This window comes from Hordeum vulgare, chromosome 6H, assembly GCF_904849725.1.
Source record: "Hordeum vulgare subsp. vulgare chromosome 6H, MorexV3_pseudomolecules_assembly, whole genome shotgun sequence".
Taxonomy (NCBI): Eukaryota; Viridiplantae; Streptophyta; class Magnoliopsida; order Poales; family Poaceae; genus Hordeum; species Hordeum vulgare.
In genome coordinates this window covers 288371510-288515688 of record NC_058523.1, presented here as the reverse complement: position 1 = coordinate 288515688, position 144179 = coordinate 288371510, and positions in this window count along the sequence as shown.

Genomic DNA, 144179 nt, shown 5'->3' with positions numbered 1-144179 from the left:
TCCTATAAGTAACTACTTGAATTCCCACCTAAGAACTCCCAAAAAAATTTGGTCATGCAATCTGGTCCACGGATACAAGGAGTAAAATCCATTACTCAACTCCTAGCAATAACACTACCCGTCTAGCGTATCACATCCGTCAACACATAACCAGAGATCTTAGAAACCCATCTATCTCAGACCCTCGAAAACACAACGATACTAAGTATGGCAGTACATCCGGACGCTCTCCACCAGTATTGGAGATGACAGACTCCTCTCGCGACTACTAGTATTGAAGAAAATTCGAACATCCTCCGTCCCGGGAGACTAAGAAATCTGAACGATAACAATGTGATCAAGAATCCGTTGGAGCTCAACTCCCCGGAAGAAATCAAGTCAGACAGGAGGCACCAAGTCAGAACTCCATCACATCGACATCATATGGATTCCAAAAATATCCGCGTGATCGTAAAAACTTTTGAGTGAGAAAAGAAGTAGAATTAAAATTATTACGTCAAGATTCCTCACCAGAGCATAGAAGAGGAGAAAAAAGAATCCTACTCTCCGATATATAACTAGACTCAAAGCAACTTTTCACTAGACTCGACTCGGCAAAGTTCCATTAATCAAGGGGGATACTAGGTTGGTACAACTCTCATACCAACTTGTAACGCCCAAGATGCGATCCTATCCTTATTTTGGCATGAGGGCCTCGACAGGGATAGAAGCGCATCTCGTCGTTTCCCAAGAATGGTTATCGTTACAAGTACATGTACTAAAAAGATGAGTATAAGTAGTTGTCTTACACTGGCCACAAGCTATATCAAGATCACATCAATACGACAACATAATCAATCATCATGAAGAAGAGCAGGGTCCGGTTATGGACAAAAAACAAACGATAAAAGAACGATGTCCATCCTTGCTATCCCAGGCAGTCGGCCTGGAACCCATCCTAGATCGAAGACGAAGAAGAAGAAGAAACTCCAAATAGAACAATCATCGCGCTCACGTCAAAGTATCGCTTTACCTGTACGTGCAACTGTTGTTGTAGTAATCTGTGAGACATAGGGACTCAACAATCTCATTTCCAAAGGTATCAAGACTAGCAAAGCTTAATGGGTGAGGTATGGTTAAGTGGTGAGGCTGGAGCAAGCGACTAAGCATTTATTTGAGGTGGTTAACTTACGAGTACAAGAATAAGAGGGGATGATCTAGGCATATCAGACATGAACTAATAATGATCAAATGAATAATCTTGAACCCTACTTACGTCAGACATAACCACGTCGTGTCCTTGATCGGAGAAGGAGCTCACGAAACAGACAGTCATGGTTACACACTCAGTTGGCAAGTTATTTAATTAAGTTTACTTCAAGTTTTCTAGAACCGGTTGTTAAACAAAATTTCCAAGTTTGCCACATAACCGCGGGCACGGCTTTTCGAAATATTTAACCTTGCAGGGATTCTCCAACTAGACCATCACAAACTACCACACGCTGCAACGGAATAACCTCGAGCAGGGAAACCCCGTGATCTCCTCGGTTTCCAATTCGAAAACCTCAACCTCGAGATAGCCCAAAGTATACTCGGAATTGCTTGCACAAGATGCTCGAGAATGGTAAAACAACTCCAGCCAGGCCGCCCGGCGTGTCTACGATCCCGATAGGAGTCGCGTATCTTGTTCTCAGGACACAACGGATAAGCGCAACATATGGTGGCTTGATAAAAATCTCCTGAGTTGCCCCGGGTTGGCCCCACAAACGACTCTAGTTTGGACCAGCACCAGCAACACTGCCCCCATGTATTATGTTAAATTACTCCTCAGGTTCATGGCGTCCTATGCTTTTAACGGTATTCGGTATTATTATGTTGGGAAAATATAGTACCAATATAGGGCCTTGCCAGACGAGTTTTACCCCAAAACGAAAATCTAGGGTGTCCCCATAACAACCCCAAGCATGTTTGGAGCTCTCATTTATGGAACATAACATTAGTAGCTGAAACTAAGGCATCAAAGGCGGAACAAAACACCAGGCTAGAAGGCCAAGCTTTCCACCTTTTACCAAGTATATAGGTGCATTAATTAATTAGCAATAATATGGTGATATAACAATGAACCATGTTGGCACATCGAAGCAACTACACCTACAACTAGCAACACTAACAAATGACTGAGGAAGCGGTAACGTAGCCGAATAGTGGTTTGCCGGGTTGTGCAAAGGTTAGAGGTTTTTGTGGCGATGTTGGGAGGCTTATTTAACAGGTGGTAGGCAGCGAGACATAGTGAAAGAAATGAGACAACTAGCATGGCAATGATAGTATTGGTATCTAGGGAAATGATCATCTTGCCTGTGATCCTGCTTGGAAGAAGAACGAATTCGTGAAGAAAACGAACCAATGTAGTCGAACGGATCCTGTCATGGTTTTGTCACGGCAGATGTCCTTGTGAAAGGACGTAGTGTAGGAGCCATCTTACCTTGGTGGCGACTCAAAGGGGGTGAGCGGAAGCGAGACTCAGATTTACCCAGGTTCGACCCCTCATGTGGAGGTAAAAGCCTACGTCCTGCTTTGTGTATATTGATTGTGGATTCGATTACAAGGAGGGCGTGACTCGCCTGATGCTCTCAATGATTTCTAACTTGACCTATCTGCCCCAGAGACTCGCCGTTATATACAAGTCGAGGCCCTAGGGTTTACAAAAGTCCTAGCCATGTTACAAATCATGGACGTCCATATCTCTAAGTCGCCGTGTTTGCGAAGCCAGGAAACCTCCTTGGTGACTTTCTCATGGGCCCTGGCAGCCTTCTGAAGAATATCTGTCAATACGCCTCTGGCCTGGGCCGAGGCTCACTAACCATGTATGTATGAGTCACCGCTTTCCAGACCCGGCCCAATTAGGGCGGGTCACACCGTATGTAATATCCCCAACAGATCCTCACACTACGAAGCGGCTCTGAACTCTATCAAGAAGAAACAATCCGCAACAACATTCAACACACGGTAACACCACAACAAAAGCACGGTATGATGCACACCACATATGATGCATGTCCAATTTAATTATGCACGGCACGGCATGGCAATTCACAAGAATCAAACACTACACATTAAGTGAAGCAATGAAACTTCACATTTGAATTACTTGGTTCACAACCATTTAGGTACGTGACAATATTAAATGTTTTTAAACATGGCAAGAGGTGAAGTGTAATTAAACTACCTATCTAGGCATATTAAATGAGGTCGGAAACAACTTATAGCATCTCCGAAATGACCCCATATGTCAAATTAGAAATCTATCCAGATCTGAACTAACACGTTTTAATATTTGTTAAACAACAGAGTTAAATGGTTCACGTGATTCTACACGTCGTTCTAGTCCATTTACATATAGAGATCATCTCCAACGGAGTTACGTTCAAAAGATATGATTATTGCAAGATTATATGCATGAATGCAACATGTATGCCAACGACAGCCACAAGCATTCCAAACCATGAAGACAGGAGGATATTATGAAACTACATGATATTCTAAACAAGTTTCATATATGACACGTTCAACAATTACAAGCAACGCAAGAAATAGCTACACTCTATCAAAAACAGCAACATGGCATTTTGTACACCCCAAAACACACAAGCTACATGATTCTAAAATGCTCAAACAAGGCACGAGGCAGTAGTGTTCAAGATGAAAAATAACCCTCTACCAATGGCAATTAGCATGGTAGCATGGATCACTAGTAAAAGAACTCAAAAATGGCAAGTTACACAGTTTGAGACTTAGTGAAATTATCAGTTTTGACAGTGCAATTTTTAACCAGATTCCATATTGGCAGCAGTAAACCTATATGCTACATGCCATAGAATGGCATCAAACTTACCAGAATGCTAGAGAATCTTAATCACTACAACTAACTCCATTGCACCAACTCTAAAGGGGTTGTAGATCACTAGTAAAACACATGGAAAGACAACAACAAAATATTACAGATTTCAGACTTAGAAATATTACAACATCTCAAATCAGCACTATTTTCTAGCAAGTTGGCAACAAGAAAAGAACACCTAAACTTGGATTTCTATAGGAACCAAAATTACCAAGGGCTAGCATACATGTCCAATATCATATCTCATGTTGACAAGTTAATCATATCATGCATGGATTTAGTCACACAAAATAAACAAAAGTGCATCATGGCAAAATATCATGTACGCTAAGTTGCTCAAAAGACAAAACTAAATGCACAGTTAAATTATATGGATTTTTCTACCTGAAAACATATATAATATGTGGGTTTTGAAATAAAACTAATGCCGCCACATATATGCGAGAATGTGACATAAACCCGACTTAGCAAACTATTTATTCCACCTACATGAAAATAGCCACACAGTTATTTCTAATATGCATGGCAAGGTGTTGCAAACAACATGAACATTTTACATACATGATTTGAGCAATCGGATGCATGCTTAAATAGCTACGGAATTAATCACCCTAATCAACTAGGACACATATCTATCGAAACAACAGGTCAAACAGTTTTAAATATGCATGCAAGTTGGAAAATATTAAACTACACAAAATTTTACACGTTTACATGTATAAATTATTCCTATACGACGCATGATTTAAAAGATATGGGCATTTTCAAATTTGGCAATTTCTAAAATTATTAAGGTCCGCAAAATTGATAAAAATTGCATGTAAAAAAACGATTCGGGCCGAATCTGTGCGAGCGCAGCATAGCAAGACGTTGCCTAGGGCAGGCAATAGAGGGTCAGGTGTTGGCTCACCTTGGGCCACACGAGCCGGTCGGTGGAGCGGGGAGAGGCCGCTGGAGGCTGGGCTTGCCGGGAGGAAGATGGGCCGAGGGCAAGCAGAGGGAGGCTGGATGGGCGAGCTTGGTCCTGGCGCAGCCCACGGGACACACGTGGCTGGGCCACGACGATCAACATGCGGGAGGCTTGTCCTCCACCTCGCTCCCGCAGCACAGGCACGTCGACGGGGGAGCCACACCAGTGAGGGGGCTCAGGGACGACAGGGGCTCCGGGGAGGTTCAGGACCAACGGATCCGGAGGTGGGGATCCCATTCCTGACGGCGGTCACTCGATGCAGTGCCCGGGCGAGCAGATTGGCCGACGATGCTGCAAGGGGAAAGAGAGATCGCACGGGGTTAGGGCAGAGGAGAGAGGAGGAAGAAGGAGCAGCGTTGGGGCGGTGGTGCTCATCTGCTCGGGCCCTGCCACTCGAGTTGCACATGCCAGTTGGCAGCGCGGTGATCCGACGAGGCCACCTCGGGCGGCGACGCGCTGGATCGAGGGGCTCCTCCCCTCGAGCGGTTGCACGCGCGTGGAGCACCTGGGAGCTGCAGCCGCGCGGTTCGGCCCCGGTTGCGGACCTCGGACTGGCCTGGCGGGACCGCTCGAGATGGGAGGCGGCTGAGGCTGTTGGTGGTGGCGGCTAGGGTTTTGGGAGCACGGATCTCGATAAGAGGGTGGTGTGGTTGTATTTTCATAGACAAGGGGCTAGGGTTAGCAGTTTTGCACTGTTTTCGGGCCGTCGGATCTCGATTGGTCGGTCCAAAACGGAGAGGTTGGCTCGACAGATGGTGTTGGGCTATGTAGAATAGGTTTGGTGGGGAAGAGATGGAGGTTTGCGGCCTGGAAAAATATTTTAAACGCCAAAAAACATCCAACGATAAACCGACGATGGTGCCTCTATGGTCGACCATTTAGGTATCAAACAAACTCTGATTGTGATGAAATTTGGCAGGTGGCCGGCCTACATTATAATAAGACCGCAAGCCAAGTTTCAACCCAATCCGAGAATGTTTTATACAAACTTTTAAAAACACTATTTTCAACGATGCCGCGGGCGTGTGTGTGTGTGCGGTTGGTCTCAAAACGGTCAACGATGAAAATGAAGAGAATCGGCAACTAACAACGGATGTAATTATTGAAAACTGCGGGCAACCGAGTCCCGATGCAATGCGGATGATACGAATGACGCGATGATGAATGCGACAAACAAAATAATAACACGGTGACAACGAAATAAAAGGGGAATCTTCTGGAGCGTCGGTCTCTTGGAAAGGGAAGGGAAGCCTAGGCGGAGGAGGCGATGTCTTCGTCGTGTCCATCAAGGGCCCCAACTTCAGGGCTACTGCTCGCTTCGGGGGTCTCAGCCCGGACGAACAGATCCACTAGGGACTCCACGTGCTCCAACACCTCATCCTTGAGGGGGGCCCTGGAGGTCCTCGGGCACCAGGCCTATCACAAGGGGGGAGGTCGAACGCAGGATCACGACAACGTAGGTTCGAAAAGGCCCGAGTCAGCGTGCCACACATGAGGTCACACCCGCTAGACTCGATGTCGTCATCCACATTGGAGACAACGAACTCGGTTGCCTCCACCACCTTGGTGAAGAAGTTGAGGTAGCCCTCGTCACAATGCACGCGGGGCGGCGGCGGCGCATCCTCGACAAAGCGTCACTGTGTTGCGTTCAAACGAAGAGCGAGCTCCAGGAACTGCTTGGCGTTGTGCCGCCATCATCCGCGCATGTGCCATGTCGTCCTTGGCCGCCTACACGACATTGGCAGCTTCTTCAATCTGGGCCTGGAGTGCGACTAACTCCTCGCTGGCGCCCCCCTTGCCCCTGAGGGCATCCTGAAGTGCGGCATGGGCATGTCATAGCTGGACCCTCAACACGCCCGTCTTAGCGTGGAGTGCTTCGCACCTGAGCAACACGCGATCCTCCTGATGGGCGGGTTCGCTGCAGTCCTGGGCCACCTCTCACCCGTTACCCCGGGGACAGACATGGCAAGTTGGGTCACGCGCTCCCAGGGCCTGGCCGGTGCCCCGGTAGGGGTTGTGGGTCCCACGCGCCTCATCTGGATGCGCGAGGAGGAGGAGGTCTCCCGAGAAGGCGGCATGGGGGATGCCCCGAGCGGGCTCACGCGGTGCCTCTGGGGCACGGGCGCCCTGAAAGATCTAGTAGTCAGGGTTCATCAAGCCAAGCAAGACACGCAAGAAGAAGCGACAGTGGTGGTGTACTTACTCATCGTTATCGTCCCAATGACATTGTTGTGTGGCCGACCAGGGCCCTGAGGCTCCGTGCGTGCCTCGTCGCCGGGAACACCCCTACCACTCACCATGGAACAACAAGGGGAAGAAAGGAGGCGGCGTTCGCACAACGATGGTGAGCGGCATGGGAGCAAGAAAAAGGAAGAAGTGGTTCGGTGGCACACCTGAGGGTGGTCGTCTTATAGCCATGATCACGGCACTCGAGGCGTCGTGGCAGTAGTGGCTACGTGCGCCCATTGTGCGGTTCCGGCTTACGTCGCCTCACTTCCCCAACCGGCTGTCTTCACGGGAAAAACGGTGCAGAAGGATGGCGTCGATCGGGAGAAATGATAATGGGTGCGGCACACATGCTCTGCCCGCATGGGGTGGTTCTCTAAGCATCACGGGAAGGAAGGGCCCCATGTCTCGTCGGATGTCGCGCGTCGAGCCTTGCCCGCATGAAGTTGCAGCCCACGTCGCCTCGCCCCTCATGTTGGGAGGATTCATGCCCAACGCGGGAAAGAGGGCTGGTGTCGGGCCCCTGGGACAGGGGGTACCGAGGCCCGTCAGCCTGCGGCCCCAGACAAGGCGCAACGGGATAAGCCTAGCTCGGCCCATCGGTCTTCGCGTCAAGGAGAACTCTCGCGAGGGCATGTGCCTCGCGAGGCGAGCGTTTGAAGATCGTCACCAAGGGCCTAGAGAGGGCACCCATCGCGATTGTTTCGCCTGAAGCCCCCACGGAGCGAGCCCGCCGAAGGTGACTCGGCCGGGTCCCATGACCCAACTCCTTCACGTGGCTGAGGTGGTCCATGCACGCGGCGCACGAGCGGTGCCAGCGATTGCGTACATGGGGCTTTGGGTTTTCCCCTTCCGTGCTAAGTAAGCCGGGACGATTGGCGTGCTCCCAAAGCGACCCCCAAGGGTTTCCGGTTCAGTGCAAGGATACTAAAGATGCAGGCCCCGTAGGACGAGGTCATCCCCGATCCCACGAGCGCGTCATGAAGGGAAGCTTTTGCACGCGAAGACCACATTTGTCAGGGCGGACTGCATTCCCGTCCCCTTTTGAAAATGGTCGTTGTGGCAACCCTTACCGCCAATGTTTACGGCGAAGAGGACCAAGGCCAGTATATAAGAGAGGAACAACCTCTATTGAAGGGAATCCAACCTCATCCCCAATCTAGGGCAAGAACACACAATTTTACTTGTCTTCCAGCTCTAGCAATCCCATCACAAGTAGGAGTAGGGTGTTACACCTTGAGGTGGCCTGAACCTGAGTAACTACAGTGTGTTTCAGTTCGTCTCCCTAGCTCGCGCTACCGTAGAGCCGCCATGTAGCTATGAGGTAGAATAGGGTAGAAGAGCGAGCACACACTAGTGTTTGGACCTTTCACTGGGTCCGCGAAACCCCGATTCCGACATTCTCAACTTAACCACGGCAACAATTCTATTCAATTGTTGTGTTTCGCATTCTTTTGTTACCCAAAAGTGTGCACTAGAGACTTGTATGAAATCTACACCTCTAGGAAGTCATATGATTGTACAAACCTTAGGCGCAGTATTGAGGACCAAGATAGGATGTAATGGAATAGGGGTTAACATCAACGAGGTAGACTTCCAAGCACACCTCATAGTTCTGGATTCGCCAAGCTTGGACCTTATCCTTGGCATGAATTGTTTAACCATGCACCAAGGTTTGCTACACTATGCTAGGAGTACTGTTACCATGACCAATAGCCATGGAGTTGAAGTGAAGTATGTTCCCAACCCTTCCTCCGCTCATGCCCCTCAGGTTAATTGCCTGTAGGGAATTGAGTTGGATCAAGTGTGAGTGGTATGTGAACACCCATATATATTTCCTGGTGAGCTTCCCGGAATGCCTCGTGACCATGATATTGAGTTCATCATTGAGATAATGCCCACAGCAGGACCCATCTATAAGAAACCCTATAGAATGGGATCTGGAGAGTTGGCTGGAGTGAAGAAGCAACTACCCGAGCATCTTATGAAGGGATTTATTCGCTCTGATGCCTCTCCTCTGGGATCCCCTGTTCTGTTTGTGTCAAAAAGGGACGGATCTATCCGACTTTGTGTCGGTTACTGTTCTTTCAATGAGGTCACTATAAAGAACCAATACCCCCTCCCCAAGATTGAAGACATGTTCGATCAGCTGAATGGTGGCAGCGTCTTCTGCAAGATCAATCTTGGGTCTGGGTACTACCAATTGAAGATCGGACCCCAAGATATTCCGAAGACGACACTTGTGACCAGGTATTCCCTGTATGAGTGCATGTTCATGTCATTTGGGTTAACCAAACCCCCTGAATTGATGTTGTAGTACAAGCATCCAAATTGGGCGTCGTACCCAAAGACCTCCTAGCATCCGGCCTTCCCCTACTCGTGAAGGAGAGCCTGGAGATGTGCCAGATCTGACGACCCCCCATTTTCCTGTACCATGAGCACTGGGTCAATGCCACCAAGAAGGAGTACCACGTTGATGTGGTCATCAAGGCAAACAACTCCCCGATGAATTGGTTCTTTGAAGGGCCACAGATGGAGACATTGGTGATCACAGTCGAGACGGCTGCACGGAAGGCACTCATTCACCTACGAGATATCATCCCACAGATGGTTTACAAGTCGGATACTTGAAACTTTACTTTCAGGAAGGATGATATTGGCGAGACTTGGACGTTGATCCCATCCAAGGAGGATGGAACACCACTCAGATTCCAGACCTACTTCAGCCTCTCCGCCGACAGTCTGGCTCCCAACCTGGTTAAGGAGTCCATGAAGATCCGCAAGGAACTTCGCCACACTCGTGAGATACTCCGACTAGCCAAGATGAAGCTAGACATGATCAAGAAGGATGGAGCCCCCGAGGGATGGCCAGCTATCGCTTACAGAGGAAGATTTTCCCTAGCTAGAGATGCACCCACTCGAGGAGCATCTCAACGACATCGCATGAGTGCGAAGGAGTTTCGTGCGCTCTAAGCTGACCTTTCGACAAAGCGTCACCAGAATGGACCTCCTTGTTCTTCGACCCCCTCGACTGAGAACAATGCCCATACAGGAGATCATCAGGAGGAAGACCCAAAGGAGCGTGAGTATGTGACCGAGCAATCCACCACTTGACTCCGAGAACACCTAGGGTAGGATAAGTCATGTACCCCTGATGCGAAGTCGAGTCCGTGTAATGGTTCATATAAAACCATGTGTGCTTGTTGTTTGTTTTGTTGTTTTTGTCTTGATGCAAGTCTCACTTTTGCCTTAGGCAACATGTAAGGAACTACATCGCCGATCTTATCTTAGTGTTATATCTTTGGTCTTTCGACCTTTGTTTTATCACACTTGTAGTGTACCAACCCCCCTTAGGCCTTGTTCGGTTCCTTCTCAATTGAAGGGGTTTGAAGGGGATTGGAAGGGATTAAATCCCATATAAGTCAAATTCCACCTCAATCCCCTCCAATCCTCTTCAATCCCCTCCTTGCTGGGATTAACCGAACAAGCCCTTACGCGTGTTTCCTCTTATTGCTTTTCCCTCTTGCCTATTCTACTTGTTTGACTTGGATTCTCCAAACAGGATGGTCACTGCAACCCGCACCAGCACTTTTCGCAACCCCAGCACCAACAACTGTAGCTAGAAGACGGAGGCTGGTGGGTGTGCTTAGGCTGGAGATCACCAGGAGCAGCCACAAGACGACATTCCCCGGACACCACCTACACTAGAGAACACGACCACATCTCAGTATCTCCAAGTTCTCCGGGAGGAACACCAAGACAACACTATCTCTATACAGCAGATGGCTCATTTCCTTGTGAACAACTAGCAGCAAGGCAAGAACGACAATGGTCGTTCCACTCTGTCGGAGTTCATGAAGAATTTGCCCCCAACCTTAACTAACACAGTTGAACCTCTGGATGCCGGTGACTGGATCTGCACCATCGAGGACCTCCTTGGATTAGTCAACTTCAATGAGGATCATGAGAAGGTTCTTTATGCTTCTCACTGCCTCAAAGGAACCGCCAGAGCTTGGTAGGATGGATTCTAGGTCATGCAAGGTGACCGTGTGATCACCTAGGCTGGTTTCAAGCAAGGGTTCCGCACCGCCCACATTCCATCAGGAATCATGGCTATCAAGAAGCGGGAATTCTAAGCGCTAAAGCAGGGAAGTGGCTCTGTCAAGGAGTACTTGTAGAAGTTCAACCTCCTGTCAAGGTATGCACCTAAAGACGTTAGCACTGAGGGAGCCAAGATAGAACTCTTCATGGAAGGACTCCAACAAGCACTGCGGTAACAAGTGATTTTCTGCGACTGTCGAACCTTTTCGACCTGGTTAACAAGGCTCTCATGCTGGAAGACAAGCATCGTGGCATGGAAGACACACACAAGAGTAAGATGATCAAGAATGACACTTCCATCAACCAGAAGCCTCGCTACTGGCAACCAGCCCCTGCAAAGCCAAGGTATCAGCCTCAGCAGGCTATGACTCCTGCACCTCGTCGGAGCTACCAACCTCAACAGTATGCCAACCCCAAGCTGGCATACAACAACCCCAGTAACAACATTGGTGGCAAGACCAACAACTTCAAGAAGGTCACATGTTTTGGGTGTGGTCAGCCTGGACACATCTCAAAGTTGTACCCCAACAAGAAGCCATATGCACTGTGCCCCAATGCGCCAAATCAATGACAAGCCCGTGGGGAGCCACCTAGGAAGCAAGCTTCCTGCAACCAGCCCAAGAATGGTAAGGGTCGTGTGAATCATGTCACTGCTGCGGAAACCGAGGAAGACCAGAATGTCATAGTGGGTACGTTCCTTGTCAACTCAACCCAACCAACTGTTCTATTTGATTTGGGGCTTCGCATTCTTTGGTTACCCAAAAGTTTGCCCTAGAGAGTGGTATGAAACCTACACCTCTAGGAAGTCATATGATGGTACAAACCCTGGGTGCAGTATTTAGGATCAAGATAGGATGTAAGGGAGTTGGGATTAACATCAACATGGTAGGCTTCCTAGCAGACCTCATAGTTTTGGATAAGCCAGACTTGGACGTCATCCTTGGCATGAATTGGTTAACCATGCACTGAGGCTTTCTAGACTGTGCCAAGAGGACTATTATCATGACAAATAGCCAAGGAGTTGAAGTCAAGTATGTTCCCAACCCTACCTCCACTCAAGCCCCTCAGGTCAATTGTTTATCGGGAATTGAGTTGGATCAAGTGCGAGTGGTATGTGAATACCCAGATGTCTTTCCTGATGAGCTGCCCAGAATGCCTCCTAACCATGACATTGAGTTCATCACTGAGCTAATACCGGAGCATGACCCATCGATAAGAATCCCTATAGAATGGGATCCAAAGATTTGGATGAACTGAAGAAGCAACTAGCAGAGCAGCTCATGAAGGGATTTATTCGTCCTAGTGCCTCTTGTTGGGGATCACTTGTTTTGTTTGTGTCCAAAAGGGATGGAACTATCCGACTTTGTGTTGATTACCGTTCTCTCAATGAGGTCACCATAAATAACAAGTACCCCCTCCCACATATTGAAGACCTGTTCGATCAGTTGAATGGTGCTAGGGTGTGCTACTAGATTGATCTCAAGTCTGCATACTACCAGTTGAAGATAAGACCCCAAGATATTCTGAAGACGGCATTTGTTACCAGGTATGGCATGTATGAGTACACGGTCATGTCATTTGGGATAAACAAAGCCCCAGCCTACTTCATGTACCTCATGAACAAAGTCTTCATGGAGTATTTGGACAAGTTTGTCATCGTCTTCATCGACGACATACTCATCGTCTCCAAGTTTGAAGAAGAGCATTAGCAACACTTGAGGATTGTACAAGATAAGCTTCGAGAGCACCAACTTTATGCCAAATTTAGTGAGTGTGAATTTTGGCTGCATGAAGTTGGATTCTTGGGTCATGTGTTGAGGGTAGAAGGGTTGTAAGTCAATCATGTCAAGATTGAAGTCATGACTGAATGGCAATCTCCAAGCAATGTGAAGGAAGTCAGAAGCTTCCTCGGGCAGGCAGGATATTATCGCAAGTTCGTTGAAGGATTCTCAAGCATTTCTTGACCTATGACTCAGCTCTTGAAGAAGGACAAGAAGTTCGAATGGACACTAAAGTGTGAAGAGAGCTTCCAAGAGCTCAAGAAGAGATTGACAATGGCCCCAGTTTTAAACTTCCTCCGTATTCACAAGTAGTTCGTGATATATTGTGATGCATCAAGAACCGGTCTTGGATGTGTTTTGATGCAACAAGGCATGGTCATAGCAAATCTATCCACACAGCTACACCCTCATGAAGAGAACTATGCCACTTAAAATCTTGAGTTGGCAGCAATGGTTCATGCCTTGAAGACATGGGGACATTACCTTCTGGGGGAAGCAATGTGAGATACACCCAGACCACAAGAGCTTGAAGTATATTTTCACTCAAAAGGAATTAAACATGACGCAATGAAGATTGTTGGAATTGATCAAAGACTACGACCTCGGTGTTCAATACCACCCTGGAAAGGCCAATGTGGTAGCTGATGCCTTGAGCAGAAAGGCTTGTTCCTTTAAAGCTATGATCAAGGAAAGGTTACCAGCCTTGTATGAGGAACTTGAAAGCTTCGGGTTGGTGGTAGTTGCACCAGGATTTCTAGACAGCCTCGAAGCGAAGACTACATTGATGGACGATTTCAATGAAGCTTAGAAGGGACACGAAACCGTCGAAGGCCTCAAGAAGAATATAAAGAAAGGAAAGGCCCGAGGATTCGCAGTGGATGAACAAGGAGTCGTGTGGTTTGGGAATTGCATGTGCATACCCAATAAAGTTGAGCTAAAGAACCTGATCTTGCAAGAAACACATGACACTCCGTATTGCATCCATCCTGGAGGAACCAAGATGTACCAAGACCTTAAAGTAAGATTCTGATGGCATGGAATGAAGAGGGAAATAGGTACATATGCCGCTAAGTGTGACATATGCCAGAGGGTAAAATTTGAGCATTGGCAGCCCGCTGGACTGCTAGAACCCCTCAAGGTGCCAGAATGGAAGTGGGACAAAGTCGAGATGGCCTTCATCACCGGTTTACCCTGATCTAGCAAAGGACATGATTCCATGTGGGTCATTGTCGATCACCTGACCAAGGTAGCCCGTTACGTTCCTGTCAAAACCACCTACTATGGGAACCAGTTGGCAAATCTCTACATCAACCAGATTGTAATCCTCCATGGAGTTCCTAAGGAAATTGTGTATGATCCAGGTACCTTGTTGACCTCGAGATTTTGGAACATATTTCAAGAAGCCTTGGGAACCAAAATATCCTTCAGCACCGCTTTTCACCCTCAGACAGCCGGACAGACGACACAGGTAAACTAGATACTCGAAGAGATGCTTCATGCTTGTGTTTTGGTGTATGGAGCCAAATGGGAAAACTTCTTACCCTTTGCCGAGTTCTCCTACAACAACAGCTACCAGTCCAATCTTGAAATGGCACCATTTGAGTTGTTTTATGGATGCAAGTTATGCACTCCCGTCAATTGGTCACAAACCGGAGAAGGACTAGCCTTACGACCAAAAATTCTAGTGAAGCCGAAGAGCTAGTACGACTCGTCATAGAACACCTAGAGACCGCCAAATCAAGACAGAAAAGCTATGCCGACTGTCACCGACGAGACATGAGTTTTCATGTTGGTGACTATGACTATCTTCAAGTCACGCCTCTCAAGGCAACCAAGCGCTTCCATGTCAAGGGAAAGCTCTCTCCAAGATATATAGGCCCCTTCAAGATCATCGCAAAACAAGGATAAGTTGCCTACCAGCTATAGTTACCCTTCGAGCTATTGAATGTGCACGACATATTCCACGTGTCGCAACTCCGGAAGTGCCTCCAAGTTCCCTATCGCCCCTATGTCTACAAGGACATTGATCATCAATCCATCGACCGTCAGCCAGAACTCACTTATCGTGAGAGACCAGTCCACTTCTTGGATGATGCCGAGTGTTGCACCAGAAGCCGCATCATCAAGTACTTCAAGGTCGAGTTGAGCAACCACACTAAAGTAGAAGAAACATTGGAGCCTCAAGAGCACCTCATATCTGAGTTCCCTTATCTCTTTAGCGCTTAGACTAAAAATCTTGGGGACGAGATTCTTGTAAAGGGGTATGTGTGTCACACCCTGTGTTTGTACCACTTTGCTATGCTACGATTTTATAAAATTTGGACCCAATTATAACTTTTTGGTGTGCTTGTGATGCCTGAATTGATTGCTATTTGCTTGCTTGCTTATTTGGCTTTTTAACTGCAAAAATTCTCCTTTTCTCAAGACTCATCTTCTTGCTCCAAATCATTGCCCAATGACCATGCCATGTGTATAGGACCTAAAGCTATTTTTACAAAACATTATTTTTGTCAAAAAGCATTTATTCAATTCAGGTTTTTCCAAAACCCATGAACTGAGGTTGTACTACAAGCCCCCAAATTGCGTGGATTGTTTTGCTCCAAACACTTTATGTGGAACCTTCCCTATATAAGACTTCCCAAAACCACCAAATAAATATTTTACAAGTTATTTTTCTAATTTAGTTAAATACCTTTTTTGAGGCCAGAAATGGTCTTTTGTAGGGAATAATTATTTTTATGCTTACTAAATATTTGAGGAAATTTAGGGAAACTGAGTGGACATATATTTTCCATATATTATAGTTTAAACACATGGTCATGTTCAAAACATTGGACAAAACCCTTCAAAACACTTCGTTCCTATTTCAAGCTTTTGAAATATTTCTATAAGACATATTCTCAATAAGTTCCAAGAAAATTCTAAAAAGTCACACATGGTATATGTGATGATCTTGCCAAGTTTCATCTCAGTCCAAGGTAATTTGGTTCACCAATATATTCCAAAACCCTCTCTATCGAGAATCAAATTTGACCAACTCTACATTGCCAAGATTCCCCATTTGATACGAAAATATTTGAGCATGCCATAATCACCAAATAATGTCTCCACAGCAAGTTGTGCATCAGGAGGAAAGGTTTTGCATGGTCAAATCTACAGAAATACGATTTTATCCATTTCTAGGGTTTTTCATGTTTACATTGTCAACTTTGCTCAAATGAGCTCAAACCTTGTGATCAATCTTGTTTTACCCACCATTCAATCATGTTAAGTCTCACAGTAAGTGGGCAAAATTGCCTTGCTCAAAACAGCATCAAACACCTTCGGGTGATTTGGTAAAAGCTACATTTTTGACCCTTCCTCCATTCTCCTTCAACCCCATCTTTTTACCATAACACCTACGAGTCACCTTCTACCCCGAGTAAGAATTTTGGGCCAAGGCTCCATCATGACGCTGGGCGAAAACCCCATTTCTACACCCTGGACAACAAAGTCAGCATCCATTTTTACCTCCCCCTCCTTCTTACCTCTACTCTATCTAACTCCAAGGCATCCAAAAAGCATCTCCACATGCAGTAGCAGCTAGTGGACAAAGGGGACACACCTAGAACGTGTGAAGCATGCCATGGCATGCAATACACACGCTCTAGAGCATGCTACAGTGCACTCCTGCATTGTAGCTGCCCCCATTCCGAGGCTCCCAACCACCTCGAGCTCCCCTCTCGCTTGCAGACTCACCTCGATGTTCAGGACACGCAACTTCCATGTCCACCTCCACTCTCCTCCTACTAATCTCCTCTCCCGCGCGTGCCGCGCACCGTCGGTTCGGTCAAACCACAGCAAAACACGCGTAAGCTCCCCGACCTCTTCTTTCGCTCCCTGACCAACCATAGGAATATCTTTGACTCACCCCCGCTCGCCCTTGTGCCCTCCAGCATGGATTGCATTCTCGCGGGTGCACCAGCATGTGGTGGACCTTGGCTGGGCTATATAAGCCAGCCCCGAGCCCCATTCTCTCCATCCCTGGCCTTCACGCACTCCCAATCGCACTCCCGCATTTCTCATCATTTGTTTTGGATCTCCGGTGCTTGGGATTGAGAAGAAGCTCGCCGCATTGGGCCGCCGGCGTTCGCATGGTAAAGCTCCGCCTCAACTCTTGTTCTTCTTTGATCTGGAGCCGCAGGGTGTTCCTCACCCTTTCCCCCACCTATCTGTCTTGTTTGCAGCAACAAATAGCCCCGGCGGACATCGCCCGAAGCCTCTCCACCGCATGGCCCCCTCTCCGACCAGCTCCACCTCCCTTGACCTGTGAGTTGCCCCTGATTCCATCCCCATAGCTCTCACACCTCACCGAGCCCTCCTCTATTGCTGGTGAGCGCCCCCTCCCTGTCGTGAGGAAGGAGATGACAAATTGGCTCCGGCTATCATCTTTTCCCCTCTATCCCCTGCTCTCTAGGTCGCTGATAGCTAGCCCCCGCGGTCAGGTTTGAAAGTGGGTGCCGCACGTACCGGTTCACCCCTCAGTAGGAAAGGCTATGGACCGGCCCAGCTGTGCCTTGTTCTGGCGCTGCCTGTGTGGCTGATTTTTGTTTTTCGTTTTCTCGCAGTTTTAAAAAATCCCCTAGGTTGAAAAGTAAGCCCTAATTTAATAAAAAAAATTTAAATACCGAGCTATTAAATGGTGCCACTTGTGAATTTTTTAGAAAAAAATTATACACTCTTTTACTTAAAAGCCTTTTTGAATTATTTTAACCATATGTTAAAATGCTTTATGTTACTTTTTGCACTTCAAAACAAAATATTATAATTTTCGCAAATCTTATATTCTTCCTACTATTTTACAAAAATGGTGTGACATTTTTAGGAAGACTTTATTTTCTGTGCGTTTGCCATGATCTTATTATTTTCGTTATATTTCCGACAATAGATTGCCTTGTTGATGAAGGGGTTGGAACATGAGACTTTAAATAAGTGGGAGAGTGTGGAGCCAGGAAAGCAGTCCCTTGAGCATGACATGAAATCCCTTTTCCATGGCATATATCACCTTCTTTGTTGCACTGAATCATGATGACTATGGTGACTACCTTATGGGTTTCCTCCATTAATGCCTCGTTGATACTTGCATTGAATGACTCTACTTGTGCCGAGACTCGTGTGGGTGGGAAGTAGATAGGTTGTTGTTTAGCTGCTACGCAAATGGGATGGGATCATGCATGGTGTTGGAAACAACAGTGTTTACAAAGACTTTTAGAAAATGCCGTCGAGTGCCACTAATGCCCGAGGTAGATGGTGTTGAGCTAGGTAACCACTCGAGAAAGAAGTGGTGTATCGAAGCAAGTGACTGTGTGGTTTTCAAAAATAGACCGGTTTAAGTTATCACTATTACTCCAACCTTACATGTATGACCACGATACCCCTTAGGGGATGGGGCTTTGTTGATTACTATGGTTGATATTAGTAGAGAGGCTGCATTACTAGTGGCGGGAGTGACGTGGTCACTATCGAGACGGGGTCGTGTCAAGAAAGGACGACCATGGGCTGTTTTTACACACACCGGCACACCGTTGCGTGGCCTCCTGGATGATACTTGTGGTGTACATCATGAGGGATGTCACCAACGAGTGGACTCTTTGTTAGTATTGTCATGGGAAAGGCATTGTTCGGGTACTTACCACGGGTATGAACAATACCGCGAGTCGTGGATCGACACAGAAGTTTCCCGAGTCTTGTGGGTAAAGTGTGCAACATGTGCAGAGTGTAAAAATATTTGAATAGCCATGCCCACAGTCAACGACAGTTGGATGACCTCTCTTGGGCTAGGTCCATTGTTTACAAAATTGGTGTGCGTGTGTGTGAGTAAGATGATACCCAAGTTAGGTGAGATGACTTAACATGATAATTGAACATAAGGTGTTCAACCACTGCATACATTGATATCTGTAACTTGTTCATGTGGATATCTGCAACTTCACGATGCCTGCCTTTATGAGATATATTGATCATGTCATTGCACTTAAAATCGGCTTTCTGCAACTTACCTACTAAGTGCTTTGTCATGCATTATTATTACCTTGTTCCACAACATGGGTTGCTTGTAATTACATTCAAAGTACTCATTGTTTTGCCATTGGTAATTTAATTGTCCAGGCATGGAAGAGTGAGAATGCATGTAGGGTTAAGGCAGATGGCATGGGTTCATGTTTTCATTCAAGATTTTCGCTGCTACTTTGTGTTTGGCATTTGGCCTTCATGGCCCTATCGATGTAAGACTTGACCTTGATGGTATTTATTTGTATGAGACGGTGTGTATGGATGTAAGAATCTTGTTATTCAGCTTTTGTATGTTCAGTGAGCATTTTTCTCTGGGATCACTCTACACGTGCATTCGGTGACCACGACTTATGAGTCGGAGTCCCCACATCTGCATAGTGCACACACCCCTTGCGTGTTCCCAATAACTTCCCCAAACCCGAAATATACGATCATGGCCGCTGGGTCCGGATCAACCCCGGAATATCCCAAACCATCATTTGTTTCCAATTGGACTCCCTAATCTATTTCTTTCCACCATTCGATCGAGATCCGAGAGTCCAAAACCTAGTCCTAGCCTATATACAAACCACCACATTCTAAATTGAGATCAAACGCTAATTTATAGGAATATTGTCCCATCGTGCCGCCACCCAATCACGGGGTCTTCTTCCACCTCGGGATCCCTCCCGTTCCACCAAAATTATCCCACTGAAAGTTCCTCCTTGGGATCGTCCTAGTAAAATCCATCCAACCAAATCCTGCAGCCACCTCCTCTCGATCCCACCCAGCCAACCACCCTCTAGATCGAGAAACAGACTTCATCTTGAGCTCCCCACAATCACCATCAGCACTCAGCACCGCCGTAGGAGCAGCATATGAGCGCCATACATGTGCTCCTCCCTCTCCCCTTGTTCCTTTTTCTCTTCCCCTCGGTTCTTACCTCATTGAGACAGTCGTGCAACCATTTTTTGCAGGTCCTTGTGTTGCCTAATGCCATGGCCGCCTCGAGAGTGGGTTGTCACCGTGCCTCTCCCACCTCAGGATCCATTCTAGGACCCGAGCTGCGCTCGGTCCACCTTGCCTCGCCTCAAGTTGTGCCTCCATACCACCCCCACCTCGTCCAAGGCTTGCACCAAGTTCCATGCTGCCGCTGCTCTGCTTCCTTTCGTGCAAAGGAGGACGAACATGTGACCCAGCACCTGCATCACTAGCACCAACTGCAAGCATTAACCAACCCGAGGCCCAGCTCTGACGCTCGTGCGGGTCATGAGTGCCTCAAGCCCAGCCACCTCCATGTCGGCCTTCCCTTCGCAGCTCCACCAACCGGCCCGATCTGGCCTGAGGTGGGATGATGCTTGTGATCTACATTTGCTTTTCCATGAAGAGGAATGGGTTATCACAGCACAATGCGGATAAGTATTTCCCACGATTAAGAAACCAAGGTTTATCGAACCAATAGGAATATCAATCATCAACCGTCTTTAGTGGTTGCACACAAAAGAGCAAACAACTTGCACCCAACGCGGACAAAAGGGTTGTCAATTCGCTTGATCTCGTTATTTGCATGTGAATGATGTCTGTAGATAATTGTAGATAGTTGTCACTTAAAAAAGACAAATAATAAAAACAAGGAAATTATAAGTTTTCTGAATATATAAGTGAATAGACATGGGGGCCATAGTGTTCTCTAGTGGCATCTCATGAAAGCAACATATGGTTGGTAAACAAATTACTCACACATTATCACGAGGGCACCAAGCAATGATGATCATGCAAATAAAAATCATAAAACTCAGGGAATATTCAAATACTTTTCATGAATAATTTGAAAATAATCCCGCAATTAATCAGATCCCAACAAATACACCATACAAAAGAATTACATCGTGTAGATCAAAGCAAGGATCTGATGATCATTGTATTGAAGATCAAGAGAGAGAGACAGAGATATCCATCTAGGTACTAACTATTGACCCGTAGGTCTATGGTGAACTAGTCACACATCATCACGAGGGCACCAAGGTTGATGAAGAGGCCCTCCCTGATCGATCCCCCTCAGTCTGAGTGCCGAAACAGAGCTACACATGGTGTCACCTTGGAATAGAGCCTTGCGTAACAAGTGTTCTATGGATATCTTTAGGGTTTCTGGAATATTTGGGAATATATAGGCCAAAGAACGATGCAAGATGGGCCATAGGGAGGCGACAAGGTATCAGGGCGTAGCCACCCCCATTGTCGCACCCTGTTGCCTTGTGCGCTCCTCGTCCGGCTTCAGTTCTTCTCCCGAAGCATGCACCTCTTCTTTTGGTCCCAACAAAAATCATAAAAATGTTTCATGGAAACTGGACTTTGTTTGATACTGAAAACCTAAAAAACAAAAAACACGAGAGAACAACAACTCGCACTGCGCACTAGGCTAATAGGTTCGTGCAAAAAATAATATTAATTGGTGTATTATGACCCGAAAAGTATATTAAGATGATAATATAACACCATGGAACAATCAAAAATTATAGATATGTTGGAGATGCATCAAGCATCCCAATACTTAATTCTTGCTCGTCCTCGAGTAGGTAAATGATAAAAACAGAATTTTTGATGTGACATGCTATCAAACATGTAATCTTTTGCATATATGCTCTTTAAGAAATGATGAATTAACATACATCAACATAGTAATAATTATAATCACAAGCAACAAAATCATCAATCTTTCAAAGTATACGATCTTAAAAGACTGTTTACCCCCATTAATCTTTCATATTAGCAAAGCATGGCTCTGTCTTCACCACATTAATACAAATTTTAAGCACCACGTTCTCCAAGTCACGCAAATTGATCATAATTTTCAAAGTGAATAAACTTTTTATTCTTCATGCAATACATGAGCGTGAGCTATGGAAATAGCATATGGTGGAATAGAATATGGCGGTAGATATCAAAGGGGTAAAAGTGGAGAAGATAGTCTCACATCAACTAGGCATACCAACAGGCTATGGAGATGCCCATCGGTAGATGTCAATTGAAGGAGTGGGGATTTCCATGCAAATGATGCACTAGAGCTATAAGTGTATGAAAGCTCAAATGAAACTAAGTGTGGTGTGCATCCAACTTGCTTGCTCATGAAAACCTAGAGCATTTGAGGAAGCCCGACAACGGAATATAAAACCCAAGTTCATAGTAATGATAATATGATTCCCACTAGCATATTAAAATGAAATGTGATGATACTTTCTACATGAGGAACATGGTGCCACTTTGAGGCACAAGTGTGGTAAAGGATAGTAGCAAAGTCGCTTCTCTCTTTTTCTATCATTCATTTTTTTCATTTTAATTTTATTTTCTTGTATTTTTATGGTGGAATCATTTGACATCCCCAATTTTCATTTGTCATCCCGAGTCTCTTCACAACTTATGGGGGAACCATAGTCTCCATCATCTGTTCCTCACTAGGACAATGCTCTAATAATGATGATCATCACACTACGAATGCCTTTGTTAGTGTACCAGGATGTGCAATAACCTAGTGTGACATGTATCAGCAATGTAATGGATGCTGGCTTTGCCACAAATGCTATCTTAGCTCTATATGATCATACAAAGCAATATGATGATGATTGAACTAGTCATATGATGTAACGATGGAATTTAAATGGCAATATATCTCGGAATGGCTATGAAAATGCGATGATAGGTAGGTATAGGGGATGTTTTGAGGAAGATAAAGAAAGGTTATGTGTGACAGAGCAACTCATGCAACGGGGTTTGGACGCACCGACGAAGTTCGCACCGATCTTCGAGGTGAGAATGGGCAATGCAAGGTACCGAAGCAGCTAGCAAAATATGAGGAGGTGAGATTGCGTATGTCCATGGTTTCACATTAGTCATGAAGAACTCATATAATTATTGCAAAGTTTTATTAGTTTCATCACAAATCAAAGCACTACACACATGCCCCAAGGGAGAGGGTTGGGAGGAGTTAATCATCACGAGACTCCGACTCGAAACAACACTAGGATTTCAACAAGGAATAGAAATGCTCACACATTCGCGCCATGCATTTTTAATTTTCAGAGAGACAAGGGATTAACACCTCTTAATAACTCTACATCTACAAATCAAGAATGATGCACTCACACCTTTATTCTCTTTATGTTCTACATGATGGTTTTGATTATCATTCATTGAATACCTATTAATTTTGGACTAGCTTTGTGACCCATGAAAATTATCGTTACCGTTTATTAACTCTCAAAGAACTATAAGTGAAAAAGGAAAGTTCAAATATTTGTATAAAATCTACACGCCACCATGCTCAAAAACATATAAGTGAAGTACTAGGGCAATTGTTTAGCTCAAAAGATATAAGTGAAGCAAAAAGTGTATTTTAACAAATCATGATAAATGTGCATCTCTCTAAGGTTGGTGTATCCAAAAAAATATGAACGTTAAAAACTGAAAACAAAAAGCAACCTAAAGCAAATGACGGTCCAAGCAAAACTCATATCATGTGATGAATAAAAATGTAGCTTCAAGTGACATACTGATGGATTGAGACGAAAGAGGGGATGCCTTCCGGGGAATCCCCAAGCTTAGATGCTTGAGTATTCCTAGAATATTACCTTGGGATGCTTTGGTCAACCCCAAGCACGGTTAGGCTCTTGCTGCCCCATATTCCATTATCCACCTCGATAACACCTAGAACTTGAAAACTTCAATCACACAAAACTCAACAAAACTTCGTGAGATCCGTTAGCATAAGCAACATACCAAATATTTACCTAATGTTTTAAATTGATTCAGATTTAATTATTTCATAATAGGTATTGTATTCTAACTTATCCATGGCTAAGACCCCTCTGATACAATCCATAGAATCATCAAAACAAGCAAACTATGCGAGCAAAAAAATAATTTGTCTAAAGCAAAATAGTTTGCAGTAATCTGTAATGATCCTATACTTATGTAACTAAAAAATTGAAAAAATTTATGAGTACCTCAGGAATTTGCATAGAAATACTTTGTAAAAAGTTCTACTTAAAAAGATGTTTTAGTAAAATAAGAGAAATTCTACACTGGACATCGAAGTTTCTATTTTTGCACGGTATCAACTATACTAATCATACATGTCATCCCAAAGGCTTTACTTGGAACAAACACTAATTTCAACATAAATACACAATCATTACAGAGGCAATAATCATGTCATCACACCAAAGCAGAAATAAATTATAATTGTTGGGTTGTCTCCCCACAAGCTCTTTATTTATAGCCGTTAGGATAGGATGGAGATAATAATGATGCTCACATAAAAGACAAGAATTGAAGCATAAAGAGAGCATCATAAATCTTGCGAAAAACACATTCAATTCTAACATGCTTTCTATGCACATGCATTTTATAAGCAAACAAATTTTCAAGACAAGAAGTGTCTAACGTACGCAAGTACGAAGATTGAAGCATTAACAGTTTAAACATCAAGAGAGGTAAGTGAGTAACATCAATATTTCGATAACCATATTTTCCTCTCTCATAATAATTATATGTAGGACCATATTCGAATTTAATAGTATAGCTATCATGTAAGACATCCTCTTTATGGTCTATATGCATACAAGTCTTATAATCTTCCAAGGTAGTGGGATCATTATTTCCTAAAGTTGACGCTCTTCCAAACCCACTTTTAGTGGTGTTGCAAATATGATAATCAATAATAGATTCACCATGAAGCATAGAATTATCAGGTTCACAAGCAACATCGTGATTATCAACCCAATTATGATCATTACCACAACTGATATTCATAGAATTTGTAATAACAACATTGCAATCATGCTTTCCATTAAAAGAACTATCATGAATCACTTTATAAATTTCACAATTTTTTGAGTCATAATTTTCAAGCAATACCTCATAAAGATAATCTAGTACACTCTCACTAGCAATTGTTTCTACATAAACGTGTCTTTTTCAAAAGATTAGCTAGTGGATGAGGATTCATTTATCTGAAACTTTGCATTTTACTTCCTGTTTTGGTGTGATAAGATAAACATAGCATAGCTAAGTAAGTAAACTAGCAAAGATAAATATTTTTGTATTTTGATAGTTGGTGATGATATTCCCTGGAAACGGCGCCACAAATCCTTCCTGATGTTTCTGATCTGTTTTGGCTTTTCCATGAAGAGGAACGGGTTATCGGAGCACAATGCGGGTAAGTAATTCCCTTGATTAAGAAACCAAAGTTTATCAAACCAATAGCAATATCAATCATCAACTATCTTCAACGAATGCACACAAAAGAGAAAACGACATGCACCCAACACAGGCAAGAGGGTTATCAATCCCCTTGATCTCGTTATTTGCAAGCAAATGAGGTGTGTCGATAATTGTAGATAGTTGTGACTTGCAAAATAAAATAAAATAAAAATAATTATAGCAAGGAAATTACAAGTTTTCCGAATATATAAGTGAATAGACCCGGAGGGCATAGTGTCCTCTAGTGGCATCTATCATGAAAGCAACATATGGTGGGTAAACAAATTATTGTTTGACAATTCATAGAATAGAGGATAGTTATGCGATTTTCACGGCAATGATCATATGTATATAGGAACCACGTCCATAAGCAAATAGGCCAACCCCTTCCAACACCTACTACTATTACTACACCCATCGACCGCTATCCAACATGCATCTAGAGTATTAAGTAAAACAGAGTAATTCTTGTAGAACAATGACATGATATAGACAAAGTAAACTCAATAAATATGAATAAACCCCATAATTTTATCCTTAGTGGCAACAACACAAAGATGCATCTTGTCCCCTTCTATCATTGGGATATTGAAATTCGCTAGGTTGAACCCACTACAACGCACATCTACCACTAAAGAACGATCAAACTAATTGGCCAAAGCAATTTAATGAATCGAATAGATTGATGAACCTATGATGAGCATGCAAATAGGAATGATAAAACTCAGGGAAGATTCAAATAATTTTCATGAATAATCTGAACATAAACCACAATTCATCGGATCCCAACAAACATGACATGCAAAAGAATTCGATCAGATGGATCAAAGCAAAGATGCGATGATCGTTATATTGAAGATCAAGAGAGAGCGATAGCTGTCTAGATACTAACTAAGAACCCGTAGGTCTGCAGTAAACTACTCACACATCATCACGAGGGCACCAAGCTTTATGAAGAGGCCCTCCGTATCTACCCCCTCCGACAGAGTGCCGGAACAGAGCTCCAGATGGGCTCACCGTGGAACACAGACTTTTCGCAGGGGAAAAAGGGTTTCGTGGATATCTTTAGGGTTTCTGGAATATTGGGGAATTTATAGGCTAGATAACAAGGCAAGAGGGGCCTCAGGGAGACAACAAGGCATCAGGGAGATGCCACCCCCTGGTCGCGACATGTTGCCTTATGGGATCATCGTGTGGCTTCAGGTCTTATCCTGAAGCTTCTAGGACTTCTTTTAGTCTAGAAAAATCATAAATAAGTTTCATGTCAATTGAAATTCATTTGGTACTGAAAACCTGAAATACAAAAAACACACAGAGAACAACTAATGGCACTCGATACTAGGTTAATAGGTTAGTGCTCAAAAATAATAAAACTCGGCGTACTATGACCCAAAAAGTATCTTAAGATGATAATATAACAACATGGAACAATCGGAAATTATAGATTTGCTGGAGACGTATCATGAGCCTCCACTGCCCCCGCCATCTCTTCTTTAGTTGAAGCCGCATCATGCCAGAATCTCACTCCTAGTCTGACTGGTAGCGAAGCGAGATGCTCATCTAGGGGGTTTGGGATTCAAATCCAAGACAAACACTTTTGGCCTTTATTTTGTTCATCGGTACCTTTGTTTCCTATAGGTTAAGAACCGTTATAGTAGATGTCTTATCGTCTATACTCCTTTTCAATCACGAACTAAAATGCAGCGTACTGGCTAACACCACTTGTATGTAGCTGGAGGTCATGGCATCAAATCCCAACAGTTGCATATTTGTTTTGTCTGCGATTTGACCTCTCGAGGATTAACTCCTCACCGTTTCATTTAAAGTCAAACCACTATTCTTTTGCAAACCTGAGGTAGCTCTCTGGTCAGTGCCAAACATTCGCATCCAGGAAGTCCTAGGTTCAAAACCAGATCGCCCCATTTTTGTTAAATTTTTATTGTTTCTCCCTGTTCACATGCTCTCCACACCCCAACTCTGCCACCTCAGCACCAAGGGCCCGCTGGTCATTGGCACTGGTTGGCCTAGCTTGTGTCCCCTCTTGTTTTATTTCTTTTGCATATATTTTAAACTCTTCAAATTTTAGTAAAATGTTGGATTTTGCAAATTCATATAAATTCAACCAGGCATCAGAGTAAAACAATTCATATATGTAACTTGACTAAAATTTTGCGTAGATTCATAATATTCAATTTTCAACCATGTTAAAAAAAACCTCTTGTTTGTATTAATTTTCATAAATGTCATGTGAAACGGTTTAATTTATATATATTTAACATGATCTCCAATTAAAATATTTTATATATGTAACTTGCCGAGAAAAACGTGTGGAATAACACGGGGCACTTTATTTTCATGTTTAATAAGTAGTAGAAAATATGTTTATTCAAAACATGATCAAATTCATATTATGCACATGGGGATGTATTGGAAATGTTATATGTTGTTTCAAACCTCATTTATAATGCCTAGATGATGTAGTCATTTATGCTTCACCTCTTGCCATGTTCAACAACATTTAAACTTGTTGGGTAAATAAACAAGAATGAACTAAGTAAATTGATTGTGGAGTTTCATCAAGATGCAGTCGTTGCATATTGAGCTTGAGTTAACTTGTAGTATTTAATTGTTACATCATGTCATGCCATGCGTATTTAAACTGGACATTCATCATATTTGATTGTGCATCATGTCATGAGTATGTTGTGGTGTTTACCATATAATTTGTTTGTTTCTGGATTTTCTCCTTATCGATAGAGTTCTGAAAGAGTTTCGGAGTGTGAGGATTCGTTCGACTATGCCTATTCGTCTACTTCACGGATTAGTTCTTCTTCCAAGCGAGATCTGAGGCAATATGATCGGTTCCCTGGATACCAGTACTATCGTTGTTATGCTAGTTGTCTCGCTTCTATCATTATGTATTTTCGCCTACCACTTCAATGTCAAGCCTCCCAACATTGCCACGAAAAGCCTCTAACCCCTCCACATCCTAGTAAACTATTGTATGGCTAAGTTACTGCTTGCTGATCCCTTCTTATGGCATTGCTAGTTGTAGATGCAACTTGTTTCCATGTGACAACATGGATATCTTGGGATATCATGATATTATTGCTATTTAATGTAATACACATATATACTTCATAAAAGGTGGAAGGCTTGGCCTTTTGCTTGGTGTTTTGTTCCACCTTTTCCGCCCTAATTACTTGTGTACGGGTGTTATGTTCCATATTGAGCGCCCCTAACATGCTTGGGGTTTTTATGGGGACGCCCTAGATTTTCGTTTTGGGATAAGAAAAATCTTCTACCAAGGACCAACATTGGTTCTAGAATTGCCTAATATCTAATAAAATTCCATAGGGACTCTCCGGCACCCGCGGATAATTAATCAACAACTCGATCTAGTGCTGCTCATGAGGGTTGGCCCAAAACGGGCAGACTACAAGGCAACCGCGAGGAAACTTGTGATATGATTTTACTCGTAGGCTTACCCATCTGGTCGTGTCCTAAGAACGAGATACGCGTACTCCTATCGGGTTCGTCGACACGTTGGGCGGCCTTGATGGATTTGTTTGCCTTTCTCGAACGTCTTGTGCATCGAGATTCTGAGGATACTTTGGGCTATATCAAGGTTGATGTTTTCCACTTGGATTCCGAGGACACTACGGGCTATACTTTGGTTGAGGTTTTCAATGCAGATTGTGGCTAGTTTGTGATGGATAAGTTGGAGCAACCCTACATGGTTAAATCTTTCTAAGAACCATGCCCACGGTTATGTGGAAACTTGGAATTTTGTGTAACACCCGCTCATAGTAAACTTGAAGTAAAATCAAATAAAATACACCAACCATGTGTGTAACCGTGACCGTCTCTTCTTGTGAGATTTGAAATAAGAAGGGAACATAGTGGGGTTATGATTGACTCGTAAGTAGGTGTTTAGGATCACTTCTTGATCGTTATTAGCTCACGTCTGTTTATGCGTAGATCACTCTTCTTATTCTTGTACTCATAATTAGCCACTCAAATAAATGCTTAATGCTGCTACAATATCGCCACTTAACCGTGCCTTACCCGTTAGGCTTTGCTAGTCTCTATACCCTTGGAAATGAGACTGTTGAGTCCCTGTGGCTCACAGGTTACTACAACATAAGTTGCAGGTATATGTAATGCAATTCTTTGACATGAAAGTGTTGTTTCTTTGATTTGGAGTTCTTCTTATTCTTCTTCATCAATCATAGGATGGTTTCCAGGATGGCAGCTTGGCGTTAGCAAAGACGGATATGCTTTTAGCATTTTATTTTGTCTATAGTTGGAACTTAATTTTCTATATGATGATTGCAATGAATTTTTGTATTTGAGATGATCATGATTTAGCTTGTGGCGAGTATAAGCCAATTCCATATACATCTCCTCGTTACATGCACTTGTAATGATATTCATTCTTCTGAAGCGGCGAGATGCACTTCTATCCCTATCGAGCCCCTCTAGCCAAAATAAGGATAGGACCGCATCTTGAGCGTTACAAGTTGCTATGAGAGTAGTACCAACCGAGGATCCTCATTGATTGATCGAACTTGGTCGAGTTGAGTCTAGAGAAAAACTACTTTGAATCTAGTTATGTACCGGAGAGTAGGATTCTTTCTACTCCTCTTCTATGCTTTGGTGAGGAATCCTGACGTAGGAATTTTAATTCTACCCCTCTTCTCAGTCAAAAAAAATTAGGATCACGCGGATATTTTGGAACCTCTATGATTTCAATGTGACGGATTTCTATACTTGGTGCCTACTGTTTTCGGGGAGTAGACCTCCAGGGAGTTCTTGACACATCATTAACGTTTAGTTTCCTTAGTAACTCATGACGAGGATGTTGGACATTGCATCAATACTCTTTGTGGCTAGAGGAGTTTGGTGTCACACAGTACTGGGGAGAGCATCCAGATGTACTGACATGTTTAGTATCATTGTGATTACGAGGGTCTGAGGTAGATGAGTTATTTGTTGACGGATGTGCTAAATTGGGGCATGGTATCATGTTAGTAATTGTGTGTCACACCCTGTTTTCACCTCACTTCGACTGTAGTTCAAAAATCTGAGTTTATTAAAACTTTTCAAAAACCAATGTTGTGAGTGCCATCGTTGTCATTGTATGCTTGTATGCTTGATTGTGTGATATCAAAATCATATTTTTCATAACTTAAATATTTCCAAAATTACTTTTCTTATTTTTGGCTATTCCAAAACCTTGCTTTGGGTTGCACTACGAGTCCTTGGCAGCAAGGGAGTGCTTTTACCCAAAGGTGGTGATTGGTTCTCAAACTATTTTTACATTCCAAAACCATAAAATAATTATTTTATAAATTATTTTACTATTTTATTTGCATGTCCATTTCTGAGGCCAGAAATTATATTCATATATGGAAAATTACTTTTCCGCCTTAGAAAAATCTGAGAAAATTTGGAGATACTCAAGGGACATATATTTTCCATACATAAGATTTTCAACCCTCTTTATATTCAATATATTTGACAAAATCCCTGAAAACCTATTTTGTCTGTTTTGATCTTTTGGAATATTTCCAAAGGAAATATTTCCAATAAAATCCCAGAAAATTCCAGCAACCTTCCCATGCTATATTTAGTGGCCACCTCAAGTTTCACCTCATTCCAAGGTGATTTGGTTCACTAAATAATCCAAAACCCCTTTCTCTCCAGAACCAAGTTGAAACATCTCTACATTGCAAAGATTATCCAAGTGGGTTGAAAGTTTGCAGGAGTGTTCAACACCCCAAAGGAGAGGTCTCTGCCAAAAATGGGATTTGTAGGAGGTAATCTACCCACATTTCCTTCGGAAGGAACATAACTGCCATTTGGGGTGTGATTTCAAGTTTCATTGCCAAACTCATCCAATGAGGCTCAAATTTGGTGAAGTGTCTTATTTCGTCATCAAAGATAATCCTGTTAACTCTCACCACCAGTGGTGAGGTATTGCTATCCCAAACACTTGTCGAACACATTCTGCCATATTAGCAAAGCAGCTCCTAACCCACTCCACACTTAAGCTCTTCCCAACAAACTCTTTGACCAAGTAGCCAGAACCACTCCCCATCTGCAGGAGAGTGGCCCCTCTTTGAATCTGAGTAGAAGGCCCCAAAATCCTCATTCTAATTTCTGGTCTAGCACTGGCATGTCCTCTTCCCTCTCCTCCCATGGGCAACAGTGACCCCCTCGGCTCTGAAAGGGCTAGGCATCTTCGGGCCAAGCCCCAGGACAGCCCAGACAAGGCCAAAGCGCCCCAGATTATGCCAACATGTTGTGGTATGCCAAAACTGTGCTCTGGGCACGGTGGTGGGCACACCTGAAGCTAAGGTAGCCAGCCCGGCCAGTTCAAGCCTCCCTCGCTCTGTTGACCAGAGCGACGCGTGCCCATGCATGCCAGATCCACCAGAAGGCCGTGGCCACGTGTGCACGCTCCTCCTTGCTCTCTCTCTCTCTCCCTCTTAGTGGGTCACGCGTGTCCTAAACGATGTCTGCATACCGTGGTTTCAGCCCCGAAGGCTCACTGCCTCTCCTGCGAGTAGCGGTGAATCCACCGGCGCCACCGGCTCGGTATTCCATCGGGAGCCTATAAATAGGGCCTCCCCCTCGCTCCAGCACATCCATCCCACCTCTCCAGAGCCTGAATTCCACCCCTAGCCTCTCCATTTGAGCCCAGCGAGCTCGTGTGCTCCAGATCGACTGAGACCCCGCCGCTTCGGAGCTCCGTCGATCTCGGGCTACATGCTAGCTCCGGTGCTCCTTTCACCTCCTACGTGATCCTAGCAACCTCAGGGAGCTTCCCCATCACCTCCCCGAGCTAATCCACGCCCGTAGCACCCAGTTCATCTGCCTCCCGAAACTACTCCGCCGTAGCACCTCGTCGCCGGTGAAGCACGGCCTCCTCGTCGACCTCTCGACCACCATCAGGTAGGCGACGGTAGGTTGGTTATATTTATGCCCTTGGATGGGCTCGAGGCCGTCGGTAGCATCACCGGTGAGCCTCCCCTCCTCTCTGACCCGAGGTGGAAGACGACCCCGACAGGTGGGGCTCACCCATCGGTGGCTCCTGGTCTTCGCCCTCTCTCCTCTATGTCGCTGACCGCAGGGCCCCACGGTCATGTTTGAACGTGGCCACGCGCGCGCGTGGGCTTGCTGCTTGTCTCGCTAGTTGGGCCGGCCCAAGCCTCGGGCGAAGCCAGGCCTCAGCCCCACCATCTTTTCTTTTTTTGTTAAATCTGTTTTTGAAAGATTTTTATAAAAATGAATATTCATTATATTTTTATTATTATTCTACCATAATTATTCTAAAAATGAGGAGTATTATTCAGAGCCTTTGTACAATTTTTGAGAAAACCTTTCTGTTTTAAAATAATTAAAAAGGTTATTTAGAATAGTTTTGCTTCTGTTAAATTGATTTTAAAAATAATCCTTTCACTAAAACTAGAGGAACATATTTTTATAATAACAATATGGATTTATCAGGATTAAACAACATTTTTAATGTGATTTTGTGATATGTTTTTTAATGAGCTACCTATTGCTCTTTATTTATTACGACGATAGAAACCACGTTTGACGAAGGAGTTGGACTTGAAGACCCCGAAGACCCCAGATAGTTAGCTTATCAAGGCAAGCAGCCCTTTGACCATGCTTGAGCATATGTTATATAGCATGCTTCTAAAGCAAATATTCCGTTGCATGTGATCATTAACATTTGGTAAATCATTGAAGTATATCTAAGCATAAGGGTCATGCTAATACCATGTTGACAAGTATATCTAAGCATAAGCATGAGCATGATGATGGTAATTATCAAAGGTTTATGAAAACCCCATCGGTGAGAATGATCCAACCACCTATGAGGGTCATGCTAATACCATGTTGACAAGTATATCTAAGCATAAGCATGAGCATGATGATGGTAATTATCAAAGGTTTATGAAAACCCCATCGGTGCCACTAATGCCCGAGGGTGATGATGAGTTAGGTGGCCACTTTTGTTGAAGTGGTGCACCGGGTATTTTGTTGTGAGTGGTTTCAAAAATGGGAATAGATTTATGATGTGTCGACCATCCCAACCTTACATGTGCAACCACGTGACCCCTTTATGGGATGGGGCTTTGTTGATTACTCCAGTCGGTGCTAGCAAAGAGCCACATTACTAGTGGGGGGAGTGATGTGTGGTCACTCTCGTGACGGGGTCGTGTCAGGTAGGGCGACTATGCCGTTTTTACGTGTTTCAGGCACACTGTTGGTTCCCGCATGGATGATATTGTCTAGAGTCGGTGCTCGTAAGACGTACATCATGTGGGGTGGGTACCAGTCGAGTGGACCTCTTTGTCTAGTATCGTCAGGGGAAAGCCATTGATCAGTTACCTACTCGGGTATGTTATATACCGCTAGTCGTGGATGACACGGAAGTTTCCTGAATTTCGTGGTTACATCATACAACCTATGGAGAGTGTAAAACTATTCGAATCGTCGTGTCCACGGTCGAGGACTGCTGGGTGGTGCTGCTTAAACTACGTCGAGTCGTTTCCGCATAAACCAAGTGTGTGTGTGTGTGTGTGTGTGATTAATGGTGTATTCTGAGAAAGAGTGGATATGACTAAGTTTGGTGACTTGGCATATCGGGTGAAACCGAAGTGTTCAGCCCTTAACAGATATGTTGATATCTGTAACTTATTCTTCTAAAATACCATCTAGCTTATGATGCATATCCACATCCATCTATGATCATGTTTATTTACAGTTAAGCTGCTATCCACCCATACTACATATTACTTGTTATCCTACGAGTTGCATTATTCATATCATGGGCTGTTTGCGAGTACATTCAAAGTACTCATTGGCTTCCCAATGGTTATGTTATTTACCACACATGGAAGGACTGGAGTTTGGAGAAGAGTACGTCATCGGAGATAGCCCTGCAAACTAGGATGCTTCCCAGTCAGAATGCCTGTTGGTGTAGGCTGATGGCATGGGCACCCGCTTAGCCCTGATATTTCCGCTACTAGTTGTAGCAGTGTGATTTGACCTCATAGACCCTACGTTGTGAACTTGACCTTACAGTCACGTGTTGTAATATTTCGGTACTTGGATGTAAGACTCTTTATATTCAGCATCTGTGTGTTCGGTGAGCATTGATCTGTGGGACAACTGTGCAAGTTCATTCGGCAATCTCGACTTGTAAGTCGGGGTACCCACAGAGGTGGTATCAGAGCCATCCTGACTGTAGGAAGCCTTTGGTAGCATGGACGATAGCCGAGATGATTAGTGCACTTAGCCCTTACACTGGAGATTTTTTGCACCAACCAAAAATTTCTAACCCTCTCTTACAACCTTGTAGCTGGCCACCGTACCTGAGATGTTTCTGGATACAGGATTTCCCCTACTTTTCAGAGATAGCCTCGAGAAGTGTCAAGTATGCCGCATGCCCATCTTCCTCTACCACGAGAACTAGGTCAACGCCGACACCAAGGAATATCATGTGGACGTGATAGTGAAGGCTAAAGACTCCCTAACTAGTTGGTTCTTTGAAGGACCACAAATGGAGAATCTGATGTTGGCAGTGGAGACAGCTGCACGAGAGGCGTTCGTGCGTCTTCGTGACATCCTTCCCGAGATGGCTAATGAGCGAGCTATTCATCACGTGCCTTTTATTAAGGACAGGATTGATGGGAGTTGGACACTCAACCCATCTTCAGAGGACGGTATGCCCCTAAGGTTTAAGACCTACTTCAGCCTCTCTACTGACACCTTGACTCACCTTTTGATCAAGGAGTCGATGACACTTCGCCAAGAACTACACCAAGTCAAGGACCTACGTCGCCTGGAAAAGAGGAAGACCCGCAAAGTCAAGAAGGAAGGAGCACCCAGAGGGCAGTCAACCATTGCCTTCTCAGGAGGAATACCACCGCTCCAGGCCACTCCTATTCAGAGTCGTAGTCTGACCGCGGAAGAATGCACTAAACTCCTCACCGTTTCACCGACTAAGAGACGCCGTGATGGAACACTTCCGTCCCCCACACCTATGAAGGAGGAAGATACCGATGAAGATGAAGACGAAGACCCTGCAGAACCTGCCTACGAGACAGAGCAGTCCGCCGCTTAGGAGTACGACTTAGGCAATTATGAGTCTTCCGCAAGCATAGTAGACTCCATGTATCGGTTCATGTCAACCATGAGTGTTGTGTGAACATGTATGATGCAAGCCGCATTTCTGCCTTAGGCAGCTTGTAAGTGACTACATCACTTGCTTCATTTTAATGCATTGCTTTCCCAAAAACCTTTGCTTAAAACTCTCACACTAGCACAACACCAAACCCCCTTATTTAGAGCATCATCCCTTTTGATTCCGAGCTAATTTCGCATGTTGACCTGTCTACTCCCCCTAACAGGATGGTGATTTCAACTCGCACCAGCACCTTCGACAACCTCGGCTCTCCCTCCTCTCGCCAGCAGTAGGGAACCGGTGGGAACGCTCAAGCTGGAGATCACCACGAGCAGCAGCAAGGCGATATTCCTCCACCACCGCCTCCTCGGGAGAGCCTGACTGTGACTTAGTTCCTCCAAGCTCTCCGAGAGGAACATCAAGCTAATAATGCTGCCATCCAACAGCTGGCTCAAGTCCTGGTGAACAATCTGCCGCAAAACAAAAATGGCAACGGTCGCTCTACTCTATGTGAGTTTATGCGGACTACGCCTCCTATATTCACACAGACGACTAAACCATTGGATGCCGTTGACTGGATCTGCACTATGGAAGACCTCCTCGCGCTGGTCAAGTGCACCGTTGATCGCAAGATAGTCATTTATGCTTCTCACTATCTCGGAGGCATGGCCAGAGCTTGGTGGGACGGGTTCCAGATCATGCGAGAAGGGCAAGCTATCTCTTGGATAGTGTTCAAGGAAGGATTATGTGCTGCTCACATTCCTCCCAGAATGATGACCATTAAGAAGCGGGAATTCCGAGCTTTAAGGAAGGCTAGTGGAACCATCAAGTATTATCTGCAAAAGTTTAATCTCATGTGAAGATATGCACCAGAGGACGTCAACATTGAGGCCGCAAAGGTGGAACGCTTTATGGAAGGATTGCTACAGTCACTCCAGTATCAACTGGTTGTTTGTGAATGTCGGACCATCTGCGATCAGGTTAACAAGGCCCTCATGTTGGAGGATAAGCATCGTGCAATGGACGACACCCGTAAGCGCAAGATGACGGGTAGTGGAGGACCTAGTAATCCGAAGCCACGCCCATGGTAGTCAGCTCCAGCAAGACCCGGTTATCACCAACAGTAGTACAAGGCACCAACATTCCGCCAGAACTACCAGCCCCAGCAGCAAATCAACACCAAGCCAACATTCAACCCACTGAATAACAGTGGAGTCAAGACCAACATCCCGGGACAGGTTACCTGTTTTGGATGTGGCCAAGTTGGGCACTATTCCAGGAAGTGCCCCCAACAAGAAGCCCGACGCACCGCACCCCAATGCACCAAATCAAGGACAAGGTCAAGGAGCACCAGGAAGGAACCAAGCTCCCCACAACCAGCAGTACCACAGGAGGGGACGTATTAATCACATCTCCACAGAAGAGGCACACAAAGACCCGGACTACATTCTGGGTACGTTCCTCGTCAACTCCACCCCAGCAACAATATTGTTTGATTGTGGTGCTTCGCATTCTTTTGTTACTCATAAGTTTTCTGAAAAATGTGGTATGAAGCCTACCCTACTTAACGAGAAAATGGCAGTACATACCCCAGGAGCAGTGCTAAGGACCAACATAGGATGTAGAGGAGTCGGGATCAATATTAATGGGATAAGCTTCTCAACAGATCTCATCGTCATTAAGTCGCAAGGCTTAGAAGTAATCCTTGGAATGGATTGGTTGGCCAAGCATCAAAGCATCTTGGACTGTGCCAACAGGACTATTACCATGAGAAGCGACCAAGGGGTCAAAGTCAAGTATGTACCTCATCCTACATCCAATCAAGTCTCGCAGGTTAATTGGCTATCGGGAGAAGAGCTGGATCGAGTGCCGATAGTCTGTGAATACCCGGACGTCTTTCCTGATGAGCTGCCAGGGATGCCTACCGATCGAGACATCGAGTTCATCATTGAGCTCATGCTCGGGTCAAGGCCTAACTATAAGAAGCCTTATAGGATGGGATCTGAAGAGCTAGCAGAGCTGAAGAAGCAGTTGGATGAGCAACTCAGGAAGGGATTCATTCGTCCAAGTGCATCACCTTGGGGATCACCTATTATGTTCGTGTCTAAGAAGGATGGGACTATCAGACTCTACATCGATTACCGATCTCTCAATGAAGTCACGATCAAGAGCAAGTACCCACTCCCCAAGATTGAAGACGTACCCAAGATTGCATTCGTGACCCGGTACGGTCTATACGTGTGCACTATTATGTCATTTGGGTCGACAAATGCCCCAGCATAATTCACGTACCTCATGAACAAGGTCTTCATGGAATACCTGGACAAGTTTGTCGTTGTATTCATCGATGACATATTGATCTTCTCCAAATCCGAAGAAGAGCATGAGCAACACTTGAGGTTAGTGTTGGAGAAGCTTCGAGAGCACCAACTTTATGCCAAATTCAGAAATGCTTATTATGGTTGCACGAAGTTGGATTCTTGGGTCATACGATGACGGCAAATGGATTGGCGGTCGATCCTTCCAAGATTACTACGGTAAGTAATTGCGAGTCGCCAATCAATGTGAAGGAGGTCACGAGCTTCCTCGGACTCCTGGGATATTACCACAAGTTCGTAGAAGGATTCTCCCACATCGCCCGACCCATGGCTCGGCTCTTGAAGAAAGGCAAGAAGTTTGAATGGACGCCGGAGTGTAAAGCAAGCTTCCAGGAGTTGAAGAAGAGATTGACTACTGCCCCGGTATTGGCTACTCCAGATATCATCAAGGAGTTTGTGATATATTGTGATGCCTCCATAATCGAGCTCGGTGGAGTCCTAATGCAAGACAGCAGGGTTGTGGCATATTTGTCACGGCAATTGCACCCGCATGAGGAGAACTATGCCACCCATGATCTTGAGTTGGCAGCAGTAGTGGATGCCCTGAAGACATGGCGACATTACCTTCGGGGGAAGCAATGTGAAATATACACTGACCACAAAAGTCTGAAGCATATCTTTACTCAAAGGGAGTTGAATATGAGGCAACAAAGATGGTTGGAGTTAATCAAAGACTACGACCTCAGCATTCAATACCACCCCGGTAAGGCCAATGTGGTGGCCGATGCCTTAAGCCGGAAGGACAACACCTTGAATGTTATGCTCAAGGAAAGGCTACCCGCCTTGTATGAAGAGATGGAAAGCTTCGGGTTGGAGCTAGTTGAACCAGGATTCGTAGCCACCCTCGAAGTCAAACCCGCGCTGGCAAACGACATCAAGGAGGCCCAGAAGGGGCACAAGAGCATTGAAGGAATCAAGAGGAAGATTCAGGAAGGCAAGGCCCCATAATTCTCTATGGGTGAGCAAGGAGTGGTGTGGTTTGGGAAACGTTTATGTGTATCCAACAAGGCATAACTCAAGGATTTGATCCTACCAGAAGCCCATGAGACACTCTCGGTGAAGGGTCCACACCTATGGGGGCTCAACGGTCCCCTTTTTGCTAGTTTTGCGGGGAGAGGGGTCGCGGCAAGAGCAGAAGCAACAGTCAGGTCCCGGCAAGATCTTTTTACCCAGGTTCGGGCCGCGTGGTGCGTAAAACCCTACTCCTGCATTCGTTTAGTTATTCGTTTTGCGTTAGTGTAGATTTGTCCCTCTTTACAGCCTTTCGACTGCTCAAAAGTCCAAAAGCCTTACTACTGAGCCTCGGGCCTCCTTTTATAGGTGAAGGCCACACTGGCTTGATAACCCACAAGTGTAGAGAATCGCAACAGTTTTCGAGGGTAGAGTATTCAACCCAAATTTATTGATTCAACACAAGGGGAAGCGAAAGAATATTCTCAAGTATTAGCAACTGAGTTTTTCAATTTCAACCACACCTGAAAGATTAGTGGCTGCAAGCAAAGTATCAGTAGCAAAGTGGTATGATAGCAACGGTGTCAGAAAAAGATCTGTTGACGGCAGACTATTCCTAACTTGTTGTATCAATGGCGCCAGTAAATAGCACATGGACGGGGGACTATTCTTCCTCGACAACGGCTCCAGAAAAGTCTGGCAACAAGTAACAGCAAAGTAACAACATTAGCAAGGAACATCAGTAGTGACAGCAATAATAGCAGTAGTAGTAAGAACAGTAGCGACAAAATGTAGCAGCAAAGTAACGTAGCAAGGACCAGTAGTAAAAGACTCGTAGGCAGTGGATCGGTGATGGATGAGTATACCGGATGTGATTCATCATGTAACAGCTATAACACGGAGAGATAAGTAACTAGCTCCCGTTCATCAATCTAATGTAGGCATGTATTCCGTATGTAGTCATACGTGCTTAGGGAAAAGAACTTGCATGACATCTATTGTCCATCCCTCCCGTGGCAGCGGGGTCCTAATGGAAAGTACGGGATATTAAGGTTCTCCTTTTAATAAAGAACCGGACCAACGCATTAACACTTGGTGAATACATGAACTCCTCATACTATGGTCATCTCCGTGAGTGATTCCGACTATTGTCACTCCGGGGTTGCCGGGTCGTAACACATAGTAGGTGACTACAACTTGCAAGATAGGATCTAAAACACACATATATTGGCGACAACATAATAGGTTCAGATCTGAAATCATGGCACTCGGGCCCTAGTGACAAGCATTAAGCATGGCAAAGTAGTAGCAACATCAATCTCAGAACATAGTGGATACTAGGGATCAATCCCCGTCAAAACTAACTCGATTACATGATAGATCTCATACAACTCATCACCGTCCAGCAAGCCTACGATGAGATTACTCACGAACGGTGAAGAGCATCATGGAATTGTCGATGGAGGAAGGTTGATGATGACGATGGCGACGATTTCCCCTCTCTGGAGCCCGGAACGGACTCCAGATCTGCCCTCCAGATGAAGAACGGGAGGTGGCGGCGCCTCCGTATCGTAAAACGCGATGAATCCTTCTCTCTGATTTTTTCCGGGCCAGATGGAATAAATAGAGCTTAGTTTGGAGGCGGTGGAGCCACGTGGGCCCCACAAGCCCTCACGGCGCGGCGAGGGGGGTGGCCGCGGCTCAGGAGCTTGTGGCCCACTGGCACACCTCCTCCGGTGGATCTTTGCGCAGGTATTTTTCATTGATTCCAGAAAAATTCTCCGTAAATTTTCAGGTCATTCCGAGAACTTTATTTCTGCACAAAAACAACACCATGGCAACTTTGCTGAAATAGTATTAGTCCGGGTTATTTCCAATGAAATCATGCAAATTAGAGTCCAAAACAAGGGCAAAAGAGTTCGGAAAAGCAAATACGATGGAGATGTATCATGGCTCAGTGGGTGAACGTTGGGTTCACGAGTGAAACAACACCGACCGATAGTTACGGTGTTACTGATTTGTCATGGTAGCATTAAATGCTTCGATAGACTTCCTTGACATGGTCCAGGGGGGTTGGACACGTACCCACACATGGCAACTCTCGGGTGTTGCGCTGGCGTGCGGGCGGACGCGTGGTTCATCCATCGGCGGTGGCATGCTCGTCGGTGAAGGCGTTCACAGGTCGCAAGGGCGCCTTGGGCCCGCGCCTCTCCTCGGGCCTTCTCTCCCTTCCCGATAGGATTACCTTGCCGGGGCTCTTCTTGTTCCTCTCGGCACGCAGACGATGGCCCGGCGAGGCCTTGTCAACCTTCCCGGCAAAGGGTGGCTTGCCGGGACTCAGTCCTACTTCCTTGGCGGGAATGTCTTGCCGTGGCATTGTCTATCTTCCCGTCAGGGAGCCCGTGTCGGGGTCTACTCTTTTTTCACCAGCAAGCGAGTGCTTGTCGGGGGCTTGCAATCTGTGCTTGGTGGCTTCTGAGTCTTGCTTCTACCCTAAGCTCCAGCAACGCGCCTTGCCGTTCCGGAGGGGCCGCCGGTATCCGTGCACTAGTCCGGGGAACTAGAGACCCCAGTCTTCATTGCACCGACAGGAGCCCCCGGGCCTGGGCCACACACGCATGCAAGGCGTTGTTGGGCCAGGCCCAAAGCAGTGTGCGGACTCGCGGGCGCCGGGCTTATCAGAATCGAGTCGTTACAGGCTTTCTTTCCCCACGTCCCGCATTGAACGTGCGAAGTGGAAGGGTGTGCGGCATACGCTTGATGGCCTCTTTATTATCTGAAAACGCCTCTGCCACATGCGCAGCGGCGGTCAGAAAAGTGGCAATCGTGGCCTCAAAAGCCACGGGAGAGTATGGGCCCACCCCTGCATGCATTGTTGCATCAGGGCGGTTCCATGTTCTGCTCGTGACTTGAGGGCGATTGGTCGAGAGGGGCGGAGGCTTCTCGAGTAAGGAGGGTGGCCTCCGAGCTTTCACTATAAATTAGGGTGTTTGCGCGGAGGTTTTGCCCATCCATCTCTCTCTCGAAGCCTTCAGTGCCTGTCGCCTTGTCTTCTCTTGTTTCTTTCAACTTTGCCGATGGTACTCGCCCCTAACCATGGTCAGGGGACGGGGCCGGCCTCCGTCGGCCACCAGGGCGGCAAGGAGATCCCGCTTGGATCATGCCACAGCTTTAGGAGCGGCAGCCAGCGGCAGCCCCGTCGACCATGGCGGGCGAGGCTGGAGGGGCCGAGGACACCGGGGTCGTGGTATACGGAGGCGGAGTGCTACTCCAGCATCTCCGCCTTCTCCTGGGCTTGGTGGGCACTCGGACGGGACAATGCTGGAGTTCGTCTTGGAGCTGCACGGTGTTCTGCGGGGCCATTTGCATCTCCCCCGCCCTTTCGCTAGGGCGATGGAGGCTTCCAGGCCCCGTGTATTGTGGTTGTGGCCGCACGGCTGCTCCCACGATGCTATGCAGGTGCACGTGGAGTACCCGAAGCGCCACTCCATGTTTCTTGGACGAGGCAGGAAAGCCTTCGCTCGTGCCCACAACCTCGAGGATGGGCATATCCGTCAAGTTTTATGGGCGCACAGGTGTGTGTTTCGGCTTCTGTGAAGAGAGCTTGAGCGGCGCCGAGTGTCCCTCCTCGAGCGATAGCGACGAGGGGACAGCAGCAGCAGTGGCCCTCTTGGTAGGTCGGGATCCCGGGGGGTCAAGTCGGAGTACGACTCCCCGAGCTCCGACTGACTGCTAGCCGTGCCGCCAAGGCCCGCTCACGCCCTTCCCCCACCTAGCGGGGGCACCTTGCCGGAGCCCACATCGACACCTCGTCTTTGAGGGGGCGCGACCATTGGCTCCGGCCCCTTCATCTCCTCCGGTCGCCCTGACCTCCAGCACTGTTCTCCACTACACAATGCTGGTCTAGGAGGAGCCAGCATGGGTTCCGCAGCGGGCCCTGCCAATTTTTTTTGTCTTCTTGAACTTCACTCCTCTGCATAGGTCGTTCCTCGTCAAAAGACAGAGTATTTAGGTTAGAACAACAATGCTTTGTAAGTGGTATCAAATGCATCCAAACAAATGAATGAATGCATGCATCCTTTATTCGACTCTCATTTTGTAGGATTATTCCTTTGCACTTTCCGGATGCTTGCCGGCTTGACTTATCCTGCCGCGAGTACTTACAGTAGCGGATCCTTAGAAAACTCAGCTAAGGAGGTCGTCACCGGCAAGACTCATTACCGCACTCAGTGCAACCATGTAAATCATCGAGCGCGGCTCGAGACGAAATAAGGTGCTACATAGCCGTCCGAAATGATGAGCGAGTTCAAAACGAGATAAGGGTGATGTGGTGCCGCTTAAGTCGTTGAATAGGCTTGAAACGGAGTCGGAGTGCACCGATCCTAGCAAGGTCCATCTGCGCACGGGATTCCCATACAAAAGTTGATGCTTCAAAAGGATACAACTAATCTACCAAGAGTCTGGCAAGAAGTTTGCCTCTGTACTTATATCGCGCGTCACGGCATTCCTGGCTGCAACGTCTGAAGGTGCTGTCGGGGAGGGGTATCCGTACCCCCGGCAAGATGATGTCGCCTCCAGCGGCCCCTTGCCGATGAGGTTTCTGCCGGTGGCCTTTGGCCACTCTGAAGGAAAGAGGAACACTAGGGCGTATCACTTTCTCATCTCTTTTGCGAGATATTTATTGGCGGAGCCGCCGATTGCATCTTTCGAGCGTCACAGCGCTCCAAGGAGAAATGCAAGCCGGAGGGTGCGTAAAGGGGCGGTTCGGGGCCTCGGACGCGTCCTCGACGACCATGCACCAATCCGGAGATGTGCGTTAGTCGGAGTAAGCATTAGAGGCCTGGCCGAAGCGCCCTGTCACGCCCTCGACAGCAACGCGACGTTCCAAGGAGGTTTGACGGCCGGGCGATGCGGAGATCGGGGCTTCCGCTCCTTCCACCCGCGCTCGCATAGCACCTACGGAGGTGCTATGATCTCTTGCGCAGGAAGAGCAGCCGCTGCTCCCTCACACTCAGGGAAGATGCAGCGACGAACTGAGATCCGTGGAGCCAGCAAGCAGCTCGTCGGATCTGGATGGCGCTGACGCTGGCCTGCTTTCGGCGATCCCCCTACCTGGCGCGCCAAAGATGTCGGTGAAGGATCAACACCTATGGGGCCCTCAACGGTCCCCTTTTTGCTAGTTTGGCGGGGAGAGGGTCGCGGCAAGAGCAGAATCAATAGTCAGGGCCCGACAAGATCTTTTTACCCAGGTTCAGGCGCATGGTGCGTAAAACCCTACTCCTGCATGCGTTTAGTTATTCATTTTTGTTTACTGTAAATCTGTCCCTCTTTACAGCCTTTCAATTGGATAAAAAAACAAAAGTCCTTACTACTGAGCCTTGGGCCTCGTTTTATAGGCGAAGGGGTCACCATATTGGCTCAGTGGGTGAACAGTGGGTTCACGAGTGAAACAGCGCGGACCGACATTTACAGTGTTACTGCTTTGTCATGGGTGCATTTAATGCTTTGACAGACTTCCCTGACCTGGTCAGGGGGGGGGGGGGTGGACACATACCCATACGTGCCAACTCCGGGGTGTTGTGCTGGCGTGCGGGCGGACGCGTGGTTCATGCATCGGCAGTGGCATGCTCGTCGGTGGAGGCATTCACAGGTCGTGACGGCGACCTGGCCCGTGCCTCTCCTCGGGTCTTCTCTCCCTTCCCGGTAGGGTTACCATGCCGGTGCTATCCTTGTTCCTCTCGGCAGGAGTCAATGGCCTGTCGAGCTCTTGTTAATCTTCCCAGCAAGGGTGGCTTGCCCGGGCTCAGTCCTTCTTCCTCGGCGGGAGGGTCTCGTCGTGGCATTGTCTATCTTCCTGACAGGGACCTCCTGCCGGGCTCTCTTCCTCTTTCCCAACAAGCGAGTACTTGTCGGGGGCTTGCAATATGTACTTAGTGGCTTCTGAGTCTTGCTTCCGCCCAAAGCTCCAGCAACGCGCCTTGCCGCTGCGGAGGGGCTGCCGGTGTCTGTGCACTAGTCTGGGGAACTAGAGGCCCTAGTCTTTAGTGCACCGACACACACCCTACTCTATTCACCCCAGTGACACCAAGATGTATCAGGACCTCCGAGAAAAATTCTGGTGGCACGACATGAAGAGGGAAATAGTGTCTTACGTCGCCAAGTGTGACGTGTGCCAAAGGGTCAAGCCTGAACACCAACGACCCGCTGGACTACTACAACCTCTCCAAGTGCCTGGATGGAAGTGGGGACAAAGTCGGCATGGACTTCATCACTGGCCTGCCCAGATCAAGCAAAGGGCACAATTCCATACGGGTCATTGTCAACCACCTAACCATGGTGGCCCATTTCATTCCAGTCAACACCACTTACGATGGTAGCCATTTGGCTAGCCTGTATATCCATCATATAGTGACTCCCCATGGAGTTCCCAAGGAGATTGTATCTGACCGAGGCACGCAGTTCACCTCAAGATTCTGGAAGAAGTTCCAAGAAGCCCTCGGAACCAAGCTCTCTTTCAGCACTACCTTCCACCCACAGACGGGCGGACAGACGGAGAGAGTGAATCATATACTCGAAGATATGCTCCGCGCATGTGTCTTGGCACATGGTGCCAAATGGGAAGACTGTCTGCCATTTGCTGAGTCCTCATACCACAACAGCTACCAGTCCAGTCTCCAGATGGCCCCATTTGAAGTGTTGTACAGACGAAAGTGCCGCACCCTGCTCATCTGGTCCGAAACTAGCGAAGGACTGCTTTTCGGGACGGAAGTTCTGCAATAGGGAGAATATAAGGTGCAACTTGCTCGAGAAAACTTGAAGGCAGCCAACTCGCGACAAAAGAGCTATGCGTATTATCACCGTAGAGAATTGGAGTTCAACCTCGAAGACTAGGTGTGTTGGAAATATGCCCTAGAGGCAATAATAAATTAGTTATTATTATATTTCTTTGTTCATGGTAATCGTTTATTATCCATCCTATAATTGTATTGATTGGAAACACAAATACATGTGCGGATACATAGAAAAAAAACTGTCCCTAGTAAGCCTCTAGTTGACTAGCTCGTTGATCAAAGATGGTCAAGGTTTCCTGACCATAGACAAGTGTTGTCACTTGATAACGGGATCACATCATTGGGAGAATGATGTGATGGACAAGACCCAAACTATAAACTTCGTATATAATCTTGTCAATTTATTGCTACTGTTTTCTGCATGTCAATGTATCTGTTCCTATGACCATGAGATCATGCAACTCCCGGACACCAGAGGAATAACTTGTGTGTATCAAACATCGCAACGTAAGTTGGTGACTATAAAGGTGCTCTACAGGTATCTCCAAAGGTGTATGTTGGGTTGTCACGGATCAAGACTGGGATTTTTCACTCCGTGTGGCGGAGAGGTATCTCAGGGCCTACTCAGTAATACAACATCACAACAAGCCTTGCAAGCAATGTGACTAAGGAGTTAGTTACGGGATCTTGTATTATGGACGAGTAAAGAGACTTGCCGGTAACGAGATTGAACTTGGTATAGAGATACCGACGATCGAATCTCGGGCAAGTAACATACCGAAGGAAAAGGGAATAGTATACGGGTTTATATGAATCCTTGACACAAATGTTCAACCGATAGAGATCTTCGTAGTATATGTGGGAGTCAATATGGACATCCAGGTCCCGCTATTGGTTATTGACCGGAGAGTGTCATAGGTCATGTCTGCATAGTTCTGAACCCGCAGGGTCTGTACACTTAAGGTTCGGTGACGTTTCGGTATAGTTGAGTTATATGTGTTGGTGACCGAAGTTTTGTTCGGAGTCCCAGATGAGATCCCAGACGTCACGAGGGTTTCCGGAATGGTCTAGAAATGAAGATTGCTATATAGCAAGTTGGTGTTTGGATTCTGGAAGGTTTTCGGGCATTGCCGGCAGTGTACCGGGAGTGACGAATGGGTTCCGGCGGCCCACTGGGTGGGACCACCATGCCCCAAGGGGTCCACATGGGTTTATTGGATGCGCAATAAGTAATAATGGGCTGACAAAGTCATCCAAGGAAATCCCATGAGGAAAAAGTGGAAAATCCAAAAGAGGTTGGAAAATAAGGAAGGAGTCCTAATCCAAGTGGGATTGGAGAAGGACTCCTCCCTTCCCCCATTTCGGCTGACCCAAGGAGGCCTTCCTTGGCGCGCCAAGGCTGCCTCTCCACTCCTCCTATATATACTAGAGGTTTAGGGCATTTGAGACACAACTTTGCCACGTGCTGCCCTCTCCTCTAGTTCGTAGTTCTTCCTCTAAATCGGTTTTCTACGGAGCTCGGGCAGAGCCCTGCAGGATTAGATGATCACCATCACCGACACGCCGTCACGCTGCTGGAGAACTCATCTACTTCCCCGCCCCTCTTGCTCGATCAAGAAGGCGGAGATCGTCATCGAGCTGTACATGTGCGGGACGCGGAGGTGCCGTACATTCGGCACTTGATCGGGACGGAAAACGACACGGTTCATGGGACGGATTGTGGGACGGTTCAAGGGATGGATCGTGAAGACATACTACTACATCAACCGTGTTTATTAACGCTTCCGCTTAGCGATCTACAAGGGTACGTGGATCCGATCTCCCTCCCGTAGATGGACATCACCATGATAGGTCTTTGTGTGCGTAGGAAATTTTTGTTTCCCATGCAACGTTCCCCAACAGTGGCATCATGAGCTAGGTTCATGCCTAGATGTAATCTCGAGTACAACAAAGAAGTTTTTGTGGGCGTTTATGTTCGATTTGCTGCCCTCCTTAGTCTTTTCTTGATTCGGCGGTATTGTTGGATTGAAGCGGCCCGTACCAACCTTACTCGTACGCTTACGAGAGACCGGTTTCATCGACGAACATGCAAATTGTTGCATAAAGATGACTGCCGGGTGTCTGTTTCTTCAACTTTAGTTGAATTGGATTTGACCGAGGCGGTCCTTGGAGATAGGTTAAATAGCAATTTGCACATCACCGTTGTGGTTTTGCATAAGTAAGATGCGATCATACTAGATACCCATAGCAGCCACATAAAACATGGAACAACAAATTAGAGGACGTCTAACTTGTTTTTGCAGGGTATGCATGTTATGTGATATGGCCAAAGACATGATGTGATATATTGGATGTATGAGATGATCATGTTGTAATAGTTAAATATCGACTTGCACGTCGATGCTACGGCAACCGGCAAGAGCCATAGGGTTGTCTTCAAACTAACTTTTGTGTTTGCAGACGCGTATACTATATTGCGAGGTTGTAGCTTTAATAGTAATAGCATAGATAGCACGACAACCTCGATGGCGGCACAATGATGGAGATCATGATGATGCAGATCATTGTGTGGCACCGGTGACGATGAAGATCATGCTGGTGGTTTGGTGATGGAGATCAAGAAGCACAAGATCATGGCCATATCATGTCACTTATGAATTGCATGTGATGTTAATCCTTTTATGCACCTCATCTTGCTTAGAACGGTGGTAGCATTATAACATGATCCTTCACTAAAATTTGAAGATAAAATTGAGTTATCCCTGACTATGCACCGTTGTGAGAGTTCATCGTTTCAAGACATCACGTGATGATCGGGTGTGATACACTCAACATTCACATACAACGGGTGCAAAACAGTTGCACACACGGAACACTCGGGTTAAACTTGACGAGCCTAGCATGTACAGACATGGCCTCAGAACACAAGAGACTGAAAGGTCGAGCATGAATCGTATGGTTGATATGATTACCATAGAGATGTTTACTACTGAAACTATACTCATCTCACGTGATTATCGGACTTGAGTTAGTGGATTTGGATCATGCGTCACTCGAATGAGTAGAGGGATGTCTATTTGAGTGGGAGTTCTTAAGTAATATGATTAATTGAACTAATTACCATGAACATAGTCAAAAGGTCTTTGCAAATTATGTTGTAGCTTGCGATGTAGCTCTACTGTTTTTATATGTTCCTAGAGAAAATTTAGTTGAAAGACGATAGTAGATATTTTGCGGACTGAGTCCGTAAACTGAGGATTGTCCTCATTGCTACGCAGAAGGCTTATGTCCTTAATGCACTGCTCGGTGTGGTGCACCTCGAGCATCGTCTGTGGATGTTGCGAACATTTGACATACACGTTTTTGATGCCTACGTGATAGTTCAGTGCGTAATGCTTAACGACTTAGAATTGGGGCGTCGAAGACGTTTTGGAATGTTGTGGAACATATGAGATGTTCTAAGAGATGAAATTGGGATTTCATGCTCGTGCCCTTGTTGAGAGGTATGAGACCTCCGACAAGATTTTTTGTCTACAAAGTAAAGGAGAAAAGCTCAATCGTTGAGCATGTGCTCAGATTGTCTAAGTGCAACAGTCGCTTGAATCAAGTGGGTGTTAATCTTCCAGATGAGATAGTGATGGTTCTCCAAAGTCACTGCCACCAAGCTACTAGAGCTTTGTGATGAACTATAACATATCAAGGATAGATATGATGATCCTTGAGCGATTTGCCCTGTTTGACACTGTGAAAGTAGAAATCAAGTAGGAGCATCAATTGTCGATGGTTAATAAAACCACTAGTTTCAAAAAGGGAAAAGGATAGATGTGATACTTCATGAAACGGAAAACCAGTTGCTGCTCTAATGATAAACGCAAGGTTGAACCCAAACCCAAGACTAAGTGCTTTCGTTATGAGGGGAACGATCACTGAGGCAGAACTACCCTAGATACTTGGTAGATGAGAAGGCTAGCAAAGTCGCCAGACGTATATTCTATATACATGATATTGATATGTACTTTACTAGTACTCCTAGTAGAACGAGGGTATTAGATACCGGTTCGTTTGCTCAGTGATTAGTAACTCGAAATAAAAGCTACGGAATAAACCTAGACTAGCTAAAGGCAACATGATGATATGTGTTTGAAGTGTTTCCAAGGTTGGTGTGATCAAACATCGCACACTCCCTCTACCATCGGGATTAGTGTTAAACCTAAATAATTGTTATTTGGTGTTTGCATTGAGCATTAACATGATTAGATCGTGTATATTGCAGTACGATTATTCATTTAAAGAGAATAATGGTTATTCTATTTGCTTGAATAAATACCTTCAATGCTTTATTTGAATATTGATTATAGTGGTACACATGTTCATAATATTGATGCCAAAAGATACAAAGTAGTCATGATAGTACCACTTACTTGTGGCACTCCCGCTTGGGTCTTGTTGGTATAAAATGCATGAAGAAGCTCCATGCAGATGGATCTTGGTACTCACTCATTTTTGGAACGTTTGAGACATGCAAACCATGCCTATTGGTATAAACGCATGAGGAAACTCCATGCAGATGGATCATTTGGACTCACTTGATTTTGAATCACTTGAGACATGCAAATCATACCGCATGGGCAAGATGACTGAAGACCTCTTTTTCCAGTGAGATGGAACAAGAAAGTAACTTGTTGGAAGTAATACATTTTTTGATGTGTGCAGTCCAATGAGTGTTGAGGCACGCAGTGGATGTCGTTATGTTCTTACTTCACTGACGATTTGAGTAGATACATGAGTATTTACTTGATGAATCATAAGTCTAAAGTATTGAGATATTCAAAGGTATTTCAGAGTGAAGATCGTCATGACAAGAGGATAAACTGTCTACGATATGATCATAGAGATGAATATCGGAGTTGTGAGTTTTGGTACGGAGTTAAGACAATGCGGAAATTGTTTCGCCATTCATGCCACCTAGAACACCATAGTGTGATGGTGTGTCCGAGCGTCATAGCCGCACCCTATTGGACATAGGGCATACTATGATGTCTCTTATCGAAATAACCACTATCGTTTTGGGTTAGGCATTAGAGACAACCGCCTTCACTTTAAGTAGGGCACCACGTATTTCCGTTGAGATGACACTGTATGAACTATGGTTTGGAGAAACCTAAGCTGTCGTTTCTTAAAAGTTTGGGGCTGCGATGCTTATGTGGAAAAGTTTCAGCATGATAAGCTCGAACACAAAGCGGATAAATGCATCTTCATAGGACATCCAAAACAGTTGGGTATACCTCCTATCTCAGGTCCCGAAGCAAAGTTTTGTTTCAAGAAATGGGTCCTTCCTTGAGGAAAAGTTTCTCTCGAAAGAATTGAGTGGGAGGGTGGTGGAACTTGATGAGGTTACTGAACCGTCACTTTAACCAATGTGTAGCAGGGCGCAAGAAATTGTTCCTGTGGCGCGTGCACCAATTGAAGTGGAAACTGATGATAGTGATCATTAAGCTTCAGATCAAGTTACTACAAAACTCGTGGGTCGACAAGGTCACTTACTGCTGCAGAGTGGTACGGTAACCCTGTCTTGGAGATCATGTCGTTGAACAACAATGAACCTACGAGTTTTGGAGAAGCGATGGTGGGCCCGGATTCCTGCAAATGGCTGGAGGCCATGAAATCCGAGAGAGCATCCATGTATGAAAACAAAATGTAGACTTTGGAAGAACTACCTGATGGTCGTAAGACTATTAAGTAAAGATGGATCTTTTAAAGGAAGACAGACAATGATGGGTAGAGTCACCATTAAGAAAAGCTGGACTTGTCGCAAAGATGTTTCCGACAAGTTCAAGGAGTTGACTATGATGATACTTTCTCATTCGTAGCGATACTAAAAGTGTGTTGGATTTATGTTAGCAGTTGTTGCATTATTTATGAAATATTGCACATAGGATCTCAAAACATTGTTTCCTCGACGGTTTCCTTGAGGAAAGGTTGTATGTGATACAACCAGAAGGTTTTGTCGATCCTAAGGATGCTAACAAGTATGCAAGCTCCAGCGATCCTTCTATGGACTCGTACAAGCATCTCGGAGTTGGAATATACGTTAATTGAGATTATCAAAGCTTTTGGTTTTATACAAGGTTTATGAGAAACTTGTATTTCCAAAGAAGTGAGTGGGAGCACTATAGAATTTCTGATAAGTATATGTGGTTGACATATTGTTGATCGGAAGTAATGCAGAATTTCTATAAAGCGTAAAGGGTTGTTTGAAAGGAGTTTTTCAAAGGAAAACCTGAATAGAGCTACTTGAACATTGAGCATCAAGATCTATAGAGATAGATCAAAACGCTTAATAGAACTTTCAATGAAATGCATGCCTTGACAAGTTTTTGAAGGAGTTCAAAATAGATCACTAAAGAAGGAGTTCTTGGTTGTGTTGTAAGGTGTGAATTTGAGTAAGACTCAAAGCCCGACCACGGCAGAAAAAAGAGAAAGGACGAAGGTCGTCCCCTATGCCTTAGCCGTAGGCTCCAAAGTATGCCAAGCTGTGTACCGCACCTGATGTCTGCCTTGCCATGAGTATGTCAAGGGGTACAAAAAGTGATCCTAGATTGAATTACTAAACAGCGGTCAAAGTTATCCTTAGTAACTAGTGGACAAAGGAATTTTTCTCGATTATGGAGGTGATTAAAGAGTTCGTCGTAAAGGGTTACGTCAATACAAGCTTTGACACTAATCCGAATAACTCTGAGTAGTAAACAGGATTCGTATAGTGGAGCGGTCATTTGGAATAGTATTAAATGGCACGTAGTAGCAGCATCTACAGGATAACATAGACATTTGTAAAGCACAGACAGATCTGAAAGGTTCAGAATCGTTGACTAAAACCTCTATCACAAGCAAGACATGATCAAACCCCAGAACTGTATGGGTGTTGGATTCGTTAAAATCACATAGTGATGTGAACTAGATTATTGACTCTATTGCAAGTGGGAGACTGTTGGAAATATGCCCTAGAGGCAATAATCCATTAGTTATTATTATATTTCTTTGTTCGTGGTAATCGTTTATTATCCATGCTATAATTGTATTGATTGGAAACACAAATACATGTGTGGATACATAGACGAAACATTGTCCCTAGTAAGCCTCTAGTTGACTAGCTCATTGTTCAAAGATGGTCAAGGTTTCCTGACCATACACAAGTGTTGTCACTTGATAACGGGATCACATCATAGGGAGAATGATGTGATGGACAAGAATCAAACTATAAACGTAGTATATGATCATGTCAGTTTATTGCTACTATTTTCTGCATGTCAATGTATCTGTTCCTATGACCATGAGAACATGCAACTCCCGGACACCGGAGGAATACCTTGTGTGTAGTAAACGTCACAACGTAACTGGGTGACTACAAAGGTGCTCTACAGGTATCTCCAAAGGTGTATGTTGGGTTGGCATGGATCAAGACTGGGATTTGTCACTCCGTGTGACGGAGAGGTATCTCGGGGCCCAGTCAGTTATATAACATCACAACAAGCCTTGCAAGCAATTTGACTAAGGAGTTAGTTATGGGATCTTGTATTACGGAACGAGTAAAGAGACTTGCTGGTAACGAGATTGAACTAGGTATAGAGATACTGACGACCGAATCTCGGGCAAGTAACATACCGAAGGGCAAAGGGAATAGTATACGGGATTATATGAATCCTTGACATAGAGGTCCAACCGATAGAGATCTTCGTAGAATATGTGGGAGTCAATATGGACATCCAGGTCCCGCTATTGGTTATTGACCGGGATTGACGTATGGGTTCCGGGGGCCCACTGGGTGGGCCCACCATGCCCCAAGGTGTCCACGTGGGTTTATTGGATGCGCAATAAGGTATACTGGGCTGACAAAGTCATCAAAGGAAAGCCCATGAGGAAAAAGTGGAAAATCCAAAAAAAGTGGGAAAATAAGGAAGGAGTCCTAATCCAAGTGGGATTGGAGAAGGAGTCCTCCCTTCCTCACTTCGGCCGACCCAAGGAGGCCTTCCTTGGCGCACCAAGGCTGCCTCTGCCCTCCTCCTCTATATACTACAGGTTTAGGGCTTTTGAGACACAACTTTTCCACGTGCTGCCCTCTCCTCTAGTTCGTAGTTCTTTCTCTAGATCGGTTTTCTATGTAGCTCGGGTGGAGCCCTGCAGGAATAGATCATCACCATCACCAGCGTGCCGTCACGCTGCCGGAGAACTCATCTACTTACCCTCCCCTCTTGCTGGAAAAAGAAGGCGGAGATCGTCATCGAGCTGTACGTGTGCGGGACGCGGAGGTGCCGTCCGTTCGGCACTTGATCGGGACGGATCACGAGACGGTTCGTGGGACGGATCATAGGACGGTTCGCGGGGCGGATCGTGAAGAGTACCACAACATCAACCGCGTTTATTAATGCTTCTGCTTAGCGATCTACGAGGGTATGTGGATCCGATCTCCCTCTCATAGATGGACATCACCATGATAGGTCTTCGTGTGCATAGGAAAATTTTGTTTCCCATGCAACGTTCCCCAACAAGGTGTACCTCCGCGTCACACCTCTCAAAGGAACCAAGTGTTTCCATGTTAAGGGGAAACTTGCTCCAAGGTTCATTGGACCTTTTAAGATCACGGCAAGGCGTGGAGAAGTTGCTTACGAGTGTGCACAACGTCTTCCACGTGTCACAACTCCGGAAGTGTCTCCAAGCACCGAACCATCCAGATCTTTATAAGGACATTGAACATCAGGCCATCGACCTCCAGCCAGATCTCACTTATCGTGAGACACCGGTCCGCATTTTGAATGAACTAGAGCGTTGCACCAGAAGCCGCACCATCAAGTATTTCATGGTTCAGTGGAGCAACCACACCCAAGAAGAAGCAACATGGCAGCGTGAAGACTATCTCTGATCCGAATATCTGTACCTATTAGCACCTAGACTAGGAATCTCGGGGACGAGATTCTTGTAAGGGGAATATGTTTGTCACACCGTGTTTTCACCTCACTTTGACTGTAGTCAAAAATCTGAGTTTATTAAAACTTTTAAAAAACCAATGCTGTGAGTGCCATGGTTGTCATTGTATGCTTGTATGCTTGATTGTGTGATATGAAAATTATATTTTTCATAACATAAATATTTCCAAAATTCCATTTCTTATTTTTGGCTATTCCAAAACCTTGCTTTGGGTTGCACTACAAGTCCTTGGCACCAAGGGAGTGCTTTTACCCAAAGGTGGTGATTTGGTTCTAAAACTATTTTTACATTCCAAAACCATAAAATATTTTTTTTTATAAATTATTTTCCTATTTTATTTGCATGTCAATTTCTAAGGCCAGAACTGATATTGCTATATGGAAAATTACTTTTCTACCTTAGAAAAAACTGAGATATTTTGGAGATGCTCACACGACATATATTTTCCATACATAAGATTTTCAACCCCCATTTATATTTAATATATTTGAGAAAATCCCTGAAAACCTATTATGTCTGTTTTGATCTTTTGGAATATTGCGAAAGGAAATATTTCCAATAAAATCCCAGAAAATTCCATCAAACTTCCGAAGCTATATTTAGTGGCCACATCAAAATTCACCTCATTCCAAGGTGATTTGGTTCACGAAATAATCGAAAACCCCTTTCTGTCCATAACCAAGTTGAAACATCTCTACATTTCATAGTTTATCCAAATGGGTTGAAACTTTGCAAGAGTGTTCAACACCCCAAATGAGAGGTCTCTGCCAAAAATGGGAATTGCAGGAGGTAATCTACCCACATTCCCTTTGGAAGGGACATAATTGCCATTTGGGGGGTTATTTCTAGTTTGCATTGCCAAACTCATCTAATGAGTCTCAAATTTGATGAAGTGTCTTATTTCTTTATCAAAGATAATCCTGTTAACTCTCACCACAAGTGGTGAGGTGTTGCTATCCCAAACTCCTGTCGAACACATTCTGCCATATTAGCAAAGCAGCTCCTAACCCACTCCACACTTAAGCTCCTCCCCCCAAACTCTTTGACCAAGTAGCTAGAACCACTCCCCATCTGCAAGAGAGTGGCCCCTCTTTGAATCCAAGCAGAAGACCACAAAATTCTCATTCTAATATCTCGTCTAGCACTGGCATCTCCTCTTCCCTCTCCTCCCATGGGCAATAGTTAGCCCCTCGGCTCCCAAAGGGCTAGGCATCTTCAGACCAAGCCCAGACAAGGCTAAAGCGCCCCAGAGCGCACCAGCGTGTCGTGGCATGGTAAAACTGCACTCTGGGCACGCTGCTGGGTACACCCGAAGCTAAGGTGGCCAGCCCAGCCGGTTCAAGCTTCCCCCTGTTGCCATTTTGAATCCCTGACCACCTCTCTGCATCAGGGCAGCTCCAGGGCCCCTCCTCCCTCGCTCTGTTAACCAGAGCAACGCGTGCCCACACGTGCCAGATTCACCTGAAGAATGTGGCCACGCGTGCATGCTCATCCTTGCTCTCTCTCTCTCTCAGTGGGTCACGCGGGTCCTATACCACGTCCGCATTCTGTGGTTTCAGCCCCGAAGGCTCACAGCCTCTCCTGGGAGGAGCGATGAAACCACCGATGCCACCGGCATGGTACACCGTCGGGAGCCTATAAATAGGGTGTCCCCCTCGCTCCAGCACCTCCATCCCACCTCTCCATATCCTGAATTGCACCCCTAGCCTATCCATTTGAGCACAACGAGCTCCTGTGCTCGAGATCGACCGAGGCCCCGCCGTTTCGGAGCTCAGTTGATCTCGGGCTATGGACCAGCTCTGGTGCTCCTTTCACCCCCTAAGGGATCCTATCCACCTCATGGAGCATCCCCATCACCTCCCCGAGCTAATCCACGCCCGTAGCACCCTGTTCATCTGTCTCCTAAAACTGCTCCGCCGTAGCACCTCGTCGTCGGTGAAGCAGGGCCTCCTCGTCGACCTCTCGACCACCAGCACGTAGGCGACGGTAGGTTGCTTCCATTTCTGCCCTTGGATGGGCTCGAGGCTCTCGGTAGCATCGCCGGTGAGCCTCCCCTCCTCACTGTCCCGAGGTGGAAGATGACCCCGACACATGGGGCTCACTTGTCGGTGGCTCTTGTCCTTCCCCCTCTCTCCTCTCCGCCGCTGAGGCACGGGCCCATGCCTCTGGTTTGAACTTGGCCGCGTGCACGCCTCGGCTAGCTGGCTGGCTGGCTAGCTGGGCCGGCCCAAGCCTCCGGCCAAACTAGGCCTGAGCCCCAGCCTCTTTTCTTTTTTTGTTAAATCTCTTTTCTAAATATTTTTATAAAAATAAATATTCAGTATGTTTTTATTATTCTTCCACCATAATTCTTCTAAAAATGAGGAGTATTTATCACAGCCTTTGTACAATTTTTGAGACAACCTTTCTGTTTTATAATAATTAAAAAGGCTATTTAGAATAGTTTTGCTTGTGTTAAATTGATTTTAAAAATAATCCTTTCACTAAAACGAGAGGCAAATATTTTTATAATAACTATATGGATTTATCAGAATTAAACAACATTTTAAAAGTGACTTCTGATCTATTTTTGAGTGAGCTATTTATTGCTCTTTATTTATTACGACGATAGAAACCACGTTTGATGAAGGAGTTGGGCTTGAAGACCCCGAAGAACCCGGATACTTAGTTGATTTAGGCAAGCATCCCTTTGACCATGTTTGAGCATATGTTATATTGCATGCTAGTAAAGAAAATTTTCCGTTGCATGTGATCGTAAACATATGGTAAATCATTGAAGTGATGTTACCGATGGCTCCTCCGGAGCACTTGCATTTTGAGCATGATCCTACCACCTATGAGGGACACGCTAATACCATGTTGTCAAGTAGAGCTAAGCATAAGCATGAGCATGATGATGGGAATTATCAAAGGTTTATGAAAATCCCGTCGGGTGCCCTAATGCCCGAGGGTGATGATGAGTTAGGTGGCCACTTTTGGTGAAGTGGTGCACCGGGTATTTTGGTGTGAGTAGTTTCGAAAATGGGAATAGATTTATGATGTGTCGACCGTCCCAACCTTGCATGTGCGACCATGTTACCCCTTTATGGAACAAGGCTTTGTTGATTATTATGGTCGGTGCTAGAAAAGAGCCACATTACTAGTGGCGGTAGTGATGTGTGGTCACTCTCGTGACGAGGTCGTGCAAGGTAGGTCGTGCAAGGTAGGTGCTAGAAAAGAGCCACACTATATCGTTTTAACGTGTTCCGGGAACACCGTTGGTCCTCGCGTGGATGATACTGTCCAGAGTCGGTGCTCGTAAGACGTACATCATGTGGGCTGGGTACCAATCGAGTGGACCTCTTTTTCTAGTATCGTCGGGGAAAGGCATTGATCGGGTACTTACCTCGGGTATGTTATATACCGTGAGTCCTGGATGACACGGAAGTTTCCCAGATCGTGTGGATACAGTGTACAACCTCTATGGAGTGTAAAACTATTCGAATTGTTGTGTCCACGGTCAAGGACAGTTGGGTGGTGCTGCTTAAACTACGTCCAATCGTTTCGGCATAAACCAAGTGTGTGTGTGTGTGTGTGTTTAATGGTGTATTCTGAGAAAGAGTGGATATGACCAAGTTTGGTGACTTGGCATATCGGGTGAACCCGAAGTGTTCAACCCTGAACAGATATGGTGATATCTGTAACCTGTTCTTCGAAAATACCATCTAGTTATGATGCATATCCATATCCATCTATGATCATGTTTATTTACAGTTAAGATGTTATCCACCCATACTGCATATTACTTGTTATCCTAACAGTTGCATTATTCATATCATGGGCTGTTTGCGAGTACATTCAATGTACTCATTGGCTTGCCACTAGATATATTATTGACCAGACATGAAAGGATCGGAGTTTGGAGAAGAGTATGTTATTGGAGACGGCCGTGCGAACTAGGACGCTTCCCAGTCAGAATGCCTGTTGGTGTAGGCTGATGGCATGGGCACCCGCTTAGCCCAAAGATTTCCGCTACTAGTTGTATCAGTGTGATTTGGCCTCATAGGCCCAACCTTGTGAACTTGACCTTACCGGTCACGTGTTGTAATATTTCGGTACTTGGATGTAAGAATCTTTATATTCATCATCTGTGTGTTCGGTGAGCATTGATCTCTGGGATCACTCAGCATGTTCATTCGGCGACCTCGACTCGTAAGTCGGGGTACCCACATTGTACGAGGTTTTTCTCCTTGTATCCGTGGACCACATTGCATAGCCGGAAGATTTTGGGAGTTCTGAGGTGGAAATCAAGTAGTTACCTATCATTATCCTTCCAAAAAATTCACATTGTGTTTGTATTTATATCTGGCTTAATTTTCTAGCCTCATATGTTATTTTGTTGGAGTATGGTAATTCGAGTTGCTTCGATGTCAATTGATGATTTCATATATTTCAAGAGTGGTGTTCTCATATTTCTATGGGAGTGCTAATTAAATATTTTGCTCAACCAAGTTGTCATATCAATTATTTTCTATCTGGATTGGCTCTCATCAAGTGAATTCAATCGTCTCCAATATTTGCAAGACCCATCTGCATTTTTCCATTTGTGGAGTTCGTTTCATTTGTCCTAAGTTTTTTTGTTTTTTCAACCCTCCCGCCCTTTTTCTTGAATGATTAAATTATCGTCCAAGTTCCATTATTTCATTGTTGCTTCTGCTATCTTTTCTATCGTATGGTATCTGGGGACTCATTATGAAGATGCTCAGTGCTAAGTTCATCATTTCTTCATCTCTATGTTCTTACCTCGTGGATTTAATTCAACCTATCGGTGTTCATCATATCCTTTTTCATTCGTTCAATGCTTTCCCATGTTGTAAATTCTTAGCCAAGACTCTCTTGTGTGTTCACCTATCTCTATACTATCCGGAGTGTTGAACACATCTCTTAAGATTCTTTTTTCTCATTGAAAAATCTTCTAAATTATTTTGAGGTTCTCATCTAATCAATTTCTTAATTCGTACCAGTGTAATATCTCTTCCAAAGCAAGTGTTTCAATGGTGTTCTATGTGAGTGCGACCATAACCCACATGTTTTCCCAGGATCTTACCTGGCTCTTCTAATATTATCCGGAGATCTCAAGCTCTTTTTAAATGTGATGTAAGAATGAATATCATCAGTTGTATTACTTCTCCAAGATCGCTTCAAATTATTTTCATCTTTGTCTCAACCTTTTTCCTTATTCGTTATTCTGGAGTGTCTATTTCTTGCCATCATTCTTTGCGTTGAAAACTGAAGAAGAGCTTTTTCCTAAATCTTTGCCCGTTATTTTCGTTATTCGTCATGTCAACTTGATAATATCCTCTTAAATTGTTTCCGACGTCAGCAATTCCTTCCATATCTATCGGGAGCATTTCAATGTTGCCTTCGTTTCCCGATCCTCCGAAGGCCATCATTTCAGAAGATTTCTTCATTCCCAGCTTTCGACTTTCTTTCTCAAATTATTCTCAATTGTTGTATGTTGTTCTTATCTCAATTATTCCGATGCCTTGTTGAAGTTTACTACTAGACAGGTTATGTCCCCTTTTTTCTCATGTATCTTTATTCATTCATAGTATCTTCATTCGGTTGCTAATTTTTATTTGTGGTTTGTTCAACAATTCTTCAAGATCATGCTATCCCTCTCCAATCTTTTCAAGAAGAATAAGTGGTATGCCACATTCGTTGCTTGTCACCAATTTAACTTGATGAAGGATAAGTATAACATAATTCTTATTCTTCTTTCTTCGAAATGATTATAATCCTTCTTCTGGAGTTGTCCATGATATCAAATTCTTGATTCTAAGTTGTTCATCTTCTCTTTTCTGGAGTTCCAAGTTTTCTTAAGCATCTCATAATCAAGCATCATCTAAATCATGGCAAGGCCTAAACTTGTTCTTTCACAACATTTAATTCTTTTCTGTCATCCTTTCATTCAGAGTTCTTCCAAAGGTTATTCATGGTGGTTCGATAAGTATTTAATTTGTTCTCAAAGTGTTCTGCAAGTTTCGTGTTGGGAGTTCTCAAATATTTGTTGTCTTGCATTCCAAAGTATAATCCATTCTCCTTTATCTTTTGAGATGGTGTTATAGCATTTTTGATTCACGAGGAGTCTCAAAGAGAATTTATCGAGAATGAGATATTTAAACGCATTGGTCTTCCTTGGAGAAATCTTGGATTGGATTTCACCTAAAAGCATTTACTAAGGAATGTTGATATTATGGTTCTTATAAATGATCTATGTATTCCTTTATCCCCTTGGTGAAAGAAGTTTTAATCTTTTCGTTGATCTCAACCAATCAATTGTTTCCGTTACTGGCCGGTTGTCACCTCATTATTTGAGATGTTTTCCATAAGACCACAATAAGCTTTTTCTTTCTGTTGTTGATTTCACAACAACTCGATTAAATCCTTCTTCATAAAAGATGCTTTTCAAATTAAATTATGGTCGAAATATTCATTTTCTTCTCCGTTCTCATCTAGCCAAAGATCTAGCTTCTATTCTTCTGTTCGAGAGGCATTGTTTGTTGCTGTCTTTGAACTATCATCTCATTTGGTAAGAGCATGTTCGTTTCCTCGCTTATCCATTTAACCAGAGTGTTCTGTTCTGTTTTTCAAGTTCTTTCTACCTTATGAAGTTTTGCCTCTCTTTTCTACCGAAGTGCCGCCCAATTTTATTTTGAACTCTTGCTTGTATCGCATGCCATTCTTCATCTTTTTGCAACCTCCAAGATTCATTGGTTTCACTCGTTGGTCAAAGAAGCAACTTATTTTAGCTCTTCCTTTTCTCTTCCTCTTCTCATTCTAAGATCTTGGGTCGAGATCTCTTGTTAGTGGAGAAGAGTTGTAACATCCCGAAACCGACGCTCGAGAGGACTTCTGTTTTATTTTGTTGTTGTCATGTGATTCGTTTGTTTGTCGCATTCATCATCGCATCATTCGCATCATCCTGATTATATCGACACTCTGTTGACATCATTTTTTAAAAACAACTTGCATCCGTTCGTAGTTGCTGATTCTTCCCTTTCTTGGTGTCGACTGATGGGGCTATAGTCCCAGGGTAGGGTCATAGGCCTGCCCTATAGGTCCTACCCAAGGACTAACCTTCATAAGGGACAAGGCCCTTAGTCAGTTCCGAGTGAATTAAGGACTTCCCATCATCCAGTCGGTGACAATTCCCCCATCATCCAGTCGGGGACGAGCATTCGGAGCGTATTAAACTTACCGACTGGATTCCACTCTGTATATCGTAACCTCCCTGGAGGGCAATGGTCATACGTTTTCATGTATCATTATTAGCATTTAAGGCATACGTTACCTGTAACATAGGCATTTATTCGCCACTACTCCACCCCTGTTGTCGGGACCCCGATCCTAAATCATAAGAACCCAGCCTGTAACACATCACATCACTTTGCGGCCTCACGCACGGTAAACCCCACGGCTGCCACCTTACCTTGGCCGGGACCGTTTGCGTCTTTTGGCTCACGTATGTGAATATGTTGCTAGCGTTCAAACGACAAAGAACCCGGGTCGACATGACTAGTTATAAACCCAAGCGGTACATCCGTACAGGGACAGGCATACATAACCCAGCAAGGCAGGTGTCGGTCATCAGCGTGTGTAGACGAGTCGTAGCAAGCTACAAGGACTCCATTACACCGCGTGACATTTTCCCGAGAGGACAGACACAACAGCAAAGAAGGATACACGCCGGTCGATCAATGTGTTCCGAGCAGTAGCAAGGTACCAGGACCCGATGGAATCACAAAGAGGCATTTGCCTGTAAAGAGTACTACTAAAGGCAACAACTAGGTGTCGAATCCCACACATATAATGCATTTCAAACATACACACATTATGCACGATATGTGTAGATACAACATGGCATCACAACATCACTCTGTGACTCAAGCATTTATTAAAGACTCTTAAGAGTCAACATGGTATGATATTACAAACAGGGGTCTCGTGACCCAACACTCAAGTTATACAAGCAACAAGCGGAAGCAATTCATGTCTGGGTACAGACATCTACTAAAAATGGCTGGAAGAGCCTGAAAAGCTACTACGACCCTACCAAAGGAGCCAGACCTTTGTCTGGGATTCCCAAGCTATTCCGGTCAACATCGAACACATCGCGTGGAAACCTTTAATGAGACTAAATCTTCTCTGCAAAACATAAATAAAGCAACCGTGAGAACAAAGGTACTCAGCAAGTCTTACATCAGAACTATCTACATATGCGTCATGTTTCAGTGAAAGGATTGTGGGGTTTGATTGCAGCAAGCCAGCTTTGACTCTTGGCTAACCTGTACTACGACTACAAGTTCTTTCTTTGAGGTGGGATAGCGCACATGAGTCCACATATTCACCAATTCAATACACCACTATGGATCCACTCTCGTCTCCCTACGAGAAGGCCTTCCATAGCACTCACACTTATCTTGCATGTATTAAGTATCCATTTAAATTGTCTATGTACCACGTAATGTTTCCGAGTAGTCCATAACCGAGGACGCGGCTATTCGAACAGTTTGAATCACCCTGCAGGGGTATACTTCTTCACACATGCTCCCACCACTTAGCACCATATGCACGACATGCATCTCGGCAACCTTCAAGCGGAAGCACTGGCATGGGTGTCGGCCACGACCGTTAACCACACAAGACCCTAGTCCAGGTTTATCGCCTATTTGAGACTGAACCCGCAAGGAAGTCCGACCGAGGTTTCCTCTACAGCCCCAAACGATGCGCGCAGGGTTCCCAAGCCCACCATTCGGGTGCCACTTGGTACACCGTGCCACTGTGTATCTACCGTAGTGAAGCCTACCCCGTCGGGCAGAGCTAAACACGGCCGCCAACACTTTTCCTACAAACACCAGAAACTAATTGCAACTCCTCGACAGAGATCTAGGCAATTAATAAGCCGAGCGGGGTCATATTTCAGGGCCCAATGCATGGTATTATCTTGTCTTGGATAACACACACAGAACTCAGTTCTTAAGGACGATCCCAATGAGACAACCCGCCATGTACTCCTACATGGCCTCTCATCGCTACCTTTACCAAATCAGATTCACACCTTTACTCTCACACTGTAGGACATGAACACAACCATTCCGATACATCATTCAGATGGATCAGACCCGACATGACTCTAAGCATAGCAGGCATTGTAAACAAGCATGGATGAGTAAGCACAACAAGGCTCAAGCAGTTGCTACTCATACTAAGTGGTTTCAACTATTTGCTGTGACAAAATCAGGTCATGCAGAGGAATGGGTTCAACTACCGATAACATGTACAGTTGAATCGTGTTTGTCCTAATGCAGTAAAAGAGAGAGTAGGAGCGAGGGAGTGGGTTTATTTGAATATGCTCAAGGGGGTTTTTCTTGCCTGACACCTCTGAAGATAGCAATGAGTCTTCATCAATGTCAACGATCACATCGTCGGAGACATCGTTTACCGAGGGGGAACAACACCGACAAACAAGAAAGAACAACAATTACTTCACGGAAATGCAACACTATGATGCATGCTCAAGACATGAAATGAAAGGTGGTAGGGCTAATGTGACTATCATTTCTTAAGTTGAAGTTGGTTTGAATTAGGATTCAAACATCACTTCAAGACGGGTATCTTTCCAAGTACCCTTATAATTGATTCGACCTGATGCTCAAATCAAATTATTCCAACATGTACGGAGTTAGTATTTTGAGGTACTGATTTGCATTGAACAATGTTTGAGCATAGTAATTGAAGTGGAAATCAAATAAGTATCAATTTCCAACTCCAAACTATTTATTAAATTTATCCCATTCATCATTTTGCCTAGTTGGTGTTGTTACCCTTTTCAAACATGCATGAAAATGCCATAATCAGATTCCTTGGATTTTTCTGATACTTTTCCATATATAAATTATTTTCATCCGAGTTATATTTTAATTTCTATGATTTTTACAAGTTTTAGGCATTTTCTGGAATTAATTAAAATAGAATTAGTATTTACTGCGTCAGCACTGCGTCAGCAGTCAACTGACCTGGGTCAGGTCAAACCTGACAGCCAGGGCCCACTAGTCAGTGACACACATGTTAATAACAGTTTATTTTTAATCTTTTATTCCTAATAAGGGTCTGGGCCCACTCGTCAGTGAGTCTTCAGGTTTAATTAATCTGATTAGTTAATTTTGTCATTGACTTAATCTAAACAGGGCTCGGCCCCACCTGTCTGTGACTCAGGGGAGTCAAACTCCTTGTCAAGGGGCCAGAACCACCGGCGGCTCAACGCCGGCGACTCCAGACACGGCGGGGCTCATCGGACTTCGCCATCCGGCGACCATTTGGACGGTCGAAGCCATCTACTCAAAGCCCAGGTTGGGCCGCATCCATCCCGACCCAGCCACGGGCCAGGAGATGGCCACAACGAGGCCGACGACGACCTCGGGCGGCGGCCGGACTTGGCCATGGTGGGGGTGGCGCTAGAGGGCAGCAACGGAGGGGGGAAAGCATAGGAGGAGGCGCAGGAGCTCACGGCGAACCCATTTCTGGCATCGGCGATGAAGGGGAGGCTCGGAGCAGGCCGAATCGACGGTGGCGGATCCGGTGGCCGGTGGTGAGGATGACGATGGCAACGGCGATACAGGGGGCTTCGGCTCGGATCGTTCGACGGGGAGGGGTGGCACGTCATGGCGAAGGGGATGGGCTGCTCGGGGAGGCCTAGCAGGGGTCAGGGAGGTGCCAGTGAGCTCGAGCCGAGCTCGGCCATGGCGGAAGGCGAAGAGCAGAGGGGGGGGAAGAGATAAGGGAGAGAGAAGATGAGGCAGAGGGGGCGGGAGCGGCTCAGTGGCTCGAAGATAAGGAAGAAGAGGCGAGGAAGCACGCATGGAGGAGGTGGAAGCAGGAGGTGGCGAGGCAAGAAGGCGAGCTCGCCACGGCTCTGCCCGTCCTCCTGGCAGAGGAGGAAGATGACCTCCTCGCCCCTGGTGGACTCGGCCTGTAGGGCAACAGGTAGCTCTCTCTCTCTTTTCTATTTTCTTTTTTTTATTTCCTTCTGGCCTTTAGATTTAGGTTTTTAAAATAAGTTGTTTGACCAAAAGATAAAACCCTAAAATGTTATTATGTGACAGAGATAATAATAAGCAATGCCACATAATAGTTTCAACATTTTGTAAAACTAGGAAGTATTGGAAATCAATTAATTAATTGATTTGAGTGGCTTTTGGGTTTAAAATAAAATACCAAAGGTATTTTTAAAAAGAAAACCAATCCTAAATTGTGTTTTCCAAGATTTATCAAAAATGATGGACTTTTATGGAGGCCAGTTTGGGTTCATTGATTTGTCACCACTTTGAATGGTTTTGCATATAGAGTTGCTAGGATTTTTCTCTTGTTTTTCCATTTCACTTCTAATGCAATAATTAAGATATGAGCACAACCTTGCTATTCATCAAAGGGTAACTAGGGATGTGACAACTCACCCCTACTAAACAAGAACCTCGTCCCGAGATTCAGGCGTAGTTGGGAGGAGGAAGAGGCGACACTAAACTATCACAATCTTCACGATCCATTTGCTTCTCTCGAGGATGTTGATTCATCATACCATGTTGATCTTGACTTCTTTGTCCTTGAGGTCTTCATGTAGCTTGACAACAAAATAACAGGGAGACGACACAATATTCAATCTCCTCGAAGATCGAGCAACTCAAGATCAACTCATAGAATGAGACGTAGAAACGTCCCTTGAGCTCAGACACAACACCAAACATGGATGAGAAAATGAGACATATAACAGAGGTGCGATTGGTAGGCAACAAGTCCATGCTTCAATCAGACGGTGGCGAGGTTTCAGAGTAGCGAGGATTAAGCTACCCTTCATACCACAACGGGGCACCTTAGGAAGGTGACTCGTAGAGTTATTTCCTTAAGTGGCAAAAAGAATTACTTTTGATCCAAAGATCATTGAAACTCTTCATACCAGAGTAAGGCAATTCACAATTGATTGTTTGAAGGAATTTGAAAGAATGGCATACTCAGTTGGAAAGAAACTAGGGTTATAGAACAACTCGGCGAACGGAAGGCACATTCCAAGTATTACCGAGGATATAACCTAGTGTCTGAGCGTGCTCTCAAGAACTTGAGCATTTCCATATTCATCAAGATTTACCAACATCCGTGCCAAGGATCCTGGTGACACCACATACTATCATGATGAACAGTGATGGAGGATGCAGATGCAAAGGAAGACAACACTTTCTCAGATTGCACCTTAGCTGTGCCAAGGGAACGAAATCTGGTTGATCAACCGAGAGACATTTAGCACTCCGCTTCTAATGTTCTCCTTGATGTACTAGCACAACCCAATTATAGATCGTGCTTGATATCTAGCGCATCAAGTATAGGTCGGACTTCGGGACCAAAGGGGATCCATGAGGAACAACTTATAAAATAGATCATACAAAAACCACATGGAAGATGGCTAAGATTACTGATGCAAGATATTATAATATCAAGTCTTCCGGCTAGGTGTGTTAGCCATTTCACCACTTTACCGGGTTAAATAGAGACCAATATTATAATTCTTGGGGAAGTTCCAACCATTATAGCTGCCTGAGATTCAGCTCCGGTTGGTGCCACGATGCTTCAGACTCAGCATGTCCAAAAAGAAAGTTTGCAACACAAATCGACGAGATAACGTTGCGAGATTCTCAGGAAATGAACTGCGGAAGACAACTCCGAAACATGAGCTGGATCGCAAGACCCACGTGAACACACTGCCCAAGACAACGGTGAACACATGAAAAGTCTTACAACAGAACACTACCGAGTTCTGGATGGGAACCATCATTACGGATGAGGAAGCCCTGTGCAAGTCCGTCCGGGCCCTTCGGGAATGACACCTAACTTCTTTTCCTTGAACAAATCAATGAGTGGCTTGGTGTGCTAGGAGATACATATGGAGTGAAGATGATCATTCTATCAAACCATAGAATACTTCGCACTTGCATGACTGACTTGGGATGATTCCGAAGAAACAATTTATCTTTTCTCGAATTCACGGCAACAACTTGCATCAGATGCACATGAATTAGAGGAAATCACTTCTTACACCTAACATATACCTCGTGCACGAGACACGAAGACAATGTCTATAAGTTTCCAGCACTAGCTTAATGTCCAACATAGATCATGGAACAAGTGAGAATGTTGCCGATGGGCTCAACAACAATTCATCAAGATACCCATATAAATGGATTTCCACAAATATGTGAGAAAGATAATAGCATTGGTCAGATCAAAGAGTATAATGGTGTATGCTCAGAGAAACCCATGAGTAAACACCACTACGAAAATCTTTGGTTCTGAGTTTGATTTGACAATAGCCCATGCTCAAATCAAAATTGAACAAGATAATATATGCAACAATTGATCACACGAATCAACCGATGACAATAGCATCTTTCTTCAAGAATCCCACAACAGAAAATATCCTTTTTAAATGAGCTGGGTTTAGGTGAAGCTTTTATCTTCCAACTCTCCAAGTTGTTGTTTAGCTTAACCAACTAGCTCGGGGTATCCAATACAGATTCTTGGAGAAGGGGTTGGTTTATAAAAAAAACCAACTTGATCACGAGCTCTATCATAACAGTCAGGAAAGAACCTGGTAATACATCCGAGAAGATATTCGGAAAATCACGAACCACCGATATATTATTAAGCTCGAGAACAATCTTCCTTTTCAGGGCAAGATGATGTGATCAATAGAACGAGGGATTGACAAAATCCTAAGTCATTGATCAAAAGGTGCACCATGAAACATGGACTAGGTAGCACGGTCAATCTTAGAATGACGATTCAATCACCATCACCATAAGAATGAATTTCTTGTCCATTAACAACTAAACAAAGGCATTGCTAGGAGTATTCATTTCACACATCATGGTTCACTTGTCGATATTCCGGTTACAACCAACATGAAAACCGAGGGATGAACAATGATAGCGAGAGGTATCACTACATCAAGAGCTCATAAGAGATGGTGCAATTCTCATAACACTCTTGATAAAAAGAGGGTAATACTCCAAGATAGAACAGAACAAAAGCTGGGTTAGCATTTCGATCTGCGGAATGCAACTACTTTTTCCCAATCCAAGAAATGGATAAAGTACTGGAGTTTGCTTCTCCCAGTCATTCGAGAATAGAACAACTTGATAAACTAAAAGAATAATAGGCATCGATGACATGGATGCACAACTACTCTTAACTATCCTCTCATAGATGAAGGTAAAAATCCAACTAAAGAGGGGCAACTCAGAAGCACATTATTTCTTGAGTTATGGATGCATCGATTAGAATGTCGAACGAGTTCAACATAATTCTTCCAGATAACCCATGCAGAAAGGCGGAGTTGTCAGAGTCACAATACGGAGTAGAGAACTCATCACGAGCACTCTTATTATGATCTTTAGTTCACGAAGAACTTTTGACAGAGATGGTCCATGGTATTGGAAGAATGATATACCACGCACCTTGAGGATTACAACAAGGTTACTAATCATTCTAAAGGAACTAGCAACACTATCAACAGAGATGAGCAGAATGATCCTTGGATTCAAAGACCCAGAAATAGAGTACCTACAAGCTATTTAACATCACGAGATGTTTTTTTCGAAAATGATGGCCAGAACTATCACACTGGAAGACATACCACACATCTAGACTATTGGGTAGTTTTCGGAGTAACATGTTTTCCTAATACTTCAACAAAACATCGAGGTAATAAAGTAGCTCAACACAATTATTGGTGTGCTTTGTCCGGCCAAAAAGACATTAGCTTAGGAGGAGGGAATTTGCAATTGCATCAGACTATTTGGGAACTTAGGAAAACTCGGACAACATGACGGCTGTACGGGCATGAAATATGAGGCAAACTGCAAGAAAACAAACAACATAACAATTGAATTCTTATGGAGACACTGATCCAGGAAGACAACAACTTCTCTATAAGTCTCCAACATAGTAACTCGTCATCCTAATGAATAGATGAGAAGCCTAATTCTTAAACCCCGTAGAATAAAGAAGAGGGTGACTCAGAATAAGAATGACACAAGGAAATGAGTAAAAAGAGCCTTACGTTCCCTTCCACAAACAATTCCCTTATATAACTAAAGAGTTGCTAGACTCAACATCGACCAGTTTGGCTTGGTTATCCTACAGGCAGTCAAGCTCTGATACCAAAGCTGTCGGGACCCCGATCCTAAATCATAAGAACCCAGCCTGTAACACATCACATCACTTTGCGGCCTCACGCACGGTAAACCCCACGGCTGCCACCTTACCTTGGCCGGGACCGTTTGCGTCTTTTGGCTCACGTATGTGAATATGTTGCTAGCGTTCAAACGACAAAGAACCCGGGTCGACATGACTAGTTATAAACCCAAGCGGTACATCCGTACAGGGACAGGCATACATAACCCAGCAAGGCAGGTGTCGGTCATCAGCGTGTGTAGACGAGTCGTAGCAAGCTACAAGGACTCCATTACACCGCGTGACATTTCCCCGAGAGGACAGACACAACAGCAAAGAAGGATACACGCCGGTCGATCAATGTGTTCCGAGCAGTAGCAAGCTACCAGGGCCCGATGGAATCACAAAGAGGCATTTCCCTGTAAAGATTACTACTAAAGGCAACAACTAGGTGTCGAATCCCACACATATAATGCATTTCAAACATACACACATTATGCACGATATGTGTAGATACAACATGGCATCACAACATCACTCTGTGACTCAAGCATTTATTAAAGACTCTTAAGAGTCAACATGGTATGATATTACAAACAGGGGTCTCGTGACCCAACACTCAAGTTATACAAGCAACAAGCGGAAGCAATTCATGTCTGGGTACAGACATCTACTAAAAATGGCTGGAAGAGCCTGAAAAGCTACTACGATCCTACCAAAGGAGCCAGACCTCTGTCTGGGATTCCCAAGCTATTCTGATCAACATCGAACACATCGCGTAGAAACCTTTAATGAGACTAAATCTTCTCTTCAAAACATAAATAAAGCAACCGTGAGTACAAAGGTACTCAGCAAGTCTTACATCAGAACTATCTACATATGCGTCATGTTTCAGTGAAAGGATTGTGGGGTTTGATTGCAGCAAGCCAGCTTTGACTCTTGGCTAACCTGTACTACGACTACAAGTTCTTTCTTTGAGGTGGGATAGCGCACATGAGTCCACATATTCACCAATACAATACACCACTATGGATCCACTCTCGTCTCCCTACGAGAAGGCCTTCCATAGCACTCACACTTATATTGCATGTTTTAAGTATCCATTTAAATTGTCTATGTACCACGTAATGTTTCCAAGTAGTCCATAACCGAGGACGCGGCTATTCGGACAGTTTGAATCACCCTGCAGGGGTATACTTCTTCACACATGCTCCCACCACTTAGCACCATATGCACGACATGCATCTCGGCAACCTTCAAGCGGAAGCACTGGCGTGGGTGTCGGCCACGACCGTTAACCACACAAGACCCTAGTCTAGGTTTATCGCCTATTTGAGACTGAACCCGCAAGGAAGTCCGACCGAGGATTCCTCTACGGCCCCAAACGATGCGCGCAGGGTTCCCAAGCCCACCATTCGGGTGCCACTTGGTACACCGTGCCACTGTGTATCTACCGTAGTGAAGCCTACCCCGTCGGGCAGAGCTAAACACGGCCGCCAACACTTTTCCTACAAACACCAGAAACTAATTGCAACTCCTAGACAGAGATCTAGGCAATTAATAAGCCGAGCGGGGTCATATTTCAGGGCCCAATGCATGGTAGTATCTTGTCTTGGATAACACACACAGAACTCAGTTCTTAAGGACGGTCCCAATGAGACAACCCGCCATGTACTCCTACATGGCCTCTCATCGCTACCTTTACCAAATCAGATTCACACCTTTACTCTCACACTGTAGGACATGAACACAACCATTCCGATACATCATTTAGATGGATCAGACCCGACACGACTCTAAGCATAGCAGGCATTGTAAACAAGCATGGATGAGTAAGCACAACAAGGCTCAAGCAGTTGCTACTCATACTAAGTGGTTTCAACTATTTACTGTGACAAAATCAGGTCATGCAGAGGAATGGGTTCAACTACCGATAACTTGTACAGTTGAATCGTGTTTGTCCTAATGCAGTAAAAGAGAGAGTAGGAGCGAGGGAGTGGGTTTATTTCAATATGCTCAAGGGGGGTTTGCTTGCCTGACACGTCTGAAGATAGCAATGAGTCTTCGTCAATGTCAATGATCACATCGTCGGAGACATCGTTTAATGAGGGGGAACAACACCGACAAACAAGAAAGAACAACAATTACTTCACGGAAATGCAACACTATGATGCATGCTCAAGACATGAAATGAAAGGTGGCAGGGCTATTGTGGCTATCATTTCTTAAGTTGAAGTTGGTTTGAATTAGGATTCAAACATCACTTCAAGACGGGTATCTTTCCAAGTACCCTTATAATTGATTCGACCTGATGCTCAAATCAAATTGTTCCAACATGTACGGAGTTAGTATTTTGAGGTATTGATTTGCATTGACCAATGTTTGAGCATAGTAATTGAAGTGGAAATCAAATAAGTATCAATTTCCAACTCCAAACTATTTATTAAATTTACCCCATTCATCATTTTGCCTATTTGGTGTTGTTAACCTTTTCAAACATGCATGAAAATGCCATAATCAGATTCCTTGGATTTTTGTGATACTTTTCCATATATAAATTATTTTCATCCGAGTTATATTTTAATTTCTATGATTTTTACAAGTTTTAGGCATTTTTTGGAATTAATTAAAATAGAATTAGTATTTACTGCGTCAGCACTGCGTCAGCAGTCAACTGGCCTGGGTCAGGTCAAACCTGACAGCCAGGGCCCACTAGTCAGTGACACACATGTTAATAACAGTTTATTTTTAATCTTTTATTCCTAATTAGGGTCTGGGCCCACTAGTCAGTGAGTCTTTAGGTTTAATTAATCTGATTAGTTAATTTTGTCATTGACTTAATCTAAACAGGGCTCGGCCCCACCTGTCTATGACTCAGGGGAGTCAAACCCCTGGTCAAGGGGCCAGAACCACCGGCGGCTCAACGCCGGCGACTCCAGACACGGCGGGGCTCATCGGACTTCGCCATCCGGTGACCATTTGGACGGTCGAAGCCGTCTACTCGAAGCCCAGGTTGGGCCGCATCCATCCGACCCAGCCACGGGCCCGGAGATGGCCGCAACGAGGCCGACGACGACCTCGGGCGGCGGCCGGACTTGGCCATGGTGGGGGTTGGCGCTAGAGGGCAGCAACGGAGGGGAAGAGCATAGGAGGAGGCGCAAGAGCTCACGGCGAACCCATTTCTGGCATCGGCGATGAAGGGGAGGCTCGGAGCAGGCCGAATCGACGGTGGCGGATCCGGTGGCCGGCGGTGAGGATGACGATGGCAACGGCGATACAGGGGGCTTCGGCTCGGATCGTTCGACGGGGAGGGGCGGCACGTCATGGCGAAGGGGATGGGCTGCTCGGGGAGGCCTAGCAGGGGTGAGGGAGGTGCCAGTGAGCTCGAGCCGAGCTCGGCCATGGCGGAAGGAGAAGAGCAGAGGGGGGGGGAAGAGATAAGGGAGAGAGAAGATGAGGCAGAGGGGGCGGGGGCGGCTCAGCGGCGCGAAGATAAGGAAGAAGAGGCGAGGAGGCACGCAGGGAGGAGGTGGAAGCACGAGCTGGCGAGGCAAAACGGAGAGCTCGCCACGGCTCTGCCCATCCTCTTGGCAGAGGAGGAAGATGACCTCCTCGCCCCTGGTGGACTGGCCTGCAGGGCGACAGGTAGCTCTCTCTCTCTCTTTTCTATTTGCTTTTTTTTTCGTTCTGGCCTTTAGATTTAGGTTTTTAAAATAAATTGTTTGACCAAAAGATAAAACCCTAAAATGTTATTATGTGACAGAGATAATAATAAGCACTACCACATAATAGTTTCAACATTTTGTAAAACTAGGAAGTATTGGAAATCAATTAATTAATTGATTTCAGTGGCTTTTGGGTTTAAAATAAAATACCAAAGGTATTTTAAAAAGAAAACCAATCCTAATTGTGTTTTCCAAGATTTATCAAAAATGATGGACTTTCATGGAGGCCATTTTGGGTTCATTGATTTGTCACCACTTTGAATGGTTTTGCATATAGAGTTGCTAGGATTTTTCTCTTGTTTTTCCATTTCACTTCTAATGCAATAATGAAGATATGAGCACAACCTTGCTATTCATCAAAGGGTAACTAGGGATGTGACACCTGTGCACCGGACCGTTGTGAAGGGCAGCGCACTCTATATAAGCCGCCCTTCCCCACTGGTGCAGGGGTTAGCATTTCACTGTAGTCCATACTTCACTCGACACTAAGCTCCCAAGAGCACTGAGACGTAGGGTTTTACCTCCACAGTAGAGGGGCCTGAACTCATACAACCTCGCCGTAGCTATGGCTCTGCCCATCCTTTCGTACCCTACACATCCACTGTCAGACTTATGCCCACGACAGTTGGCGCCCACCTTGGGGCAGGCGTCTAAACGACTTCCGGCGAGTTTGCGACTACATCTTTTCATCATGTCGTCCGGTGGAGATTTGTGCATGGGTCATGAGATCCTCTTCGGCGCACTCTCCTTCATCATCGTCGATACGGCATGGCTTCGGGATGCGCCTCTCGACGTCGAGGCGCTCCCCAATCGCGGGGCTACGCACTTCTGTGCAGGCGCCCGCGGCGTCCTTCTTTTCCAGCAGTCGGCTCCGGTGTCGATCTTCGCCCCCATCACGCGGCGCAACAAGCGGTCTCGCCGTCCGCGGCTCCAACGTTGGGTGCGACATGCCCAGGCGCGCCAGAACGCGTCCTCTCAAGTGGTGGTCCTCGAGTCGGTTGTGGTCGCGCCGCAGTCCCAGCGCTCTGACTCAGTTCCGAATGAGTTGCCTTCTGAGTACTTGGGTCGCGGGCCTAGAGCCGATGTTCTCATGGCCAATTCCCATGAAAGTCCCCGCCAAACTGGTCGGAACGAGCACGAGGTCGGCGAGTCATCCGGCGCTCGCCGTCAGCCCCGCTGTTCTGCGAGTCGACGCACTCTTCAGAGCAACGTGGAGGTATTCCACACACCCATCCTCAACCTGGCTGCCGCTGCAAAGATAGCCGATTCCCTCCAACCGACCGATTCAGAGGCTAGCAGAGGGATCGAGCAGATCCGTGCCCTATTGCACACGGCGCAGCAGTAGAATTCGGCGGTCTCCCAGTCGCACAACAGGATCCACAACAGTTCTGTTCACGCGAACACGCATCGTTCCGTTTGCAGCCCCGATTCTCATCAGCGACACAGAGGAGGCAGCTGTTCCATGAATCCCGAAGATCGTCGCCGTTCACGCACCCCTCCGCAGGGTGGGCCTTACGGGCCCCGACATCATGATGATCGGCGTTCAGTCGGTGACACGTATGATCCAAGGACCGACGCAAGAGGGTACATCGCCCAGAGGAAGGTCGACAAGAGTCGAGCTCACTGTGATGGTCACGACCGAGTCCGTCCGAGTGGAAGCAGGACCATCGTCTCTGGCCCCGAGTGTTTCAGTCGGGCCATCCGTTCGGCTGACATCCCTCCCAAGTTCCGATTGGCGACGGGGATCAACAAGTTTACAGGAGAATCCAAGCCAGAAACGTGGCTAGACAACTACCGAGTGGCGGTCCAGATCGGTGGTGGAGATGACCAGGTCGCCATGAAACATCTCCCCCTGATGCTCGACGGCTCGGCACGAGCGTGGCTGAACCAGTTGGCTCCTTCAAGCATCTACAGCTGGGCAGATCTAGCCTGAGTCTTCATCACGACCTTCGAGGGCATGTGCAAACGCCCTGCTGGTCTCGTGGAGCTCCAGCACTGTTTCCAGAAGCAGAATGAGCCCCTGTGGGATTTCATCCACCGTTGGACAACCCTCTACCACACGGTGGAGAATGTCACAGAGCACCAAGCAGTCTGCGCCTTCAAGACAGGCTTGCGATACATGGATCTGTACCTGAAGTTCGGTCGGACAGGCGACATCTCCATGAGCAAGATGATGGAGATAGCGGCACGCTATGCAAATGGCGAAGAAGAGGACCGCATACGTAGCGGCAAGCATAAAGCAGTCGCTGATGGAGATGGGAACAGCACTCGGAAGCAGAACCAGAAGGCTCCGTCCACTGCACAGGCAGAGGCCGCAGCCGTTACCAATGCCAAGTTCAAGGGCAAGGGGAAGGCACAGTTCACCCCCAAGAAGAAGCAGTTCGGAAACTCCATCCTGGATCAGCCATGTCCAATCCACACGAAGATGGACGAAGAAGGCAACGCCATATTCCCGAAGCACACCAGTCGGCAATGTCGCCTCCTGATCCAAGGGTTCGGCGAAGGGCAGTTGAGTGAAAAGGACAATGAACAGGATGATGAGGACAAGGAGGATCCGTTCCCCCAAGTCCATGCAACACTGATGATTTTTGTTGATGTGGAAAGAAAGAGTCGACTGAAGCTGGTGAATAGGGAGGTGAACATGGCCACCCCAACCAACCCCACGTTCCTCAAATGGTCTCAGACTGCGATCACCTTTGACCAGTCGGATCATCCAGCACACGTGCCCGCCCTAGGGAGGCAGGCTCTGGTCGTCGACCCGGTGGTGGAAGGAGTCCGACTGCGCAAAGTTCTCATGGACGGCGGTAGCGGCTTGAACATCATGTACGCCGACACTCTCAAGGGGATGGGCATTCCGATGTCCAAACTTAGCGAGGGCAGCATGCAGTTCCACGGAGTTGTCCCTGGACGAAAGGCCAAGTCACTCGGCCAGATCGCGTTGGACGTCGTTTTCGGCTCCGACAAGAACTTCCGGAAGAAAAAGCTGACATTTGAGGTGGTGGACTTCCAGAGTGCATACCATGCGATTCTGGGACGTCCGGCGTATGCGCGTTTCATGGCCCGTCCATGTTACGTGTACCTCAAGATGAAGATGCCAGGTCCCAAAGGTGTGATCACTGTCATGGGCAATCGGCAGCGGGCCGAGGAGTGTCTGCAGCAGGGGTCGAGGATCGCCGATCAGCAGATGGCTATCCTCGAGCTGGACGAGTACAAGAAGACAGCCGACCCCGCTGACTTGATGCGTTCAAAGAAGCCAGCTTCGGAGTCCGCATTCCAGTCGGCGGGAGACACGAATAAGGTCAGCATCCACCCGACGGACGACACCGCTGCCCAGACGAACATCTCCACCACCCTCGATCCAAAATAGGAAGCCGAGCTCATCCAATTCCTTCGAGAGAACTGGGACATTTTCACATGGAAGCCCGCTGACATGCCAGGTGTACCCAGGGAGTTGGCTGAGCACCGACTGCATGTGGATCCCGCTGCTCGACCCGTCCGAGAACGCCTGCGTCGGTACGCCGCGCACAAGAGGAAGGCAATCGGAGAAGAGGTGGCTAAACTTTCGGCAGCCAACTTCATTCGCGAGGTACACCACTCCGAGTGGCTCGCCAATGTTGTCATGGTGCCCAAGAAGGACAAGTCTCTCCGAATGTGCATCGACTTCAAGCATCTCAATAAGGTCTGCCTGAAAGACTATTTCCCGCTCCCCCGCATTGATCAAATTATCGATTCGACTGCGGGTTGCGAGCGCTTGTTATTCCTTGATGCCTACTCGGGCTATCATCAGATCCGTCTGTATGGCCCCGGTGAATTAAAAACAACTTTCATCACCCCATTCGGGTGCTTCTGCTACATCACTATGCCATTCGGTTTGAAGAATGCAGGAGCAACTTTCATGCGCATGATCCAAAAATGCCTCCTTGACCAGATCGGTCGGAACGTGGAGGCGTATATGGATGATATCGTAGTCAAGTCACGCAAAGGTTCCGACCTGCTGACTGACTTGGCAGAAACATTCGCCAACCTTCGTAGGTACGATATCAAGCTCAACCCTGCCAAGTATTCATTCGGTGTTCCTAGCAGAAAGTTACTCGGTTTCTTCGTTTCCGAATGAGGGATCAATGTCAACCCCGAAAAGATCGGGACCATCGTCGGAATGTTGCGGCCGGTAAGAATACATGATGTTCAAAGGCTCACAGGTTGCCTAGCGTCTTTGAGCAGCTTTATCAGTCGACTCGGCGAGAAGGCGCTACCTCTGTACCGACTCATGAAGAAATCAGATACTTTCGAGTGGACAGACGAAGCCCAAACTGCATTCAACGACCTCAAAGCCCTGCTTTCCACCCAGCCGGTTCTTACTGCCCCGCTCAGTAAAGAACCCCTTCTTCTGTACATCGCGGCTACAAATCAAGTCGTCAGCACTGTTCTCACAGTCGAACGTGAAGAAGAACGCAAAGCATACAAGGTTCAACGGCCAGTGTATTATGTCTCCGAAGTCCTGACTCCATCCAAGCAGAGGTATCCCCATTATCAAAAGCTTATTTACGGGATCTACATGACTGCGAAGAAGGTGGCTCATTATTTCCAAGACCACTCGGTATCTGTTGTTTCTGATGCTCCGTTGTCAGAAATCCTCCACAATCGGGACGCGTCAGGCCGAGTGGCGAAGTGGGCAATGGAGATGTTATACTGCGACATCAAGTTCAAAGCCAAGAAGGCTATGAAGTCTCAAGCTCTGGCTGACTTCATAGCGGAATGGGTAGAACAACAGCAACCGACTCACATCTACTCGGCTCATTGAACAATGTTCTTCGATGGGTCCAAGATGTTGAATGGCTCCGGCGCTGGCATAGTGGTCGTATCGCCAAAAGGTGATAAACTCAAGTATGGGTTGCAGATACATTTCGATTCCTCCAACAACGAGGCAGAGTATGAAGCTCTCCTTTATGGATTGCGCATGGCTATCACACTCGGCGTCCGTCGCCTGATGGTTTATGGCGATTCAGATTTGGTGGTTAATCAAGTGATGAAGGAGTGGGATGTAAGGAACCCCACCATGACTTCATACTGCAACGCAGTGAGGAAGCTCGAGAAGAAGTTTGAAGGTCTGGAACTCCACCATGTTTCGCGACTGAAAAACCAAGCAGCTGATGAATTGGCGAAACTGGGATCCACTCGGAGACCAGTCCCGAGTGATGTCTGCCTCGAGCACCTACACCTTCCCTCAGTTAAAGAAGATCCTTTCACAGAGGAACCAGTACAACCAAAGAGCTCAACAGATCCGACTGAAGTCGAGGTCCCCGCTGTGGTTGATTTGATCATGGAGATTCTTGCTCTCATCCCCGATTGGACTGTCCCGCTCATTGCGTACATCCTGAGGCAAGAGTTACCGGAGGACGAAGTCCAAGCGAGGCAGATCGTCCGTAGGTCGAAATCTTTCACCGTCATTGATGGCCAGTTGTACAAGGAAAGTGTTTCAGGCATCCTTCAACGATGCATCTCCCCTGAGGAGGGACAGTTAATCCTGGAAGAAATTCACTCGGGAACCTGCGGCCATGATGCCTCCTCAAGAGCAATCGTCGCCAAAGCATTTAGAGCTGGTTTCTTCTGGTTGCAGGCGAATGAAATGGCGAAAGATATGGTCGACCGATGCGAAGGCTGTCAGTTCTACTCGAACAAGTCCCACAAGCCAACATCTGCGCTGAAGACAATACCTCTTATTTGGCCGTTTGCAGTGTGGGGATTAGATACAGTCGGTCCCTTCAGGACAGGCCAAGGGGGGTTCACACATCTGTTGGTGGCAGTAGACAAGTTCACCAAGTGGATTGAAGCCAAGCGCATCAAGAAGCTCGACGCCCTTATGGCCATCAAGTTTGTCAGGGACATCATCTCCAGATTCGGGGTACCACACAACATAATCACTGACAATGGCACAAACTTTGACTCGGACAGATTCAAAGGTTTCTGTACAGGCCAAGGTATCCAAGTGGATTTTGCATCTGTGGCACATCCCCAAACAGACGGGCAAGAAGAGCGGGCGAATGGACTTATTCTTCAAGGGTTGAAGCCTCGACTCCTGTGGGAAGTTGGACATGCTGCCGGCGCATGGGTCACCGAGCTGCCTTCGGTGTTGTGGGGCCTCCACACAACTCCAAATAGATCTACAGGGCGATCCCCGTTCTTCCTCATTTATGGAGCAGAGGCAGTCCTTCCGAGTGACTTGCTTCACAACTCTCCACGAGTCGAGCTCTTCTCCGAAGCCGAAGCAGAGCAAGCCAGGCAAGACGGAGTTGATCTTCTAGAAGAGGAGCGCGAGATGAAACTGACTCGCTCAACTATTTATCACCAAGACCTGTGGCGTTTTCACGCGCGGCACGTCAGGAGTCGTACATTCCGAGCAGGCGACCTGGTACTCCGAGTGGATCAGCAAAGACCTCACAAGTTGGCTCCCGCCTGGGAAGGACCCTTCATCATCTCCAAGGCGCTGAACAATGGAGCATAACGACTCTACAACCTCGACAGGGAAACGGACGAGCCGCGAGCAAGGAACGGAGATCTCCTGAAGGACTTCTACATGTGACCGCCGACTGAGGCAATGTAAAGAACAAGATCATTGAAGTAATACAAAGCAGATTGATTTTTTGCAAATTCAAAATTCTTCCGCGTTGGCAGACTCCGGTCTAAAAAAATTAAAAAAATTTGTTCTGAGTGCGCACTAAACGTTGCACTCGGAGACTTAGTTGCGATCCAGAATCGCCTAAGTACAAAACTATCTCCGAGTGTGCACTAGACGTCACACTCGGGGACTTAGCTGCGATCCAGAATGGCCTAAGTACAAACTCTCTCCGAGTGTGCACTAAACGTCGCACTCGGGGACTTAGCTGCGATCCAGAATCGCCTAAGTACAAACTCTCTCCGAGTGTGCACTAAACGTCGCACTCGGGGACTTAGCTACGATCCAGATTCGCCTAAGTACAAAACTATCTCCTAGTGTGCACTAAACGTCGCACTCGGGGACTTAGCTGCGATCCAGAATCGCCTAAGTACAAACTCTCTCCGAGTGTGCACCAAACATCGCACTCGGGGACTTAGCTGCGATTCAGAATCGCCTATGTACAAAACTATCTCCGAGTGTGCACTAAACGTCGCACTCGGGGACTTAGCTGCGATCCAGAATCGCCTAAGTACAAACCCTGTCCGAGTGTGCACTAAAAGTCGCACTCGGAGACTTAGCTGTGATCCAGAATTGCCTAAGTACAAAACTATCTCCGAGTGTGCACTAAACGTCGCACTCGGGGACTTAGCTGCGATCCAGAATCGCCTAAGTACAAACCCCCTCCGAGTGTGCTCTAAAAATCGCACTCGGAGACTTAGCTGCGATCCAGAATTGCCTAAGTACAAAATTATCTCCGAGTGTGCACTAAACGTCACACTCGGGGACTTAGCTGCGATCTAGAATCGCCTAAGTAAAAAAGCTTCCTTCGAGTGTATCCTAGAGATCCACTCGGGGGCTTAGCAGACCCTCATTGAGGGCTCATGTGGATGTGAAGACAACTCACAACTACATGAGTAGCAACTCGCTCCGAGTCCGACCTTACAGTCGCGCTCGGGGAGTTAGCTGCGATCCAGAATCGCCTAAGTAAAAAGCTTCCTTCGAGTCTATCCTAGAGATCCACTCGGAGGCTTAGCAGACCCTCATTGAGGCTCATGCAGATGTGAAGACAACTGACAATTACATGAGTAGCAACTCGCTCCGAGTGCGACCTTACAGTCGCGCTCGGGGACTTAGCTGCGATCCAGAATTGCCTAAGTAAAAAGCTTACTTCGAGTGTATCATAGAGATCCACTCGGAGGCTTAGCAGACCCTCATTGAGGCTCATGCGGATGTCAAGACAACTGACAACTACATGCTCTGCATGATTGCCATTGGCTTCACCAAGAAACGCCAAACAAAAACCACGAGCCAAAATCGTGTCAAAAAAAATCTTTGGCGAAAGAAGAGCAAAATATTCGATTCGAATTCAAAGTTGGTTCAACGATAGTCGGCTCGGTGTAGATCAAGCTTATCCACACCGAACCACGAATGTGACGGCCAACATCAGTGGCCAAAGTTTGATACAGATATCACTCGGCATACCGAGGTAAAGTTTTTCAAGCGTCACCAGGACTGGCACGAGGACTGGCAGGCTCCACAAAAGTGTCAAGGTCGATCCCGTCTGCGATGCGAGTGGCTGTCTGAAGGAAGGCCTCCATGAAATCTTCAAATCGAAGCTTCTTGGTGTTGGCGACTTGCAACGCCTTCAGCTTCTCTTCGCGAGCTTCCTTGAAGTGCACTCGGCCCAGCGATAGCGCCACGTCCGCACCACAACGAGCGGCAGAATTTTTCCACGCGTCCACTCGGTTCGGGACGTCCTCCAGCCGAGTCATCAACCCTTCTATCTCCCGCCGGGAATCATCTTCGGGCCACAGCTCCTTGTCGATTCGGCCGACGACTTCTCTCAGGCGGCCGATGAAAGGTCCCACTCTGCCAAGGCGAATGTGCGCTTGGAGCATGTCTCGATTGGCTTCATCGCCGAGTGGAACGTTCGGAATAACCGACCGCTCAATGTCAGCCGCTTCAGCCTCAGCGTCCATACAAAAATCTGCAAAGACAAGACGAGCTGAAAGTAAGCGCAGAATGAAATACAAAGTCAAGAAGCACTCGGAAAAACTTACCACCAAGCAGTGCAATCATCTTCCTTGCCCAGTCGCTGACATACTTCTCGTGCTATATGCACCGACTGTTCATCAACTTCATCTGACCCATCAGTTCAGTTCTTTGCTTGCCCATTTTGTCAATTTCGGACACCAATGCCTTGTTCGCCTCACGGGACTCCTCCAGAGACTTCTCTCGGTCAGCAAGAGCCCCCTTCACACCAGCTAAGTCATTCACAGCTGCCTCCAATTCCGCAGCAAGCTGAATCTTTTCAGCCTTCAGAGCATTGTACGCTGATCACATTTCGCAAGTCTTCTGCAAATCAGCGCGAAGAGAAGATCGGACACATTCAACAAGGAAAACAATAAAAGCTCAAAGTTCTTCAGACCCCTACCGATGCAAGCAGTCGACAGCGGTCTCGGGGACTACACCCAGTGGGTTCACTGAGAGTGACCCCACTGGCATGAAGCTCGAACAGGTCCGCCCTATTGAGCTACATAACAAAAACAAGCCTATGAGGCTACTTCTACCCGACCTGAGTAAAATTACTCTCGGGGACTACTTCCAGTGGGTGCACTGAGAGTGCCCCCACTGGTACCATTCGGGCAGATCATTTCGGATCCGATCAAGTCACGGAAAATGTATATAAAGACAACTGCCGGTGCAAGCACTCGACAGAAGTCTCGGGGACTACACCCACTGGGTTCACTCGGAGTGAACCCACTGCAAAATAATTCTACTGTATCCGAGTATATCGCTTAAACCCCCAGTGGGTTACAAGAGGAAAGTAAATACTTACTAGCGCACTTACTCGGATATCGTCCCGGAGCTCCAAGCTTCTCTTGCACAAAGATGTGATGGAGTCGTACGCCCCCTTGGCATCACCCGCCATCAACTCCACCTTCACCATGGCCTCCTTGGCCGCTCCCACTTGATCTTCCGGGAGGTGTCGGGCGTCGTACTGGACGGTCGACGGACCCGGCACGACAGGAGACTCCTTGGGCATCCCAAGTCCCGCTCCAGACAGTTCAGCGGCGAGGGGCACCGTCTCAGTCGAAAGCATCGTCTCGATCGGCGGTGCGTCCATGGCAGGAGCAGCAGCAGATGGAACAACCTCAAGGACAGGCGCCAAAGCTTGCCCTGACCTCTTCTGGTCATCCTCCTCCAGATGAATCACCTCTGAAGGTAGCCCAGCTGAACAACATGAGATTACGGAAAAAGGGCAAGATTAAAGGCAGAATTCGCGAAACAATAATGCAGACTCTCGGAGTTGTCACAACGTACCTTGCCGGGATGTGGCAACGTTATCCGTATCCATGGGATCGTCGTCCTGGCGAGGCAGAGAGGTGGCGGAGGTAGCAGCTCCGTCGAGTAAAATCCACTCGACCAATAAACGTGAGTTCAATCAAATACTGAAAGAAGATAGGAGAACGAGACACTTACGCTAAGGCAACGGGAACAGCGATCCTCATCCGAGGTAAAGCTTTCCGACGCTTGGACCCACTCGGTTTGGCCACCTTAGAAGGTTGGTTCGTGGGCTCAGTAGCAGCGTCCCTGGTCCTCTTCACACTTCGAGTACTCGGAGCCACGGGAGGAGCTGGCGAGGCACTCGGGGCCACTGGAGGAGCCGACGGAGTCGCAGGTTCGTGACGGCGCTTGGTACGAGGCTCTGATGGTGGAGGTGGCGAGCTCTGCTCCCCAACTTCCCCCTCCTCCTCTTCGGTCTCCTCCTCCATCTCCCCACTGTCGGAGACGTACTCAACGCTGTCCATGCTACCCTCCTGGTTGCCCTCCTCTTCCTCAGCCGGATTCCCGTTCGAGACAGGAGAATACCAGTTGGTCCACGCCTGCACAAAATATAGTCGACAACATCGGACGTCAGGCGGTGATGCAAGAAAAAGCGATAAATCTAAGAGGATTGAAAGCACTCGACAAGATGTGCTCACCTCATTCGGAGAAGGATTGTCAGCGCGGAAGGGCTTCACTCATCGGGCTCCTCTGGGGGTTATTGCAGGCGCGTGTGATGCTGCGGACCCATGCCATCACAACCTCCCCGGTCACGCATTCGGGATGAGTCCGAGTGGAGTCCCCAGGCCCCGCGTAGTGCCACATGGCGTGGTGTCGAGCTTGCAGCGGCTGGATACGCCGACCCAGAAAAGTCTCCAGCAAATCTGTGCGGGTGACTCCCGTGCGGACGACATCTATCAACGCTTCGACTAGAGGTTGGATCTGGATATTTTCCACCTTCGAGAGTGCAAGCTGCGTGGGAGGAGCCTGTCGGTCTAGGCTAAAAGGTGGCAGCCCAGTTGCAGCATTTGGACAAGCGACGTCCTGGCAATAGAACCAAGTCGACTCCCAGTTCCTAACGGACTCGGACAACTCAAGAGCGGGGTAGCTACTTTTGTTTTTCTTCTGGAAGCCTAAGCCCCCGCAGAGCTGGAGGATATGCGTTTTGTCGTCCGACTCGCTAAGTTTTTTGACAGTCTGGGATCTAGCGGAGAAGATGTACTTAAAGAGCCCCCAATGGGGAGGATAACCGATAAAGCACTCGCAAAGCACGACGAATGGAGAAAGATGAGCTATCGCGTTGGGAGGAAAATGATGGAGCTGCGCCCCGAAGTGGTTCATGATACCTCTGAAGAACGGATGAGGAGGCAGAGAGAAGCCCCGGTACACGTGACTGAGAAGCAAGACGCGCTCTCCCTCCTGCGGCGCCGGCTCCGTCTCGCCCTCCGCCGGCAGCCTCCACGACTTGTTGGCAATCATGCCTTGCTCCACCAGCTCCAGCAGGTCTTCCGTCGTCACCGAGGAGGGGAGGAAATCCCCCTGGATCCAACCCGTCGGCAGTGCCCGCTGAGCAGGGGCCGCCTTCTTCTTCTTCTTCTTCTGCGACTCGAGCTTGCTCGTGTGCCCCTTCGTCATGGTGGAGGCAGCAGATCCGCAGAGGAGGAGAGGAAGGAGGAGGCTTGGAGCGTGCAGGGAGCTACGGGAGGAGCGGGGCGAGTGCGAGTAATCAGGGGAACACAACGAGAAACCCCCGCTGGGGAGGTTTAAATAAGGTTCCGACTGAGTCACTAAGAGGTGGCCCCGAAATCTTATCCCCCGACGGGCTGCTGCGATATTAGTGGAGAAGATAAAGGCGCGGTAATCGAGGCAGCAGAAACTACTCGATGACGATGTCGACATCCCCGCTGAGCGCGCGGCAACCGAAATTTGAGGATCCCAGAAAATCCGCCGCTGTGAGTTGACCGGTCACGTCGAAAGATTCCGCAGAAGCACTCGGTCTCTGACGGTTCGTTTCACGGATATATCCACTCGGATCGCTGGTCAAGAGGATAAAATGGATCGAGGCAAACAACGCCAAAGTCGCATCCATACCAGTCGGATCCGTACTCCAGGCATCACTTCGTCGTTCCAACCCCGATCCATTCGGGGACTAATGATGGGGTTATAGTCCCATGGGTAGGGTCATAGGCCTGCCCTATAGGTCCTACCCAAGGACTACCCTTCATAAGGGACAATGCCCTTAGTCAGTTCCGACTGAATTAAGGACTTCCCATCATCCAGTCGGTGACAATTCCCCCATCATCCAGTCGGGGACGAGCATTCGGAGCCTATTAAACTTACAGACTGGATTCCACTCTGTATATCGTAACCTCCGTGGAGGGCAACGGTCATACGTTTTCATGTACCATTATTAGCATTTAAGGCATGCATTACCTGTAACGTAGGCATTTATTCGCCACTACTCCACCCGTGTGCACCGGACCGTTGTGAAGGGCAGCACACTCTATATAAGCCGCCCTTCCCCACTGGTGTAGGGGTTAGCATTTCACTATACTCCATATTTCACTCGACACTAAGCTCCCAAGAGCACTGAGACGTAGGGATTTTACCTCCACCGTAGAGGGGCCTGAACTCATACAACCTCGTCGTAGCTAAGGCTCTGCCCATCCTTTCGTACCCTACACATCTACTGTCAGACTTATACCCACGACATCGACCATTTCGAAACAAACTACACACGCACGCGCCCATGGCATGGGTAAAACATTGTTTTTAAGTGCATATAATAACTTCTCGAAATGGGTTTAAAGTTGGTGTGCGGTCTTAATAAAGTGTAGATAGACCGCATGCCAATTTTAATGGCATTCAGAGTTCGTTTGATACCCCCAACTGTTAATCCTATAGCGACATTATAATCAACAAAATTGAGACATTTTTAATATATAAGAACTTGTTGCTGGGTTTCCCTTCGTCCCCCTCTTATCATGCCTAGACTTTATGCATAGCGCACAAACCCCTCGCGTGTGCTCGATAACTTCCCCGTACTAAAAATATACGTTCGTGACCGCTGGGTCCGGATCAACCCCGAAATACCCCCAAACCATCATTCGTTTTTCAATTGGACTACCTAACCTATTTTTCCGATCGTTCAATCGAGATCCGAGGGTCCAAAAACTAGTAGTACCCTATATATAAATCACCACATTCCAAATTGGGATCAAACCCTATTTTCTAAGCATCTTGTCCCATCAGGTTGCCACACAATCACGGTCTCTTCTTTCACCTCCGGACCCATCTTGTTCCACCAAAATTATCCAACTGAAGCTTCCACCTTGGGATCGTCCCAGTCAAGTCCATCCAACCAAAGCCTGCAGCTACCTCATCTCTATCCAACCCAGCCAACCACCAAACTCCGACCTCCAGATCGAGTAGAAGGCACGATCCTAAGCTCCCCGTGACCTCCATGAGCACTAGGCACCGCCGCAGGACAAGTAGATGAGTGCTATAACCATTCTCCTCCCTCTCCCCTCGTTCCCTTTTCTCTTCACCTTGGTTCTTGCCTTGCAAAAACAGACGTACTACCACTTTCTGCAAGTCCTTACTCTGCCTAACACGATGGCCACCTGATACGTCCATTTTGCATCATGCTTTCATGTTGATATTTATCGCTTTTTGGGCTGTTATTACACTTCACGGTACAATACATATGCATTTTCTCTCTTATTTTGCAAGGTTTACATGAAGAGGGAGAATGACGGCAGCTGGAATTTTGGCCTGAAAAAGGAGCAAGTTTGAGATAGCTATTCTGCGCAACTCCAAAAGCCATGAAAATCAACAAGGATTTATTTTGCAATTTATAAAAAATACTCGGCCGAAGAAGTACCAGAGGGGAGCTAGCACGATGATTGTGAGGAAGCCTTCGAAATACTTAAGAATGCCTTGATAACTGCACCTATCGTTCAACCACCTGATTGGAACTTACCTTTTGAAATCATGTGCGATGCTAGTGATTATGATGCTGGTGATGTCCTAGGACAAAGAGTTGATAAGAAGTTGAATGTTATTCACTATGCTAGTAAAACTGTAGACATTGCCCAAAGAAACTATGCTACTACTGAAAAGGAATTTTTAGCGGTCGTGTTTGCATGTGAAAAGTTTAGATCTTACATAGTTGATTCCAAAGTCACTATTCACACTGATCACGCTGCTATTAAGTACCTCATGGAGAAGAAAGACGCTAAACCTAGACTTATCAGATGGGTTCGCTTGCTACAATAATTTGATTTGAATTTTGTCGACGGGAAGGGTGATGATAACTCAGTAGCACATAACTTGTCTAGGTTGGAGAATGTTCTTGATGACCCACAACCTATTGATGATAGCTTTCCTGATGAGCAATTGAATGTCATCAATACATCACATAGTGCACCGTGGTATGCTGATTATGCAAACTATATTTTTGCCAAATATATACCACCTAGTTTCACATACCAGCAAAAGAAGAAATTCTTCTTTGATTTAAGACATTACTTCTGGGATGATCCTCACCTTTATAAGGAAGGACTAGATGGTGTTATTAGACGTTGTGTACCTGAACATGAACAGGGACAAATTCCTATGAATTATTCACTTGTTATTGAACCATTTGATGTTTGGGGCTTTGATTATATGGGACCTTTTCCAAAATCGAACGGGTATACTCATATGCTAGTTGTTGTTGATTACGTCACTAAGTGGGTAGAAGCTATCCCAACTAGTAGTGCTGATCACAACACCTCTATTAGGATGCTTAAAGAAGTTATTTTCCCTAGATTTGGAGTCTCTAGATATCTAATGACTGACGGTGGTTCACATTTCATTCATGGTGCTTTCCGTAAAACACTTTCTAAGTACGATGTCTATCATAGAATTGCATCTCCCTATCACCCTCAGTCTAGTGGTCAAGTAGAGCTAAGAAATAGAGAGATTAAACTAATTCTGCAAAAGACTGTTAACATGTCTAGAAAGAATTGGTCTAAGAAGCTAGATGATGCACCGTGGGCTTATAGCACTGCCTATAAGAATCCCATGGGCATGTCTCCGTACAAAATGGTTTACGGCAAAGCATGTCATTTGCCTCTTGAGCTAGAGCACAAGGCTTATTGGGCAATCAAAGAGCTCAACTTTGATTTCAAACATGCTGGTGAGAAGAGGTTATTTGATATTAGCTCACTTGATGAATGGAGAACTGAAGCATATGAGAATGCCAAGTTGTTCAAAGAAAAGGTTAAGAGGTGGCATGATAAAATGATACAAAAATGTGAGTTCAATGTAGGTGATTATGGCTTGCTATATAATTCTCCTTTAAGATTTTTTGCAGGCAAGCTTCTCTCTAAATGGGAAGGTCCTTACATTGTTGAGGAAGTATATCGTTCTGGTGCCATCAAGATCAACAACACGGAAGGTAATTTTCCGAGAGTGGTAAATGGGAAGAGAATCAAGCAATATATCTCAGGTACCCCCATAAATGTTGAAAGCAATATTATCAATACCATAACTCCGGAGGAGTACCTAAGGGATATTTATCAGCCTGTTTCAGACTCCGAAAATGAATAGGTACGTGATTCGGTAAGTAAACAAACTCCAAAACTTTTCCAGTAGGAAACTTTCTCCGTTTTGGAATTTTTGAAAAAATAGAAAAATTTAAAGCAGTCCAGAAAGCACACCAGGAGGCCACAAGCCTGCTAGGCGCGGGCCACCCCCCTGGCCGCGCCTGGGGGCTTGTGACCACCTAGTGCGCCTCCCGGACTCTGTTTTCTTGTGGAGTACTCCTTTTGGTCTAGGAAAAAATCATTATATATTCTTCCGTAAGGTCTGACCCTTGTATCACGCAATTTTCCTCCGTTTTCGTTTCGAGCCTGTTTCTGCTGTAGATCTAGATTGCTATGCGGTCACCAAAAATTCCGAAGGACAACATCTTCGAGAAGGTCATCAATCCCTACCTCACAGGAGTGCTGCAACACCCTCAATCTATTGAGATGCGTGCGGGGATGCTGCATATCCGTGATGTTGAGGGGCCCAAGAAGACCGGAAGCGTGGAGGTGAGTCTCGAAGCAATGGAGCAACAAGTCTTCAATTGCCAAGGGATGGTGGAGCGTGGACTCAACGCGAACCACATGATGATCACGGAGTTCACCAACAAGCACAAGATCGATGCCAATGACATCGAGAAGCACCTCTCTAGGCTCTATGATAGAATTGATCACCTCCAAGCCCAGATCTATGACCTGCAGAACCAAAACTGTGAGTATGAGTATAGATTTAAATCAATACGGTTGGCTGCAGATTTGAGGATTCCAGAGACTCGTTCATCTTTCCATGATGGAGCACCTATGCCTTGGAAGACGGAGGATCAAACCCATGTTGCAACAACTCCATCACCATCACCTCCAAAGGAAGACAACTAAGCATGGGTATGGGCAATCCCCTTGGCTTGTGCCAAGCTTGGGGGAGTTGCCCCGGTATCGTATCACCATCACATCTTTTGCCTTACCTTTCTTAGTTTGTTCCTTTTTGGTTTTATCTTTCTCTAGTAGAATAAAGTTGTTAGTGTTTTAGGGTTGAGTTTTGCTTGTATTTGAGTTTGTGAGCCATATAATAAAGAGTGTCTTAGTTAAGGGCCTTGCCTCATGCCATGATCAAGAGATTGAGAAAAGAACGAAAGCATGAAAGATCATGTAATGATCTTATGGGAAGTGATGGCTTCACATATAAAAAGAATGTTGATTGAAACTTGTTGAGGGTAGACAAACGTAGACCTTGGTCATTGTTGCAATTAATAGGAAGTGATAAAGAAGGAGAGGTTCACATATAAATATATCATCCTTAACACCATCTATGATTGTTAACACTCACTAAACTATTACATGCTTAGAATTAGATGTTGGACAAGGAAGAAAACACACTGAATTGTGTTTGCTTGGTTCCGAACAATGTTATATGAGTAGAGATCCCTTAGCATGTGACAATTGCTTCCACCTCATATCAGCCAAAACTTCCGCACTAAGTAGAGATACTACTTGTGCATCCATAAACATTCAACCCCAGTTTTGCCATGAGATTCCACCATACCTACCTTTGGATTGAATAAGATCCTTCAAGTAAGTTGTCATCGGTGCAAGAAATAAAAATTGCTCCCTAAATATGTATGATCTATTAGTGTGTGGAAAATAATCTTTGTACGAACCTGTGAGGAGGAAGACATAAAAGCAGCAGACTACATAATAAAGTTCTTTATCACATGAGGCAATATAAAGTGACGTTCCTCCGCACTAAGAGGACGCACATCCAAACCTCAAAAGCGCATGACAACCTCTGCTTCCCTCTGCGAAGGGCCTATCTTGTACCTTTACTTTTGCCCTTGAAAGAGTCAAGGTGATCTACACCAATTCCTTACTTCACGTTCTTCTTGGCTAACGTCATATGCTAGGGAAAGATCTATATTCATATGTCAACTGGGAAGTAAGTATTCATGAATTATTATTGTTGACATTACCCTTGAGGTAAGTAGCTGGGAGGTGAAACTATAAGCCCCTATATTTCTCTCTGTTCAACTGAAACTTTGATCTCATGAGTACCACATGAGTTGTAGTAATTGCAGGAGACAAAAGGATGATTGAGTATGTGGATTTGCTTGACAAGCTCTTATTTGACTCTTTCTGATGTTATGATAAATTTCAATTTCTTCAATGACTAAAGGCTATTGGTTGTTTATTCTCAGTAAGCTTCTTGACCCATACTTTACTTTGTGAAGGAATTACCACTTTAGCATAAGAGATTATATGACGGTATTGCTGTTCTGACTATGATCATGATGCATGCATGTACGTATCTTGTTTTTTCGACACCTCTCTCTCTAAACATTTGGGCATATTTATTGATATCGGCTTTCGCTTGAGGACAAGTGAGGTCTAAGCTTGGGGGAGTTGATACGTCCATTTTGCATCATGCTTTCATGTTGATATTTATCGCTTTTTGGGCTGTTATTTACACTTCACGGTACAATACTTATGCCTTTTCTCTCTTATTTTGCAAGGTTTGAGATACCTATTCTACGCATCTCCAAAAGCCGTGAAAATCAACGAGGATTTATTTTGGAATTTATAAAAAATATCGGGCCGAAGAAGTACCAGAGGGGAGCCAGCAGGAGGCCAGAAGCCTGCTAGGCGCCCCCGTGGCCGTGCCTAGGGGGCTTGTAGGCTCCCTGGTGGCCCTCTGGCCCCCCTCTATTGCTACAAGAAGGGTTTCCTTCCAGAAAAAAAATCAAAAGGAGGCTTTCGGGAGGAATCGCCGCCGCCACGAGGCGGAACTTGAGCAGAACCAATCTAGAGCTCCGGCAGGACGATCCTGCCGGGGAAACTTCCCTCCCGGAGGGGGAAATCGTCGCCATCGTCATCACCAACACTCCTCTCATCGGAGGGGACTCATCACCATCAACATCTTCATCAGCACCATCTAATCTCCAAACCCTAGTTCATCTCTTGTAACCAATCTCCGTATCGCGACTCCGATTTGTACTTGTAAGATTGCTAGTAGTGTTAATTACTCTTTGTAGTTGATGCTAGTTGGATTACTTGGTGGAAGATTATATGTTTAGATCTTTGATGCTACTCATTACCTCTCTGGTCATGAATATGATTATGCTTTGTGAGTAGTTACTTTTGTTCCTGAGGACATGGGATAAGTCTTGCTATAAGTAGTCATGTGAATTTGGTATTCGTTCGATAATTTGATGTGTTGTATGTTCTTTTTCCTCTAGTGGTGTTATCTGAACGTCGACTACATAACACTTCACCATTATTTGGGCCTAGAGGAAGGCATTCGGAAGTAGTAAGTAGATGATGGGTTGCTAGAATGATAGAAGCTTAAACCCTAGTTTATGCGTTGCTTCGTAAGGGGCTGATTTGGATCCACTAGTTTAATGCTATGGTTAGATTTTGTCTTAATTCTTCTTTCGTAGTTGAGGATGCTTGTGAGAGGGGTTAATCATAAGTGGGATGCTTTTCCAAGTAAGGGCAGTACCCAAGCGTCGGTCCACCCACATATCAAACTATCAAAGTAGCGAACACGAATCATATGAACATGATGAAAACTAGCTTGACAGAAATTCCCATGTGTCCTCGGGAGCGTTTTACCTCCTATAAGAGTTTGTCCTGGCTTGTCCCTTGCTACAAAAGGGATTGGGCCACTTTGCTGCACCTTTGTTACCATTGTTACTTGCTACTTGCTACGAATCATCTCACCACACAACTACTTGTTACCGATAATTTCAGTGCTTGCAGAGATTCAGCACATATATTTCTAGCATGATACCTAATACAATATGATTCAGTGGAGCTACTATTTACACACTTAATATCCTATATTGTGGATTGCTCCCTCTTTTTCTGACACTAGCACATATATTTCTCTACGGATTCAGTAAAACTAACCATTTTCTATGATTCATTCGGATTGAAAGGGAAATCATCAAATAGGCATGTGAATACATTTCTCAGAAACTAAAATCATTAAATAGGTTCTTCATTCTAAAAGAACTAGCAATTAGAAGTTTTAAAACAGTCTTTGACGTAAATATGCAAGAGACTGGAATCTACAATGTTTAAAGTGGTGATTCCAGAATGAGTAAGTGTTCTCCTTGAACCCAGAAATATATAATGAAAATGAGAACTACAGAATTTTTCCATGGTCAACCATTCAAAAGTTTAATGCATGGCAAAACTACAATATATCTACAGAAGATCTCCATTGACCATGGGGAGGCACAACCAACATACTGCTAAATGATAATATGCCCTAAATAAAAGTTGGTAGAATATGATTTTGGTTTCAAATCCATCTTCTCTAAAGCAGCGGCCATTGCCATCAAATGCTAATGCGAAGACTCTAACATGTGAATGTACATTACTTTCTTCCTTAATATCTACACAAAATAAGTAATACATGAATAGGGATAGGTTCTACAGCAAGATAAAGCAACCGAAACATCTACCTACAACCATGTTAGGAACCAGAGAAATATAGCTACTGAAACAATTTACTAATTAATTTGACTTACATATAGGTTGTATTTTTCCCCACCCTATCTTCACTAAAATGAAGCAACAGAAAACAAAACTAAATTCCGGTCATGAATGAACACACAACCATACAATTAGGAAGCTACCTACATACACACAAAAAACACCACTCGCATTTCGCTAGCTGCTAAGCACCGGTACACGGGATTTATCTCATCACTGATTTGGAAAATTTATTCTTCTAGTTAGTGATACTACTCGATAGGGTATTTTATTGGCTCGAATCCATAAATGGAGATGCCAAACTAAATGGGATTTAACATAGAAGTAAAAAAAATTGTACCTCAGAATCAGTCACTAAAGACCATAAGCCGGATGGAGACAGAGTAGCACCAATACCCAGAAATCTAAAATCCGCAGCTTTGATCTCAAGGTATTTTCTCATTTTTAGAAGTAGAAATCACATGAAAAGTAACGTGAAAAGGAGCAGCATAGGAACTTATAGCAAAAGCTGAATGCATGGAAATTTTGGGCAGCATTCATGGTTCTGATGGAACAACATGTGAGTGCAGGCATGATAATGAAGGTGGTATGCCATTGCATATATTGAATATATATGGAAAGCTAATTAACCTTGAATGATACTCTTGTTTGGTTCATCGTCTACATATCTATAAACGCAATTTATTTATGTAAAAATTGGTTGACTTCAATGCAATATCACAATAAAATGGATGTGATGAGAAAGAGGAAAGGTGGATCACTTTGCCTACCTAACAAAGACGGACGATCAACCCTGCTTCGACGCGTTGACCACGGCCTTGTGTAGGCTGGCAACATGGATCCGTGTTCCCACACCCAAATACTGGTCGACGCTCTCCCACCGCGTTGCCGGTGGGTCTTCAGTAGACAACGTCGTCAACCTTCTCATAACAATGATTTCTGTCAAGCCATAAGAAATTGTGTGAAGTGCATTTCAAAGTTCAGTTTGTACATAGAAACCATGTGAGTACCTTGGGGATAAAATCTTCTATAACGTATACTGAATTGAATTTCACCTCTGATATAGCAAAAGGAGGTTGCGACTCGGTGTGTAGATACCTTAAACCTTGGGCGATGTCGATGGCTATTTTCATTCCGTTCCGCCAATAGAATTGAGTCGCTGCCCCATCTAAAGGAAGTAACTAATGATATCAAATCTACGTCACACAAAAAATGCAAATAATTAGTTTGTCATAAAGAAATTGAAGAGATAGACTTGCAATGTAGGTGCACGTATAGGGTCCCATTTGATGCGTACTCTAAGACTAACATCTTGAGAATGGGTTACTCTCTCTGCAATAGCCTAGAAACTTTGCTATGTTCTCATGATCCAACCTTGCCAGATCAATAACCTACTGTGTGCATCCCATTTTATTTATTTATTATCTGAGTTAAAAGGTGTTTCTGAGTTGCAATTTAAACAAAAAAACTACATTGTTTTGTTAAAAGAGATCATGTTGGCTAGTCCAACGACCTTCAAAGGCGCATAATGTTATGACACAAATCTAAGGTCCATCCTTCATTGTTCCTTTGTACACTACAGTCTGTGGAGTTGAACCAATTATGTTGCTAAAATCCTCACATGCTACTTCAAGTTCCTGGCGACTCAACTTTGTCAAACTTTTCAGCATACGATAATCTGAGGAAAGCATGAACCCATTAGCAACAATATATGTTAGAGAAAATAATAAATTTATTTTTTAAAGTGGGGTCCACTGAGAAAACTAATTCTCTTTTTTTTCACCATACCTTCTGCTGGACATGCTGCATGTATGAGCAAAGGAATGATGTTAGGTTCAACTACATGTAAATCTTCAGGTTCCACTGCTGCAATTGGGTCATTGAAAGCTTCAACCCTTCTCTACAAAAACAGTTTTGTTAGTGTTAACAACACACCACTTTCAAAATCATCTCACACACTCGTAATTTGTTGGCACAACCCTGCAAATTTCAGACTTTTCAGCACCACTTCCGCAAAATTGCAAAATGCATTGCCATATTGCCAACATATTCAAATAAACCAACATAGCATCATGTGAGAGAGTTCTGTTTTTATTCTAAGAAAAGTCGTCATGGCATTGTTATGACTAATAGCAGGCAAACACACTCAGAGATTACCACTGCATACATTTTGTTCTACAAGATCTACAAGATCATAGTCTCCACTAAACCAAAAACATATGAACCAACTGATCAGTTTCATCTATGCCCTTCAACGCCACAATTTTTGCATCTCGCTGGTCTGCGAACAGGCTTCAGGGCGTCGCCCTGGTCTATGTAGGTTGTCCTCTTGTGACCCTGCTGGTGACATATCGTGCATAACCTGCTCCGTTTGCTTAGACCCTCGTACTGTGCCTTTTCCCAGGTGTTTGTTCGGTGGCCCATCTCTTTAAACTTCTTTGGAGCCAACAATCTAGCCAGGCTGTACCCACTCTCGTTTCCCGAAGTAGCTTCATTGTTGATAGCTCCGAAGGCTCTACCTGCATTGCATCAACAATGCTTGCAGTGATGCTTGATTGACGACATCACCATTTTCAGCTACCCTGTCTTCAAGTCCTAGCCCATCGCTAATTTACGAAGAGGGTTGCATCTCTATCATGTAGCTCTTGATGAGTGACCTAAATTTCCCATACGCATCAACACTTGCGTCCCCCATCTAGACCAGCTCCATGGCATGCATGTACATGTTGAACTGCCTGAAGCTGGATGGATTCTTGTGGATTATCTCTGTGATATTGAGTGAGGTCCACTGGCACTATGTCACGTGCGTCCCTGGTCTATCGTTTAACAATGTGTTTCTGTGGCATCTTTGTTATACAAATGAAATCCAGCACCTACGCAGTTTAACTTTATCAATTAGTTCACATATAGTTGTGCAGAAATGTGCGTGACAGCAAAGTGATCATACCTTTAGAACATGGTTGCACAGGAGCCCCATGTGTGCAACTGCCCACACTCACTGTCAAATTCATCACCCCTTCCAGTACATCGCAACCTCGGTGTGAATTGCATGGAAAACATTTCCCCTTATCAAGCTCCTCAACCTGGTATGCCCCACTCATACAGTATATGACCAAACTGCTTGAACATACCGCGCGTGTATATCTTGCTAGCATGATGCTCGATAGCTAAGATCGCCTTGTAGAAAGGTCTACCCAGAAATGCAGAGAACGAAATTGGTTACTATGCCAACAGTCAAACCTTGTACCAATTGCAAACACGATCATAATCTCCCGTGGTTTCTTAGCAAAACCATGGATAGCTTTCTCAAGAGCGTTGTTACTTGTTCAATTACACAAGATTGTTGGAATTCACTACTCTCAAATAGACAAGGAGGTACCTGAGTTCATGAAGATGTTGTATTGGCCACCAGCAACTGCCAAAACAATTCGCAATAGAGATCATCATCTTGGGTTGCTGGAACATATTAATTTAGAGGAATAATAAACTTTATCAATTAGTTCATATTTATTTTCGTAGAAATGTGCCTGACAGCAAAGTGACCATACCTTCAGAACATGGCTGCGTAGGAGCCCCATGTACGCAAACTGCCCACACTCACAATCAAATTCATCACCCCCTTCCAGTACCTCGCGGCCTCGGTGTGAATTGCACGATGAACTTTCCCCCTTACCAAGGTCCTAAACTTGGTACTCCCCTCTCATACTGAATAACAATTTCTCCCTAGGGTTGTTTTGATAACTGATCACAACATATGCATCACTGGACTAATATGTTTTTCTGAGTATATTTCAGAAAAGTTCAAAGGATGCATTGGCTAAAGGCTTATGTGGAGATGCCCCTTGATGCAAGAAAGGAATAAGATTGGCCCAAGCTTCAAGCTAGAAGACTCTTCATTTTATATTTGTGAGAAATCACTTTTGAGTCCATAGGAAAGCGAATACTATTAAAAGGGGTGAGGTATTAAAATGAACTGGTTTCTCAAGTGCTCAGAGATAGAAACCAAAAATACTCGGTAATTTTTCCCAAATAACCATTCTATCCAGAGCCACATTCCAAAAATCGGTGCCACCAACTTTCTCATTTTGGCCCTAGCGATTTTCATCTCACACAAAACCCTAGCTAAAGCCACCAAATCGGTGCAACCGAAACCATATCCGTGCTACTGAGTTTAGGTGACCAACTTTCTGTTGCCTCGGTACACAAAATCGGAATTTCCAAGTTGGAGTATCGGTGTCACCAAGTCATGTCATCTGACCGTTAGGCACCGTTTCGGTGTCACCGAGTTGTCTATATCGGTTCCACCGAGATTCAAAAGTTGCTGCCTTTAGTGCAAGTCGGTACCACTGAGTTAATGACGTTAGTGTCACCGAGTTAGCCTCTTTAGGTGTAATGGTTGAATTTTTGGTACAACCTGCCTATATATACCCCTTCATCCACCTCTCAATCGAAATGGAAGCACTCAGAACACACACTTGATTGCCAGTTCCATTTTTCTGAGAGAGAGCCACCTAATCATGTGTTGAGACCAAGATATTCCAATCCAATCATTTGAAACTTGATCTCTAGCCTCCCCAAGTTGCTTTCCGCCAAATCAATCTCTCTTACCCATGCCTATTCTATGAGAGAGTGATTTTGTATTGAGGAGGCTATCTTTAGAAGCACAAGAGCAAGGAGTTCATCGTTCTACCACATATATTTCCTTTTCGAGGGTGGTGCCTCCTAGATTGGTTAGGTATCGCTTGGGAGCCTCCTACTTCGTGTTGCGGAGTTAAACCAAGATGTTTGTAAGGGCAAGGAGATCGCCTACTTCGTGAAGATCTACCGTGAATAAGTCTAGTCCTTCGTGGGATGAAGCCATGGTGGGATAGACAAGACCGCTTCTTTGTGGACGCCTTGTGGATGGAGCCCTCCATGGACTCTCGCAGCCGTTATCCTCCATGGGTTGAAGTCTCCACTAACATGGACGTATGATAGCGCCACCTATCGGAACCATGCCAAAAATCATCATGTCAACCTCATGCGTTTGATCTCCCTACCTTACTCCTTTACTTTACACTTTCATGTTTTACATTCCACTGATATACTCTTAGAACTCCATGTGTAGGGTGTACTTGACTTGCCATAATTGCTAAAACTAGCCCAAAACTAGGGAAAAGGCTAAGTTTTTATGTTGTCAGGTAGTCCAATCACCCCCCGTCTAGACATACTTCTGATACTACAAGTGGTATGAGAGCTTCAGTCTCCATTGCATTGGTTTTACAACCTAGGAGAGTATGGCGTCTAGTGACGGAAGTTCTCACCGTAGAGGTCCATACTTCAATGGCACTAATTTTGCTAGTTGGAAATATAATATGAAAATGCATATTCTTTGTTTTAATCCTCACGTATGGGCTATTATTCATGTTGGTGTGAAATGTGATTTCTTCAAAGAATGGTGTGAACTGAAACGTGATGCGACAATCGATGAACTGAAGATTTTGCAACTCAATGCACAAGCATGCGACATCACCTTCAACTGTCTATGCCCCGAAGAATTCAACGAAATTTAGCCGCCTTGAGAATGCAAAAGAAATGTGGGATACTTTGATCGATATGCACGAAGGTACTGGTTTTTTCAAAGAATCTAAGTTGGATTTTCTCCAAAGTTAGCTTCACAAGTTTAAGATGAAGGACAGTGAAGGTATCATTGAAATGTACTCTAGGCTAGCTCTCATCACCAATGAGATTGTCGGCTTAGGAAGTGAAGAGATGACCGACAAATTCATCATCGAGAAGATACTTAGACCTATTGATTGAAAGTATGACACCGTGTGCACATTGATCCAAATGATGCCTAACTACAAAGATCCTAACCCAACTAAAGTCATTCGTAGGATTTTTGCTCATGAGATGTCACTCAAGGACAAATATGAGCTACACAACAAGTCAAGTGATGCTTACAAAGCTTCATGTGATGCTCCCTCTACTTCAAAGGACAATCTTGTCACTGATGAAGAGATAAGCCTCATGGTCAGAAAATTGAACAAGTTTTACAAGAGTAGAGGCAAACAGAGAAGCTCAAGCTCAAGACATGATGAGAAGCGTTCATCCAATCGTGACCAAATCCGCTACAACTGAGGGAAGCCCGAACACTACTCCATTGAGTCGCGTCGCTGAGAGAGAAGGAGTAGAGAAGAGCGTTTTGGATGAATACACTCATGGAGAGGCAAGGAATAGGAGAAGAAAGACAAATACACCAAGTGCAGCTCTAGAAGAAGACATGGTACTGAAGATCAAAGATAGAGAAGACGCCATCTAGCTACTAGCTATGGACCCGTAGGTCTGTAGTGAACTACTGACACATCATCGAAGGGGAAATGGAGTTGAAGTATATGCCCTCCATGATCAATTCCCTCTCCGGCAGATTACCAGAAAAGGCTCCCAGATTGGATCTCATGGAAACAAATGCTCCCGGCAGCGTAAAAGTATTTTCCTTGATCTTTTTGGTGATAGGGGGATATTTGGGAATTTATAGGCCAAAGAATAGGGTTAGGAGATGTGCAGGGGGGGCACAAGCTAGGGTGCGCGGCCACCCCCCTAGGACGCGCCCTACAGGCTTGTGGCCTCCCGGCAGATGCCCTGCCCCCTACTCGAAGTCTGTTGGATATCTTCTGGTCCAAGAAAAATCTTTCCCGAGATTTTGTTCTGTTTGGACTCCGTTTAATATTCCTTATATACAATACTCAAAAACATGGGAAAACAGAAACTGGCACTAGGCTCTAGATTAATAGGTTAGTCCCAAAAATAATATAAAACAACATATAAATGCAAATAAAACATCCAAAACAGATAATATAATAGCATTGAACAATCAAAATGAAAGATACGTTGGAGACATATCAAGCATCCCCAAGCTTAATTCCTGCTCGTCCTTGAGTAGGTAAATGATAAAATTAGATTTTTTTGATGTGCAATGCTACCTAACATATTTATCCATGTAATATTCTCTATTGTGGCATAAATATTTAGATCCATAAGATTCAAAACAAAAGTCTAATATTGATGTAAAAACAATAATACATCAAACATACCAATAAGGCATTTGCTTCCTTTCAAAATAACATGGTCTTAGAAATTTATCCCTACAAAATCATATGGTTTGGCTATGCTCCATCTTCACCACACAAAGTATCTAAATTATGCACAACCACGATGAAAATCAAGCAATTGTTTCACACTTTTTATGTTCTCAAACCTTTTCAACTCTCATGCAATACATGAGCATGAGCCATGAACATAGCACTATAGGTGAGTGAGTATTGATGGCCATGCAACAAATGCACTAGATCTATAAGTGTATGAAATCTTAAAAAAGAAAACTAAATGGTTGTGCAAAATATGTAATTCCAGTAGTTATATGAAAGTGACAAAATCGGAGACTCTCTATGAAGAACATGGTGCTACTTTGAAGCACAAGTATAGAAAGACATAGTAGCATTGTCCCTTCTCTCTTTCTCTCATTTTTTCCTTTTTATTTTTTTCTCTTTTTATTGGTGGGCTTCTTTGGCCTCTTTTATTATTTTATGGGCTTCGCTGGCCTCTTTATTTTTTGTAAAGTCCGGAGACTCATCCCAACTTGTGAGGGAATCATAGCTTCCATCATCCTTTTCTCACACGGGACAATGCTCTAATAATGCATACCATCACACTTTTATTTACTTACAACTCAATAACTAGAACAAAGTATGACTCTATAAGCAATATGGAAGTGATGGTGTGTGTCATAAAAACGGGACGGTGGTGTTGCATGGCAATATATCTCGGAATGGCTATGAAAATGCCATAATAGGTAGATATGGTGGTTGTTTTGAGAAAAATATATGGTGGTTGTTTTGAGGAAGGTGAGTTAAAGGTACCTCGAAAGTTGCCCGGTACTAGAGAGGCTAGCAAAGATGGAACGGTGACAGTCCGTATAATCCATGAACTCAACATTAGTCATAAAGAACTCACATACTTCTTGCAAAAGCCTATTAGTCATCGAAGCAAAGTATTAAACACATTCTCCAAGGTGAAGGGTTGGTAGGAGTTTACCATTGCGGGATCCCGACCACCACACAACGGTTGACAATCATTAAACAAATCATGCTCCGACTTCATCACATAACGGTTCACCATACGTGCATGCTACGCGAATCACAAGCTTTAACACAAGTATTTTTCTAGATCACAATTACTTACTAGCATGACTCTCATATTACCATCTTCATATCTAAAAACTATATGTAAGGAATCGAACTTCTCATCATATTCAATGCACTTAATATGAAATTTTTATTGTATCCCCCTTGGATGCCTATTATATTAGGACTAAATTCATAACCTAAACCAATTACCATAATATGAAATCTTTTGAAGTACTAGAGCAACATTTCCTAGCTCAAAAGATATAAGTGAAGCACAAAGAGTATTCTAATAAATTCACGATTCAACTTGTCTCTCTATCAAAAGATGTGTTCAGCAAGTATGATTGTGGCAAACTAAAAATTAAAGACCCATACCATACAAGACGCTCCATGCAAAACACATATCATGTGGTGAATGATGACGAGTTGATGGATATACTTCTCGCCCCTCGTTGGATACCCCAAGTGGAAGGTGGAGATGTACTCAGCAGGAGATTTCCCTTACACGGAGAGTGTAAGGTTCATCGAACCAAGAGAACTCCTAGGCTCAACAATTAGGTGTCTTCCACCCTCGCGCTAGCAGAAGACGTGGACCTGCACACACAACAAATAATTTTTCTCCCAACGAGTACAGAAAGGTTTTCAATATCTCTGGCCTTGTAGTTTGCAAAGGATCAAAACACAAGCGGGAAGGTAATACTGATTGCAATGGAAAAGTAAATGAAAGCGGTAAATGATGGAGGTGTAAACAATGATGGTGATATGGTCCGGAGTTACATGATGTTCACTAGTGATGTATCTCTCCCAGAAGACGATAAACAACTATGCTTGGGTAAACAAATCACAATTGCGAAATTGACAGAATTATGATCGCACCGCAATGCTAATTATGCTACTTGATAGTTAGAGGTTCAATAGTAATGGGCAGTACGCCAAGACAAGTAGACCGTTTATTCGTCAGTATCTACTTACTAGTCATCCACCATGAGATATCTATCCAGAACATCTCGGCGGAATTAAGTTGTGAGCCCCACCCAAAGTGTAAACTCAAAGCAACAGACAACTGTATTATCCAACTATGCGTAAGGTAAACAATCCTTGCACCCATGGTCACAAGCACCGTTGTTTTCTCTCTTGTGGCAACAAGCACATCCCCTAGTCTCATGTTTCTGTCACTAAAGCTAAACATGGAGGGGCATGAACCCACAATCATGCATAACGCTCCCTCTTGGAGTTACAGTCTACTACTTGTCAAAGCAATAAATAGCAACGAGAACATGCATGAATCACTAAGTAACATAATATAAAAGGATAATCAAATATATAACTCAAAAAAATCTCAACATAATCTCATAATCCATCGGATCCCAACAAACCGAGCATAGCAATAGCAAGAGAGTTACATAGATGCCTTGATCATCTAGGGAAGCTCACACACTACTGAAATTCAGAAATTTGTCGTCTGCCATGGCGGACAGCAAAGGGGGGACCAATGACGGCAAAGGCTTTGCCATCGGTCAGCAGACGGCAAAAAAAAATCTGGTCAAGAGGTTCTTTGCCGTCTACTTTTTTAAAGCGGACGTCAAAGAATCTTTGCCATGAGGGGGCAGACGGCAAATTAAATGGGACGACACATACTCCAACGGCCCCGTTAAGTGTTAACGGCAGGCTTCCTCTCTTTGCCGTCTATCATCCCACCTTTGCCATGTGGGGGCTGACGGCAAAGGGGGGAACCAGCCCCCTCTCTCTCCCCTCTTTGCCGTCTGCCATCCCACCTTTGCCATGTGGGGGCTGACGGCAAAGAGGGGAGAGAGTGGGGGCTGGTTCCCCCCTTTGACATGTGGTGGGCAGACGGCAAAGGGGGGAACCAGCTCCTCTCTCTCCCCTCTTTGCCTTCTTCCATCCCACCTTTGTCATGCGGGGGCAGACGGCAAAGGGGGGAACCAGCCCCCCTCTCTTCCCCTTTGCCGTCTGCCATCACCCCTTTGCCACGTGGGGGCAGACGGCAAAGGGGGGAACCAGCCCCTTTTTAATTTATTTCTTATCATATCCAGCATTTTTATCAATAATCAGGATATATATATATATTTGACATAAATAAATTTCTTTTTGTACTCATAACCATATTAAAATATATTTCATCCATAGTGCATACATATTATGCAAGTTGCATCCGTACCAAACCATATATTACACCAGTTTCATCCACATGCATACAAAGTTTCATATATATCCATATGCTACAATAGTTTCAATACAAGCTTCCGTGAAGCCATGGTACAAGAAATCATCTTCAAGCATTCCATCAATATAATCCAAGCTTCCCATGAAGTGAATGTAATCTGCAAAATGACAAATAAGAAAGTTAGAAGAATAATACTAGATGAAGAAGTATATATATGTTATTTCGGAGATAAATTAGCTAAGTATAGGCCATTTAATAGCTAAATTAGGTGGAATAGGTCATCATGGAGCTACACAGCCTTATTATGTCATTTAGGAGAGAACTTAGCTAACTATGGGTCATTCTAGAGCTAACTTGGATAAAAATATGTCATTTTGTAGCCAACTATGATTATTAATCCATTTTGACTTTATTATGTCATTTTGGAGCTAAATTAGTCATTTTAATGAGCTAACCAAGATTCTTATGATTTTTTACCTAACTATGCTACTTATGTCATTTTGGAGGATAATTAGCTAAGTATGTCTTTGTTGGGGAAAATAACCTACGTAGAAGAAGAAAGAGAAGAAGCAAGAAGAGAAGAAGAATGAGAAGAAAAAGAAGGAGGAGGAGGAGAAGCAGAAGAAGAAGAAGAAAATAAGAATTGCAAGAAGAAGAAGAAGAAGAAGGAGTAGACGAATGAGAAGGAGCTTCTCTTCTCCTTCTCCTTCTCCTTCTTCTTCCTCCTTCTCCTTCTCCTTCTTCTCTTCTTCTTCTTCTTCCTTCCTTTCATTTTTCCTCTTTCTTCTCCTCCTCCTCCTTCTTTTTATTTAATAGACCATTTTGGAGCTAACTAAGCTAATTATGTCATTTAGGTGGAACCCTAGCTAATTATAGGTCGTTTCGGAGCTAACTTGGGTAAAATAGGTCATTCCGGAGCAAACTATGCTTATTAAGCCATTTTGGATCTAGCTAGGCTAATTATAGGCCATTTAATACCTAAGTTAGGGGGAATAGGTCATCTTGCAGCTACGTAAGCCTTATTATGTCATTTAGGAGAGAACTTAGCTAACTATATATAGGTCATTTTTTATTAAATAGGTCATTTTGAAGCTAACTAAGCTAATTATGTCCTTTTGTAGGATAATTAGCTAATTTAGTCTTTCTTGGATGAGTCTAAGCTACGTAGAAGAAGAGAAAGAGAATAAGAAGTAAAAGAAGGAGGAGGAGGAGGAGGAGAAGGAGAAGGAAGAGGAGAAGAAGAAGAAAAGAAGAAGGAGAAGGAGAAGGAGAAGGAGGAAGAAGGAGGAAGAAGAAGGAGAAGGAGGAGATCCTTCCCCTTCTTCTCCTCCTTCTTCTCCTTCTTCTTATCCTCCTCCTTCTCTTCTTCTTCTTCTCTTCTTCTTATTCTTCCTTCCTTTCATTTTTCCTCTTTCTTCTCCTCTTGTCCCCTTCTTCGGTCTAAATTAGCTAAGAATGCCTTTTTGGAGCTAATTATGTCATTTCGAGGATAATTAACTAAGTATAGGTCATGTTTGATTAAATATACCATTTTGGAGCTAACTAAGCTAATTATGTCATTTAGGTGGAACCCTAGCTAACTATAGATCGTTTCGGAGCTAACTTGGGTAAAATAGGTCATTCCGGAGAAAACTATGCTTATTAAGCCATTTTGGATCTAGCTAGGCTAATTATAGGCCATTTAATACCTAAGTTAGGGGAATAGGTCATCTTGCAGCTACGTAAGCCTTATTATGTCATTTAGGAGAGAACTTAGCTAATTATAGGTCATTTTTTATTAAATAGGTCATTTTGGAGCTAACTAAGCTAATTATGTCCTTTTGTAGGATAATTAGCCAATTTAGTCATTCTTGGATGAGTCTAAGCTACGTAGAAGAAGAGAAAGATAAGAAGAAGTAAAAGAAGGAGGAGGAGGAGGAGGAGAAGGAAGAGGAGAAGAAGAAGAAAAGAAGAAGGAGAAGGAGAAGGAGGAAGAAGAAGGAGAAGGAGGAGCTCCTTCTCCTTCTTCTCCTTCTTCTGATCCTCCTCCTTCTCTTCTTGTTCTTCTCTTCTTCTTCTTCTTCCTTCCTTTCATTTTTCCTCTTTCTTCTCCTCTTGTCCCCTTCTTCGGGCTAAATTAGCTAAGAATGCCTTTTTGGAGCTAATTATGTCATTTTGACGATAATTAGCTAAGTGTAGGTCATGTTTTATTAAATAGACCATTTTGGAGCTAACTAAGCTAATTATTTCATGTTTTATTAAACATTAGATATTTGAGAAAACGCGAAGGCAAAAGGTTAAATAAGAGTCAATTAACTTACTTGAACCCATTTGGCCTAATCGACCACCTTTGCTCGGGGGTCGCCGGCACGAGCGGCAGCCCCGAACTACCACGCTGCAGACGGTAGCCCCCTCACTCAGCTCCTCGTCGCTACCAGCATGGCCACTTGGCTCAGGCCAGGTATCCCACTGGGTCTCTTGGGACGTACCCTCATCCCTGCTTTGCTCCAGAGTCGCCTGGAATGAAGCCTCTCGGACACGAGTCTCGTGGGTCGAAGGATCGTCGACCTGAGGCTCGTCGACCCAAGGCTCGTGAACCGGAGACCATGTAGCCTCCACCTCAGACGAATCCACCCTAGAAGTCCTCTCCTCAGGTGAATCAGGTTGGGGTGGTGGCGGAGACCATGTAGCCTCCACCTCAGAAGGCATCGCAGCCACCGCCCTACCTCTCCCGCGGCCATGTGTACCTTTAGTACAACATAAATACCAACATGAGTAATAAAATGTATATAAATACCAATATGCATACAACATGAGTACAACATAAATACCAACATAAATACCAACATGAATACAACGTGTACCTTTAGTACCTCTCGGCTTCGCGGGGGGTCGACCTCCTCTCACGGGGGGGGGGAGGGGGGGCGCTCCGTGCAGAGTTGGAATGGAAGTACCCATCCCATCACTCACCGATGAAGAAGGAGCCGCGGAGTGCTTTCGACCCTTTCCCACCATCTTTCAACACCTGTCATGACAAAGAGTAACTGAAATTAGTACAACATAAATACCAACATGAGTAATCAAATTTATATAATTTAGTTGAATACCTGACATGAACTAATAACAATCGTGCTTGTCTATATATGCTTCGGGGTCAATAAATGCATGATGATCATCACTATCATCAATAAATGCATCATCATCATCACTATCACAAAGAACATATGGAAGGCCACCATTATGTAATCGGTCAAGAAGTGACAGGTCATCCGCAATAGTAACCTCTTCTTCTTCCAGCTCTTCCTGTTCGGGCTCCAGGGATAAGACGGATTCACTGTCGCTGTCTACTTCAATGTCCTGGGGTGAAGTAGAGCGGTTCTTGAAACGTTTCTTGGACATACGTGTTTCTTGGAATAATTCTCCTTCATATGTGTCTAGGTTAATGTGAGGTTCGTAATCCTCTTCATTTAGGGTAGGTGGTCTAAAATGTGGTGGCACTTCATAAACGACATCCCAACCTTTGAGATTTGGATTAGTTTGGCAGGCCCACGGTAGATAGAAAACTTGTGTCGCCTGTTGAGCCGTAATATAGACATCGGGAACATCTAAGTGGGTGTTTTGGTTGATTTCGACTAGTCCTATATGTTCATGAGTCCTTCTAGTCTCCCTCGGCTCAAACCAATAACATTTGAAGACTACGACGGTCGGTGTGTTTTCACCATAGAATAGAAGTTCATAAATTGCTTCAACTCTTACATAATACTCGGTGTCTCCTTCGCCGATAGCAGAGACAGAATAATTTGTAGTCTTTAGGTCAGGCATAGATAGCTCTTTGCCAAAGGTACGAAAGTGATACCCGTTGATGTTGTACTTGTCAAATGAACGGACCTTATAGTCAAAACCATTAGCGACTTGTCTCAACTCGGCGTCCATAGAATCTGCATCAGCCTACAAGTTTAATACAAAAGAATGGATGCATTAGCCGCAAATTAGACCAAGAAATTAAATGGGCCCTTAATGGTAATTAATTACCCTTTGTTTGAACCAAGAGATGAAACCGGGATAGTCGCCTCCATGCTTTGCGAGAAGCTCATACTCTTCGACGGAATCCTTTTTGATGACCGCTCCATCCGAGAATTCGGCGACGTATCGACTATATAAAATATCCAGGAATAAGAGTAGTTCAAAGCAATTAGAAGTTGCGGAACAATAAATTACCGAGAACTTACTCGATGTACGGCCGCACTTCTGTTAGGTTGGTGAAGATATACAAAGAAATGGTCCGCCATTCTTCGACATCCAACGATTTCCCTTTCGAAGCAACGGATGGTGCGAGGTTAGATTTACCTTTGAATAGGCTGAGGTTAGATCGAACTTTTTTTGGATCGCCATCATTGTACCGAGGCTTTGGGTTATGCAAATGATGATTTTTGGCTTCGTAGTGTGCTGTCACGAAGTTTGCCGCCTCCTCAGTAATGAATGCCTCGGCCATCGATGCTTCAATTCTACGTTTATTTTTACACTTAGATCGAAGCGTCTTCTGCATCCTCTCAGTTGAGTACCACCATCGATTTTGAACGGGCCCCCCCATTCTTGCCTCGGTCGGGAGATGCAAAATCAAATGTTGCATTGGATTAAAGAAGCCCGGTGGAAAGATCTTTTCTAATTAATAGATCAACTCCGGCGCCAACTCTTCCATTTCATCTAGCACGCCAGGCGATAGTTCTTTCGCACAAAGAGAATGGAAGAAATAGCTCAGCTCTGCGAGTACTAGCCATTCATCCTCAGGGATAAAGCCACGCAACATCACCGGCATTACCCGCTCAATCCATACGTGCCAATCATGACTCTTGAGCCCCAATATTTTCAATTTCTCAAGACTCGCTCCCCTCTTTAGATTCGCAGCATACCCAGCGGGGAACATCAACCGCATTTTCACCCACAATAGCATTTCCCTCATAGCTGACCTTTCAAGATTGAACCATGCCTTTGGCTTCGCTATGCTTTGCTTTCCTTTTCGTTGTCGCAAGTTTTGCAACGGTCTATCACATAGAGCCTTCAGGTCGATTCTAGCCGAACAATGTACGGCTAGAACAATGTACGAACAATGTACGAAAAATGGCCTCCGCAATATTCTTTTCAGTGTGCATCACGTCGATATTGTGTGGGCAAAGGAGATCTTTGAAGTAAGGCAGATCCCATAAGCATGACTTGTGAGTCCACGCGTGTTCGGTATTATACCCTTTGAAGTATCCTAGACGCAAAGGATCAAGCTCGAGAGCGTTTAACTGATCAAGGGTCTGTTGTCCTGTCAACGCAGCTGGTGAGTGTTTTTGACAACTCTACCTTTGATGAAATTCTTCTTGGCTTTTCTGAACTTATGGTCAGGATCCAGGAATTGTCTATGCATGTCGAAGCAAGAATACTTGCGACCAGCCTGCAGCCAACGGAACTGAAGAGCTGCCTTGCATGTGGTGCACGGGAAACTTCCATGCACACACCAGCCAGCGAATAGCGCAAACGCCGGATAATCATGCGTCGAGTACATGTACCACACATGCATTTTGAAATTTGTTTTGGTAGCCGCGTCGTAGGTCTTGATCCCATTATCCCAGGCTTCTTGCAACTCATCCTTAAGCGGCTGCATGTACACATTCATATTCTTCTCCGGATAGTTGGGCCCTGGAATTATCAACATCAGGAAAATGTTCTTTCTTTTCATAATCTCTCCGGGTGGCAAATTTAGTGGAATGACAAACACAGGCCAACAACTGTATTGTGCTACCATCATACCATACACATTGAACCCATCCGTGCTGATGGCAACTCTAGGGTGCCTTGGATCTTCCGATTTTCCCATGCTCTGCTCCACATGCGACGCAAAATTTCGGCAGCACCTCCCCGCTGTTCTCCTGATACACGTCTCGGCAATAAGCAGAGAGGATGTTTACCCGGAGAACAATAGGGGAGGCACTGAAGAAATTCCGCATCAGATCCGGAGCACAGCATACGGGAAAACAAACCCAATCTACACATACTCGGGCTGTCCATGGATAATGTTGGACAATTCGAAAGGATGGTGGTTATAAATATGCATAGAAATGCATATTTATAGATGTCGCCCTATCGAACGGGAGACGCATACTGGTTACGTATGCTCATGATTGAAGAAACCTATAGCTAGCAAGTTTCATCAGCACGAAGATCGGGACAGAGAAAATTAAGAGGGTAGGAGGAGAAGTCATTTGTGCTCACCAACAAACGCAAGGGCGGAGCTCGTCCAATGCATGTGGAGGTCGTCGAACAACTGCACATTGCAATTCACATGATCAACACAAATATGATGTTTTTATAATTAACATAATCGAAAAATATGTGACCTAACTCATAATTTACAAAACTATGACCCCGTGGGCCTCTAGAAGGCCGAAAAGCACCTTCTCGTTCAACAGTAAGTAGAAGAGGTGTCGGGGGTCGGGGCTTAGTGGCGTCGAGGGTCGGTGGTGTCGGGTGTCGGTGGTCGGGAGTCGGGTTAAATATGTCGATGGTCGGGGGTCTGTGGCGTCGGGGGTCGAGGGTCACTAGCGTCGGGGGTTGGGGTCTTTTCGATCAACAAGAGGTCAAATAGGTGTCGGGGGCTCGGGGTTGGGGGTTAGTGGCGTCGGGGGTAGGGGGTCGGTGGTCGGGGGTCAAGCGTCAGTGGCGTCGGGGGTCGGGGGTCGGGGGTCAGTGGTGTCGGACGTTGGGGGTCGGGAGTCGGGGGTCGGGGTCGGGGGTCAGTGGTGTCGGGCGTCAGGAGTTGGGGGTCGGGGTCAGTAGTGTCGGGCGTCGGGGGTCGAGAGTCGGGTGTCAGTGGCGTCGGCGGTTGGGGGTCGAGGGTCGGAAGTTGGTGGCGTCAGGCGTCGAGGGTTGGTGGCGTCGGGCGTCGGGGGTCGGGAGTCGGTGTCGGGGCTCGATGGTCAGTGGTGTCGGGGGTCGGGAGTTGGGTGTCAGTGGCGTCGGGGGTCGGGGGTTGGTGGCGTTGGGCCTCGGGGGTTGGTGGCATCGGGTGTCGGGGGTCGTGGGCGGGGGGTCGGGGTCCTTTTCTTTCTTCTTCTCCTCTCTCCTCTTTTTTCTTCTTCTTCTTCTTCTTCTTCTTCTTCTTTCTCCTCCTCCTCTTCTAACAGTAACCTAATTAACACTAAACTAATAATAACCTAATTAACCTAAACTAACAATAACCTAATTAACATTAAACTAATAGTAACCTAATTAACCTAAACTAACATTAACCTAATTAACACTGAGAGTAACCTAAACTAACAGATGCAATGAAATGAAAAAAAGAAAAAAAATGAAAGAAAATGAACTCACCAGGGAGGAGGTGTGGTGGTGGGGGAGGAAGGCCGCGGGGAGGGGTGGCCGCGGGGAGGGGGTGGCCGCAGGGAGGGGTCGCCACGGGGAGGGGGTGGCCACGGTGAGGGGTCGCCGCTGGGAGGGGACGGGGTGGCCGCGGGGAGGGGGTGGCCGCGGGGAGGGGCCGGGGTGGCCGCGGGGAGGGGAGCGCCGCGGGGAGGGGGTCGCCGGTGGGAGCAAGGCGGGGCGGCGGCGGGGGCGAGTGATAGTGAGCGCGAGGGGGAGAGAGAGACAGTGGGGGGGATAGAGAGACAGTGAGCGCGAGGGGTGAGAGAGACAGTGTGGGGGGGAGAGAGAGACAGTGAGCGCGAGGGGGAGTAGACGGTCGTTACATGGTCGGCCCCTTTGCCGTCGGCCCCCCGAAGGCAAAGGGCCCCACGGCAGACGGCAAAGGCCGACACATCGCAAAGTTAGCCTTCCGTCGGACACGGCACGCATGGGACCCACCCATGCTCTTTGCCGTCTGCCCTTGGTCCCTTTGTTGTCCGCTGGCAGACGGCAAAGGGCCGACACATGGCAAATAGTATTTTTGCCATCAGTCAGCCCTTTGTCGTCCGCCTTGTGTCAACTGATGGCAAAGAGGTTCTTTGCCATCAGCCAGCAGACGGCAAAGACCTGGTTGACGGCAAATAACTGGATTCCAGTAGTGACAAGGACTAACCATTTAAGCAATAGGGCAGCTCACAGGACATCACATAGCTACTGGTCATGGACTCATGGTCCAAGGAGGACTACTCACGACACGTCCAGGAAGCATCCATGGCGGTGGAGAAGCTCCCGGAAGTCAATCCTCCCTCCGGCAGGGTGCAGGGAAGAGCTCTTCTAACGCTCCCGATCTTGGAAGCGTTGAGGCGGCGGAACAATGGAGAAATTCGCGCTTCCAGAAAGTCTGCAAGTGTTTCCTCTCGAGACTCTAAATATACGCCATAGGAGGGCACCGAAGGAGGTGGGACCCACCCAGGCGACCTCCTGGCGCGGCCTAGGGCCTGGCTGCGCCAGCAGGCCGCCTAGGAGGGCCCTGGCACCCCTCTGTCCCTTCTTCGATGATCGGAAGCTTCTGTTTCACAGATTTTTATATATTTTTTCTGGATTTTTTCGGGCTTCGTAAAATTGGGTAAAATTCCTTGCAAAATAGACATCAGCAGACAGAAACTGGCACTAGGTGAACTGAGTTAGTAGGTTAGTCGAAATATATGTAAAATGATATAAAAGTGTAACAAAACATATAACAATGTCACCCAAAAGATCGTGGAACAAGCAGAAATTATAGATACGTTTGGGACGTATCAACATCCCCAAGCTTAGTATCAGCTCGTCCTCAAGTAGATAAATGATAACATAATAATTTCTATGGTGACAGGCTAACACACATATAAGAACTTCAAAGTAAAGCAAGTAAGATATGCAAATCAAGTCAATACAATAACAAGCAAGAGTCTATATCTTGTATTGAATTTAGCAAAGTAAGAACATAAGGGTCCAAGAGATCTCGCTGTCCGCGACTCGAATGTCTCCAAATGGTGTTTGCGTGCAAGAAGTGGGAGATGGGTTGAGATTATAAAATATTTTTTAATTGAGAACTCAATCTACTAAACCTCACACTTAGTCTCCTTCTGAATCTTATTTTGACTCATCCCCAGACCACTAGTGAGGCACAAGTCAAAATGATCCTCTCCCTTTCGACTTTGAGCACTCATGCAATGGATGAGCATAAGCAAGATATGTTAGCACTTAGGATGGAAAATAGAATAATGATGGGGAAGGAAGACAAAAAGTTATGAAAGGCACACATCAATGAGGACAGCCATAGGCGAGAGAAAGCCAAATGATAGATACGATGTGACGAGTAGGGATTGCCATATAACGGATGCACATATGAGCTAGGATAAGCTCTCCAATGGAAATAGTGGGGGTGCATCCAACTTGTTTTCTCATGAAGACCTAGACCTCATTTGAGGAGGTTCATCATTGGAATATACAAACCAAGTTCTAAAGTGTAAGGGTCCCCACATAGTTATGCATGAATGGTAATCTCTATGTAGTACCAGTATAGCAATTGAGTATGAGTGTGGATCTTTCAAAAGGAATATTAGTGTTGCCCCCTTCTATCTTTTTATTTCTTTTTCTTTTTATTTTTATTTGTTATGACCTCTTTGGCTCTTTATTTTTATCTCTCATTTGTCCTCTTTTGGGATCTTTTGTTTTGTCCACTTTGGGATCTTTTCCTCACTTAAGGGCAACACTCTATGTTTTTCATGAATAAAAAGAAAAAACATCACACTTTATAAGAAGTACTCAACATAAAAACAAGTGAAAACTATCGTGATGTATGCAAATGTATGTCTCTGCCAGTGTAGCAGGATAAGCAATGATACTAGCGGGTCATGTAGCAGTAATAAGCGCAAAGCCCAACTATCATGCGGCTCTACGATCAAGCAAAAGCATGTATGACAATGTATCTCGGGAAGGCTATAGAAATGCCTTAATAGGTAGGTATGGTGGCTGTTTTGAGGAAAGATATAATGAGGCTTATGTATGACAGAGCGTATCATGTCATGGGTTTGGATGCACCGACTGAGTTTGGACCAACTCTCAATGTGAGAAAAGGCAATGCACGGTACCGAAGAGGCTAGCAAAATATGGGTGGTGGAAGTGCCAACAATCGAATACTCACATTAGTCCGAAGAACTCATACACTTATTATCAGTAACTCTCTATCTAGTTAGGAAATTCACAAAGAGACAAGTACCCCGAGGAGGAGTGTTTGGGGGTTTGGTTATCCTTGTGCATCCTCGACTCATGGTAACGTGAGGGTACTCTATATATTCCAACCCCTCCAGAGGTTAGCGATCAATTTATTAGCTAGATTTCTCAACCAATTTTTAGTTTTTGAAAAACACACGAATTTCCCAAAATACGACACCTATCACTAATAGGCTCAAGCTCTTCGCACCAATAGTCCAAACATTACTCAAATCAATACCCAAAAACTATTGCAAGTTACTACTATACTTAAATAGCAACCCCAATTACCTACTCATGCAAGACACACAACTCAGTGCAACGAGCCAACACTCTAAACAAGATAAGCATGATAACTCTAGAGAGTTCCTGGAGCAACCTGGTATACCCCACTCATACAGTATATGACCAAACTGCTCGAACATACCGCGCGTGTATATCTTGCTAGCATGATGCTTGATAGCTAAGATCGCCTTGTAGAAAGGTCTACCCAGAAATGCAGAGAACGGAATTGGTTACTATGCCAACAGTCAAAGATTATACCAATTGAAAACACGACCACAATCTCCCGTGGTTTCTTAGCAAAACCATGGATAGCTTTCTCAAGAGTGTTGTTACTTGTTCAATTGCACAAGATTGTTAGAATTCACTACTCTCAAATAGACAAGGAGGTACCTGAGTTCATGAAGATGTTGTATTGGCCACCAGCAACTGCCAAAACAATTCTCAATAGAGATCATCATCTTGGGTTGCTGGAACATATTAATTCAGAGAAATAATAAACTTTATCAATTAGTTCATATTTAGTTTTCGCGGAAATGTGCCTGATAGCAAAGTGACCATACCTTCAGAACATGGCTGCGTAGGAGCTCCATGTACACAAACTGCCCACACTCACAATCAAATTCATCACCCCCTTCTAGTACCTCGCGGCCTCGGTGTGAATTGCACGATGAACTTTCCCCCTTATCAAGGTCCTAAACATGGTATTCCCCTCTCATACTGAAATAACAATTCCTCCCTAGGGTTGTTTTGATAATTGATCACAACATATGCATCATTGGACTAATATGTTTTTCCGAGTATATTTCAGAAAAGTTCAAAAGATGCATTTGCTAAAGGCTTATGTGGAGATGCCCCTTGATGCAAGAAAGGAATAAGATTGGCCCAAGCTTCAAGCTAGAAGACTCTTCATTTTATATTTGTGAGAAATCACTTTTGAGTCCATAGGAAAGCGAATACTATTAGAAGGGGTGAGGTATTAAAATGAACTGGTTGCTCAAGTGCTCAGAGGTAGCCACCAAAAATACTCGGTAATTTTTCCCAAATAACCATTCTGTTCAGAGCCACATACTAAAAATCGGTGCCACCAACTTTCTCATTTTGGCCCTACTGATTTTTATCTCAGACAAAACCCTAGCTAAAGCCACCAAATCGGTGCAACCGAAACCATGCCTCGATACACAAAATCGGAATTTCCGAGTTTGAGTATCGGTGTCACCAAGTCGTGTCATCTGACCGTTAGCCACCTTTTCGGTGTCACCGAGTTGTGTATATCGGTTCCACCGAGATTCAAAAGTTGCTGCCTTTAGTGCAAGTCGGTACCACTGAGTTGATGACGTCGGTGTCACCGAGTTAGCCTCTTTAGGTGTAATGTTTGAATTTGTGGTACAACCTGCCTATATATACCCCTTCATCCACCTCTTAATCGAAATAGAAGCACTCAGGACACACACTTGATTGCCAGTTCCATTTTTCTGAAAGAGAGAGCTACCTAATTATGTGTTGAGACCAAGATATTCCAATCCAATCATTTGAAACTTGATCTCTAGCCTCCCCAAGTTGCTTTCCGCCAAATCAATCTCTCCTACCCATGCCTATTCTATGAGAGAGTGATTTTGTATTGAGGAGGCTATCTTTAGAAGCACAAGAGCAAGGAGTTCATCGTTCTACCACATCTATTTCCTTTTGGAGGGTGGTGCCTCCTAGATTGGTTAGGTATCGCATGGGCGCCTCCTACTTCGTGTTGCGGAGTTGAACCAAGATGTTTGTAATGGCATGGAGATCGGCTACTTCGTGAAAATCTACCATGCATAAGTCTAGTCCTTCGTGGGAGGAAGCCGTGGTGGAATAGACAAGACCGCTTCTTTGTGGACGCCTTGCGGGTGGAGCCCTCCGTGGACTCTCGCGGCCGTTACCCTCCGTGGGTTGAAGTCTCCACTAACATGGACGTACGATAGCACCACCTATCGGAACCATGCCAAAAATCGTCGTGTCAACCTCATGCGTTTGATCTCCCTACCTTACTCCTTTACTTTACACTTTCATGTTTTACATTCCGCTGATATAATCTTAGAACTGCATGTGTAGGGTGTACTTGACTTGCCATAATTTCTAAAACTGGCCCACAACTAAAATTGGGAAAAGGGTAAGTTTTTATGTTATCAAGTAGTCCAATCACCCCCCGTCTAGACATACTTTTGATACTACAAGTGGTATGAGAGCTTTAGTCTCCATTGCATTGGTTTTACAACCTAGGATAGTATGGCGTCTAGTGAGTGAATTTATGATCGTAGAGGTCCATACTTCAATGGCACTAATTTTTCTAGTTGGAAGCATAATATGAAAATGCATATTCTTCGTTTTAATCCTCACGTATGGGCTATTATTCGTGTTGGTGTGAAATGTGATTTCTTCAAAGAATGGCGTGAACCGAATCGTGATGCGACAATCGATGAACTGAATATTTCGCAACTCAATGCACAAGCATGCGACATCATCTTCAACTGTCTATGCCCCGAAGAATTCAACAAAATCAGCCGCCTTGAGAATGCAAAAGAAATTTGGGATACTTTGATCGGTATGCACGAAGGTACTGATTTTTTCAGAGAATCTAAGTTGGATTTTCTCCAAAGTTAGCTTCACAAGTTTAAGATGAAGGACGGTGAAGGTATCGTTGAAATGTACTCTAGGCTAGCTCTCATCACCAATGAGATTGTCGGCTTAGGAAGTGAAGAGATGACCAACAAATTCATCATCAAGAAGATACTTAGACCTATTGATGGAAAGTATGACACCGTGTGCACATTGATCCAAATGATGCCTAACTACGAAGATCTCAACCCAACTAAAGTCATTCGTAGGATTTTTGCTCATGAGATGTCACTCAAGGACAAAGATGAGCTACACAACAAGTCAAGTGGTGCTTACAAAGCTTCATGTGATGCTCCTTCTACTTGAAAGGACAATCTTGTCACTGATGAAGAGATAAGCCTCATGGTCAGAAAATTGAACAAGTTCTACAAGAGTAGAGGCAAACAGAGAAGCTCAAGCTCAAGACATGATGAGAAGCGTTCATCCAGTCGTGACCAAATCCGCTACAACTAAGGGAAGCCCGAACACTACTCCAATGACTGCTCAGCTCCCTGCTAACAAAGAGAAGAGTCACTTCGAAGATGAAGCTCAAGGGATGAGTCGCGTCGCGGAGAGAGAAGGAGTATAGAAGAGCGTTTTGAACGAAGACACTCACGGAGAGGCAAGGAATCGGAGAAGAAGGACAAATACACCAAGAGCATCTCTAGAATAAGACATGGTACTGAAGATCAAAGAGAGAGAAGACGCCATCTAGCTACTAGCTATGGACCCGTAGGTCTGTGGTGAACTACTGACACATCATCGGAGGGGCAATGGAGTTGATGTAGATGCCCTCCGTGATCAATTCCCTCTCCGGCAGATTACCGGAAAAAGCTCCCAGATTGGATATCATGGAAACAAATGCTCCCGGCAGCGTAAAAGTATTTTTGTTGATCTTTTTGGCGATACGGGAATATTTGGGAATTTATAGGCCGAAGAATAGGGTTAGGAGACGTGCTGGGGGGCACAAGCTAGGGGGCGCGACCACCCCCTAGGGCGCGCCCTACAGGCTTGTGGACTCCCGGCAGATGCCCTACCCCCTACTCCAGGTCTGTTGGATGTCGTCTGGTCCAACAAAAATCTTTCCCAAGATTTTGTTCTGTTTGGACTCCGTTTAATATTCCTTATATATAGTACTCAAAAACATGGGAAAACAGAAACTGACACTAGGCTCTAGATTAATAGGTTAGTCCCAAAAATAATGTAAAACAACATATAAATGCATATAAACATCCAAAACAGATAATATAATAGCATTGAACAATCAAAATGAAAGATATGTTGGAGACATATCAAGCATCCCCAAGCTTGATTCCTGCTCGTCCTTGAGTAGGTAAATGATAAAATTAGATTTTTTTGATGTGGAATGCTACCTAACATATTTATCCATGTAATATTCTCTATTATGGCATAAATATTTAGATCCATAAGATTCAAAACAAAAGTCTAATATTGATGTAAAAAAACAATAATACTTCAAACATACCAATAAGGAATTTGCTTCCTTTCAAACTAACATGGTCTTAGAAAGTTATCCCTACAAAATCCTATGGTTTGGCTATGCTCCATCTTCACCACACAAAGTATCTAAATTATGCACAGCCCCGATGAAAATCAAGCAATTGTTTCACACTTTTTATGTTCTCAAACCTTTTCAACTCTCATGCAATACATGAGCATGAGCCATGGACATAGCACTATAGGTGGAATAGAGTGTGGTGGAGGTTGCAAAAAAAGGAGAAGATAGTCTCACATCAGCTAGGCATATAAACGGGCTATGGAGATGCCAATCAATAGATATTAATGGAGTGAGTAGGGATGGCCATGCAACAAATGCACTAGATCTGTAAGTGTAGGAAGTCATAAAAAAGAAATCTAAGTGGTTGTGCAAAATATGTAATTCGACTAGTTATATGAAAGTGACAAAATCAGAGACTCTCTATGAAGAACATGGTGCTACTTTGAATCACAAGTATAGAAAGAGATAGTAGCATTGTCCCTTCTCTCTTTCTCTCATTTTTTCCTTTTTATTTTTTTCTCTTTTTTTGGTGGGCTTGTTTGGCCTCTTTTATTATTTTATGGGCTTCGCTGGCCTATTTATTTTTTGTAAAGTCCAGCGACTCATCCCAACTTGTGAGGGAACCATAGCTTCCATCATACTTTCCTCACACGAGACAATGCTCTAATAATGCATACCATCACACTTTTATTTAATTACAACTCAAAAGATTACAACTCAATAACTAGAACAAAGTATGACTCTATAAGCAATATGGAAGTGATGGTGTGTGTCATAAAAACGGGACAGTGGTGTTGCATGGCAATATATCTCGGAATGGCTATGAAATTTCCATATAGGAAGATATGGTGGTTGTTTTGAGAAAAATATATGGTGGTTGTTTTGAGGAAGGTGGGTTTAATGTACCTCGAAACTTTCCCGGTACTAGAGAGGCTAGCAAAGATGGAAGGGTGACAGTCCGTATAATCCATGAACTCAACATTAGTCATAAAGAACTCACATACTTATTGCAAAAGCCTATTAGTCATCGAAGCAAAGTATTAAACGCATTCTCCAAGGGGAAGGGTTGGTAGGAGTTTAGCATTGCGGGATCCCGTCCTCCATACAACGGTTGACAATCATTAAACAAATCATGCTCCGACTTCATCACATAAGGGTTCACCATACGTGCATGCTACGGGAATCACAAGCTTTAACACAAGTATTTTTCTAGATCACAATTACTTACTAGCATGACTCTCATATTACCATCTTCATATCTAAAAACTATATGCAAGGAATCGAACTTCTCATCATATTCAATGCACTTAATATGAAATTTTTATTGTATCTCCCTTGGATGCCTATTATATTAGGACTAAATTCATAACCTAAACCAATTACCATGATGTTTAAAGAACTCTCAAAATAAAATAAGTGAGGTACGAGAGTTTAATAATTTCTGTAAAACACAACACCATTGTGCTCTAAAAGATATAAGTGAAGTACTAGAGCAACATTGCCTACCTCAAAAGATATAAGTGAAGCACAAAGAGTATTCTAATAAATTCACGATTCAACATGTCTCTCTATCAAAATATGTGTTCGGCAAGGATGATTGTGGCAAACTAAAAATTAAAGACCCATATCATACAAGACGCTCCAAGAAAAAAACATATCATGTGGTGAATAATGACGAGTTGATGGATATACTTCTCGCCCCTCGTTGGATACCCCAAGTGGAAGTTGGAGATGTACTCAGCAGGAGATTTCCCTTACACGGAGACTGTAAGGTTTATCGAACCAAGAGAACTCCTAGGCTCAACAAGTAGGTGTCTTCCACCCTGGCGCTAGCAGAAGACGTGGACCTGCACAGACAACAAATAATTTTTCTCCCAACGAGTACAGAAAGGTTGTCAATCTCTCTGGCCTTGTAGTTTGCAAAGGATCAAAACACAAGCGGGAAGGTAATAGTGATTGCAATGGAAAAGTAAATGAAAGCGGTAAATGATGGAGGTGTAAACAATGATGGTGATATGGACCGGAGTCACATGATGTTCACTAGTGATGTCTCTCTCCCAAAAGAAGATAAACAACTATGCTTGGGTAAACAAATCATAGTTGGGAAATTGACAGAATTATGATTGCACCGCAATGCTAATTATGCTACTTGATAGTTAGAGGTTCAATATTAATGGGCAGTATGCCAAGACAAGTAGACCATTTATTCATCAGTATCTACTGACTAGTCATCCATCTTGAGATATCTATCCAAAATATCTCGGCGGAATTAAGTTGTGAGCCCCACCCAAAGTGTAAACTCAAAGCAACGGACAACTGCATTATCCAACTATGCGTAAGGTAAACAATCCTTGCACCCATGGTCACAAGCACCGTTGTTTTCTCCCTTGTGGCAACAAGCACATCCCATAGTCTCATGTTTCTTTCACTAAAGCTAAACATCGAGGGGCATGAACCCACAATCATGCATAACACTCCCTCTTGGAGTTACATTCTACTACTTGGCCAAAGCAATAAATAGCAACGGAGAACATGCATGAATCACTAACTAACATAATATAAAAGGATAATCAAATATATAACTCATAACAATCAGAATATAATCTCATAATCCACCGGATCCCAACAAACCAAGCATATCAATAGCAAGAGAATTACATAGATTCCTCGATCATCTAGGGAAGCTCACAAGTACTAACCATTTAAGCAATAGGGCAGCTCACAAGACATCACATAGCTACTAGTCATGGACTCACGGTCCAAGGAGGACTACTCACAACAGGTCCAGGAAGCGTCCATGGCGGTGGAGAAGCTCCCGGAGGTCAATCCTCCCTCCGACAGGGTGCCGGGAATAGCTCTCCTGACGCTCCCGATCTCGGAAGCGTTGTGGCGGCGGAACAATGGAGAAATTCGCACTTCCAGAAAGTGTGCGAGGGTTTCCTCTCGAGACTCTAAATATAGGCCAAAGGAGGGCACCGGAGGAGGTGGGACCCACCCAGGCGACCTCCTGGCGCGGCCTAGGGCCTGGCCGTGCCAGCAGGCCGCCTGGGAGGGCCCTGGCCCTCCTTCGATGATCAGAAGCTTGTGTTTCGTATATTTTTTTATATTTTTTCTGGATTTTTTTTCGGGCTTCGTAAAATTGGGTAAAATCCCCTGCAAAATAGACATCAGCAGACAAAAACTGGCACTGGGTGCACTGAGTTAGTAGGTTAGTCTAAAAATATGTAAAATGATATAAAAGTGTAACAAAACATATAACAATGTCACCCAAAAGATCATGGAACAAGCAGAAATTATAGGTACGTTTGGGACGTATCAACATCCCCAAGCTTAATTTGAGCTCATCCTCGAGTAGATAAATGATAACACAATAATTTCTATGGTGACAGGCTAACACACATATAAGAACTTCTAAGTAAAGCAAGTGAGATATGAAAATCAAGTCAATACAATAACAAGCAAGAGTCTATATCTAGTATTGAATTTAGCAAAGTAAGAACATAAAGGTGCAAGAGATCTCACTGTCCATGACTCGAATGTCTCCAAATGGTGTTTGCGTGCAAGAAGTGGGAGATGGGTTGAGATTATAAAATATTTTTTAATTGAGAACTCAATCTACTAAACCTCACACTTAGTCTCCTTAGGAATCTTATTTTGACTCATCCCAAGACCACTAGTGAGGCACAAGTCAAAATGATCCTCTCCCTTTCGACTTTGAGCACCATTGCAATGGATGAGCGTAAGCAAGATATGTTAGCACTTAGGATGGAAAACAGAATAATGATGGGGAAGGAAGACAAAAAGGTGTGAAAGGCACACAGCAATGAGGAAAGCCATAGGCGAGAGAAAGCCAAATGATAGATACGATGTGACGGGTAGGGATTTCCATGTAACGGATGCACATATGAGCTAAGATAAGCTCTCCAATGGAACTAGTGGGGGTGCATACAACTTGTTTGCTCATGAAGACCTAGAGCTCATTTGAGGAGCCTCATCATTGGAATATACAAACCAAGTTCTATAGTGTAAGGGTCCCCACATAGTTATGCATGAATGGTAATCTCTATGCAGTACCAATATAGCAATGGAGTCACTACTGGAATTCCTATATTTGCCGTCTGCCAAATCTTTGCGATCAGCCAGCAGACGGTGAAGAACCTCTTTACCGTGTGTTGGCAAAAAACAGACGGTAAAGACGAGGCTGATGGCAAAATACATATTTGCCATCAGCCACCTCTTTGCCGTCTGTCAACAGACGGCAAAGGTAGGGATGGCAGACGGCAAAGCTATCCCACCCCACCCCTCCTCTCTCCCCATCCCACCCCGGCCCCACCCACCCCTTTGCCGTCTGCCTGACTAGCTTTGCCGTCTGTGGCAGACGGCAGAGGGGATCAGTGGCACACGGCAAAGGGGATGGACCCCCCAAACGTTAACGGTCGCCGCGCGCCCCACCTCTCTCCTCTCTCCCACGCACTCTCTCTCACTGCTCTCCCCTCAGCGCCGCCGCAGCCCCTCAGTGCCGCCGCAGCAGCCCCCGGCCCCCAGCGCCGCCGCCGCCCCACCGCCGCCGCCGCCGACGCCACCCCCTCTCTCTGCGAGCGCCGCCGCCTCCCTCGTCGTCACCCTCCGCTCGCACCCTCGCCCTCGCCCTCCTCGCCGTCCTCCCTCTGCCCGCACCCTCGCCCTCGCCCTCCTCGCCGTCCTCCCTCCGCCCTCGCCCTCCCATCACCGGCCAGACCCCCTCCTCGCTCAGCGACACTCCTCCCTCCACCGGCTTGGAGCAGCAACCCCATGGCAATGACGAGGTCACCCGGACGCCATTGACTCCCGAGACCAGCGTCGGAGCCAGGAGCAGCAGCCCTTCGACCGATTCCTCTCACCCAAATCACAAGGTGAGCTCCAAAAATGGATTTCTACCAATGTTTTTTGACTTTGGATAAGGGTCCCCACATAGTTATGCATGAATGGTAATCTCTATGCAGTACCAATATAGCAATGGAGTATGAGTGTGGATCTTTCAAAAGAAATAGTAGTGTTGCCCCCTTCTATCTTTTTATTTCTTTTTCTTTTTATTTATTTTTTATTTTTTCATGGCGTCTTTGGCTCTTTCTTTTTATCTCTCATTTGTCCTCTTTTGGGATCTTTTGTTTTGTCCACTTTGGGATCTTTTCGCCACTTAAGGGCAACACTCTATGTTTTTCATGAATAAAAAGAAAAATCATCACACTTTATAAGAAGTACTCAACATGAAGACAAGTGAAAACTATCATGATGTATGCAAATGTTTGTCTCTGTCAGTGGAGCAGGATAAGCAATGATCCTAGCGCATCATGTAGCAGTAATAAGCGCAAAGCCCAACTATCATGCGGCTCTACGATCAAGAAAAAGCATGTATGACATGAAGATCATGTCATGAGATGGTGGATGTTGCATGGCAATGTATCTCGGAAAGGCTATGGAAATGTATTAATAGGTAGGTATGGTGGCTGTGTTGAGGAAACATATAATGAGGCTTATGTATGACAGAGTGTATCATGTCATGGGTTTGGATGCACCAACGGAGTTTGGACCAACTCTCAATGTGAGAAAAGGCAATGCACGGTACCGAAGAGGCTAGCAAAATATGGATGGTGGAAGTGCCAACAATCGAATACTCACATTAGTCCGAAGAACTCATACACTTATTATCGGTAACTCTCTATCTAGTTAAGAAATTCACAAATAGACAAGTACCCCGAGGAGGAGTGTTTGGGGGTTTGGTTATCCTTGTGCATCCTCGACTCATGGTAACGTGAGGGCACTCTATATATTCCACCCCCTCCAGAGATTAGTGATCAATTTAGTAGCTAGAGTTCTCAACCAATTTATAGTTTTTGAAAAACACACGAATTTCCCAAAATACGACACCTATCCCTAATAGGCTCAAGCTCTTGGCACCAATAGTCGAAACATTACTCAAATCCATACCCCAAAACTATTGCAAGTTACTACCATACTTAAATAGCAATCTCAATTACCTACTCATGCAAGACACCCAACTCAGTGCAACGAGCCAACACACTAAACAAGATAAGCATGATAAATCTAGAGAGTTCCAGGAGAAACCTAAATAAAAGCTCTTAATAAGATAAGCATGAAAACTAAGAGCTAACCATGACAGTAGCTACGGAAATATAGAGAACACACAAAAAGGATAAGCATGAAAACCTATGTTGTGTTCTTGAGTGGAATGGAGCATGTCTCTCTCCGAAACAAGGTAGGCTAGGTTCCAACTTGTTATGAACAACAAACAAAACAAAAACAAACTAAAAAGCAAATAGAAGTACGCTCCAAGCATAGCACATAACATATGAAGTGATAAAAATATAGCATGGAGATGGACGAACTGTTGATTGTTCATAGAGAAGGGGATGCACGGGGGCATCCCCAAGCTTAGACGCTCGAGTCTCCTTGAATATTTCTTGGGATACATGGGGCATCCACAATCTTGAGAGCTTGATACTCCTATATCTTCTTTAATCATCTCCCATCGCATACTTGAAAACTCCCTTCATAAGAAACTCATCATAAGCTGATTAGAGTGGTTAGTACCCTTAATAAAATAATTCATTACTTGCTGGAAATAAAGATTTTCATGAAAAGCTACTGCTTCTCATGATTGCGAAATTTTTTTTGTAAATAAAAATTAAGCTTAGGATTTGCAAGACAATGGAAACGCAAAACATGGGAGAATCTGCGAAAAACAGAACATCAAGTAGTAAATAATTTATTTTTGGCACTTCTGCAACTCAAATCAGAAAACTCAGAACAGATGCGAGAAAGGAAATTACATAGAGCATGCTGTCAAAATAATTCAGATCAAAAATATGATTTGATTATTTTTGGCGGATTTTTCTGTCGAGGAGAAAGAATCTGTTTCTGGACAGCATGTCACAACTTTTGAACTTCCTTGCCATCGGAGGGTAAAACTTGTCATACAGCTTGAAAATAAAAATACAATGATGTTGCTACAGTAGTAACAAGCATCAAGACCACTAAAAAGGAAAGTAAAAACTTAAAGTAAAGATAACAAGGGTTGTCTCCCTAGAGCTCTTTCTTTATAGCCATAAAGATAGGCTTAAGATTTTAATGATGCTCTCGTAGGAATAAGAGTTGTAGAACTAAAGAGAGCATCAAGAAGCAAATACCAAACACATTTAAGTCTAACATGCTTCCTATGCATAGGAATATTGCAATATAATAATTCATTGAAGCATTAAGCAATAAGTATAGGAAGGTAAAACAGGTGCAACTTCAAAACCTTCGACATAAAGAGAGGGAACTTGATATTATCGAAATATCTATAAGCATATGTTCGCTTCTCATAATAATTTTCAGTGTGATCATGAATAAACTCAATATTATAAGTACAACATAAAGCATTGTTACAATGATCCACATGGACTTCATGAAGAGGATAAAACTTGGAGTAAAAGAGAGACTTAATCTCTTCCCAATCTCGTAGGTGAGAATCATCTAGTAGCCTATACCATTCCAATATTTTTCCTTTCAGTGACAAGGCCAATAATTTCCTCATGACTCCATCTCTAGTCAAACCTGAAATCTTAAACAACTCACAGACTTATGTAAGTTTCAACAAATGAATACTAGGATTGACTGTTCCATCTCCTCCATAACAATCATTCCTAATTATTTCAATTATCCCAAGTGGTATTTTGAATGGGATACATTCAGTAGGTGGAGGAGACTTCTCTACCATGGGTGTGGTAGAGCGGCCTTCCCCAACTGTCGGCGATGCTAGGTCGACACCAATGGGGATCAACCTGATACCCTTGTGATTGCAGGGCAGGGAAAAACAACATCAAGAGCAGACATAACGATCAACACCTGGTAAGCCTTCTTACCCAGGTTCGGGCCGCTTACGCGTAAGACCCTACGTCCTGCTCGTCTAATCATATTAAGTGTTCTTTTGTTGTTCGTCTAGAGTGATGATAATCGTCTTCTTGGCCAACCTCCAAAAAGTCTAACCCGATGTGAATGAGCTAAGGGCCTCCTTTTATAGGCAAAAGGGTCACCTACAGTGCTTGATGGTAGGTTCATGAGATGTTACAGTGAACCCAGAGCAGCACTTATCCATCCACCGCTGTCAGGTGCATTAAATGCACGTCTTGTCCTTGTCAGATAAGTGTTGGTGAAGACATGTGTCCAGGTGTTTCGACACCTGGGCGCCCCGCTGGCGCATGCCGAATGCGCTAGAACTCGGGGGGTGGTGGCACTGTGGCAAGGGAGGTCGCCCTCTAGTATCTTTCCATGTCATCCCAGCAAGGGTGCTTGCCGGGGTCTTGGTGCTTCGTCCCGGCAAGGAAGCTTGCCGGGGGCTTCGGCTGTCTTCCCGGCGAGGGAGGATCGCCGGGGTCTTGCGCTAGGTGCGTTCATCATTTCCATTAAACGAACGTGGCCTTGGGTGTCTTCCAGGCAAGGAAGGCTTGTCGGGGCCTTGGATATGTTGGGGGTGTGTCTCGTCTGGACTCTGCCAGGCCGAGCCGTCAGTGGTTCTTCGCGCCCGTGCACAAGTCTCAGGCACTAGAGACCCCATTCTTTAGTGCACCGACAGGAGCCCCCGGGTCTGGGCCACACACGCGCGCGGAGCTTTATCCTGTAGGCCCCATAGAGGTGCACTGGCCTTTGTGGCTGGATCCGCTCGCGGTTGCCTTTCCCACGCCACGCAGCGGATGCGTGAAGTGGGAAGTCGTGCGTGGAGTGGCCTCTCCGCCTCGTGAAACGCCTCTGCCACACGCGTGGCATGCACAGTCATTGATGGATAGGTGGCAGACGAGGCCTTGAAACGCGCAGTAGTGGCTGGGCCCGCCCGTGCATGCATTGACGCATCAGGGTGGTTCGCTGTTCACCAGTGAGCTCGAGCGATTATTCGTAGACGGTGGTGGCTTCTGGAGTAAGGGAGGCTAGCCCCAGCGCCCCGTACTATAAATTGGGAGGGGTTTGTGAGGGGTTTTGCTCACCCAAATCCCTCTGAACCCACCAACTCCTCGATCCTGGCCTTCTGAATCTTCTTCTGTGTCCTGGTGGCGGTTGCCCCTAACCACGGTTAGGGGACGGGGTCGACCACCGTCGCCCATGAGGGCGGCAAGGGGATCCCATTTGGATCATGCCACAACTTTTGAGGTTGCCGCGGCGGAAGGCAGCCCGAACGCCCGTGGCGGAGGAAGGGTGAGGGGGCGAGGTCACCGGGGGGGTCTAGGCCAGAGGACGCGGAGCGCTACTCCAATGCCTCCGCCTTCCCCGGGGATTGCTCGTGTGGCGGCCCATGTCTTCCCGGAAAGGCAGGCTTGTAGGGGCCTTGGATATCTTGGCGGTGCGTCTCGTTTGGACTCTGCCATGTCCTGCCATCAGGGGTTCTTCGCGCTCGTGCACAAGTTTGGGGCACTAGAGACCGCAGTCTTTAGTGCACCAACAGGAGCCCCCAGGCCTAGGCCACACACTTGCCCGGAGGGTTGTTGGTCAAGGCCACAAAGAGGTGCACGGGGTTTTTGTTGGGGAACGTTGCATGGGAAACAAAAAATTCCTACGCACACGAAGACCTATCATGGTTATGTCCATCTAAGAGAGGAGATTTTGATCTATGTACCGTTGTAGATCACATAGCAGGAAGCGTTTCAGAAACGCGGTTGATGTAGTCGAACGTCCTCACATCCCTCGATCCGCCCCGCGAACCATCCCACGAAACGTCCCGCGATTCGTCCCACGATCCGTTCCGATCTAGTGCCGAATGGACGGCACCTCCGCATTCATCACACGTACAGCTCGACGATGATCTCGGCCTTCTTGATACAACAAGCAAGACGGAGAAGTAGATGAGTTATCGGCAGTGTGACGGCGCTCCGGTGGTGGTGACGATCTACTCCTGCAGGGCTCCGCCCGAGCTCCGCAGAAATACGATCTAGAGGTAAAACAATGGTGTCTAGATCTGAGTTGCATGTGGCAAAATTTGTCTCAAATCAGCCCTAAATCACCACTATATACAGGAGGGACGTGGAGGAGGCTTGCCTTCACGAGAAAGTCCCCAAGGGTGCGCCGGCTAGGAAGGGAGTAGGATTCCTACTCCAATCCTACTCAAAATAAGATTGGAAAGTGGAGGCCTTCTCTTCCTTCCCACCTCCTTTTTTTTCCTTTCTTTGGTTTTCCTCTGATGGCGCCAAGGCCCTCTTGGGCTGTCCCACCAGCCCACTAAGGGCTGGTGCGCCACCCCTAGGACCATCGGGCTTCCCCCGGGTGGGTTGCCCCACTCCCGGTGAACTTCCAGAACCCATTCCTCACTCCCGGTACATTCCTGATAATGCCCGAAAACCTTCCGGTAACTAAATAAAGTCATCCTATACATCAATATTCGGTTCCGGACCATTCGGGAAACCCTCGTGACGTCCGTGATCTCATCTGGGACTCCGAACAACATTCGGTACCCACACATATAACTCAACTATATTAAAACATCGCTGAACCTTAAGTGTGCAGACCATGCGGGTTCGAGAACTATGTAGACATGCCCTGAGGTACTGCTCGGTCAATATCCAATAGTGGGACCTAGATGCCCATATTGGATCCTACATATTCTCCTAAGATCTTATCGGTTGAACCACAGTGTCAAGGATTCATATAATCACGTATGTCATTCCCTTTGTCCTTCTGTATGTTACTTGCCCGAGATTTGATCGTCGGTATCTGCATACATATGTCAATCTCGTTATGGCAAGTCTCTTTACTCATTCCGTAATACAAGATCCAGTGACTTACATTTAGTCACATTGCTTGCAAGGCTTCTGTGTGATGTTGTATTACCGAGTGGGCCCCGAGATACCTCTCCGTCGCACAGAGTGACAAATCCCAGTCTTGATCCATACTAATTCAACGGGCACCTTCAGAGATACCTGTAGAGAACCTTTATAGTCACCCAGTTACGTTGTGACGTTTGATGCACACAAGGTATTCCTCTGGTGCCAGTGAGTTATATGATCTCATGGTCATAGGAATAAATAGTTGACACATAGAAAACAATAGCAATAAAACGACACGATCAATATGCTACGTATATAATTTGGGTCTTGTCCATCACATGATTCTCCTAATGATGTGATCCCGTTATCAAGTGACAACACTTGCCTATTGCCTGGAAACCTTGACCATGTTCGATCAACGAACTAGTCAACTAGAGGCTCACTAGGGACAGTGTGTTGTCTATGTATCCACACATGTATTTGAGTTTCCAATCAATACAACTGTAGCATGGATAATAAACGATTATTATGAAAAAGGATATATAATAATAACTAATTTATTATTGCCTCTAGGGCATATTTCCAACAGTCTCCCACTTGCACTAGAGTCAATAATCTGGTTCACATCACCATGTGATTTTAACGAATCCAACACCCATATAGTTCTAGGGATCTGATCACATCTTGCTCGCGAGAGAGGTTATAGTCAACGGTTCTGAAACTTTCAGATCCGTGTGTGCTTTACAAATCTTTATGTCATCTTATAAATACTCCAAATATCTACTCTACTATACGAATCCAATTTTACTATTCATAGTTATTCGGATTAGTGTCAAAGCTTGCATCGTCGTAACCCTTTACGACGAACTCTTTAATCACCTCCATAATTGAGAAAAACTCCTTAGTCCATTAGTTACGAAGGATAACTTTGACCGCTGTTTTAGTGATTCAATCCCGGATCACTATTTTTACCCCTTGATAGACTCATGGCAAGGCACACTTCAGGTGCGGTACAAAGCATGGCATACTGTAGGGTCTATGGCTAAGGCATAGCGTATGACCTTCGTCCTTTCTCTTTCTTCTGTCGTGGTCGGGCTTTTGATTCTTACTCATATTCACACCTTACAACACAGCCAAAAACTCGTTCTTTGCTGATCTATTTTGAAATCCTTCAAAAGCTTTTCTTTGCTGATCTATTTTCAACACTTGTTAGTATCCTTAGGATCGACAAAACCTTCTGGTTGTATCGCATACAAACTTTCCTCAAGGAAACCGTCGAGGAATCAATGTTTTGACATCCTATGTGCAATATTTCATAAATAATGCAGCAACTACTAACATAATTCCAACATACTTTTAGCATCTCTACGAGTGAGGAAGTCTCATCATAGTCAACTCTTTGATCTTGTCAAAAACATCTTTGCGACAAGTCGAGCTTTTCTTAATGGTGAATAGTCACCATCATTGTTTGTCTTCCTTTTAAAGATCCATCTTTACTCACTAGTCCTACGACCATCAAGTAGTTCTTCCAAACTCTACACTTTGTCTTCATACATGGATCTTCTCTCGGATTATATGGCCTCGAGCCATTTGTCGAAATCTGGGTCCACCATTGCTTCTCCATAGCTCGTAGCTTCATTGTTCTTCAACAACATGACCTCCAAGACATGGTTACCATACCACTCTATAGTAGTACGCGACTTTGTCAACCTACGAGGTTTGTAGTAACTTGTTCCGAAGCTCAATGATCACCATCATCAGTTTCCGCTTCAATTGGTGTAGGCACCATAGGAACATCTTCTTGCACCCTGCTACACACTGGTTGAAGTGACGGTTCACTAACCTCATCAAGTTTCACCACCCTCCCACTCAATTCCTTTGAGAGAAACCTTCCCTCGAGAAAGAACCCGTTTCTAGAAACAAACACTTTGCTTCCGGATCTGAGATAGGAGATGTATCCAACTGTTTTGGATATCCTATGAAGATGCATTTATCCACTTTGGGTTCGAGCTTATCAGAATGAAACTTTTTCACATAAGCGTCACAACCCCCAAACTTTCAAGAAACGACAACTTAGGTTTCTCCAAACCATAGTCTATACTGTGTTATCTCAACGGAAATACGCGGTGCACTATTTAAAGTGAATGCGGTTGTCTCTAATGTATAACCATAAACAATAGTGGTAATTCGATAAGAGACATCATAGTATGCGCTATATCCAATAGGGCGCGGCTATGACGTTTAGACACATCATCACACTATGGTGTTCTAGGTGGCATGAACTCCGGAACAATTTCCACATTGTCTTAACTGCGTACCAAAAGTCGTAACTCATATATTTATCTCTATGATCATATCGTAGACTGATTATCCTCTTGTCACGAAGATCTTCACTCTGAAATAGCTTTGAACTTTTCAATATTTCAGACTTGTGATTCATCAAGTAAATACTCTTGTATCTAATCAAATTGTCAGTGAAGTAAGAACATAACGATATCCACTGCGTGCCTCAGCACTCATTGGACTACACACATCAAAAATGTATTACTCCCAACAAGTTACTCTCTTATTTCATGTGGCATGATCTGCATTTCTCAAGTGAGTCAAAATCAAGTGAGTCCAAACGGTCCATCTGCATGTTGTTTCTTCATGCGTTTATACCAACAGGTATGGTTTGCATGTCTCAAACGTTTCAAAAATGAGTGAGTACAAAACATCCATCAGCATGGAGCTTCTTCATGCATTTTACACCAACATGACTCAAGTGGCAATGCCACAACTAAGTGGACTATCATTATTACTTTGTATCTTTTGGTACCAATATTATGAACATGTGTAACACTATGATCGAGATTCAATAAACCATTGAGGGTAATTATTCAAGCAAATAGAAGAACTATTATTCTCTTTAAATGAATAATTGTATTGCAATAAACACGATCCAATCATGTTCATGCTCAACGCAAACACCAAATAACAATTATTTAGGTTTTACTACCAATCCTGATGATAGAGGGAGTGTGCGATGTTTGATCACATCAACCTTGGAAACACTTCCAACACTTATCGTCACCTCGCCTTTAGCTAGTCTCCGTTTATTCCGTAGCTTTTATTTCGAGTTACTAATCACTTAGCAACCGAACCGGTATCTAATACCCTTGTGCTACTAGGAGCACTGGTAAAGTAAACATCAATATCTTGTATATCAAATATACATCTTTTGACTTTGCCAGCCTTCTTATCTACCAAGTATCTAGGGTAGCTCCGTCTCAGTGACTCTTCCCCTCATAACAGAAGCACTTAGTCTCGGGTTTGAGTTCAATCTTGGGTTTTTTCATTAGAGCAGCAACTGGTTTGCTACTTCATGAAGTATCCCTTTGAGACCTTGCCCTTCTTGAAACTAGTGGTTTAACTAACCATCAACAATTGATGCTCCTTCTTGATTTCTACTTTCGAAGTGTCAAACATTGCGAATCGCTCAAGGATCATCGTATCTATCCTTGATATGTTATAGTTCATCACGAAGCTCTAGCAGCTCGGTGGCAGTGACTTTGGAGAACCATCGCTATCTTATCTGGAAGATTAACTCCCACTTGATTCAAGCGATTGTTGTACTCAAACAATCTAAGCACATGCTCAACAATTGAGCTTTTCTCCTTTACTTTGTAGGCAAAGAATCTTGTCCAAGGTCTCATACCTCTCAACAAGGGCACAAGCATGAAATCTCAATTTCATCTCTTAGAACATCTCATATGTTCCACGACGTTTCAAAACGTCTTTGGCGCCTTGCTTCTAAGCTATCAAGTAGTATGCAGTGAACTATCATGTAGTCATCAAAAATGTGTATGTCAGATGTTCGCAACATCCACAGACGACGTTCGAGGTGCAGCACACCGGGTAGTGCATTAAGGCCATAAGCCTTCTGCGCAGCAATGAGGACAATCCTCAGTTTTACGGACTCAATCTGCAAAGTTGCTACTATCAACTTTCAACTAAATTTGAGTGGTACATGATCATTATACTATGTTCATGATAATTCGCAAAGACCATTAGACTATGTTCATGATAATTAGTTCAATTAATCATATTACTTAATAACTTCCACTCAAAAAGTACATCTCTCTAGTCATTTGAGTGGTACATGATCCAAATCCACTAACTCAAGTCCGATCATCACGTGAGTTGGGAATAGTTTTAGTGGTAAGCATCGCTATGCTAATCATATCAACTATATGATTCATGCTCGAACTTTCGGTCTCTTGTATTCCGAGGCCATGTCTGCACATGCTAGGCTCGTCAAGTTTAACCTGAGTGTTCCGCGTGTGCATCTGTTTTGCACCCGTTGTATGTGAACATTGAGTCTATCACACCTGATCATCACGTCGTCTCTCGAAATGACGAACTGTAGCAGCACTGCATAGTCCGAGAGAACAAAATTTCGTCTTTAAATTTTAGTGAGAGATCACCTCATAATGCTAATCTCGTTCTAAGAAAATAAGGTGCATAAAAGGATTAACATCACATGCAATTCATAAGTGACATGATATGGCCATCATCATGTGTTTCTTGATCTCCATCACCAAAGCACCGGCACGATCTTCTTGTCACCGGCGCCACACCATGATCTCCATCATCATGATCTCCATCAACATGTCTCCATCGGGGTTGTCTTGTTACTTATGCTATTACTACTAAAGCTACGTCCTAGCAATATAGTAAGCGCATCTTCAAACACAAACGTTAGTTTAAAGACACCCCTATGGCTCCTGCCGGTTGTCGTACCATTGACGTGCAAGTCGATATTAACTATTACAACATGATCATCTCATACATCCAATATATCACATCACGTCATTGGCCATATCATATCATAAGCATACCCTGCAAAAACAAGTTAGACGTCCTAAAATTTGTTGTTGCATGTTTTACGTGGCTGCTATGGGTATCTAATATGATCGCATCTTACTTACGCAAAAACCACAACGGAGATGTGCAAATTGCTATTTAACCTCTCCAAGGATCGCCTCGGTCAAATCCTATTGAACTAAAGTTGAAGAAATCGACACCCATCAGTCATCTTTATGCAACGAGGTTGGATGTCAATCGATGAAACCAGTCTTTCGTAAGCGTACGAATAATGTCGGTCCAGGCCGCTTCAATCCAACAGTACTGCTGAATCCAGAAAAGACTAAGGAGGGCAGCAAATCGAACATCACCATCCACAAAACCCTTTTTGTTCTACTCGAGATAACATCTACACATGAACCTAGCTCATGATGCCACCGTTGGGGAACATTGCATGGGAAACAAAAAAATTCCTACGCACACGAAGACCTATCATGGTGATGTCCTTCTACGAGAGGAGATTTGGATCTATGTACCCTTGTAGATCACACAGCAGGAAGCGTTTAAGAAAAGCGGTTGATGTAGTGGAACATCCTCACATCCCTCGATCCGCCCTGTGAACTGTCCCACGAACCGTCCCGCGATCCGTCCCACAATCCGTTCCGATCTAGTGCCGAACGGACGACACCTCCGCGTTCAGCACACGTACAACTCGACGATGATCTCGGCTTTCTTGATCCAGCAAGCAAGACGGAGAAGTAGATGAGTTCTCCGGCAGCGTGACAATGCTCCGGTGGTGGTGACGATCTACTCATGCAGGGCACCACCCGAGCTCCGCAGAAATACGATCTAGAGGTAAAACTATGGTTTCTAGATCAGAGTTGCACGTGGCAAAAGTTATCTCAAATCAGCCCTAAATCACGACTATATATAGGACAGAGGGGGAGGAGGCTTGCCTTGAGGACAAAGTCCCCAAGGGTGCGCCGGCTAGGAAGGGAGTAGGATTCCTACTCGAATCCTACTCAAAATAGGATTGGAAAGTGGAGTCCTTCTCTTCCTTCCCACCTCCCTTTTTTTCCTTTCTTTGGTTTTCTTATTATGGCGCTAAGGCCCTCTTGGTCTGTCCCACCAGCCCACTAAGGGATGGTGCGCCACCCCTAGGACCATTGGGCTTCCCCCGGGTGGGTTTCCCCCCTCCGGGTGAACTTCCGGAACCCATTCGTCACTCCCGGTACATTCTCAGTAATGCCCGAAAACATTCCGGTAACCAAATGAAGTCATCCTATATATCAATCTTCATTTCGGAACCATTCCGGAAACCCTCCTGACATCCGTGATCTCATCCGCAGCTCCGAACAACATTCGGTAACCACACATATAACTCAACTATACTAAAACATCTCCGAACCTTAAGTGTGTAGACCCAGCGGGTTCGAGAACTATGTAGACATGCCCTGAGGTACTCCTTCTCAATATCCAATAGCGGTACCTGGATGCCCATATTGGATACTACATATTCTCCGAAGTTCTTGTCGTTTGAACCTCAGTGTCAAGGATTCATATAATCCCGTATGTCATTCCGTTTGTCCTTCGGTATGTTACTTGCCCGAGATTCGATCATCGGTACCTGCATACCTATTTCAATCTCGTTACGGGCAAGTCTCGTTACTCGTTCTGTAGTACAAGATCCCGTGACTTACATTTAGACACATTGCTTGCAGGGCTTGTGTGTGATGTTGTATTACCGAGTGGGCCCCGAGATACCTCTCCGTCACACGGAGTGACAAATCCCAGTGTTGATCCATACTAACTCAACGAACACCTTCGGAGATACCTGTAGAGCACCTTTATAGTCACCCAGTTACGTTGTGACGTTTGATGCACACAATGTATTCCTCCGGTGCGAGTGAGTTATATGATCTCAGGGTCATAGGAATAAATACTTGACACGCCGAAAACAATAGCAATAAATGACACGATCAATACGCTACATATCTAATTGGGGTCTTGTCCATCACATGATTCTCTTAATGATGTGATCCCGTTATCAAGTGACAACACTTGCCTATGGCCAGGAAACCTTGACCATCTTCGATCAACGAACTAGTTAACTAGAGGCTCACTTGGGATAGTGTGTTGTCTATGTATCCATACAAGTATTTGAGTTTCTAATCAATACAATTCTAGCATGGATAATAAACGATTATTATGAACAAGGAAATATAATAATAACCAATTTATTATTGCCTCTAGGGCATATTTCCAACACCTTTGTGGCTAGATCTGCTGGCGGTTGCCTTTCCCCACGCCACGCATCGGATGCGCGAAGTGGGAGCTCGTGCGCGGAGTGGCCTCTTCGCCTCCTGAAACGCCTCTACCACGCGCGTGGCATGCGTAGTCATCGATGGACAGGTGGCCGACGAGGCCTTGAAAGGCGCAGTTGTGGCAGGCCCCCCCCCCCCGTGCATGCATTGGCGCATCATGGCGGTTCGTTGTTCGCCCGTGAGCTTGAGCAATTAGTCATAGAGGGTGGTGGCTTCTGGAGTAAGGGAGGCTAGCCCCCGCGCCCCGTACTATAAATTGGGAGGGGTTTGCGAGGGGTTTTGCTCACCCAACTCCCTCTGAACCCACCAACTCCTCAATCCTGGCCTTCTGAATCTTCTTCTGTCTGCTGGTGGCGCTTGCCCCTAACCGTCGGCCGTGCGGGCGGCAAGGGGATCCCGTTCGGATCATGCCACAACTTCTGAGGGTGTCACGCCGGAAGTTGGTCCGAACACCCATGGCAGAGGAAGGGCGAGGGGCCGAGGTCGCCGCGGGGGTCGAGGTCGGGGGACGCGGAGCGCTACTCGAAAAACTCCGCCTTCACCGGGGCTTGCTCATGTGCGGCCCATGTCGGAAGGAACCCTATGGAGTTCCTTGTACAACTGCAAGGGACCATCCGGTCCCACCTCCGTCTCCCTAGTGTCTTCGCCGAGGCAATGGAAGGAGAGGCGGCTCGACCTTGTGGCTCCGCATGCTCGGCTGCGGCAATGGTGTCGTGCCGGTGATTGCGGAGCGCACTTGGCCTTGGACCCAGTTCCTCGGTCGCAGGTAGAAAAGCTTCGCCCGCGCCCACAGGCTTTGGGATAGGCATGTTCTCCGCTTCAAGAAGGTGGCGGAGAACACGCTCTCCGGCAAGCTATACGGGACCTCGGGTGCGCGTCTCGGCTGCTGCAAAGAAAGCTCAAGCGGGACTGAAAGCCCTTCCTCGCGTGGGAGTAACGAGGAAGGGACGGACGATGATGACAACGGAAGCGGGTCAGGTCCCCTGTAGCCGTTGTCTGCATGAGTGGGCCTGCCTTTGGGATAAAGTGAACCTAGAGCGACGCTTATTCATCTACCGCTGTCAGGTGCATTAAATGCACGTTATCTCCTTGTCAGCTAAGTGTTGTTGAAGACATGTGTCTAGGTGTTTCGAAACCAGGGAGCCCCGCTGGCTCATGCGGAATGCGCTGGAACTCGGGGGCGGTGGCACAGTGCAAGGGTGGTCGCTCTCTAGTGTCTTAACATGTCATCCCGGCGAGGGTGGTTACCGGGGCCTTGGTGCTTCGTCCCGGCAAGGAAGCTTGCTGGCGGCTTCGGCTGGCTTCCCGCCGAGGGAGGCACGCCGAGGTCTTGTGCTAGGTGCATTCATCATGTCCATTAAACGGGCGTGGCCTTGGGTGTCTTCCCGACAAGGCAGGCTTGTCGGTTCCTTGGATATCTTGGGGGTGCGTCTCGTCTGGACTCTGCCACGCCCTGCCATCGGAGGTTCTTTGCCCCCGTGCACAAGTTTGGGCAATAAAGACCCCATTCTTTAGTGCACCACAGGAGCTCCTGGGCCTGGGCCACACACGCGCGTGGAGCATTGTTGGGTCAGGCCCCGAAGATGTGCACGGGCCTTTATGGCTAGATCCGCTGGTGGTTGCCTTTCCCCACGCCGCCTATCGGATGCGCGAAGTGGGAGGTCATGCGCGGAGTGGCCTCTCCGCCTCCTAAAACGCCTCTGCCACGCGCGTGGCATGCGCAGTCATTGATGGACAGGTGGCAGATGAGGCTTTGAAAGGCGCAGTAATGGTTGGGCCTGTCCGTGCATGCATTGGCGCATCAGGGCGGTTCGCTGTTCGCCCGTGAGCTTCTGGAGTAAGGGAGGCTAGCCCCCACGCCCCGTCCTATAAATTGGGAGGGCTTTTGCTCACCCAACTCCCTCTGAACCCACCAACTCCTCGATCCTGGCCTTCTTTTGTCTGCTGGTGGTGCTTGTCCCTAACCACGGTTAGGGGACGGGGTTCTCCACCGTCGATTGTGAGGGCGGCAAGGGTATCCCGTTCGGATCATGCCATAGCTTCTGAGGGTGTCGCAGCGGAAGGCGGCCCGACTGCCCGTGGTGGAGGAAGGGTGAGGGGCCGAGGTCGCTACAGGGGTCGAGGCCGGGGGACACGGAGTGCTACTCCAATGTCTCCGCCTTCCCCGGGGCTTGCTCCTATGGCGGCCCATGTCGGAAGGAACCCGATGGAGTTCCTTGTCCAACTGCGAGGGCCCATCCGGTCCCGCCTCCATCTCGCTGGTGTCTTTGCCGAGGCAATGGAAGGAGCGGGGGGCGTGACCCTGTGGCTCCGCATGCATGGCTGCGGCAATGGTGCCGTGTCGGTGGTTGCGGAACGCACTGGGCCTCGGACCATGTTCCTCGATCGCGGGTGGAAAAGCGTCGCTCGCGACCACAACCTTTGGGATAGGCATGTTCTCCGCTTCAAGAAGGTGGCGAAGAACACGCTCTCCGTCAAGCTATATGGAAGTCGGGTGTGCGTCTTGGCTGTTGCGAAGAAAGCTCGAGCGGGAATGAAAGCCCTTCCTCGCGTGGGAGTAGCGAGGAAGGGACGGACGACGACGACAGCGCAAGCGGGTCAGGTCCCTTGCACTCATTGTGTGCATGAGGGGGCCTGCCTTTGGGCTAAAGTGAACCTAGAGCGACGCTTATCCATCTACCGCTGTCAGGTGCATTAAATGCACGTCTTCTCCTGGTCAGCTAAGTGATGGTGAAGACATGTGTCGAGGTGTTTCGACACCTGGGCGCCCCGCTGGCGCATGCGGAATGCGCTGGAACTCGGGCGGTGGTTGCACTGTGGCAAGGGTGGTCACCCTCTAGTGTCTTGCCACGTCATCCCCGCAAGGGTGCTTCCCAGGGACTTGGTGCGTCGTCCCAGAAAGGAAGCTTGTTGGGGTATCGGTTGTCTTCCCGGCAAGGGAGGCTCGCCGGGGTCTTGCGCTAGGTGCGTTCATCACGTCCATTAAACGGATGTGGACTTGGGTGTCTTCCCGGCAAGGCGGGTTTGTCGGTGCCTTGGATATCTTGGGGGTGCGTCTCGTCTGGACTCTTCCATGACCTGCCGTCAGAGGTTCTTTGCGCCCGTGCACAAGTCTGGGGCACTAGAGACCCTAGTCTTTAGTGCACCGACAGGAGCTCTCGGGCCTGGGCGACACACGCGCGCAGAGCCTTCTTGGGCTAGGCCCCAAAGAGGTGCACGGGCCTTTATGGCTGGATAAGCTGGCGGTTGCCTTTCCCCACGCCATGGATCACATGCGCGAATGGGGAGGTCGTGCACCGATTGGCCTCTCCGCCTCTTGAAATGCCTCTGTCACGCGCCTGGCATGCGTAGTCATTGATGGACAGGTGGGAGACGAGGTCTTGAAAGGCGCAATAGTGGTTGGGCCCGCCCGTGCATGCATTGGCGCATCAGGGCGGTTCGCTATTCGCCCGTGAGCTGCTGCAGTAAGGGAGGCTAGCCCCCGCGCCCCATCCTATAAATTGGGAGGGGTTCGCGAGGGATTTGCTCACCCAACTCCCTCTGAACCCACCAACTCCTCGATCCTGGCCTTCTGAATCTTCTTCTGTCAGCTGGTGGCACTTGCCCCTAACCATTGTTAGGGGACGGGGTCGGCCACCATCGGCCGTGAGGGCGGCAAGGGGATCCCATTCGGATCTTGCCATAGCTTCTAAGGGTGCCGCGGCCTGAATGCCCGTGGCGGAGGAAGGGCGAGGGGCCGAGGTCACCGCGGGGTTCGAGGCCGGGTGAGACGAAGCGCTACTCCAACGTCTCCGGCTTCCCCGAGGCTTTCTCCAGTGGTGGCCCATGTCGGAAGGAACCCCATGGAGTTCCTTGTCCAGCTGCGAGGGCCCATCCGGTCCCGCCTCCGTCTCCCTGGTGTCTTCATCGAGGCAATGGAAGGAGAGGGGGCCTGACCCTGTGGCTCCGCATGCATGGCTGTTGCAATGGTGCCGTGCCGGTGGTTGCAGAGCGCACTGGGCCTCGGACCCTGTTCCTCGGCCGCGGGTGGAAATGCTTCGCCCGCGCCCACAGCCTTTGGGATAGGCATGTTTTCCGCTTCAAGAAGGTGGCGGAGAACATGCTCTCCGTCAGGCTATATGGGAGCTCGGGTGCATGTCTCGGATGCTGCGAAGAAAGCTCGAGCGGGACTGAAAGCCCTTCCTCTCGTGGGAGTAGCGAGGAAGGGATGGACGATGATGACAGCGAAAGCGGGTCAGGTCCCCTTTAGTCGTTGTCTGCATGAGGGCCCTACGTTTGGGCTAACCATCGGTCGTACCATCGCCGTTAGTCCGTCGCTCGCCCTTTCCCGCGCCACACCGACCGGAGCTGCCTCATCTTCCCGTCAGCGCCCGAACTTCTCCTCCTCCATCTCTTCGGGCGTCGTTCTCCTCCGTGCAATGCTAGTCCCGCGAGAACCAGCCTGGATCGCATGAAGAGCCGCTCCTCATCTTCCCGAGCTCCAGTACGGCGAGCGTAGTTCCTCCTCAAGGACAAAAGTTATAGGTTAGAGTAGATCATATCATCCATGTGACATGTTTGAGAAGTTCCCCAAACAGATGAATGAAAAGAATGTTTTCCCTTTTTGATACCGTTCTTTGTATGATTCGTTTTTGCATAATCTAGGAGCTCTCCGGCAACAACCGGCAAGGATCCTTACCACGTTCGGAGCAACCATGGAAATCGCGAAGCGCAGCTTGAGACGAAATCGGGTGCTACGTAGCCGCTTGTTCTGTTCATCAGGTTCACAACTGTTATAAGGCGCTCTGTGGCCAATCAGGTCATTTGAAAGAGTTCAAAACAAAGACAAGGTGCACTGAACTTTGGAAGGTCCCAGTACGCCAAAATCCTCACACAAAGATTGGAAACTTCCAAAGGATAAGAAACAGAGAATCTATCTACTTCAGATCTGAATCTTTACCTTGGAAACTTATCTGTCAGCACCGTGGATGCAAGGCGCTTGCACCTTTCGCCGGGGCGTAGGAGCCCTCGACAAGCAGGAAGTCACCGCTCCCGGCGGTCCTTTCTCCGGCAAGGACTTCTTGCCGATGGTCCGTGACCGTCGCTTGGACAAAGAGCCAGCCAGGGGGTAACCCCATTGCTTTTCTCTTGCTAGGCCGTGCTTGCGGAGCCCCCGAGCGCATCCTTGGGCGACAATGTGACGCTCTCAGGGGTGCAACATTCGCACTGAAGTGCCCGACGGGGCTTCGGGACCATGTGGCACATCCTCAACGACTATGCATCGCTCTGCGGAGGTGCGTCCGCCGGAGTATGCGCCAGGGCCTGTGTGAAGCGCCTAGGAATGCCCTCTACAGCTGCGCGTTGGCCCTCGAGCGACGCATCGGCCTGACGATGCTGCTTTTGGTTCCTCCGCCGCCCTGCCCCGCTAGCGCGTGTAGCAACGCACTCGCGCTGGCCTTGGGAAGCCATAGGAGAACAAGGCTCCCGTCACGGTACCCCGTTTCCGGAGGAACGCGACATAGCACCCAAACTTCGATGGAGCCGGCGTTGAGCTTGTTCTGATTCACGCGTCTCTTCCCCACCCCCTACCTGGCGCGCCGAAGATGTCGGTGATGCTAGATTGACACCTATGGGGATCAACGTGATACCCTTGTGATCTTAGGGCGGGGAAAAACAACGTCAAGAGCAGACCTAACGATCAACACCCGACAAGCCTTTTTACCCAGGTCCGGGCCGCTTACGCGTAAAACCCTACGTCCTGCTCGTCTAATCATATTAAGCGTTCTTTTATTGTTCTTTTACAGTGATGATAACCATCTTCTTGGCCGATCTCCAAAAATTCTACCCCCTTGTGAATGAGCTATGGGCCTCCTTTTATAGGCAAAGGGGTCACCTACAGTGCTCAATGGTAGGTTCATGATACGTCTCCAACGTATCTATAATTTTTGATGGTTTCATGCTATTATCTTGTCAAACTTTACATGTTTTGCATGCCTTTTATACCTTTTTTGGGACTAACCTATTATCTCAGTGCCAAGTGCCAGTTTCTGTTTCTCCGTGTTTTTGGCCCTTTTTCAGACGGAGTCTAAATGGAATTAAACTTCACGATGATTTTTTTTCGACCAAAAGAGACCCCCGAAGCTTTGGAAGAAGGCCAGAAGAGCCACGAGGGTGTCACAAGCCCAGACGGCGCGACCACCCCCCAGGCCGCACCAACCAGGCTTGTGACCTCCTTGTGGGCCCAACCGACGTAATTCCACTGCCAAAAATTCCTATGAATTCAGAAACCCCCAGAAAGAAACCTAGATCGGGAGTTCCACTGCCGCAAGCCTCTTTAGCCACCAAAAACCCATCTGGGGCACGTTCTAGTGCCCTGCCGGAGGGGGGATTCGGATACAAAGGGCTTCTTCATCAACACCATGACCTCTCCGATGATGCGTGAGTAGTTCACCATAAAGTCAATAGCTAGTAACTAGATGGTTTCTTCTCTCTCTTAGATCTTCAATACAAAGTTCTCCATGATCTTCATGGAGATCTATCCAATGTAATTTTCTTTTGCAGTGTGTTTGTCGAGATCCGATGAATTGTGGATTTATGATCAGATTATCTATGAATCTTATTTGAGTTTCTTGTGATCTCTCTTATGCATGATTTCATATCCTTGTAGTTCTCTTCGAGTTGTGGGTTTTGTTTGGCCAACTAGATCTATCATTCTTGCAATGGGAGAAGTGCTTGGTTTTGGGTTCAGACTGTGCGGTGACCTGACCCAGTGATAGAAGGGGTAGCGAGGCACACATCGTGTTATTGCCATCAAGGGTAAAAGGATGGGGTTTTCATCATTGGTTTGAGATTATCCCTCTACATCATGTCATCTTGCTTAAGGCGTTACTCTATTCGTCATGAACTCAATACACTAGATGCATGCTGGATAGCGGTCGATTTGTGGAGTAATAGTAGTAGATGCAGAAAGTATCGGTCTACTTGTGTCGGACGTGATGCCTATATGTATGATCATTGCCTTAGATATCGTCATGACTTTGCAGGGTTCTATCAATTGCTCGACAGTAATTTGTTCACCCACCGTGATATTTTCTATTTTGAGAGAAGCCTCTAGTTAACACCATGGCCCCCGGGTCTACTCCACATCATATTTTCAGCCTTACACTTTTCACTTCGTTGCACTTTCCTCCTTCAGATCTCACTTTGCAAACAATCTTGAAGGGATTGACAACCCCTTTAAAGCGTTGGGTGCAAGCTCATTTGTGTTTGTGCAGGTACTGTGGACTTGGCGAGACCCTCCTACAGGATCGATACCTTGGTTCTCAAACTGTGCGAAATACTTACTGCTCCATTGTTGCATCACCCTTTCATATTTAAGGGAAAAACCAACGCAAGCAAGTCTCCGTCAACGTGTCAATTTCTGGCGCTGTTGTTTGAGAAGTAGCAAGAAGAATTTCTGGCGGCGTTGCCGGGGAAGGACTTTTGTTGCTGTAGCAGTTCATGAGATGTTACAGTTCACCTAGAATGATGCTTATCCATCTACCGTTGTCAGGTGCATTAAATGCACGTCTTGTCCTTGTCAGCTAAGTGCTGGTGAAGACATGTGTCCACCTGTTTCGATACCTGGGCGCCCCACTGGCGCATGCGGAATGTGCTGGATCTCGGGGGGCGGTGGCACTGTGGCAAGGGTGGTCGCCCTCTAGTGTCTTGCCACATCATCCTGGCAAGGGTGCTTGCCGGGGCCTTAGTTCTTCGTCCCAGC